The sequence below is a fragment of the Furipterus horrens genome, unplaced genomic scaffold (assembly GCF_987537825.1).
Source record: "Furipterus horrens unplaced genomic scaffold, mFurHor1.1.pri manual_scaffold_3, whole genome shotgun sequence".
NCBI lineage: Eukaryota > Metazoa > Chordata > Mammalia > Chiroptera > Furipteridae > Furipterus > Furipterus horrens.
In genome coordinates, this window is record NW_028327173.1 from 105,838,062 (window position 1) to 105,954,440 (window position 116,379).

A 116,379-nucleotide genomic window follows, 5' to 3' on the forward strand; every position below is an offset into this window, starting at 1 on the left:
GGGAGAGAGAGAGAGGGAGGGAGGGAGGGAGGGAGGGAGAGAGAGAGAGAGAGAGAGAGAGAGAGAGAGAGAGAGAGAGAGAGCGAGCAATCTGGAGAGCCCCCTCCTCCAAACCACATGGAGGAAGAGCCTTGAACCAGAGAGTGAGTGAGAGAGCGAAACAGCGAGAGCACGCCAGAGCTAAAATGTCCGCAGCTGCTTATATATCCCTGACTGCATCCTCTGATGCAGTGGGTGTTGCAACCAGTTCTGACCATTCACAGAATCCTACGCAGGCTCTGTAGGCTCCTTCCGTACCATCCCACAGTTCAAGACTCCTCCCATCTTCTTGGGCCTTGGAAGTATTAAAGTCATTTTGCATAACAAAGACACTAGCAACTAGCCCCAGGCATGCAAAGGCGTCTTAAAAGCTGCTTCCTTTTCCCCATCCCCCAGCCGCAAACTCTGGGGTTTGTTTTTGGACACCTCTGTTTCTGTAACGGTTATGCTTACGTATTTGTAGTTACAATTTGCTGTCAGAGTTTACTATTATAATAGTCATTGTTAAATTTTACTTCAATGTCTCACACATGTGCCATAAACAAACACCACTACACTTTCAGTGTAATGTTACACTTCTCCCATGCTGCCACTTATCTCCTGGTGTTCCTATTTTAACCATTTCATACCTAATATTATTTGGGCTATATTAACATATCAAGCCAGGCTACATTAGCCTTGGTAAAGCTGGACATTGGCCAGTTACTTGTGTTTAAATATTTGATACTCACCCTGGCTGGTGTGGCTCAGTGGATTGAGTGCCAGCCTGCAGACTTAAAGGTCACTGGTTTAATTCCTGGTAAGGGTACATGCCTGGGTTGTGGGTCAGGTCCCCAGTTGGGGGCATGCGAAACAACTGATAGATGTTTTTCTCTTTCTCCCTCCCTTCCCCTCTCTCTAAAAAAATAAAAATTAAAAATATATGTTACCCCCCCAAAATATCTTTTCCATTACAGTGACTTTTGAACATACAAAAATGTATACAGGATAACAGTATAATAACGCTGCACATACTATTGTTACATAACCTCTGGGCTGCTCCAATTGAAAACAAACCCACGGGCTCTTTAGTTAGGGGCCCAATTGCCCGACGCCAAAATTATAACTCTCAATACCAGAGTTTAGTGAAAAGAAAAAGAATTGTTTATTTAACAGTTATATAGATTTAGTTATTTGCGGATTTCTGTTGTTAAGTCTTATGTTCTTTAAAACACCCATAAACACATATCCTTGCCTCCCCCCTACCAAACCAGGCTAGTTTTAGAAAAGTTAGAGAAACCGTTTCCCTACTTTCCCAACACAGTTCAGCTTTACCAGTAGTGCCAATCATTCAATCCTGACTGGGGAGACCTCGTCTGTGTTATGGGGTCCACCAGCTTTTAGTCCAGAACCTCATGGATTCTCAGCCTCCTTGGAAACTGCATAGTTAGTCCTTTTGTAATCCACATGGTCAGTCTGTTCCTTTTCAAAGCAGCAAGGTACGTCCCTTCCTTAAAACTGCATCGTCAGCCTCAGTCAAATCCGCACAGTCAGCCTGGCTAAAATGTCTGCCGCTTATTTTTAAATCCCTGACTACGTCTTCTGATGCAGTGGGTGTGGTAACCAGTTCTGACCATTCACAGAAACTCACGCAGGCTCTGTGTGCCTTTTCCATACCGTCCCCTGGTCCAAGTCCCCTCCCATCTACCTGAGGCTTTGGATGCATTAAAGCCATTTTGCATAAAAAAAGACACTAGCCACCAGCCTCAGGCAGGAGGCATTCTAAAAGCTGCTTCCTTTTCCCCATCCCCCAGCCACAAACTCTGGGGTTTTTTGGACTCCCCTGTTTCTGTAACACTATCACCCAGCCCCAACAACCATAAACCCGCGGCCAATCTTTTAGGAATATCAACCATGTTAAGGTGCACATTATCTCATTTAATTTCACAGCAACTTTGTTAGCTATTATCTCCCGTTTATCTCGAATTGCAAAGCTTGCTTGTAATAAATTCAACTCAGGATTCAGCCCTGTGACTGATACACCAGTGGATCCCGAATCTGAGGTGTGATCAGAACCGACTTGGAAGGAACCTTTAACATAACAGATGCCAGGCTCCCTCCAGACCTACGAAAACCGAATCTCTGGTGATGAGGAAGGGGAGGAGAAAGTCCCTGTAAAGTGAAATCTTACAAAGTTTCTCAACTTATTTTGAAGAGCTAGGTTTGGAAACACTGCCCTACTCTATACTGCCTGCTCTAGCAGGTGGGTCTCAAACCAGGTGTCAGGCATCAACATGACCTTGTTCATTTTAAGCTCTAAAATTCCTCATTACATTCAGCGTTGGCCCCGAACGCCTGCGTTTTCTTCTTTTTTTTTTTCAAAAATCAAGACTACCAAAACTAAAACGCCGCTGGGAAGAGAGTGGCATTTTCTCGTGTACGGATTGCTAGGGTCGATGTGGCCGGAGGGCAGTCAAACACAGATTGGCTGACACTAACCTCCGGATAAGCCAAAGGTGATCAAGTCTTAAGCTCAATCACAACGGGAACTTCTCGTTTCCTTTAATCCATCTCAGGGGCTTACATATTGCGTCCCACCCCTGCGACTAACCAAGGAACGGGCCCACATCACCACTCCTCCCAAGGGAGACCGGAGGGAAAGCCGGAGATAGCCACCAAGACAGAGCACAGTCCCGCAGGCACCTACCCCGTTAGCAGAGTTACACGTAATCCCCAACCAGTACTCCAGTCGGTTCGAGTAGGCGGGGCACGCAATAAGGCCGACCAGGCGCGGCTCTGGGAGGCCTCAGGCCCCGGCCCCGCCCCCCCAACGGCCTCCCAAACTCTAAAATTTGCCCCGCCCGCAATTGCCTGCCCTGTGATTTTCAAGGCGTCGCGCAGGAAGTGACCTCACGACGGTGGCGTGGAGACGCGGGCACTTCCGGCGGCCGTGGCTGTTGGGGTGGGTGTGGAGCGAGCAGCGACTGAGTTTCTTGGTTCCCTGTCGTGACTGGGCCGATTGGCGTGGTGTGCGGAGGAGGCGCAGGCCCGACGGCTTGGAGGTGGGAGGAAGGGGCGGCACTGGTTTGTGGGCGCTCGTGGGAGGGGCCTTCCGGAGTTGCCAGGCGGGTTTGCTTTTAGGCTTCAAGGTTCCAGGCCTCCTAGAGAGGCGGCGCATGCTGGGGGCCCCCTGGGGCACGCAGAGGGCCAGGTATTAGGGACTGTCTCGGGGGCGTGGTTAGCGGTGGGAGGCCGAGGGCCGCGGGATTCTGAAGAGTCTGGGAGAGCTATGAGACATGCAGCTTTTAAGCGGCCTAGGCTCTTGGTTTAGACTTGGTGGTGGCTGCTGCAGCTCGCCCACTCATTGCTTCATACCTCAGTTTCCTTTTGCACAGTAGAGCAGGATGGCAGGGAAGAGCGCCAGTGCCACATCCATGACTGGTGGCTTGAGGACAGAGATGAACTGGGGTCTAGAAGGCAAGGGTAGCTGAGAAAGTAATGGTACCTGCCAGGGCCTGGCTTCTGCTGAATCCTGGAAACTTCTTGATTCTTCCTGCTGTTGGTGTAAGGCTAAGCTTCTTATCAGTGCTTTTTTGTGATACTGATTTAATTTATCAATAATTGACTTGTTGAAGTGGTTACAATGTCTTGCTGTGTGGGAGTCATAGTTCTCACCTGCTTGACCAGTTGGTTTTCAATAAATCTGATTCCATAGTTTCTGGAATTCTAACAGTACTCTCCCGTGGTAACAGATGAGGAACTGGAGACCCAGAATGGTTTTTGTTTTCTTCCCTAACCACAGACTAAAGTGATTTCATTCTGCTGCTTGTTGATATTGGTCTTAGTGCCACCGAAACATAAGTGACTGTCTTCTGAGCAGGTCCATATTTCGACTGGAAACCCCTGATAGATTCCGTTTTTTTTCTTTAATTTTTAAATATATTTTTTAGAAAGAGGAAGAGGGAGAGAGAAGGAGGGAGAAGGAGAGGGAGGGAGGGAGGAAAGGAGAGAGAGAGAAAGAAAGAAAGAAAAAGAAACAGAGAAACATCATTTGTTGTTCCATCTATCCACGCATTCATTGGTTGATTCCTGTATGTTCCCTGACCAGGGATTGAATCCCCAATTTGGGCACGTGGGGATGACACTTCAGCCAACCGAGCTACTTGGCCAGGGCTCCAGTCTTTATTTTTATGAATAGCAAATTAGGTGTAGTGAGCACAAAATTTCTATTTGTTGGTTTCTCTGTATGAAGTGAAGATGGTTACAAATAATAGCTTTTTGATTACTAAGAAGTTTTTGGTGGAGCTTCTTTGTGGGGGTAGGGCTGTGTCTTTCAGACTTTTGACCTGTGACTACATCATGACTCAGTGTACCCCCTAAATGCATAAAGTGAGTGCATGCAGATGCACACACATGACACAAGTTTTCTCTTTCTACATATGATGCCCTCTGATGTTATTTCATTAAAAGAAAAAAAGTAGATTGCAACTCACTAAATGGACTTTGACTACTAAAAACCTATACTTTGAAAACCAATGGACTAGAAAATGTTTAAGATTCTTGTGATTCCTGAGACTGTAATTAATTCAAAGTGGAAAATGTGTCATTTTTCTGTTTTTTCAGTCAGAGTAGCAGGGTTACTAGAGTTCTTATAAATTCAGCAGGTCAACAGGATAGGACATCCTATCTATATCAAAGTGGATATAGTATCCATAGTGATGGTGTCTGTTTTAGCAAGGTATTCGTTAAGTCTTTTATGATGGCCTGGTGGGTAAGATGGGGGTATTTGCCAGATTGTGGTAAAAGTAGGTGACTTTGAATATCTGTGTCTGGAGGGGTTTGATTTATGCACACAAAACCACTGGGATTCCGGTGATCTGAGTTGAGGCTCTGTCACTTTCTTTATACACAGAATGTCTTTGAAGCCTTAGCTGAAAGATGTGCTTAGCAAATTTATGACGTTGATGAAGTGAAGAGAGAAAGTATCTGGTTAAATTCAAAATTTGCCCAGTGCAACTTAATAAAATGGAAAGGTAATATAAACGGTGAAGAATTTCACTTGGGCCTCCCAAAATCAGCTATACCAGTTAATGAAGGTAGAGATGTGACTTAGGAGGGTCTCATGTAATAAAAAAATGTGGAATCTCAGTCATCTGAATCAGTGGTGTGGTTAGCCTGTGAGAGGAACTGATGTGAACTGCAGTAGTAGATTGCATTAGGAAAATGTAAGATCAAGGAAGGGTGCATCCCTTGATCCCAGTACTGGTTGGCTCAAACCTGGAATATTAGGTTTAGGTCTGGTATCCTACAAAAATAAGTTAACTTTGAGGTTAGAAGTTAAAAGGAGTCAGGATTTGTCAAATTTTAAAAAGTAATTTTTTATTGGCTGTCAGAAGACACGGTGAAGTTGCTTTGGCATGAATGATTCTTTTTCCCCATGTCATTTCAGGCGTATTCAGAGTCAGTGTGGCCTTAAAACATTTTTGCTGAGAGTGTCCAAAACATTGGGAATTTTTGTATTTCTTATTTTTAAGTTGGCATCTGAAATTTTTCATCATAAATTTTAATTCAAGCATTTAATTTTAAAAAGTTAAGGATGTAATTTACAACATTGTAAATATTGACTTTCTAAAAATACAAAGCTATCTAAATACAATAGCAATTTGATTTTTTTTTTTTTTTTTTTTAATCCTCACCTAAAGGTATATCTATCTATTGATTTTAGAGAGAGGGAAGGAGGCAGAGGGGAGAGGGAGAGAGAGAAAGAAAACCATCAATGTGCGAGAAACATTGATTGGTTGCCTCCAGTACATGTCCCAACCAGGGATCAAACTGCAACTTAGTGGTACGTGCCCTGACCGGGAATCGAAATGCAACATTTTGGTGTACAGAATGATGCTCCCACCAACTGAGCCACCCAGCCAGGTTGCAGTTTGATGTTTTTAAAATATACAAATGCCCTGACTGGTATGGCTCAGTTGGTTGGGCATTGTCCCACAAAGGGAAAGGTCACTGATTTGATTCCTAGTCAGGGCACTTGACTGGTTTGCAGGTTTGGCTCTGTATGAGAGGCAGCTGATCATTGCTTCTCTCCCTCTTCCTCCCTTCCTCTCTCTATAAATAAATTAAAAAAATCATTTAAAAATTATTAAAAAGTAAAATATAGAAATAACCTTTATTATATTGAAAACCTAAGGTATGTATAAATGTTATATTACATTACTTGATTTTCAGATGTTAGGCCAGTCTTGTGTTCATGTAATGAACCCCACTTAGTCATGGTGTATAGTACTTTTTATATGTTCCTGAATTCAGTTTACTAATATTTTGTTAAGAATTTTTGTCTGCGTTCATGAGAGATATTGACCTGAGGTTTTCTTATGATGTCTTTGTCTGGCCTTAGTTATCAGAGGGACACAGTTTACCCTTGAACAATACAGGTTTAAACCACATGGATGCACTTATACCTGGATTTTTTTCAAAAATACAGTTGGTCCTCCATATCACTGGGTTTCCACCTTTGCAGATTCAATCAACCACAGATCGAAAACAGTACTTTTGATCCTCGGTTGGGAACCCATGGTTGTGGAGGGTTGACTGTATGCATTGTTTCGTGCCATTTTATGTAAGGTACATGAGCATCCATGGGTTTTGGTATCTGCGGGATGTGGGGTGTCCTAGAACCAATCACCTGTGGCAGCGTTAATTTTTGGGAAGAGTCAAAGGTTATACAGGGATTTTAGACTGCCCCTAACTTCTACATTATTCAGGGTAAACTGTACTACCTTCATAAATAAGTTGGAAAATGTTCGTTCCTTTTATATTTTCTGAAAGAGTTTGTATAACGTTGTTAATTATTTTTTTCTGTATGTCTGATAGAATTTACCACTGAAGTCTCCTGGGCCTGGGCTTTTCTTTATGGGAAGATTTTAAATTACTAATTCAATTTCTTTACTTGATTTAGATCTATCCACATTTTCTATTACTTCTTGAGTCAGCTTTAGTCATTTGTACCATTCTGGGAATTTATCCATTTTGTATTTTTCCTTTTTCTTTTTGAACTTGTATCCATCCATTTTTACACAAAATTTTATCCTAAAGCAGGAGTCAGCAAACTTTTTCTGTAAACAGCCAGCTTTGTGAGCCATATAGACTCTGTCATAACTACTCGACTTTTTTGTTGTATTGCAAAAACAACCACAGACAACAAACAAACAGCTAAATATGGTTGTGTTCCCATAAAACTTTGTTGGTAGTGAGGCAGCTTTGGCCCATAGGCTATAGTTTTCTGACCCCTGTCCTAAGTAATAAATTTTATGATAGAAAATCTTTTATTGATAATTCAATTATCTAGGCAGATCAAGTTTATGAAAAGTAGTGTGGAAATTGATCCCTTGCTTGCATATTTTTGTGTACCCCTAGGGATATGTGTATTTTGAAGATTGGGACTTTATTTCCAGGATGTCGTAGGAGTAATTCAGGTATTTTTTGTAGTTTTGTTTGGGTGAGAAGGGAGGTGGCCCTCATAGTATGACCTTCTAGGACCAAATATCAAGTCCCCTATTTCTCCAGTATTCTCTTTGCTAAAATGAGACTTTTAAAATGGAATTTGCTATATGGTAGAAACTGTATAGATTGTGTCAGTCTTCATGATGGTCCTGTGATATGGTGGCATAATTGGTATACAATATTCCCTCACTTATTGCGGGTATTACGTTCTGGACCTCCCTGCAATAGGCGAATATCCGCGAAGTAGGAACCTTACATTTATTTTAGTATTTATATATATTTTAAGGCTTTATAAACCCTTCCCACACACTTATAAACTGTTCCCAGTCCCTTATTAACCTTTCCCACTCACTAACCTTTTCCACACTTTTATAAACACTACTTATGTTCTTAAACATATTCTACACTCTTAAACCTAGGTAACTTCAACAGCATACGTATACAGTACCGCAAAATCACACGATATAGCGAAAAATCCGCGATAAATAATTAAATATAATATTTTAAAAAATCCCACGATACAGTGAGGACATGATAAGTGAACTGCGATATAGAGAGGGACTACTGTAATTCCCATTTTTGTAGTTGAGACTCAGATTAGGATAATTTGCCCAGGTCATAGCGCTGATAAGTGGTGAAGTCCAGACGTGAACCTGGGCATGTGATGTCTGACCTCAGAAGTCCATGCTGTTTTTACTATGCTGCCTTTTATGGAAGATACGGACTTAGTACTAGGATTGTACAAGATGTTTTCTTTTAAGATCTCTGCCATTCCCAAGATTTTGATTCTATGAATACCTTTTCAGATAGAGGCATGGAAAGATACCTAGTTTTTCAGAAATTGATAACTAACCACTTACTCATCTACAGCTGTTGATTGTAATTGTCCTTAGCATACCACGGAGTTGCTCCTTGGATCTGAATGCTGTGAGTGCTGTCTGTTGTGGCAGCTTAGATGGAAGTTAGGTTTGTAATTGACAGGTTGTTTATTTGTAGTTTATGGAACATTTGGCAACTGCTTCAGTTGCATAACACGTGGAAAACTATTTTGGGCTACCTGACTGTTCTCTAAAGGCTTCTTAGAAGAGAAATAATACAGTAAAGTCTCATACTTAGTGTGGCATTTGGTAGTCTGGAAATCCTGATAGTCTAGCCTTTCAGCAAAATAGTCTCATATTTACAGTTTTCTATGACTTCCTATATACTATGCCCAGCAAATGTGGGTATACTTGTCCATCACAAAGACATAGAAGAGTGTTTAATCCTTTATTCATAATAGCCTCTAAACTGGAAATAACTCAACTGTCTATTGACAGTAGAATGGGTAAATCCATTAAGGTATAGTTATGTAATAGAATACTACATAGTCATGAGAAAGAATGAACTGTTGGTACACGTAACAAGTGTGAATCTAAGAGATGTACCATGGAGTGAGGAAGCCAAATACTTTAAAAAGAGGACCTTTATGATTTCATTTATATGAAGTTCAAAAAACAGGTTGTGCTGTTTTTCGTGATAGATATCAGAATAATGACTTACCTTTGTGGGTACACAGTAGAACCTTATGGGGTGTTTGAAGTATTCTGTGTCTTGATTTGGATGGTGGTTATGTGAGTGAATTAATATGTAAAAATATATTGAGCTGTACATATAAAATATGCAGACTTACTATTTATGATACCTTGATAGAAAAGTAGAAAATAACAGGCATCCAAGATGGGTTCCCTGTAGCTTCTCTATCTTCTGCTTCAGCTGTAGCTCTTCTTTTGACGTGAAGGGGTTAACCCTATAATCAATGAAGCCCCCTTCCTTTATGTGTTCATCTGATTAAGAACCCAGATGGTGGAACTCCGCCTGATTTACTGTTTTCAGTAAATAAAGAAATTTTCCTTATAGAATACAGGCATGCCCTGGCGATATTGCAGGTTTGGTTCTAGATGACTGCAATAAAATGAGTATTGCAACAGAGTGAGTTGTAATCTTTGTTGTTGGAGGCACTTGCATTCAATTTGTAAAAAATTCAACATCTCTGTAGCACAATAAAGTGAAGCTCGGTAAAATGAAGCATGCCTGTCAACCTGTCTGCTAAGTTTGAATGATGTATTAATGTTGTATTTTACATAGAGGGACGTTTCTGATAATAAAAGGACAGTTTGTTACATATTGAATGGTTACTTATTATTTCATTTTTTAAACTATATTTTATTGATTATGCTATTACAGTTGTCCCAATTTTCCCCCTTTGGCCCTCTCCCCTTGGTGCCTGCTTTCCCTCCAGCAATCCCACCCCCCTTAGTTCATATCCATGGGTCATGCATATCAGTTCTTCGGCTTCACATTTCCTATATTATTCTTAACATCCCCCTGTCTATTTTGTACCAACCAGTTATGCTTCTTAATCCCTCTACCTTTTCCCCCTTTCTCCCCCACCCCCCTCACTGATAACCCTCCAGATGATCTCCATATCTATGATTCTGTTCCTGTTCTGGTGGTTTGCTTGATTTGTTTTTTTTAGATTCAGTTGTTGATAATGGTGAATTTGTTGCCATTTTAATGTTCATAGTTCTTTTTAAAAATATGCTTTATTAATTATGCCATTACAGTTGTCCCAATTTCTTTTGCCTTTGTTCCCCTCCACCCAGTGACCCACCTACCTCCAGTTGTTCCCCCCACCTCAGTCCATGCCCATTGGTTGTGCATATAGTTGTTCTCAACATCTTCCTGTCTACTCCACTTCCTTCTACTATGCTTCTTAATTCCTGTACCACCTCCCTCCCTTTCCCCCTCCCCCCCCGACCTCCCCCCATAATGTTTCCCATACCTTTAATTCTTTTCCCACTCTTGTTGCCTACTTAGTTTGCCTTTGTTTTGATTCCCTAGCTTCTGTTGTTGGTTGTTGTGATGCAGTTTTCATTTTAATGTTCATAGTTTTGGTCCTCTTTCTCCTAAACAAGTTCCTTCAACATTTCATATAACAGTGGTTTGGATCTGATGAACTCCTTCAGTTTTATTTTGTCCTGGAAGCACTTTCTCTGCCCTTCTATTCTGAATGACAGCTTCGCTGGATAGAGTAATCATGGTTGTAGGTTTTTGCTTTCCATTACTTTGAATATTTCTTGCCAGTCCCTTCTTGCCTGCAGAGTTTCTTTAGAGAAATCAGCTGATAGTCTTATTGGGACCCCTTTGTACATAATTCTCTTCTTCTCTCTTGCTGCTTTTAAGGTTCTCTCTTTATCCTTGATTTTTGACATTTTGATTATAATGTGTCTTGGTGTGATTCTCCCTGGATCCAGTTTTTTTGGAATTCTCTGTGCTTCCTGGACCTGTAAGTCTATTTTGTTCCCCAAGTTAGGGAAGTTCTACTTCATTATTTTTTCACATAATTTTTCAGTTTCTAGTTCTTCACCTTCTGGCAACCCTATGATTTGGATGTTTGCCCTAGTTTCAGCAGGACTAACCTTCATTCCTTCCCAGTTTTGCTTAAGATCTGCTGTTAGGTCTGTAAGCATTCATATAACCAAAGCTCTGAACGGTGCCTCAGAAAGGTTTCCTATATGCTGAGCTGTTAGATTAGGTATTTTCTGTCTGGTCAGCTGCGTCACCAGGATCTCCATCATGATCTGTGCCATCCTGACAGTTTTGTGTTTACCTTTGCTTCCTGGGCGGGGCTGTCTCACCTCCTACGCTATCGGAGGCAGAGCCCTGTGCACTGGTCACTACCAGGCGATCCTTTTCACCACACTGTGGCCACTTTATGTGGGGGCTGGGATCAAAGATGGATTCCTGCCTTTTACTCGTTACTGAGAGACTGGGAGTCTCCTCCTTCATCCCCACGCCCTCCGGCCTTCACAATCCGAGGCAATGGGGATCTGCCTTCCCTGGTGTTGGAATCGCAAGCTGACAGGTTTGGTCTGCAGCCAGGGGTGCTCCGCAGGCGCTTCTCACCTCCCCTTAAATACGGGTGTCTGTGCTCACCGCTGTCCCACTGCCGTCGCTGCAGCTGCTGCCGCCAGTACAGCTTGACCTCTCCACCTCAGCTTCACCCCTCCTACCCATCTGGACGAGCACCACTTCTTTATAACTTCATATGTTGGACTTCCATGTAGCTTTATTTTCTGGAACTTCTGGTTATTTCTGGTTTTGCAGTAGTTGTATTCCTTCTTAGTTGTGGAGGGAGATGGAACGTGTGAGTCTAGGTCTCCATCTTGGCCGGAAGTCTTAACATTCATAGTTTTGATCTTTTTCTTAAATAAGTCCCTTTAACATTTCATATAATAAGGTCTTGGTGATGATGATCTCCTTTAGCTTCAACTTGTTTGGAAAGCACTTTATCTGCCCTTCCATTCTAAGTGATAGCTTTGCTGGATAGAGTAATCTTGGTTATGTAGCTCCTTACTTTTCATCACTTTGAATACTCTTGCCAGTCCCTTCTTGCCTGCAAAGTTTCTTTTGAGAAATCATCTGACAGTCTTATGGGAACTCCTTTGTAGGCAACTGTCTTGTTTTCTCTTGCTGCTTTAAGATTCTCTTTTTAACTTCTGGCAATTTAATTATGATGTGTCTTGGTGTGGTCCTCTTTGGGTCTAGCTTGTTAGGGACTCTGTGCTTCCTGGACTTGTATGTCTATTCCTTGACCAAATTCGGGAAGTTTTCTTTCATTATGATTTCAAGTATGTGTTCAGTTTCTTGCTCTTCCTCTTCTCCTTCAGGCATCCTTATGGTTTGGATGTTGGTATGTTTGGAGATGTCCCAGAGGCTTCTTAGTCTATTCTCGTTTTTTGAATTCTTTTTTCTTCTTGCTGTTCTGATGAATGCTTTTTTCTTCCTCATGTTCCAAATCATTGATTAGATTTTCAGCCTCATCCCCTCCACTGTTGGTTCCCTGTAGATTTTTCTTTACTTCATTTAATGTAACCTTCATTTCTGCCTGGGTCTTTTTTATGCTGTTGCCATACTCAGTGAGTTCTTTGAGCATCCTGATAACCAGTGTTTTTTAACTCGGCATCTGATAGGTTGGTTATCTCCATTTCATTTAATTCTTTTTCTGGAATTTTGTTGTGCTGTTTCATTTGGGCCATATTTTTTTGTCTCCCAAATTTGGCAGCTTCCCTGTGTTTGTTTCTGTATATTAGAGCTGCTTTGGCTTTCTGTCTTAGCATGGACTATTGTAGAAGAGTGGACCTGTACATTGTGTGGGGTGTAGCCTTAGGTGTTCACCAGGGTGGGGCAACCTGGTTTCACCATTTTGTGGTGGGGGAGGGCTTGGAGAAGGAACAGTGCCACTGCCTGTCTTCTGGAGGTATGCCCTGGAAGGGTGTTGTCTCCCTGTTTCCAGTCAGTTTACTTTCTCCCCCTATGCCACCTGTGTTCTTCCAGCTGTTGCCCTGGTGCTGTACTCCTGATGGGGTGAGTCGGTGTAAGTCCTAACTCCTTGTGGGCCCTTTAAGAGGAGTCTCCTAATAATCCAGCAATTTCTTTGCCGCCCCAACCCCCACTGGTTTTTACAGGCAGAAGTTATGGGACTTATCTTCCAGGCACTGGAACCCTGGACTGCTGCATGGTCTGGTGTGGGGCTGGGATCCTCCCTCCCAGGTGTCCCTCCTGATCTTCATCCACCACATGTGAGTGAGGGATCACCTGTTCCACTGCCTCCTCGTGCCGCCTGCAGCTCTGCGCCTCTGTGCCACTCTACCGCTCTCCTTTATCTCTGCCCCTCCTGGCCATCTGTCTTCTTTAAATCCTTGATTGTCAGATTTTTATACAGCTTAATTTTCTGATGGTTCCAGGTGTTACTAGTTTTGAGATCTGGTCGTAATTCATTCTGTGGTTGTGTGAGCAGGTGAAGAGTGTCTACTACGCCTCCATCTTGACCAGAAGTTCTGTTTCTTTAAATGATATTGGGAATTTGATGTGGATTGCATTAAATCTGTATATTGCTTTGAGTAGTATGGCCGTTTTAACTACGTTGATTTTCCTAATCCAGGAACACGGAATATCTTTTCATTGTGCCTTTTTCAATCTCTTAATAATGCTTTGTAGTTTCCAGTATATAGGTTCTTCTCATCCTTTTTAAAGTTTACTCCTAGGTATTTTATTTCTTTGGTTGCAATGCAAAAGAAAATTTTTAAAATTTATTTTTCTGAACTTTCATTCTTTTAAAAAAATTTTTTTAATTAATTTATTTATTTTAGGGGGGACCGCCGCTCTGCAACAATTCCCCCCTCTCAGACTTAAGACCCTTTATAATATTATAGAGGACAATGGGCAAGGTCTCATGCTCCTCTAGCTGCTTCAAGCTGGCCGTGGTCGTCGTCCTACCTACCCTTGGGTCCAGAAATCCCTAATAAGAGTGGGGGTGTGGAGGGGAGGGTGGCCTTCCCACATGGGGAAGGATCTTGCACACTCCAGGTCAGTTGGCTGTCCCCGGACAATGGCATGCTTGATTTAACAGGCTGGCATCCTTGTTGTATTCTAGGGGCAACAGATTTGGCAACAGGGTTAAAAGGCATCATTCAATTCATAACCACTAGAAGACAAAAGACAGTGATTAATTTTTCAATGTCCCACCGTAGGAAAAACAAAAGCTTCTTTGGAGGAAGGTGTGCAAGGCACGTCACACCTGTCCAAAGCCCTTTTGCCCATTATACTTAGTTTGGGCTGAGGGGAATATTTTAGGTTTCCCCCCTCTCAGACCTCTGGGCCCTTTCTGTTCAAGTCATTAGAATAGGAAAGAGAAACCAGTTTTAAAGTGAAGGCCACAGACCACCCCATTCTTCACCAATCCAGCCACTTAGTTCAGCCAAACCATTGAGTCTCAGGAGGCAGCGATGCAGACACAATTAAGTGAGGCCTGTACATACAATCACTCAGGTAATGAGATGATAGGCTTATGCCCTATGAAAACAGAAAACACATGTTAATTTATTCAGTCTAACCCACAAACCAGTCCCTAAATCTGTGAGACTGTCTTACTGGGAAGACATCCAGTTGCAAGGCATTTGACATTCTTCTTGCCTGTGAATTAAGCATCTTTGATAATGTCACTGAACTTTCATTCTTAGTGTATAGGAAAACAGTGGATTTTTGTACATTGATTTTGTATTCTGCAACTTTACTATATTTGTTTATTCTAATAGTTTTTTGGTTGTCTTTAGGGTTTTTTATATACAGAATCGTGTCATCTGCAAAGAGTGAGACTTTTATTTCTTTTTCTTGCCTGATTGATCTAGCTAGGACTTCAGTACTATGTTGAATAAAGGTGGTGAGAGTGGACATCCTTGTCTGGTTCCTGATTTTAGAGGAAAAGCTTTCAGCTTTTCGCCATTGAATATGATATTGTCTGAGGATTTGTCATATATGGCCTATATTATGTTGAGGTAGTTTCCTTCTATACCCATTTTTCTTACATTTCTATACTCATTTTGTTGAGTGTTTTAATCTAAATGGATGTTGTATTTTATCAAATGCTTTTTTCTGCATCTATTGATAAGATCATATGATTTTATCCTTTTCTTGTTAAATGTTGTGTGTTACATTGATCAATTTGTGTATGTTGAACCATCCTTGTGCCCCTGGAATAAACCCCACTTGATTGTGATGTGTTATTTTTTTAATGTATTCGATTTGCTCATATTTTGCTTAGGATTTTTTTGTTCGTATTCATCAGAAATATTGGGTTGCAGTTTTCTCTTTTAGAGTTATCCTTGCCAGGTTTTGTTATCAGAGTTATGTTGGCTTCCTAAAATGTGTTAGGAATTATTGCCTCTTCCCCAGTTTTTTTGGTAGAGTTGAGAAGGATAGATATCAAATCTTTGAATGTTTGGTAGAATTCACCAGTGATGCCATCTGGTCCTGGACTTTTTTTTTTTTTTGGGCGGAGGGTGATGGTTTTTCAGTTTCCTCACTGCTATTGGTCTAGTTAAATTTTTCATTTCTTCATGATTCAGTCTAGAAAGGTTGTATATTTATAGGATGAAATTTTTCTTGAAGTGCTTCACTGCCTGGGAGGTAGCCTCCAATGGAGTGATATGGGGATGGAGCAAGATTAGACTGAATACCTTTTAAAATATTTTATTACAGTACCATTATTTTAAATGATAACTATCTAAACTTATCCAGAGAATGATTTGGTTTGAAAAAAAATGTTTTCTGCTCTGGTACATTGTACTCTGATAAAAAGGTGATTTTTATCTTTTGACTGACTGAAGCTGTATCCTAAGAAAATAATTTAAGACAAACCCTAAATGAAATTGATCATTGCTGCCTTAATTGTAGTTCTCAAAAGTGGAATTATCTGAATATCCAATGAGAAGAAAACCATGATATGTGAATGCATTGGAATAGTATGTGCAACACAGAAGATAAGCCTTTGTACTAAGAAGCTGACTTTATGCTCTGGTTAGAAGTGTGTAAAATATCCAATATAATCTCTGGGTTGGAAATACCAGCCTGTAAAATGGGATAGTTAAGTAGCTCTCTCATAGGGTTGTCATGCGATTGGAAGGAAAAAATGCCTTGAAAGATTAAACTCGTGCCTGAAATAGTAAGTGTGCAATAAATGCTAGCTGCTGCTGCTGTTCTTACACACTATGATGGTACGTGTATAACAGATGTGGGATTCTTTGTGTTCCAGTCACCTCTTATTTTCCTGAAGGTGATTTTTCCCCTTTCTATTTCAGAGTCTAACCACCACTTACATAGGTCTTGAACCCATCAACTTTTTCCTATCTCCATTGATGTGGCCTATTTTAGCTTACTGTCACCTCTCAGATGGACTGCTGTAGTAGTCTCCCAACTGGCCTCATGGCCATCTGTTTTGCATCTCCTCCAGTTTGTATTCTATAATGATGATTTTTGATGAGCACAACTTTTTAATTTTTATGAAACTTGTTTTAACTTTTATGTTTAGATAGTTTATTTCATATTAATTTTTTTATCTGGTATGGGATAGGAACAGGTTATTTTTTCTCACATATATCCATCCAGTTCTAGCACCATTTATTGAAAAATACTTTGATTTCTCCATGGATTTATCTTGGTACCTTAATCAGAAGTCAGTTGACTATATGTGTATGGGTCTGTTTCTGGACTGTATTGTGTTTCGTTGCCTGTCTATCCTTGCAACCATATCACACTGATTTCTATAGTTTTATAGTAAATCTTGACATAAGGTAGTGAAACATCTTACTTTGCTTTTATTTTTCATAATTATTTTGACTTTTCTATTTTGCATTTTTATATACATTTTAGAACCAGTCTTTCAGTTTCTCCAAAAAGGCCGGCTGGGGTTTTTATTGATATGTATATATTTGATATATAGATCAATTTGGGGAGAATTGACAACATTAAACTTTCAGTCCATTAATGTGGTACATTTCTGCATTTAGATATTAAAAATTTTTTTTCAACAGTCTTACTAGTGGAGATCCTGCACATTTTTCATTGGATTTATTCATAAGTATTTTATGTTTTTGATACCATTATAAATAGTATTTTAAAATTTTATTTTCATTTGTTTGTTGCTATTCTGTAGCAGTTGTCTGTTTTACATTGAGCATGCATCCTGTGACTTTGCTAAATTCGCTTATTAGTTCTAGCATGACTTTTTTGGCTGGGTACATTCCTTAGGGTTTTGTATAGTTTACAGATAAGGGCAGTTTTACCTCTTCCTTTCCAGTATTTATGCTTTTTAGTTCTTGTTTTATTGCACTGGCGGGCAGTGGTGTTGAATAGAAGTGATGAGATTAGACGTCTTTTCCTTGTTCCAGTCTTAAGGGAAAATAGATTCATTATTTCACTATTAACATAATGTTAGCCATAATTTTTTTGTAGACACTAACCACCATTTTTGATGGGAGTGGAGATTGAATTTTGTCAAATTATCTTTGTGTGTTTATTGATATAATATTGTCATACATGATTTCCTCATTTATTTTAACATAGTAGAAGACATTGGCTTTTTAAAATCAAACTTATTTGAGATAATCGTAGATAAATGTACACTATAATTACCTGCATATGTAGGTGTATATGTTTTATAGTTATATGCACATGTAGATACATATGCATTAGAAGAAATGATACGGAGATATTCTGTGTACCCTTCCTGGTTTTCCCTGTTGGTAACATCTTACAAAAGTATAGTAAAATATCACTTGCTGTGAGCAGAGCAGGGATGTGTGGCTGGACAGCCCTAGGTCTCCTGAAACCATGGTGAAGTTGGGGAAAAATTATGTGGAAAAGGACACCAAGCTGGCACTGCTGGAGGATGGTTTCAACACCATTTTGCTGATAATGCCTCTTGATGTGTAAGTCAGCTGCAGTTTCGCGCCCCCAATTAGGTGATTGTGAAAGCTGAAACTGACCGGCTAAGATGGAGGCATAGGTAGACACGCTGCGACTCCCTCCACAACTAAGAAGGAAAACAATTACCTCAAAACTGGTGACAACCAGAAGTTCCAGGGAATCAAACTGCATGGAAGTCCGTAAAGATATAAAGAAGAACTACTCATCCTGACAGGTAGGAGGGGCAGAGCCAGGGTGGAGAGGGTGCAGTGTGGAGGCAAGTGGCGGTGGTGACAGCAGCTGTAGCTAGCTGGCAGAAATCACTTCCCATATGGGATGGTGCCTCTCTGTCAGGAGGGACACCTGGGGAGCACTCCCAGCACCAGACCACGCAGCTCACGGTTCTAGTGCCAGGGAAAATAAAGCCTCATTGCTTCTGACTGTGAAAATGACTGGGGCTTGGGGCAGAGAAAGAAACTGCTGGTCTCTCAGCAGAGTCCGTTTATTTAGAGGGCCCCAAAGGTCTGAAACATCTGCAGATCCACCCACCCTGGGAACCATGGCCAGGGCAACACAGAGGCACCATTCCCATACGGGAGGTGGGAGAAGTGCCTGGAAAGGGGATGAGTGCTGAGCAAGCGACATTGTTCCCTCTCAGACACCTTCCCTGTGTACAGCACCACAACATGGTAAAATGGGTCACCCCATACTAACGAACACCTAAGGCTCCGTCCCTTATAACGTAACAGGTGTGACAACTCTTCCTAAGACACAGAGGCAAACACATGAGCCTGTCAGGTTGAGGAGGCAGAGAAGTATGACCCAAAAGGAGGAACGGATCATAATTCCAGTAGGAGAACTAAGCTACGAGATAGCCAAACTAACAGATGCAGAATTCAAAACAGTGATAATAATGATGTTCAGACTTGACAGACATGACTGAATACAGAAAACATAGAAGGGAAGAAGGGAAGGCTATGTTAGATGAAACAAAGGAAAATCCTCATGAAACCAAAGGTAAAGTGAAGGAAACCAGGGTTCAAATCAACTATTTGGAACATAAAGAAGAAATAATCAACCAAACAGTACAGAATGAAGAAATAAGAATTGAAAAAAATTGAGGAGAGGCTTAGGAAGCTCTGGGGCAACTCTAAACGTACAAATACCTGAATCACAGGGATGCCAGAAGGAGAAGAGGAAGAGCAAGAAATTGAAAACGTATGTGAAAATATAAGGAAGGAAAACTTCCTAAATTTGGCAAAGGAAATAGACATACAAGCCCAGGAAGCACTGAGAGTCCCTAAAAAGCTAGACCCAAAGGGGACCACACCCTAAAAAACTAGACCCAAAAGGCACACATCATAATTAAAGATAGAATAGCAAGAGAAAAGAAGAGTTACCTACAAAGGGTTCCTTTAAGACTGTCAGCTGATTTTTCAAAAGATGCTCTGTGGCAAGATGGGACTGACAAGAGGTATTCAAAGTGATGAAAAGCAAGGACCTACCACCAAGATTACCCTATGCAGCAGAGCTATAATTTAGAATGGAAGGGCAGATAAAGTGCTTCCCAGACAAGGTAAAGCTACAGGAGTTCATCATCACCAAGCCCTTATTATATGAAATGTCAAAGGGACTTATTTAAGAAAAAGAAGATCAAAACTATGAACATTAAGAAGACAGCAAACTCAACTATCAACAACAGAACCTAAAAAATAAAATAAAATAAAAACAAAAACTAAGCAAACAACCAGAACAAGAACAGAATCATAGATGAGTTCATTGAACTGGGAGAGGGAAGGAGGAGAAATGGGGAAATTGTGCAGGGATTAAGGAGCATAATTGGTTGGTACAAAACAGGGGGAAGTTAAGAATAATATAGAAAAAGGTGAAGCCAAAGAACTTACATGAACAACCCATGGACATGAACTAAGTGGGGGGTAGGATTGTTGGATGGAACGGGGGTACTGGGTGGAGGAGAGCAAAGGGAAAAGAAATTGGGACAACTGTAATAGCATGATCAATAAAATATACAAAAAAAAAAGGACTTCCGGCCAAGATGGAGATCTAGACAGACACGCTGTGTCTCCCTCCACAACTAAGAAGGAATACAACTACCTCAAAACTAGGGACAACCAAAAATTCCAGAAAATCAAGCTGCATGGAAGTCCAACAAACAAAGAAAGAAGAAATACCCAGAGAGGTAGAAGGGGCAGAGCTGGGGCGGGGAGGACTCAGTGTGGTGGTGGCAGCAGCGACGGCAGTGGCAAGTTGGCGGAAAATGCAGTCATGCAATTTAAAAACTAGAAAGGGACACCTGGGGAGCACTGCCAGCGCCAGACTAAATCGCGCAGCTCACAGTTCCAGTGCCAGGGAAAATAAAGCCTCATTGCTTCTGACTGTGCAAACCAGTAGGGGTTGGGGCGGAGGAAGAAACTGCCAATCTCTCGGCAGGGTCCACCTGTTTGAAGGGCCCCCACTGTCTAAGAACGTCCGCAGGCACACCCACTCTGGGAACGATAGCCAGGGCAACAGCTAGAGGGGTGCCAGTCCCATACAGAAATGGGAGAGGTGGCTGGAAAAGGGACAAGTGCTGAGCAAGCAGCATTGTTCCCTCTCAGACCACTCTCCCAGATATAGTGCCACAAGGTGGTGAAATGGGTCCCCCTGTACTGACGCATACCTCAAGGCTCCGCCCCTTACAACGTAACATGTGCAACAGCTCTACCTAAGATACAGAGGCAAACAAACACAGGAGCCTGTCAAGATGAGGAGACAGAGAAGTATGGCCTAAAGGAGGGAATGGATCAAGGTTCCAGTGGGAGAACTAAACGATGAGGAGATAGCCAACCTAATAGATGTGGAGTTCAAAACTCTGGTGATAAAGATGCTCAACGGCTTGACAGGTATGTTTAAGTATGGCAAACACATAAGGGAAGAAGTGAAGGTTATGCTAAAATAAATGAAGGAAAATCCACACAAAACTGATGGTGAAGGGAAGGAAACTGGGGTTCAAATTAATGATATGGAACATAAGGAAGAAAAAAACAGTCAGCCAGTACAGAATGAGGAAACAAGCATTGAAAAAAATGAGGAGAGGCATAGAAACCTCTGGGACAACTTTAAACGTGCCAACATCTGAATCATAGGGGTGCCAGAAGGAGAATAGGTAGAGCAAGAAACTGAAAGCTTATGTGAAAAAATAATGAAGGAAAACTTCTCAGATTTGTCAATGGAAATAGACATACAAGTTTAGGAAGCACAGAGTGTCCCAAACAAGCTAGACCCAAGGAGGACCACACCAAGACACATCATAATGAAAATGCCAAAAGTTCAAGATAAAGACTCTTAAAAGCAGCAAGAGAAAAGCAGAATTACCTACAAACGGGTGCCTATTACTATAAGCTGATTTCTCAAAAGAAACTTTGCAGACAACAAGGAACTGGCAAGAAGTATTCAATGTTATGAAAAGCAAGGACCCACAACCAAGATTACTCTACCCAGCAAAGCTATCGTTTAGAATGGAAGGGCAGATAAAGTGCTTCAAAGACAAGGTAAAGCTGTAGGAGTTCATCATCATCAAGCCATTGTTATATGAAATGTCAAAGGGACTTACTTAAGAAAAAAATCAAAACTATGAACATTAAAATGACAACAAACTCACAACTATCAACGACTGAATCTAAAAAATAAAAACAAAATCCAACTAAGCCAACCAGAATAGGAACAGAATCATAGGTATGGGGATCATCTGGAGGGTTATCAGCTGGGAGGAGGAAGGGGGAGAAATGGGAAAGCGGTGCAGGGATTAAGAAGCATAATTGGTACAAAATAGGGGGAGGTTAAGAATAATATAGGAAAGGGTGCAGCCAAAGAACTTATATGCACAACCCATGGACATGGGTGGGATTGCTGGAGGGAAGGGAGGTACTAGGCGGAGGGATCAAAGGGAAAAACAACTGGGACTACTGTAAGAACATTCAATAAAATACACTTTAAAAAATAAAAACAAAAGCAAACTGAGCAAACAGCCAGAACAGGAACAGAATCATAGGTATGGGGATCATTTGAAGGGTTATCAACTGGGAAGGAGAAGAGGGAGAAATGGGGAAATGGTGCAGAGACTAAGAAGCATAATAGGTTGGTACAAAATAGACAGGGGGATGTTAAGACTAATACAGGGAAGGGTGAAGCCAAAGAACTTATTCATATGACCCATGATCATGAACTAAGAGGAGGTGGGATTGTGGAGGGAAGGGTGTACTGGGAAGAGGGGAGCAAAGGGAAGAGAAATTAGGACAACTGTAACAACATAATCAATAAAATATACTTAAAAAAAAAAAGAAGAAAACGGACTGAATATGGACCTGACTGAGAAAGCTGCAAAGGGTTTGTTTGTTCATAAAAGAGCTGAGTTCTGCGTGTCTGAGAATTTTAAGGTCTCCATGCTGATCTTCATTGCCCTGGCCTTCCTCACCTGTGTCATCTTTCTGGTCGTCTTCAAGGTGTACAAGTATGAATGTCTTTGTCCTGATGGCTTCATCCTCAAGAATGTCCCATGCATACCTAATGTCTTGGTGACTACTAGGCCTGAGCAAGGCCACCCCACATACCCTCTGCTCTCTGGATAAATTCTACCCGGTCCTGAACCACTGCAATCTGCCAAGCAGAACATCACCTGCTCCGTGTTGCAGTGGATTTCTGTGCTGTCAGAAGAGGAGCTGTCGGAGGAGCAGGAGACTAAATCCCCTAGGAAATAAACTTAGCAAGCTAGGCAAGTTCCTTACAATGTGTCACCTGAAGGTAACAAAGGGACTTTGAGGGATATTTCATTTAAATAATTACTAATAATTTATAGGTTATTCATTTATGGTACAACCATTTCTGATTGCTAATGCTGCTTTGCAAATAAAACTTGCTGCAGACCACCCATGGGCCTAAGATCAAGTGCATATCAGCATTGCCTAAAGAGCTCTGATACCACATTTCATGTTAAGAAATCTTCATTTAGTTACTTTGCTGGGATTTATTGGATGCTGTCAAAAAAATTAATTTACACTGGATATGCAAGGTGTTGGATTTCAGATAAATAATGCATTTGTGGAATTGATTTTTTAAACCATCTTGCTATTTGCAGACCTTACACCCTAGCCACATCCAGAGTGATTCCCTGCTTTGCTCAGAGCAAGCAGTACTCCCTGTCCCCTACCCCCATCAGATGGCACCAGCACTGATCAACAAGACTCACTAGTGAGCAGTATAGAGAAGGAAGGACAAGAGCCATCAGGTCATTGTCAGGCTGTGTTTTGCTTGTGTGCATGTGCACTGTGTCAAAGCATGTGAGGTGCAGGGACCCTGGAGAGGTGACTGTGGGCCCCAGGCTGCAGAATGCTATCTCTCTGTAGGTAGTCTTCGTGCTGTCATGTGTTGGTTGACGAGGAACGCTACCCCACTGGCCCTTCTGTTTACGTCTATTATGAACAATTTTTTACCAAGAGCCCTATTAGCAAGTTAGTTTTTTAAAAATAGCTGGGTAGGAAAAGTGAAAATTTAATTTCCTAGTAAGCCATGGCTACTTTAATTTTAATTTTTGTGAAACAGATGTATCTCCTTCAATGTAAGAAGCAGGCAGGAAAAGCTGGTGGGGCAGTGGGGTGGCACCTGCAAGTCTAATTATGACATTTCAACTCATAGTCTTTGTAAGAAAATTGTTTCAGCCTGAATCTTGACATTAAAGTATATGGTCACAAAATTGCCAGTTAAACTAAGTGTGTAATATGATTAAATAAAACAAAGATATTCAGACATTTTTCCATGTTATTTGAATGTGTTGTTTTCAGTGGATGTGTCAGAAGTTTCCTTGTTTTTGAGTAGATCAGAAATAAACAATATAGTGCAAGACCTGTTGCGAACAACAACAAAAAATATAGCACAACGTTACTGCCAGTATATTGACATTGATATGTCCTAGACCCAGAACATTTTCATTACCATAAGGATACCTCATGCTGCCCTTTATAGCCATACCTATTTACCTCTTGCCTTCATCCTTTCCCTAACCTCTGGGAACCACTAATTTCTTCTCCATTTTTGTAGTTTGTCATTTCAAGAGTGTTTTACAGGTGGAATCATACAAAATGTAACCTTTGAGGTTGGCTTTTTTTAGTTTTTCTCCATAGTATGGAAATACCACAGTTTGTTTAACCACTCAATTCAATAGGTCATCTGGGTTGTTTCCAGTTTGGGGTTATTTTGAGTACACCTGATATTACCATTAATGTACAGGGTTTTGTGTAAACTTAACTCATCCTTTCTCTGGGATAAATGACCAATAGTGCATTTTCTGGGGCATGTAGTAGTTGCATATTTAGATTTTTAATAAATTGCAAATTGTTTTCCAGAATGGCTGCACTATTTAGTATTTTCATTAGCAATGTACGAGTAATTCAATTATCCTACATCTTTGTCAGCACTTGGTGTTGTCATTTTTATTTATTTATTTGTTTGTTAGTTTATTTATTGTGCTCACCCATAGACATGCCCATTGACCCTTGAGAGAGGGGAAGGAAAAGAGAGAGGGAGAGAACCTGCAACTCAGGGATGTACCCTGACCAGGAATTGAACCCACGACCCTTCAGTCTATGGGATGACACACCAACCAACTTAACCACACTGGCCAGGGTGTCAGTATTTTTTATTTTACCATTCTGGTGGGTGTGTAGTGGGTGTGGTTTTATTTGCATTTCTCTAATGGTTAATGATGTTGAACATCTTTTCGTGTGCCATTTGTATATCTTTGTTGAAATGTCTTTTTCACGCCCACTTAAAAACAATTTATTTGAGAGAGGGAAAGAGAGAGAGAAACATCCATTTGTTGTTCTACTTATTCATGCACTCATTGGTTGATTCTTGTATGTGCCCTGACCAGAGATTGAACCTGCAACCTTGGTATATCAGGATGACACTCTAACCAACAGAATTACCAGGCCTGGGCCTCATGCTTATTTTTTGTTGGAATTTTCTTTTTTTTAAACTATTGAGTTTTGAGTGTCCTTCATATATTTTAGATGCTAGCCCTTTGTCTTTGTCAGATATGTAGTTCGTAAATATTTTCTCCCTGCCTGTACTTCTCTTTTGTCTTTTATAATCCTGACAAAATCTTTTGCAGAATAAAAGTTTTTAATTTTCAAGTTAGTTCGATCTATCGCTTTCTCTTTTTATGGATTGTGTTTTTGGTATCAACTCTTAGAACTCTTTGCCTCACCAAAGGTTTCTCATCTTTTTCCTGAAAGCTTTATAGTTTGCTATTGTACTTTTAAGTCTAAGATCCATTTTGAATAAATGTTTATTAAGTTATGAGACTTAGGTTAAAGTTCAGTTTTATTGGTGGATATCTATTTGCCTCAGTACTGTTTGTTGTAAACGCTATGTTGCCTCCTTTGGATTGCATTTGTACTTTGTCAAAAATGAATGTGATGTATTTGTGTGGGTCTATTTAGGGGTTTTCTGTTTGATTTCATTGGTTATCCTCTCACCAATATCAGCCTTGATTACTATATGAGGTCTGTCCAGAAGCTATCTAGCCATGAAATATAAAAAAGAGACATTTATTGAAGAAGATACAAGATATAAGAAACACTGTACATAGGACAGTGATGCCTCAGTCCCCCTCAAAGTAGACAACTTGGGACCTCACACAGTTCTCCCACTTGTAGCATGGTGTTCCTTCTGCTCTGGAAGCAGAAGCTGTGGAATGAATTTTGCCAAAATACGTTTCATGGCAAGATCCTGCTCAAAATCTCGGACACAGTGTTTTTGGAGTCCCCAGATCAGCTTCTAGTTCTCACACTGTCAGTCACTGATCTTTGTTGATTGCAGCCCGTACTTGTTCAACACTCTGAGGTGTTCTGCTTGTTACGGCCCTTCCAGAACATAGATCAACTTCAACCAATTCTCAACCACCTTTGAAACGATTGTGCCACACTTTTATTTATGCTGCACTCATTGCATCATCCCTGAAAGCGTTCTGAATTATCTGAATAGTTTCCATGGAGGAAAGTTCAAGCTTAATGCAAAATTTGATGCAGATGTGTTGCTCTGCTTGCTCATTCATTCTGAATGTGATGACCACACAGTACACATACTCACTCATGCTCACCCAACAGCATCTACTGCCCTCACTGACTAGTACGTAAAGTGAAGTCGTCATTGTTTGTGCATGCGCATTCCAGTTCACTCGCCTTTGCTGCCAGGTTACATCGATGTTGTGCAAACTGTTCTCATTATATTAACAATGGCTGAACTTTTTCCAGACCTCATACAAAAATAATAAATCTTGAAATTGGATAAACTGATTCCTCCCATTTTCTTGTCAAAGTTGATTTAGCTATTTTAGTTCCTTTGCCTTTCCATATACAATTTAGAGTAATCTTTTTTTAAAAAATTTTATTTATTTTTAGAGAGAGGGGAAGGGAAGGAGAAAGGGAGAGAGATATCAATGTGTGGTTGCCTCTTGCACAGCCCCAATTGGGGACCTGGCCTGCAACCCAGGCATGTGCCCTGACTGGGAATCAAACTGGTGACACTTTGGTTCTCAGCCCGGTGCTCAATCCACTTAGCCATACCAGCCAGGTAGAATTATGTTTATGACAAAAAATTTGCCGGGATTTTGGTAGGAATTGAATTAATCCTGTATATTAATTTGGGAAGAATCAACATATGCTGAGTCTTTCAATCCATGAACATGGTATGTCTCTTTATTTTATAACTTTGATTTTCTTGATAAGCATTGTTTAGTTTCAGCATACAAATACTGTAAGTGTTTTGTTAGATTTATACCCCATCTTTCATTTTTTGAGCAATTGTACATGGTATTGCATTTAAAATTTCAGTGTCCATGTGTTCATTACTAGTATATTAAAGTAAGATGAGGTTTATATGTTTGTCTTATATCTCTGACTTTGCTGAATTCACTTATTAGTTCTATAAGTTCTCTAGATCTTTGAGATTTTTTCTGTAGGCAATCATGTCATCTGCATATATGGACAGTTTTATTTTTTTCTTTTCAATCTATGTGCCTTTTATTTCCTTTGCTTGCCTTATAAGAAGTTCCAGGGCTGTGTTGAGCAATATTGGTGAGACTAGACATCCTTGTCTTGTTCCTGATATTGGGGGAAAGCATTCAGGTTTTTTACCATACATACATGTATGTATAGTGATATTTGTAGATTTTTCATAGATAGTCTTTATCTAATTGATAAAAAAAATTTTCTGAGTTTTTATTATTAATGAGTGTTGAACTTTTCAAATGCTTTTTCTGTTTCAATTGCTAGATCATCTGATGTTTTTCTTATATAGTAGATTACATAGTTGATTGGTTTTATGGTATTGAACCAGCATTGCATTCTTGAACTGAACCCCTCTAAGTTATGGTGTATAATTAATTCTTTTTATATATTGCTGAATCTGTTGGCTGGTATTTTAATATGGACTTTTATGTCTATATCCATGGAGGTCTTCTGTAGTGGGTTTTTTTGTTTGTTTCATTTTAGGGTTTTTTTTTAGTGTGTGTGTGGTAGTTGTATTATTTGGTTTTGGAATCAGGATAATTTTTCTGCACTTACTGGTGATAAAAATGATCTTTCTTATTTATTTTGCTAATGTGGTAAAATGTATTGATAGAGTTCTAAAATATCAAACCAACCTTGCATTCCAGGAGTAAATACCTAAATAATCATGAAATATTCTTTGAAAATATATTGCTGGATTTGATTTGTTAATATTTCTTAAGGATTTCGGTCTATATTTGTATAGGACATTGATTTTTTTTTTCTTTAATGCCTTTATCAGGTTTTTATATCAGGGTTATGCAGGCCTTGTTAAATGAGTTGGGAAGTGTTTCATTCTCCTGTATTTTCAGAGAGTTTGAATAAGATTGGCATTATTTCCTTTTTATGTGTTTGGTAAAGTTCACGGGTAAAGCCATCTGGGCCCGGAGGGTTTTTTTGTGGGAAGGTTTTGAATGAAAGATTCCATAAAAAATGTGTATGTAACCACAAAAGGCCCCACACAACAACAGCAATCTTAAGAAAGAAGAACAGATTTGGAGGAATCACACTACCTAATATCAAAGTATACTATAAGGCCATAGTAATCAAAACAGCATGGTACTGACAAAAAACAGACATGTAGATCAGTGGGACAGAATGGAGAGCACAGAAACAAACGCACGCCTTTATAATCAATTAATATTTGACAGAGGAAGCAAGTACATACAATGGACTAAATTTAGTTTATTCAATGAATGGACAGATACACGCAGAAAAGTGAAAATAGACCAACTTTTTATGCTACACACAAGAATAAATTGAAAATGAATTAAAGACTTAAGTTTAGACCTGGAACCATAAAAATCCTAGAAGAAAACATAGGCAGTAAAATCTCAGACCTTGCTCATAGCAATACATTTTTAGGTGTATCTCCCTAGGCAAGGGAAACAAAAGAAAAAAAAAAAAAACAAATGGGACTGCATCAAACTAAAAGTTTTTTGCACAGAAAAAAAAAAGAAACCTCAAGAAAATGAAAAGACAGTGCCCTGATAAAGGGTTAATATCCAAAATTTATAAAGAACTTATAAAACTCAACACCAAAAAAACAATCCAATTAAAAAATGATCAAAGGCTCTGAATAGACACTTCTCCAAAGAGGACATACAGATGGCCAATAGACATATGAAAAGATGCTCACTATCACTAATCACCAGAAAAATGCAAATTAAAACCACAATAAGATACCACCTCATACCAGTCAGAATGGCTATCAATCAATTAACAAACAGTAAGTGCTGGCGAGGATGTGCAAAAAGGAGAACCCTTCTGCACTGTTGATAGGAATGCAGATTGGTACAGCCACTGTGGAAAGCAGTATGAAGTTACGTCAAAAAATTAAAAACTGAACTGCCTATGACCTAGTGATTCTACTTCTGAGAATTTATCTGAAGAAACCCAAAACACTTAATTCAAAAGAATATAAGCACCCCTATGTTTGCTGCAGTGTTATTTACAATAGCCACGATATGAAAGCAACCCTAGTGTCCATCAGTACATGAGTGGGTAAAACAACTATGGTTTAGTTAGACAATGGAATACTACTTGGTCATAAAAAAAGAAAATTTTACCCTTTCTGACAGTATGGATGGACTTGGAGAACATAATGCTAAATGAAATAAGCCTGTCAGAGAAAGACATATACCATATGATTTCACTCATGTGGAATCTATTGAACAAACAACTAACAAGCAAAATAGAGACAGTCATAGATGGAGAGCAGGATGACTGCTCTTGGGTGGGGGCATTAGGAGGTGGAGGGATTGAGCAAAAAAGAAAAAGTACTCATGAACATGGACAACAGTGGTGATTGTCAGGGAGAGAGGAGTGGGTGGAAGTGGTAGAGGGTATAAGGGGGATGAATGGCAATGGAAAAAAATACAATAAAAATAAATTTAAAAAAAATTATTTTTTTATAAATAAAGTTTTTCATTAAGAGTAGTTTTAGGATCACAGTAAAACTGAGCAGGAAGCACAAGAGAATTTTCATATACTCCCTGCCCCACCCAGGCATAGCTGCCCCAACTATCAATATCTCCCATCACAGTGGTACATTTATCACAGCCAACGAACCTACATTGACACATCCTTATCACACAAAGTCTATAATTTACATTAGGTTTCATTCTTCATGTTGTACTTCTATGGGTTTTGACAAACGTGTTCACCATTATAGTATCAGAATAGTTTCACTGCCCTAAAAATCCTGGTCTACCCTATTCATCCCTCCCTGCCCCCACCCTCCAGAGCCCCTGGCAACTTCTTATTTTCCATATCCATAGTTTTCTTTCTCCAGAATGTCTTACAATAGTTGGAATCATAGTACATTCCTTTTCTTTTTTCTTTCTTCTTCTTTTTTTTTTTGATTTTTGTTCTTATTTATTTGTTACTCTTAGAAAACCTCATTTTTGACTGAACTCAGAGGTAGAAACTCTGAGAGAGGACAGCCTGTGTCTCTTGACAATCTGTTCCTGATGTTTTTCTTTGGCCTCCTTCATCCTCTTAGCCAAAAATTTAGCATATTCTGCAGCCTCTTTCTTATTTTTCATAGTACATTGTTTCTTCAGAGCAATGCACCAGCGTTTGTGTTGCAGGACACGTGGAGTGATTAGTCACTGAATCTTAGGTGCTTTAGTCCTAGGTTTCTTATCTTCTGTGTTTAGGAGCTTTCTCACAACCTATTGGCAGACCTCTTCTTTAGAGAGGTTGAAAAGTTTATGGATCCTGCTAGCTCTGTTGGGCCCCAGGCGCTGAGGCACAGTAGGATCAGTGAGACCAGGAATATCTTTCTCCCCTTTTTTCACAATGACCAAGTTGAAAATGCTGAGGCTGACGTTCACAATGCAACCCGGAACAGATTTGCACTTTCGCTCTCCAGTCCGCCTGGGTCTGTAACAGGAATGGCCCTTGCTCAGCAGCAGGCAGACAGCAGCCATGTGTCAAGACCCCCTGCTTCATGGGGAAACCTTGTTTGTCGTTCCCACCACTGATTTGAACCACATAATCCTTCCATTCTTCACCCAGAGCGTCAGCGGCAACTTCTGTGGCCGTACGCTTCTCATAAAAGGTAAGAAGTTTGTGTTCATCATCCATTTCAATGAGTTTCTGGCGGCCAGTGGCTGGGAAAGAGATATTCAGCTTCATCCTGAGGCATCTGATTGCCTCCGAGGCGCCACGAAAAAGAGTAGTAGTATCCTTTCCAAATTGGCTTCTTTCACTTAGTAATATCCATGTAAGTTTCTTCCATGTCTTTTCATGGTTTAGTAACTCATGTCTTTTTAGGGCTGAATAATATTCCATTGTCTAGATATAACGCAGTTTTATGGATAAGGCTTTTACAAACGTCTGTGCTCGGGTTTTTGTGTGGACATAATTTTTCAATTCGTTTGGGTAAATACCAAGGAGTGTGATTTCTGGACCATATGGTAAGAGTATATTTAGTTTTGTAAGAAACTGCCAAACTGTCTTCCAAATTGACTGTACCATTTTGCATTCTCATCAGCAATAAATGAGAATTCCAGTTGGTTCATATCTTTATCGACATTTGATACTAGTGTTTTGGATTTTGGCCATTCTGATAGGTATGTAGTAGGATTTTATTATTGTTTTAATATGCATTTCCCTAATGACATATGATGTGGAGCAACTTGTCATATGCTTATTTGCCATCTGTATATCTTTGGTGAGGTGTCTGTTAAGATACTTTGCCCATTAAAAAAAAATCAGATTGTTCATTTTCTGTTGTTGAGTTTGAGTTCTTTATATATCAGATATGATTTTTGCAAATATTTGCTTTCAGTATATGGCTTATCTTATTTTCTTGATGGATTCAGTTTTTAAAATAGATATAAAGTTACTCAGATTTTCTGTTTCTTGTATCAGTTTTGGTAACATCTGTGTTTCAAAGAATTTCTCTTTTACATAAGTTGTCATATTTACTGGTATAAAGTTATCTTTTTAATGCCTGTGGTGCCCCCTTATTCATTTCTGATATTGCAATATGTGTTTTGTTGTTTTAAAAAATATTTATTTTTAGAGAGAGGGGGAGGGAGGGAGAAAGAGAGGGAGAAAAACATACGTCAGTTGGTTGCCTCTTGTTCCCACCCTGACCAGGGACCGAGCCTGCAACCCAGGCATGTGCCCTAACTGGGAATCAAACCAGCAACCTTTCACTTTACAGAACAATACCCAGCGAACTGAGCCACACCAGTCTAGTTAAGAATTTGTAAACTTTATTGTTTTCAAATAACTAACTTTTGGTTTTGTATGTTTTTCTCGTGTCCTATTTTATTTATCTCTACTCTCCTTTTTAATAATTTTGGATTAATTTGCTCTTTTTTTCTTATCCTTTAAAAATTATTTATTTATTTTTAGAGAAAGGGGAAGGGAGAGAGAAAGAGAGGGAGAGAAACATCAATCGGTTGCCTTTGGTATGTGTCCTGCATGTGAACTGAACCCACAACCCAGGCATGTGCCCTGACTGGGAATTGAACTCGTGACCTTTTGCCTTGCAGAAGGATGCCCAACCAACTGAGCCACACCAGTCAGGGCCCTAACTTCTTAGGATGGAAGCTTCAGTTATGGGTTTTGAACTTCTCTACTTTTCTAATATAATCACTTAAAGCTCTAATTTTCCCTTTAACCACTGTTTTAAGTTTATCCCACAAATGTAGTTTCATTATCACTGAGTTTGAACTATTTTTAACTTCCCTTTTGATTCTTCCTTGACCCATAGGTTATTTAGAAACGTCTTGCTTAATGTCCAAATAGTTCAGAATATTTGAGATATCTTATTTTCAACTTCAAATTGAATTTTGTTGTGGACCAAGAGTGTCCTCTGTCTGATTTCAGTCCTTTGAAATGAGTTGGTATTAGTTCAAGGCCCGGCATCATATGTTGGTGACCATCCCATGTGGACTTAAGAGTACATTCTGCAGTTGTTATGTGCCAGGTTCTTAATGCCTTTAGCCTGCTTTTAAAACAATTCTGTCCAAAGTTACCATCATCACAAGAGGCTTAGTCCGATAAGAGCTACTCAGACATTACCAATATTATTTTTTATATATCATTTTTTCATAATATATTCTCTTTGAAAGCATTCTGATGGCAGATATATTAAAATATAATAGATTATAAATAGGTTATAGCTTGTGTGATTCGTTATCTGGGTAAATATGTATCTTTATCCTGTACATGTGTTTTAAAGCAATTGTAAGATCTTTATATATATTAAATGATACTTCCTTTTCATTAATATGCATACTCCTTCTGGAAAAAAGTTTTATTTTTTATGTTTTATTACATCAATTAAGGACATAACAGAATATGTATTATTAAGCAACACCTGATACAGAGCCTGACAAAATTCTTTACTAAATTTAATTAAAGATTTGTCTGTTTCTCAAGGTACACTGCCTGGTTTCTTCTCTCCACGGTGGTCTCACATCTGAAAAATGGCTACGGATTGGCTGGGCAGTATTGTTTCCATCAACTGTGGGGATAGCTTGGGTGTCTATCAGGGAAGAGTGTCAGCAGTGGATCAGGTCAGCCAGACTATTTCTCTCACCCGGCCTTTCCACAATGGAGTGAAGTGCCTTGTGCCGGAAGTCACCTTCAGGTGAGTGTTCTGACTGATTCTTCCAAATCTAATATGGTGGTCTGTGGGGCTTGAACCAAGGCCAGAATGCGAGTAGTCTCTTGCGTAGGGCTGGTTTTGAGTAGTCTTGCTGGAGGTGAGGTTTTGTAGTATTGGATCATATGGTCCCACCACTGTTTTAGCAGACTGTCATAATTAGCTTTTAGCTAATGGTTAGGGTTTGTGAAACATTTTTCTCATCTCTATCAAGCATGCAATATTATATTATTTAAGTGGGCCAAATTCAGAATTACCTCTTGTTTTATGGTTTCAGATTTTTTTCTCAGTTTTGTATCACTGTGCTTTCTAAATCTGAGATTGTTGATTTTCCCCTGCATAACCAGCTCTCTTTGTAGAGCTGTATTATAATTTATCTCCAGAAGCACAGTGTGACCAGTAGCTAAAGTGCTTAGTTACAGGAATATATTTTTCTTAGTGTATGTCAGCATATCTGAAGCTGAGTAGTCTTCACATTCGTCTTTTTCAGTTTGGCAAACTTATGTTAAAAAAAAAAAAAAGACTGTTGGGCAAGAGTTTCCTTAACTTTCTGAGTAATACCTACAAATAAACTTTTTTGTAGGTGTATCCATTTTTTTTCTTTTTTTATTGTTTTTTAATTACAGTTGTCCCATTTTTCCCCCATTGCTCCCTCTCACCAAGCCCACTTCTCCCACAGTCATATCCCTCACCCATTGCCCATGTCCATGGGTCATTTATACACGTTCCTTGACTAGACCCTTCCCTATCTCCTTTCTCTCCCTCCCCCCTCCCACCTAATAACTGTTATTCTGTTCCTTGTTCAATTTAGTCATTTGTTTGAGTTGTTCCTTAGTCTCCTGTATTAGGTGATGTCATATGGTGTTTTTCTTTTATTGCCTGGCTTATTTCGCTAAGCATAATTCTCTCTAGTTCCATCCATGTTGTCACAAATGGCAGGAGTTCCTTCTTTCTTTCTGCTGCATAGTATTCCATTGTGTAAATGTTCCACAGTTTTTTGATCCACTCATCTACAGATGGGCACTTAGGCTGTTTCCAGTACTTAGCTATTGTAAACAAGGCTGCTATGAACATAGGGGTGCATAAGTTCTTTTGAATTGGGGTTTCAGGATTTTTGGGGTATAATCCTAGCAGTGGAATTGCTGGTTCAAAAGACAGTTCCAGTTTTAGTTTTTTGAGGTAATCCCATACTGTTTTCCGTAGTGGCTGCACCAGTCTGCATTCCCACCAATAGTGCAGTAGGGTTCCAGTTTCTCTACATCCTCGCCAGCAGTTATTGTTTGTTGATTTCTTGATGATGGCCATTCTGACAGGTGTAAAGTGGTATCTCATTGTGGTTTTTATTTGCATCTCTCTAATGGTTAGTGATGTTGAGCATTCTTTCATGTGTCTATGGACCTTCTGTGTATCCTCCTTGGAGAAGTGTTTGTTCATGTCTTTTGCCCATTTTTTAATTGAGCTGTCTGTCTTCTTGATGTTGAGATGTGTAAGTTCTTTATATATTTTGGAGATTAATCCCTTGTCCGAGGTATCATTAGCAAATATGTTTTCCCATATGGTTGGTTCCCTTTTCATCTTGCTGATGTTTTCTTTTGCTGAGCAGAAACACTTTAGTTTGATGTAGTCCCATTTGTTTATTCTTTCCTTTATTTCCCTTGCCTTAGAAGATGTATTGGTAAAATTATGGCTACGTGGGATATCTGAAATAGTCCTGCCTATGTTTTCCTCTAGGATTTCTATGGTGTCACAGCTTACATTTAAATCTTTGATCCATCTTGAGTTTATTCTGGTGTGTGGTATAAGTTGGTGGTCTATTAGTTTCATTTTTTTTGCATGTCCCTGTCCAGTTCTCCCAGCACCATTTGTTAAAGAGGCTCTTCTCACTCCATTTTATGCTCCTTCCCCCTTTGTCCAATATTAGTTGACTATATAGACATGGGTTTATTTCTGGGCTCTCTATTCTGTTCCATTGATTTATATGTCTGTTCTTCTGCCAGTACCAGACTGTTTTGATTACCATGGCCTTGTAGTATAGTTTGATATCAGGAATTTTGATTCCTTCTACTGTGTTCTTCTTCTTCAAGATTGCTGTGGCTATTTGGGCTCTTTTTTGGTTCCATATAAATTTTTGAAGTATTTGTTCTAGATCTGTGAAATATGTCATTGGTATTTTAATAAGGATTACATTGAATTTATAAGTTGCTTTGGCTAGTATGGACATTTTAATGATGTTGTTTTTTCCCATCCATGAACATGGTATTTGCTTCCATTTATTTGTATCTTCCTTAATTTCTTTCTTCAGTGTTACGTAGTTTTCTGAGTACAGATCTTTTACCTCCTTGGTTAAGTCTATTCCTAGGTACTTTGTTTTTTTGTTGTTATGGTAAATGGGATTTTTTTTTTAGTTTCTAGCTGTGATATTTTATTGTTGGTGTACAGAAATGCCTTCGATCTCTGAATATTGACTTTGTATCCTGCTATTTTGCCAAACTCACTTATTAGGTCGAGTAGTTTTTTTTTTTTGTGGAGTCTGTAGGGTTTTCTGTGTACACTATTATGTCGCCTGCAAATAATGACAGTTTTACTTCCACTTTTCCAATTTGGATGCCTTTTATTTCTTTTTCTTGTCTGATTGCGGCGGCTAGAACGTCCAACACTGTGTTGAATAGGAGTGGAAATAGTGGACATCCTTGTCTTGTTCCTGACCTCAGGGGGAATGCTCTCAGTTTTTGCCCATTGAGTATGATCTTGGCTTCAAGTTTCTCATATATGGCCTTAATTATGTTGAGGTATGCTCCCTCTATTCCCATTTTGCTGAGTTTTCATCATAAATGGGTGTTGTATTTTATCAAATGCTTTTTCTGCATGTATTGCTATGATCATGTGGTTTTTGTCTTTCATTTGGTTTATGTGGTGTATTACGTTTATTGATTTGTAAATATTAAACCATCCTTGCATCCCTGGGATGAATCCCACTTGATCGTGGTGTATAATCTTTCTAATGTGTTGCTGTATCTTGTTTGCCAATATTTTGTTGAGGATTTTAGTATCTACGTTCATCAGTGATATTGGCCGGTAGTTTTCTTTCTTTGTTGTGTCTTGACCTGGTTTTGGAATTAGGGTAATACTGGCTTCATAGAATGAGTTTGGGAGTCTTCCCTCTTCTTGGATTTTTTGGAATAGTCTGAGAAGGATAGGAGTTCTTTTCTCTATGTTTTGTAAAATTCAGCTGTGAAGCCATCCGGTCCAGGGCTTTTGTGTGTCGGGAGTTTTTTGATACTGCTTCAATTTGTCTAGTTGTTATTGGTCTGTTCAGGCTTTCTGCTTCTTCTTGATTCAGTTTTGGAAGACTATGTTTCTAGAAATTTGTCCATTTCATCTAGGTTGTCAAATTTCTTGCCATACAGTTGTTTGTAGTAATTTCTTACAATCCTTTGTATTTCTGTGATATCACTCATGATTTCTCCTCTTTCGTTTCTGATTTTATTTATTTGGGTCTTCTCTCTTTTTTTTCCTGATGAGCTTGGTTAAAAGCTTATCGATTTTTGTTTATCTTTTCAAAAAATCAGCTCCTACTTTTGTTGATGTTTTGAATTGTTTGTTTAGTTTCTGTGTCATTTAATTCTGTTCTAATCTCGATGATTTCCTTCCTTCTTCTCGCCCTGGGATTTGTCTGTTGTTGTTGTTCTAGTTCTTGTAGCTGAAGGGTTAGATTTTTTATTTGAGATTCTTCTATCCTTTTCAGGTAGACTTGTGTTGCTATGAACTTTCCTCTCAGGACTGCTTTTGCTGTGTCCCATAGGTTTTGGGCTGTTGTGTGTTCATTATCATTAGTTTCCAGAAACTTCTTTATTTCTTCCTTGATGTCATTGTTAACCCATTCATTATTTAATATGTATTCATTCTCCATAAGTTTGGATGTCTTTGATTTTTTTCCTTGAGGTTGATTTTTAGTATAAAGGCATTTTGGTCTGAAAAGATGCTTGATATATTTAAATTTTCTTGAATTTGTTTAGGCTTGTTTTGTGTCCTGTCATGTGGCCTATCTTTGAAAATATCCCATGTGCATTTGAAAAGAATGTATATTTTGCTTCTTTGGGGTGAAAAGTTCTATATATATCAGTTAAGTTCATTTGATCTAGTGTGTTATTCAATGCCTCAATATCCTTGGTGTTTCTTTGCTTTGAAGATCTGTCTATTGTCGATAATGGAGCATTAAGGTCCCCTACTATAAGTGTGTTGCTGTTGATATCCTTCTTGTAGTCTTCTAGTATTTTCCTTATATATTTGGGTGCTCCTATGTTGGGTGCATATATGTTTACCAGGGTTACATCTTCTTGACGGATTGTTCCCTTAAGTATTACGAAATGTACTTATTTGTCTCTTTTTATGGCCCTTGCTGTGAAATCCATTTTGTCTTATATGAGGACTGCTACCCCAGTTTTTTTGTCCATTTGCTTGGAATACTTTTTTCCATCCCTTCACTTTCAGCCTGTGTAAATCTTTTGTTTTGAGGTGTGTCTCTTGTAGACAGCAAATATTGGGTCATGTTTTTGTATCCAGTCTGCTACCCTATGTCTTTTAATTAGTGCATTTAATCCATTTACATTTAAGGTTATTATTGACAGGTATTTATTCATTTCCCTTTGTACTTGTGTTCCTCTCCTTCTCCTTATTTTTTCTTTTTCTTAAAGCATTCCCTTCAGCATCTCTTGCAATGCTGGTTGGTGGAGATGTATTCTTTTAGTCTTCCTTTGTCTGAGAAACTCCTTATTTCACCTTCCATTTTGAATGAGAGCCTTGCTGGGTAGAGTAGTTCTGGTTGTAGGCCTTTATTTTTCATTGCTTGGCATATTTTTTGCCATTCCCTTCTGGCTTGTAGTGTTTCTGCTGAGAAATCTGATGCTAGCCTTATTGGACAGCTAGCTCCCTTCTATGTTATTTGCTGTTTTTCTCTTGCTGCTTTTAGTATTCTCACATTGCCTTTGAATGTTGCCTTTTTTTTTATGATTTACCTTGGAGTAGGCCTTTTTGAGTTTGTCTTCATGGGACCCTCTGTGCTTCCTGGACTTGCATGACTTTTTCTCCCATTATTTAGGAAAATTTTCTGTCATTACTTTTTTTATCAGGTTTTCTTCCCTTGCTCCTCCTCTTCTCCTTCTTGTATCCCTATGATTCTAATGTTGTTTAGTCTCATGTTGTCCTGCAGTTCTCTTAAACCCTCTTCATATTTTTTCAATCTTTTTTCATTTTGTTGTATTTTCTGGGAATTTTTTTCTACATTGTCCTCTAACTCACTGATCCGATTCTCTGCTTCGTTTAGCCTGCTTTTGATTGTTTCTACTGTGTTCTTCAGTTCAGAAATTGTATTCTTCATTTCTTCCTGGTTCTTATTAATATTTTTTATGTCCTTTTTTATGCTGGTATAGTTCTCTGTAAGTTCTTTGTAGCTTCCCTGAAATTCTTTGTAGTTTCCTTGGAGTTCCTTGTAATTTCCCTGGAGTTTGTCGTCTTTTTCTTTGAGATTGTCAAGTACATTTAGCTTCCTTATAACCATTCTTTTGAATTCCATGTCTGATAGTTGGCTTATGTCTGTTCCATCTATCTCTCTTTCTGGGAATTCCTCTTTTCCTTTCATTGGGAGGTTGTTTCTGTGTCTCCCATGTTGGATTCTTCTTGTTTTTGTTTATTAGATTTGTCTGCTTTGATTTCCCGCCTCCATGGTATAAGATTCTTTATAGCAGACCTGGGGGATTCAGTGATGCAGTCTCTTTGATCTCCTGAGCCTGACGCTCTTGGGATGCCCTTTATGCCGTTTGTTTCTGCTGTCTGGTTGTATTTCTGTTACTCTTTGGTGGATCCTTTCCTCTGGCTAGTTGATTGAGAGTCACTCTGCCTACCTTGTCTTGAGTTCTTTTGTGGAGATGCTGTTAAAACATAAACACACAACCCAGGCAAAAACCCCACACCCTCAAAAATATCCCCCACCCACAATTCCACTATTGGCAGCAAATGATCCAGTATTAATATAAATGTAGAGAGGTTAGGGCTACTATACTATAGGAGAAACAGGTAAGAGTTCTTTTAAATGAAAGAAAGATCATTTTTGAGAGGGAAGATGATAGAAGAATAATAGTAGCAAGTAGGGTCAAAGCCATGCGAGACAGTAAGTATTTACATTGTATGTTAAAAAAGAGAGGGAAGAATGCAGATGAAGTGAGAAAGTGGAAGTGTATAATATTAGGTTTATATAGCAGTTGAATGCTACATGTTTAGTGTGAAAGGGAAGCTAAACAAAATGGACAAAAATTAAAGAAGGATAGGAGGGAGAGAAAGTAGGAAACAGATTGAACAAAGAGTTTTAAAAAAAGGGAAGAAGCGGGAAAAAAAAAACGGGAAGAAAAAAAGAAAGTGTTTACTCAGTTCAACCTTTGGTCTCAGCCTTTTTTTTCTGGATCCACCCCTGTCAAAATTCCATGGGTTTCAAATCTTTCCTGGATGGCTGGCTGTGAGGAGATCTGGCTGGTTTCAGTGGCTCCTTTTCTCTCACTTGTGGGCCTGCTGCAGCCCTCTGCTATGAGCCGCACTGAGTTTGGTCTCTCCCCCACTTGTCCTGCGGCACCCTCCAGCAGTCCTCAGGCTTCTCTTAACAGCGTTGTTCTGCTGGCAAGCCAGTGTGCATGTCCCTAGTTCCCGCCCAGCCTTGGGTCCTGTCTTCGCTTCTCTTCCCAAGAAGTCTCTGTGCGCCAAGCCGCAGCACCTGGCTGCTTCCGTCCCTGGCTGGCAGCAGCTCACTGTTCACCTCAGGTGTATCCATTCTTATTTCTTACCTCCTCTGAAATCTCAGTAGAAGAAATACCCTTTGTGTTCAGGGCTCACCTTATCATGTGTGCTTTATATGCTGTGCTTTGCTATCTCCTTTGAGGCCTTGTCCATTTCTTTCATGCCTTTAGTTTCAACCTTGATTACTCTTTTTTCTCTCCACCTTCTAACATTCCCACGCCTGTCCCGTAGTACAGACATTCCCCCCACCCCTCATACAACTTGTATTTGCAATTATCATTTCCTTCTCTTTATGCCCACAGTTCTTTTAAGAGCAAAATAGTCTGCTTTCATTCCCTTTGTGTCCCCATTCTCTAGTCTCTTCTTACCCCACCTTACCTTTTTTCTAACTTTACCATCTTGCTTAGCTAGCTAGCTCTTGCCAAGGTTATAGATGGCCTAATTGCCAAATTTAGTGTCAGAGTCTCAATTATAATCTGTTCAAATGCTTCCTAACTTTTTTTTAAATCTTCACCTGAGGACATTTTTTTATTGCTTTTAGAGAGAAAGGAAGGGGGTGGGGAAAGAGAAAAACATTGATGTGAGAGAGAAACATTGATTGGCTGCCTTCTCGTACGAGGGATCCAGTCGTGTCCTTTCAGTCTATGGGATGATGCTCCAACCAAGCCACACCAGCCAGGGCACATGCTCCCTAACTTTTGAAGTATCCTTTTCTTTTAGTTTCTCCGTCACCCCTTTGGGTTTTCTTTTCACATTTTCCTCCATTCCTTTACATTTCTTTTTTCCAGGTTTGTTTTCTTATACTCGCTTTTTAAGATTAGTTTACTCAAATTTCTATCTTTGATTCTTTTCTCATTCTGTACTCTCTAGACATTCTCGTGTATACCTTCTTAGACATTAATGAGACCCCGTCTTTTTCATTAGTAATAATAAGCATTTATTGAATTCTTAGTAACTAAATAGTAGACTTAATTATTTGCCTATATCATGTAATTTAACCATGAGAATATTTATCAACTGGCCATTGTTATTACCGATTACTTCTCTGTTTGCCTATTAATCTTTAATTTAGACCCATTTTCTGAGCTCCAGACACTTTATTTTAATTGTCTAGTGGTATTTCAAGGTGGATATCCTTAAATCTTCAATTTAAGATTTTAAAAGTTGAACTCATGTTACCTAAAGATTTCTTTTTCCAAATATTTACCCTTAATAGGTGACTAATGACACCTTCCACCCAAGTTAGAAATTTAGGAATCATAATAAGTTCTTTTTCTTAGACTCTTCTGTTAAGTTAGTCACCAAATCCTGGGGGTTCCAAATGTCTCATGGTTCCAACTTCCCTTCTCCCTTTTCATTGTTACTTGCCCTGTTTACCTTCTCTTATTTCTTGTCTCTTAATTGGTGCTCTTGCCTTTAGTTTCTCCACTTACACCCACCAGAAAAATCCAGTGTGATTATGACTGGCCCTTAACTGCCTCCACAGGCCTTACCTCCTAGTGGCCCTTCACAAGCATCCTTCCCTTTAGTCACACCATAACATTTGCATTCATCAAAGGGACCACATGTTATCAGTCTCTGAACCTTGGCCTGAGATGCCTGTTCTTGTTGGCCAACTCATTTCCATCCACCCAGACTTAGCGTACACATTTCATCCACCTCTGCCAAACTAACATCTTTATTTTCCTTTCAGGTTCTCTAGTCTCCTGTGCACACCTCTGTCATAGTATTTAACACTTTAAAAACATTTTCCCCTTTTTATTGAATGTATCGGGGTAATGCTGGTTAACAAAATTATACAGGTTTCAAGTGCATAGTTCCACAACATTTTATCTATACACTTTAGTGTGTGTTCACCACCCCAACTCAAGTCTCCTTCCATCACCATTCATCCTCCCATATCCTCCTCCACTTCCCCCCATATCCTCCTCCACCTCCCCCTAGCAACCACACTGTTCTTTGTATCCATGAGTTCTTTTTCTTGCTCAATCCCTCCACCCATCCACCCTTCCTCAGCCCCCAGTATTTAATGCTTTTTGACTATCTACTTGTCTTTTCTATTGTCCAGATTGTGAGTTCTTTGTGGTCATATATTGCTTTTCATCTCTATATACCCCATTCCCAATGCAGGGGTTACTGTCTGTATATGCCTACTGAATGAGCAAGTGAGTGAATTAATGAAAAAGAGCTATTAAGCATTCTGGAAATCTAAGATGTTAATGATAGTTTTGTGATTAATTGGAGCTCTTTAAAGGGCAGTGCTGTGCCAGTTCAATGTTGGTGTCTTTAAGTGTTCTTCCACCTTTCTTAGTTTTTGCCTTTGATAACTCATAACTCATTGAAATGCAGCCCTACAAAGGTATAGCTGGTTGCTGTTGATTCCAGTTTCATCACTGTTACCACTATTGCAGATTTGAGAATTGGATTCTTTTGTGTATTTCAGGGCAGGTGACATTATGGAATTAAAAATTCTGGAGATACCGGGGCCTGGAGAAAACCAACATTTTGGAGAACTTCAGACAGAATTGTGCTCCTCTGGTGTTGGGTTCCAAGTGGGTATCAATCAGAATGGCACAGGCAGGTTGGTCAAGAAGCCAGCCTCCTCCAGTAGTGCCCCTCAGAACATCCCGAAGAGGACGGATGTGAAGAGCCAGGATGCTGCCGTCTCCCCACAGCAGCAGTGCTCCAGGAGCTGTGTGGACAGGCACGTGGAGCCCTTGAGCCAGTCCAGAAGTTTCCGTCGTCGGCACAACTCTTGTAAGTCAGAGCAAGTTCATATTTCTTCTTAGTCTGATGTGTGAGGGCTGTAAGTTTTTATCCACTGCCTATTCTTTAAAGAATCCTTCATTACCCTAATAAAAAAGGATGTTGGCAGAGCTCACAAAAATATAGCATGGTTCTCTTATTCCAGAACTATTTCCTCAAGATACTAAGGGAAAAGAAGTGAGCTGTTAGAGACTCACACCAATTCCCCACCCTCTCCCACTACTTCCCTTTCTTCAAGAAAACATCTGCCTAGAGTTCACATAGAAGTGATACTGTTTTTTATCTGGTAACTGATGGTTATAGTGATGTCCGGGGTTGAACCTGCACTTGGGTGGTTCCAGGGAATTCTTGGATAACTTTTCTTCTTATGATTTGGTTCCCATTCTCAATTAGAGGAGAGGAAGGTGACTTGTCTAGACATCTCTGTGATCTTTTTTATTTTTTTAAATATATTTTATTGATTATATTGTTACAATAGTTCCAATTTTTTTCCCCTCTGCCCAGCACCACCCCTCCCCCAGCAATCCCACCCCACGCCCCAGTCCATGCCCATGGGTCATACATGCAAGTTCTCTGGCTTCGCCCTTTCCTATATTATTCTATTTTTTTTAAATTAACTAATTAATTAATTTTTTATAACAATCCCCCCCTCTCAGACTTAAGATCCTTTATAATCTTATAGAGGACAATGGGCGAAGGTCTCAAGCTCCTCTAGCTGCTTCAAGCTGGACATGGTCATCGTCCTACCTACCCTTGGGTTCAGAAATCCCTAATAAGAGTGGGGGTGTGGAGGGGACGGTGGCCTTCCCACATGGTGAAGGATCGTGCAGACTCCAGGTCAGTTGGCTGTCCCTGGAGAACTGCGTGCTTGGTTTAACAGGCTGACATCCTTGTTGTATTCTGGGGGCAACAGATTTGGCAACAGGGTTAAAAGGCATCATTCAGTCAATAACCACTAGATGACAAAAGGCAGGAACTAACTTTTCAATGTCCCACATTAGGGGAAAAAAGGGCTTCTTTGGAGGAAGGCGTGCAAGGCACATCACACCTGTCCAAAGCCCTTTTGCCCATTATACTTAGTTTGGGCTGAGGGGAATATTTTAGGTTTCCCCCCTCTCAGACCTCTGGGCCCTTTCTGTCCAACCCATTAGGATAGAAAAGAGAAACCAGTTTTAAAGTGAAGCCCACAGAGCACCCCATTCTTCACCAACCCAGCCACTTAGTTCAGCCAAACCATTGAGTCTCAGGAGGCAGCGATACAGACAGGATTAAGTGAGGCCTATATGTACAATCACTCAGGTAATAAGATCATAATGACCTTTGAAAACAGAAAACACATATTAGTTTATGTAACATAACCCACGAAAAAGTCTCTAAATCTGTGAGACTGTCTTATTGGAAAGACATCCAGTTGCAAGGCATTTGACATTCTTCTTGCCTGTAAATTAAGCATCGTTGATGATGCCACAGACATAGTTTAACTTTCAAATGAAAACAAGCTTTAAATGAACTTTAAATGAAAAGAAACTTTAAAGACGGTTAGCTGCACTACTTTATAGTCTACCACTGAGCATTGTGATTTTCCTTGAATCACGATTTTTCTCCTTAAGATTACCCTCCTTGTCATTAAAGGGACTGCATTAAGTCCAGTTTTAATTTATCCTGTTCATGTGCATAAACACAACAAGAACAGCAAATGATCACTTATGATCTTTAGTTCTGCTTTGCTGGAACTTACACAAGGAACCTTTAGGGTGACCTTCAGTCTGCCCCTCAGGGCACAGAAGCTGAGCCACATACCTGCCATTCAGCCTTGCCTGTAAACACCTGTCTTTTCCAAGTCCTTCAGGTTTTCCATTGTGCCTTAAGGTCCCTTCTAGCCATCTTTCAGGAAAGTAACCTTCATTCCTTCCCTGGGAAGATTGCCATGTACTAGGTACTACGCCTTTTTTCTTGCGGGCTTTTATTACCTTCAAAAGTCAATCCCAGTTCTTCAGGGCTTTTTGGTAACAACCAGAGCCCAAGCATGTCTCCTTTAGGCATGACATTCCAGTCAAAGTCTTGGTCAACAAATCCTCTATTAACAACTGGTCTTATTAGTTTTATGCAAAGAACCTTATGTCATTACTTACTTCTTCAGAATGCCAAGTTCTGGAGGGATCAGGTAGGGAGAAAAATATACAGTGTGAAGGAAAATCTTTGTCCTTCTAATATTCACTAAAATTGCATTTCCATACTTTATAATTTCTTTTTTTTCCCACTAAAAATTTTGTTTTTGTTTCTGTTACAGTTGTCCCACTTTTTCCCCATTGCTTCCCTGCACCCAGCCCACCCCTTCTCCCACAGTCAATCCCCACCCTGTAGTCCATGTCCATGGGTCATTTATACATGTTCTTTGACTAGACCCTTCCCCTTCTTACCCCTCTTCTTTCTCTTCCCTCTCCCTCCTTTGTCACTGTTAGTCTATTCCTTGTTTACACAACTCTGGTTCAATTTTGCTCATTTGTTTCTGTTGTTCATTAGTCTCCTGTAATAGATGATAGCATAAGGTATTTTTCTTTCATTGCCTGGCTTATTTTGCTAAGCATAATTCTCTCTAGTTTCATTCATATTGTTGCAAATGTTAGAAGTTCCTTCTTTCTCTCTGCTACATAGTACTCCATTGTGTAAATGTACCACAGTTTTTTGATCCACTCACCTACAGATGGGCACTTAGGTTGTTTCCAGCACTTGGCTATTGTAAATACTGCTGCTATAAATGTAGGGGTGCATAGGTTTTTTTAAATTGGTATTTCAGAATTCTTTGGATAAAATCCTAGCAGTGGAATTGCTGGTTCAAAAGGCAGTTCCATTTTTAGTTTTCTGAGGAAATTCCAAACTGTCTTTCATAGTGGCTGCACCAGTCTGCATTCCCACCAGCAGTGCACCAGGGTTCTCTTTTCTCCTCACCCTCACCAGCACAAGTTGTTCGTTGATTTGTTGATGATGGCCATTCTGACTGGTGGGAGGTGGTATGTCATTGTGGTTTTTATTTGCATCTCTGTGATGGCTAGTGATGTTGAGCATTCTTTCATATGTCTATGGACCCTCTGTATGTCCTCTTTGGAGAAGTGTTTGTTCAGGTCCTTTGCCCATTTTTGAATTGGGTTGTCTGTCTTCTTGGTGTTGAATCATATAAGTTCTTTATATATTTTGGAGATCAATCCCTTGTCTGAGATATCATTGACAAATATGTTTTCCCATACGGTTGGTTCCCTTTTCATCTTGCCGATGTTTTCTTTTGCTGAGCAGAAACTCTTTAGTTTGATGTAGTCCCATTTGTTTTTTCTTTTATTTATTTCCCTTGCCTTAGGAGATATATCAGTGAAAGTGTTGCTATGTGGGATATCTGAAATTTTCCTGCCTATGTATTTTTCTATGACTTTTATGGTGTCATGGCCTACATTTAAGTCTTTCATCCATCTTGAGTTTATTCTGGTGTACAGTGTAAGTTGGTGGTCTCGTTTCATTTTTTTGCATGTCCCTGTCCAGTTCTCCCAACATCATTTGTGGAAGATGCTCTTCACACTCCATTTTATGCTCCTTCCCCCTTTGTCAAATATTAGTTGACCATATAGACCTAGGTTTATTTCTGGGCTCTCTATTCTGTTCCATTGATCTATATGTCTGTTCTTCTGCCAGTACGAGACTTTTGATTACCATGGCCCTGAAGTATAGTTTGATATCAGGAATTTTGACTCCTTCTACTGTGTTCTTCTTCTTCAAGATTGCTGTGGCTATTTGGGCTCTTTTTTGGTTCCATATAAATATTTGAAGTACTTGTTCTAGGTCTGTGAAATATGTCATTGGTATTTTAATAAGGATTGCGTTGAATCTATAAGTTGCTTTGGGTAGTATGGACATTTTAATGATGTTGTTTTTTCCCATCCATGAACATGGTATTTGCTTCCATTTATTTGTATCTTCCTTAATTTCTTCCTTCAGTGTTACGTAGTTTTCTGAGTACAGATCTTTTACCTCCTTGGTTAAGTCTATTCCTAGGTACTTTGTTTTTTTGTTATGGTAAATGGGATATTTTCTTTTTTAGTTTCTAGCTGTGATATTTTATTGTTGGTGTACAGAAATGCCTTCGATCTCTGAATATTGACTTTGTATCCTGCTATTTTGCCAAATTCACTTATTAGGTCGAGTAGTTTTTTTTTTTGTGGAGTCTGTAGGGTTTTCTGTGTACACTATTATGTCGCCTGCAAATAATGACAGTTTTACTTCCACTTTTCCAATTTGGATGCCTTTTATTTCTTTTTCTTGTCTGATTGCGGCGGCTAGAACGTCCAACACTGTGTTGAATAGGAGTGGAAATAGTGGACATCCTTGTCTTGTTCCTGACCTCAGGGGGAATGCTCTCAGTTTTTGCCCATTGAGTATGATCTTGGCTTCAAGTTTCTCATATATGGCCTTAATTATGTTGAGGTATGCTCCCTCTATTCCCATTTTGCTGAGTTTTCATCATAAATGGGTGTTGTATTTTATCAAATGCTTTTTCTGCATGTATTGCTATGATCATGTGGTTTTTGTCTTTCATTTGGTTTATGTGGTGTATTACGTTTATTGATTTGTAAATATTAAACCATCCTTGCATCCCTGGGATGAATCCCACTTGATCGTGGTGTATAATCTTTCTAATGTGTTGCTGTATCTTGTTTGCCAATATTTTGTTGAGGATTTTAGTATCTACGTTCATCAGTGATATTGGCCGGTAGTTTTCTTTCTTTGTTGTGTCTTGACCTGGTTTTGGAATTAGGGTAATACTGGCTTCATAGAATGAGTTTGGGAGTCTTCCCTCTTCTTGGATTTTTTGGAATAGTCTGAGAAGGATAGGAGTTCTTTTCTCTATGTTTTGTAAAATTCAGCTGTGAAGCCATCCGGTCCAGGGCTTTTGTGTGTCGGGAGTTTTTTGATACTGCTTCAATTTGTCTAGTTGTTATTGGTCTGTTCAGGCTTTCTGCTTCTTCTTGATTCAGTTTTGGAAGACTATGTTTCTAGAAATTTGTCCATTTCATCTAGGTTGTCAAATTTCTTGCCATACAGTTGTTTGTAGTAATCTCTTACAATCCTTTTATATTTCTGTGATATCACTCGTCATTTCTCCTCTTTCATTTCTGATTTTATTTATTTGGGTCTTCTCTCTTTTTTTTCCTGATGAGCTTGGTTAAAAGCTTATCGATTTTGTTTATCTTTTCTAAAAATCAGCTCCTACTTTTGTTGATGTTTTGAATTGTTTGTTTAGGCTCTATGTCATTTAATTCTGCTCTGATCTTCATGATTTCCTTCCTTCTGCTTGCTCCGGGCTTCGCTTGTTGTTCTTCCTCTAATTCTTGTAACTTTAGGGTTAAATTTTTTTATTAGAGATACTTCTATACTTTTTAGGTAGACTTGTATTGCTATGAACTTTCAGGACTGCTTTTGCTGTGTCCCATAGGTTTTAGGTTGTTGTGTGTTCCTTATCATTCATTTCCAGAAACTTTGATTTCTTCCTTGATGTCATAGTTACCCATGCATTATTTAATATCATGTTCATTCGCCATGAGTTTGAATGTTTTTGAGTTTTTTCCTTGAGGTTGATTTCCTATTTTAAGCCATTGTGATCTGAGAAGATGGTTGACACAATTTCAGTTTTCTTTAATTTGTTGAGGCTTGTTTTGTGTCCTACCTTGTCTATCTTTGAAAATGTTTCATGTGCACTTGAAAAGAATGTATATTTTGCTTCTTTGAGGTCAAATGCTGTATATATATCAACTAAGTCCATTTGATCTAGAGTGTTGTTCAGTACCTCAATATCTTTGTTGTTTATTTGGTTCAAAGATCTGTTCATTGTTGACAATGGGGTGTTAAAGTCCCCTAGTATGAGTGTGTTGCTGTTTATATCCTTCCTGAAGTTTTCAAAATTTTCCTTACATATTTGGGTGCTCCTAAGTTGGGTGCATATATGTTTACAAGGGTTATATCTCTTGATGGATTTTTCCCTTAAGTATTATGAAATGTCCTTCTTTGTCTCTTTTTATGGCCCTTGCTCTGAACTCTGTTTTGTATGATATAAGTTTTGCTACCCCAGCTTTTTTTTTCATGTCTGTTTGCTTGAAATACCTTTTTTCATCCCTTCACTTTCAGTCTGTGTAGATCATTTGTTCTAAGGTGTGTCTCTTGTAGACAGCATATATGTGGGTCATGCTTTGTAATCCATTTAGCTACCATATGTCTTTTGATTGGAGCATTTAATCCATTTACATTTAAGGTTATTATTGATAGGTACTTATTCATTGTCATTTTCCCCCTTTGTGCTGTGTTCCTCTCTGTCTCTCTCTGTTTCTTCATCTTCTTAAAGTAGATCCTTTAGCATCTCTTGCAATGCTGGTTTGGTGGAGATGTATTCTTTTAGCCTTCTTTTGTCTTGGAAACTCCTTATTTCATCTTCCATTTTGAATGAGAGCCTTGCTGGGTAGAGTAGTCCTGGTAGTAGGCCTTTGTTTTTCATTGCTTGAAATATTTTTTGCCGTTCCCTTCTGGCTTGTAGTGTTTCTGCTGAGAAATCTGATGATAGCCTTATTGGAGCTCCCTTGTATGTTATTAGTTGTTTCTCTCTTGCTGCTTTTAGGATTCTCTCTTTGTCTTTCAATGTTGCCATTTTAATTATGGTGTGTCTTGAAGTGGGCCTCTTAGGGTTCATCTTCATTGGGACCCGTTGTGCTTCCTGGACTTGTGTGACTCTTTCTCTCATCAGGAAAGTTTTTGTCATTAGTTTTTCAAACAGGTTTTCTGGCCCTTGCTCCTCCTCTTCTCCTTCTGGAATTCCTATGATATGGATATTATTACATTTCATGTTGTCCTGAAGCCGTCTTAAAACCTCTTCGTTCTTTTTCAGTCTTTTTTCATTTTGTTGCACTGTCTGGGTGTTTTTTTTCTTTTTTTTGCCAACTGTCTACCTGAATCCTCCACCCCTCCTGAATAAAAAATATATATATGTGCATTTTATTAAGATCCCCAGGTGGCTCCTACGCACACTGATGCTTGACACGCGATGCTCTGGAGGTTTTCAGAAAAGACAGGATTTTAGTTATTTTTCATTGGATTATGAAGACCAGGAGATAAGGAAGCATATTCCAGGTGGTAAAGTGGTAATGTTCTGAAATGACAAGGAGGAATTTCTAGTGTTTTGTCTGGCACTAAAAACTAACATAGTGTTGACTGCTGACTGTCAGACTGTATGCTAAGCGCTTTATATGGAGTAGCTCATATAACCCTCGCAACGTTATTAGGTAAGGTCCATTATTATATTCATCTTATGGAAAAAGGAAGCTAAGAGACAGATCAAGGGCTCACTGGTGGAGCTGGGCAGACAGAATCAGAGCTGCATTTCACCATCTTACGTCGTCCACAGCACCTCTGCCCACGCATGAGAGTCAAAACCGCAGACCTCGGCTGTCTCTGCACCAACTGAAAATCAGTTTTTTTCCTACATTGTCCTCCAGCTCACTGATCTAATCTTCTGCTTCCTATAGCCTACTTTTAATTCCTTCTACTGTGTTCTTCAATTCAGAAATTGTATTCTTCATTTCATCCTGGCTCTTATTGATAGCTTCTATGCCCTTTTTCATGTTGGTGTAATTTTCAGTAATAAGTTCCTTGTAGTTTCCATGGAGTTCCTTGTAGTTTCCCTAGAATTCTTTGTAGTTTTCCTTGAGCTCGCTGAGCTCATTCAGCTTTTTCATAATCCATGCTTTGAATTTCATATCTGATAGTTTGCTTCCCTCTATTTCAGTTAGCACTTTTTCTGGGGCTTCTTCCTTTCCTTTCGATAGGGGTTTGTTTATATGTCTCCCCATTTTTGTGACTCTTATTGTTTGATCTGCACTTCCTGGATCTGCCCCTGGTGGCGTCAGATCCCCGTGTACCAGTCTCCATCTCTGTGATCTTAGTTTCAGACTGATAACTGTGAATTTGCTGTACTCATTGTCCCTATTGGCACATCCAGAGAGTGTGTACTGGTGTGTGTTGATGTCTGATTTTGTCTGGTACTCACAAATTGTTGAATGCTATTTGCTCATTGTAGAACCATAGTTAATTCACTAGAATCTGGTTTGCTCTATAACATATTCACTGAAATAATGTGAACCTATTATATAATAATGAGTTATAGCAGATTCACTAGAATCTGTGTGGCATTGGTGTCAGGGTCATTATTTTTAAGTTCGGAAAATACCTGATTTTATCAATAAACTTTTGAAATTTTGAAATAAAAATAAAAAGTATCTTAAGGTACTTTTCTTCATTGCTTCTTAAGTAACTATCTGAAGTGACCATGATTGAAAACCTGTGACTGAAATTGAATTGTTACCTCTGTATCCTTTGAAAAAGTGTATAATGCTTGAATAGTCTTTGCATTTAGACTTTAACCTTCACTACCTTGTTTTATTTTCTCTTTAGGAAAAAACAAAACAAAACAACCTTTTTTTTTCTTTACCGAAAGTATTGACTTGTTTGTTAAAGCTTTAAATACTCAATCAGTTTATAATCTCATATGTTTGGAGATAATCTTAACCATTTATATATTTTTTCTACATATTTTCTCCTTGTTATTAACAACTTAAATTATTATAGTGCATTTGTCATAATTAATGAACCAGTTTTACTATATTATTATTAACTAAAGTCTATATATTATTCAACCAGCAAACACATTACATTTAGTAGTCCAATCTCCTCTTGGCTCTGATGATTTCTCAGACTTTCGTTGTTTTTTGATGACCTAGATAGTTTTGATAAGTACTGGTCAGATATTTGGTAGAATGACTCTCAATTGGTATTTGATGTTTTTCTCATGATTTTAATGGGATTATGTGTTTTGGAGAGGAAGACCAAAGACATAAAGTGTCATTAACATTACATCACATCAAGGGTAGCTGTCCACTGGGTGCACAGGCTCTGGGGTTTCCCAGGAGGTGCAGGCCAAGGTCAGCCCCACCTGTGTTTTGTCTGGAGCACCCTGCCTGAGCTGCAAAGTGATCTGAGATGGCTGCTACTTGTGCTGGGCTTGGAGGTTCCCAGGCTAAGCCAAGCTGTGAATCTAGGCTGGTTGCTGCTATTGCCAGCCCTGGGGCCACTTAGCAATCGGTACAGGGACTTGGGGCTCACTGAGACTGGCTATTGCTTGTTTGAAAGGATTTAGGAGTTGTGAAGCATGAGCCAAGACCAGCCATTCATATGGTAAAGCAGCTTAAGTGGGCCCTTAAGTTGGGTGGAGTGGAGTCTAAGGATCTCCTTGGGTGGGGCAAGCAGTGTTCCCAGGTTGAAGGAGACTCATATATGACACCAGCCTACCAGCTCTGTGGCTGTGTCGGGGGAGGGTTCAGAAAAGGAACAATGGCCTCCACCCACCTTTCTCTCTGGGAGAAAGCTGTCACCCACCTCTCACCTTGATGCCAAACACTTCACTTCCTCCCTGTATGCAACTGGTGCTAGCTGCTACCCTGGTGCTGGAGCTCAGAGGGAGTGAGTCTGAGTAAGTCCCTGTGTGGGTTCTTTAAGAGGAATTGCTTGGGACTCCAGAAGTTTCTTCCACTGAGTCAATCCCTGCTGGTTTTTGCAGTCAGAAGTTATAGGACTTATCTTCCTGGCACTGGAACCCTGGGCTAGGGGGCCTGGTGTGGGGCTGGGACTCCTCTCTCCTGAGATATCCCTCCCTGAATTTTTATCCACCACACATGGGTGAGAGACCAGTCTGTTCCACGTCTCCACCCCTTCTACTCATCTGGATGGATGTGGTTTCTTTTATTCCATAGTTGTCAGACTTCCATTCAGCTTGATTTCTGACAGTTCTGAGTGATGGTTGTTCTATATTTTAGTTGTAATTTTGATGTGGTTGTGCAAGGAGGAGAGCTGTGTTTACCTAGGCTGCCATCTTGACTGGAAGTCAATTTATGACTTTTGACGTCGACCTTTATTGCCTGGCTAGGGTAGCGTGTGTCAGATTTCTTCTGTAAAGTAACTCCTTTCCCCCCTTTCCAAACCATGCTCTTTGTAAGGAAGTCACTATGTGTACCCCACATCTAAGGAGTGGGGGGAGTCATGCACCCAAGGTTTCTCTCCCATGTATTTCTTTATTCAGTCATCTGTTTTTTATCATTACGGATTAAATTCTGTACTGCTCATCACTTCAACTTTGACCACTGGGAGCTCTTTCAGTTGGCTACTGTGTACCTCTGATGTACCCCCATTGCATGCACTTTTTGACATGCACTCATGTGCATGGTTTCTTCCCAGTAGTTCTTTACTTTCTGGCACTACAAGAGGCTTCAGGTTTATCTTCTGCCTAGAAACAGTCATGTCTCTAAGGAGCCCTGTTTCCTTTTATTAGAGAATGGTATTACAAACCATGATCTGGGTGCTTGGTATATACACTGCTACTGGGTGTTGCCCTTTAAGTTGACAGAGCAGGGAAATACATGTGCATTTAGTAACCTGTGTATATTATATACATATACCTATAAATATTTCTGTACTATATGAAGCTAAATATGAGTTTATATTGATATCTGCAGTTTTAATCCATTACTGTGTGGATCATTCTAGCCTCCTTTTCTTATCTGTTCCATCCAACAATGAGACACCTGTCTCCTACCATTTGCCACCCATTGATTTAAATTATTCTATTTCAGTATACGTGTATAGCAGCATAAGAATTACTAATCTGGCCCAGGCTTGTGTGGCTCAGTGGAATGAGTGCCGGCTTGTGAACTAAAGGTCGCTGGTTTGATTCCCAGTTAGGGCACATGCCTGGGTTGCAGGCCAGGTCCCCATTTGGGGGCATGCGCGAGGCAACCGATCAATGTATCTCTAGCATATTGATGTTTCTCTCCCTCTCTCCCCCTCTCTAAAAATAAATAAGTAAAATTAAAAAAAAAAAAAGAATTACTAATCTGTACCCTCACCCTCTTCATTGACTTGTTTCATATAACAAATTCTGTCATATTCCACATTTCATCCTGAGATCCTCCAGCCTCCTCAGTGATTTTTAAAAATTTGTGTACATTAAAAAATAATAGTAATAATTTATGTACATTAAAGCTCATTCTTTGGCTTCTAAAGTTCTGTGGGTTTTAACAAATACAGTGTCTTGTGTCCATTGTTATAGCATCATACAGAATCCCGTTTAACGTGTTCAGTTCTTCCCCCTTTCCCTTCACAACCTCTCATTCCTGACCACTCCTTCCTGCCCCAGCAACAACTGATCTTTTTACCAACCTCTGTGGTTTTGCCTTTCCCAGAATATCACATATTTTTTTTAATTTTTATTTTTCAGTTATAGTTTACAGTCAATGTTATTTACTTTCAGGTTGTACAGCATAATGGTTAGACAGTCATACTGTACGAAGTGATTCCCTGATATTTCTAGTACCCACCTGTCACCATACATAGTTATTAGGATATTATTGACTACATTTCCCGGTGCTGTACTTGACATCCCCATGATTATTTTGTAACTGACAATTTGTACTTCTCAATCCCTTCGCCTTTTTGACCCAGAGCATCACATATTAAAGTCACACAGTAGGGTAACTTTTTCAGGCTGTCTTCTTTCACTTAATAGTATGCATTTAAGATTCTTCCATCTCTTTTTGTGGATTGATAGCTCACTTTCTTTTATTGATGAATAATATTGCGTTGTATAGATGTTTGTTTATTCACTTACCTATTAAAGGATATCTTGCTTGCTTCCAGCTTTTGGTGATTATAAAGCTGCCATAAACATTTGTGTGCAGGTTTTATGTGGACATAGTTTTCGGATAAGTTGTGTAAATACCTAGGAGTGTGATTGCTGGATGTTATGGAATGACTATCAATTTTTTCTTTTTTTTTCCATTACTAACAATTATAGCAACTCTCTAGAAAGACTGCAGTTGACTTCAAAACAAGTAATTTTTTCGATCTTTAATGATTTACTTTGGTGTATTAAAAAGTGTAGTCACTCTCAAACACATACTCTTGACTGATGCTGCTTCTTCTTTTACTATTTGCTCTATTCCATTTTCCTAGATTAACTGCATGTAAATATGATAAATAGATTATGGGCAGAAAAATGTATTCTGTTTCAGAGAACTTTTTCTGAATCCAGATTGTGTGGGAAATGTCTGTGGCTTAGAATTGGTTTGTGATAGATGATAGAATTACATCTATTTATATGTAGAATTACATCTATTATCTGTTTGGTAGCCCTGTAAGGTAAGTAGTAAAGTCTGCCAGAGATTGACTTACTTGGTATTTATGTAGTATTTTAAGGATCCCAAGGTAATATTTTGGTTTCTTCCCACCATGGTTGTAATGTAGGTTATCAATGTTTTCCTCATTGATGAATGAAGAGATAGAGATTTAGATTTCTTACGAGAAATCTATAAATAGAATTCTGGTGTATGAACATTGATGCTGAGACTAGTAGACTGATGAAACTATAGGAATTTAATTTCTCTTCAATTCTGGCTTTTAAATGTTCTTTCAAGGTTAGTAATGAACTGTTGAGGGGATTCTTGATTGTTGTTACCAAATCCAACATTGATGAGAGATTTAGCATAGGTAGATTTAATCTCTTCCTTTGGGTGGGGGAAAGTATAAAGAATAGTTTCTATGACCTTGGTCATTGAACTGACACTCAGAATATTTTTAAGTATGTGAATAGAACACCAGTCTCAGGGAGCAGAGAGAAACCACTTGAGTTCTTCTAAGGATACAGGTTTGTATATGATCTATTCATTGTGAAAGTGAGCTCACCACAGATCAGAAAGTTATTTTTTGCCAAGTTGTCATGGTCCTACCATGACCTCTTAACCTCCTTGGATGTACTTTATTTTTCCAACAGACTTGAAAATTTTGGTGCTGCTGCTGGAGGCCAAGAAGTTGACTGATTACCAGGGCCTAGAATTTGAGAGTTGAAAAGAAGGTCCCAGGTATTTTCAGGCACCTCCTCACGCAGCCCGTTGAGTCTGGCACTAAAATGTTTGCAATTTGACTTTTAGGTGCCTTTTATCATGTTAAGTACAGGACAGAGTTTCCCTTTACAATATGTGTGTGACAAAAACCAATAAATAAGTGACACTGAGGGTTGTACAACAATGGGTTTGTTATAAGTTATCCTGGCCAAGGTTTCTCTGCCAAAGGCTGACAGCAAAATGGCAATGGGAAGACTGCCAGCCTCCAGTCTTAACACATTTGAAAGGTAAAGAAATCTGGGTTGTGAGAGAAGCCACACAGTCTGAAAGCAGGTAGGGGGAGTCAGCTAGGTGGTCTGGGGTGTAAGGGGGAAGCCATGTGGCTGGAGAGAGTCTACCACAAGGTCTAGAGTAAGAAACAGGAGACCCACTGGGAAACCTTCCTGGAGAACACGGTGGCATGGCTGATGAGGCTGGGATTAGTGGGAGATGCCTGAAATGCTGAACTGTGACCAGGAATACTGAGCCGTGGACTTCTGTTCTTCTGACTGGCATATTCTGAAACTGGCCTCGTTTGGCAGGAGGAGGCAGTACCAAGTGTTTTTGGGTGTTTTAAAGGGAATGGTACAAAACGGTAGAAACCCGCCACTATTCTGAATCTGTAAAACTTAAATAAACCCCCTTTCCTTTTCCACCAAAAAAAAGAAAAAAGAAAAAAAAAAATCTGGGAAGCACTGTTTATCTTTTCCAAGAGAAATACTTTTCTTTTCCAGTGACCAAGGACCAGTTTAATACAGAGCCAGGCCCTTTGGGCTAAGTAAGCCAAGCCAAGTGTTGAGACAGCTTATTCATCTAGGTTTTCCTGCTATTTGTATTAAAGTATGAGGAAAGAGAGGAATAAGTGACAACTGAGCATGTTAAACCGCCATTCGTTATTTCACACTCTTTCTCTTGTTGACCTTTGATGTCAATAATTCCTCTTGGAAATTTTTTTCTCTCTCTGCTTTCCTGACAGTATTTGGAATATTGTAGGTCCTTAGTCTTTATCAAATGAATGAATGAAAGATCTGTATTCACAGCGAACACAACAAAATAACCTGACACCTTCTAAAGACATAGCTCTGGGTTTGGTTGCAAGTTATATTTGTAGAGTCCTTATGGCTGAGCCAAAAATGGTTTTCCATTTTGGTTTTTTTTTTACTGTCTTCTCTCCCATTGATTAATTGCTTGTCTTCATTTGTCATTGTGGTAAGTCCAGGAGAGCTTGTTTTCAGTCCACACTAGATATGAAGCCCTTTCCTGTGAAGCCCTTTATACTCCTTGTATTATTGTTGACAACTTCATCTTCCTGTCCTTCTCAGTCACGCAACATACTTGGCATAGTTTTGTGATGGGAGGCTCCCTTTCTTTCTCATAGTTAATCTCAAGTTGCCTTTTCTTTATAACCTTTTAGACTTTTAACATTTTTGTTTGTTTGGGATTTTTGTTTTTTGTTTTTTAATATGACTCTTTTTATTCCTTAATTCAGTAGAGGTTTAAGTACTTACAGAGGACTAGCCATAGTTTTAGGTGACAGGTCTGAATGACATAATTCCGTCCCCTTTTGGTTTATATGCTACTTAGAAAGTTAGTGTAAGAACACAAATAACTACAGAACAAAGTAAGTAGGATACTAAGTGCTAGATGAACAGTACCCATGCTGCTACAGGTGATCAAATGCAAGTGATTGTCCATCTGGAGTAATCACAGGTGGTGTGTTTGGGCTAGTCCGTAACAATAAAAATGAGAAATAGCTTTAAACTGCATAAGTAGGTATGGTATATATACAGGTTAGGCAAAAGTAGGTTTACAGTTCTGTGTGAAATACAAGTTTATTCTTATATTATCATTTTCCATAGGAACATCTATAAACCTACTTTTGCCCCACTCTGTATCAATATGGTATCTATAATTTAGCAGTCACAAAATATTTAGAAAAATCTTGCTTGAAACGGTGAGATGCTCCTACTAAGAAAGAAGGATACAAAACTTCATAAGATGGACGCATATTTTTAACTAAAAGGAAACGTCAAAATGTTAAGTCAACATCTACATTATCCACTATGAATATTCATTAACAAAAAGTTATTTTTTAAAAAGGACTACTTGTTTCCTATTGTTTTCTAATTCCATTTTTACCATTGTGCTGTGTTGAATAGGCTTTTTGCCTTTGCCTTGTATGCTCATTTTCTAGACATAATCCCCTCTGCTGGTTCTTTTAGCTTTGCTTAGGTCTACCATGGTTACATGGTCTCCCTACTCGTTTCCACATTTTTATGTGTGGAAATAGCATGGAACTGAGAATTTGACAGATCAAAGTTTAAATCCCAACTCACATTTATTAGCTGTGAAAATTTAAGGCACCCTTAGTTTCCTCATTTGTAGAATGGTGGGTTTAATCAGGTTGTTTTGAAGACAAACAGGTAGTGTGTATATGAAAGCCTAAGATGGTGCCAGGTGCATAGGCTCTGCAGGGTAACCAGTGGGGAGTTTATAGTGTCTTCCTTCCTTCACTCTCAGCTAGTAAGTGACTGTAGACAATAATAACCATCTTAAAGTATTTTCATGTTTCTTTAATACTTTATTAATACCTTAGAGTGTTGTAAGAATTAATTAAGCAATCTTTGTGAAAAAGCTCATGGTAGATGTGAAGGTACTGTACTAGGTAGTGTACTAGTGTATCAGTTAGGACGCTCTAACTGTGCTCACATAGTACAGCACTGTCACCGTGAGCACAGAGGTTGGCTGTCTATGATATAGTGAGGGCTCCGCCTGGTTCTCTGGCGCCTCCTCTGTGTGCTGGCTCTGTCCTCAGACACATGCTAGCTGGCTCAGCAGTGCCAAGTGCCTCATTCAGATGTAACCTTCTTCACAAGGAGAAAGGACACCGCCTCTTCCAGAGTGTCATCTTTAGCCTAATTTCTCAGCCTCAGGTGAGAGAGAGAGAGAGAGAGGGAGAGTGTGTGTGTGTCGGTCCTGTGCGTCCCTTGACTCTTATCTACTAGATGCCAGTAGCACTGCAACCACCACCGATTGTTACAACCAGAAATGTCTTCAGATATGGTCAGATGTCCCCTGGGTGGCAGAATTGCCTAATGGAGAGAACCAGGAGCTCGTCAGGAGTGAGGACAACTTTATCGGAAACAGCTGCAAGATCTTTCCCATCTTAGCCTTGGCCCCATTCTCTCTGCCTGGGCAGTATAGCTTTGCATATCCATGCTTCAATCAGTTATTGGCATTAGCACAACTAAGATTGATTAGAAATTAGCTTTCTCACCTGGGAGGAGAGTATATGATTAAAAATTGATTTTGTTGTTAGGGTGGAGGGGTCTGAATGTTGGATAGGTAACAGCAGAGTCTGCCAATGGAAAAAAATATTCACTCTAAAATTCCTTACCTGTGGCAAGGGCTGTTGAGGGTGCTGTGTTGGAAAATGCAGGCAATTTGACTAGTGGGTCTGCAGGAGTTATTATAAACGATAGTAAGGGGATGACTGTAACATTAGGTGAAGACTGGAGTGGTGTTGATATTTTTCACTGTTGACTGCTGGCACCTAGCACAGATTTCAATAGATAACAGCATATGCTTAATGAAAATTATTTTGAATGAATGCATATTAAAGAAAGGCCAATCAGAATGCTCCCATGAGTGAAATGGTGTTTTTGATTTAGTGAGCAGTGATGTGATTATCAATACAGTTGGCTGAAATGAAGAGACTCATGTAGACCACCTCCAATCCTTTCTTAAAAATAAACTATATTCAGCTTCAAAGGAATTATGCTTTGGCCTAAATAGTACCTTTTAAAACAAGCATGAAGTATTTAACTCATAATATTAATGATATTTCATTATGTTTCTTGCACTTCCTCCTTTAGAACTTAACCTATTTCTGTGACATTGATAAGAACTCTTGGTTGGACCATCAATTTATTAATACATATTCTATACCTACGTATATACTATATATTGTACATTAGATATGAGACAGAAGTACTAATTTAAAAGGATTAGATAAACATGAACTATTATTACAGTAATATTTTACTGGTTTAAAATATGGTTCAGTGGTGCAAAATATTTTTTGCTTCTTAAACTAACATTTGATTAGAACAGAGTGATTTACTGTAAGTCATTGACTTTTTTGGAGTGGGGAGAAGTGATGGACATGTTTATTATTACCTTGATTGTGATGATGGCATCACAGGTGTATGCATATGTCCAAAGTAATCAAATTAAATATATATAGTATGTGCGGGTTTTCGCATTCCAGTTATACCTCAGTAAATCTGTTAAAAAAAGAACCAGTGATGCATCTCAAGAGCAGATGAAGATGAGTCCCAGGTGTATCTTTTCTTGGCTCCCAGGGATGGATCCAAAACTGCAATAGAACTCGGCTGACTTTCCGTTTTTTTAGTATTTTTCCTGTCTATTAATTTTGTGGTTTTGCTTTGTTTTTGGTTTGTTTACAGCTAAGCTGTTCCTCATTGGTAGTAGCAATGGGAGTTTGGCTTTATGGTTTGAACACCTGTTGATCTCTATAGAGATTAATGTTTCTACATATCTAATCTCTTTTGAGTGGGAGACAACAGAGAATCTGCTTTGTCCGTTCCCCTCCCCCCAGTTATTTGAATTTAGGTTTGATTACTAAAGAAATGTGTGTTTTTTATAAAAGTTGCAAGCAATAATTAAGTTTTATGAAACAAGAGTGAGAGTTCCTCTTCAAATTTCCACTTTACCGTACAGCACCAGCATTACCTGTGAACTTGGCTTTATTAGTTTTTTAGAAGTCTTTTCTGATTATTTGTCTACTTTGTGCTCAAATCAGTTAAGATTTCTATGCCCACTGGGAGAAGATCAGCTCTTTGATATCTGGACTGGTGTTTATATTTCTGTGTTTAGTCTCTACCTCTGTCTTGAGATTTTTTAATTGAAACTATAAGCTCTATTTCTCTGTATGTCTATGTGCCTGTAATTCAAAAAGGTCTTTACCTGTACAAATTAAAAAGTATTAAATAAATATGAACTATTTTTACAGTAATATTTTATTCAAATATTTAAAAATATTTTTTCTTATTAAAATTATTTGGTTAGAACAGAGTGATTAACTGTGAGTCATTAATTTTTAAAATCTTGGTGTACCACTAAGGAATATAGTAACCATTAGTTCTTTCAGAAGAAATTAATATAGGGGATTGGTTAAGTAAATGTTGGAAGATTGAGAGTCACCGAGGAAGGGGAAACAAAGGGAAGAGGCTGGGGTTATCAGAACCTCAAAGTTCAGAGAAGGGGCCTCACAGAGCTGGTGCCAGCACTTCTGAGGGGGTGCAGTGGAGCTGGTAGTGTCTACGCACGTCCAAAAGGAAAGCTGGAGACTGGAACCAGCTGCCAGGCAGTGCTGGTGCAGATAGCAAGCCAAAAAGACAAGGTCTCTTCTTCCTTCCTTCTTCCTCCTTCCTTCCAGTCTCTTCACGTACATACTGCTGGTGGTGGAACCCAACAGGAAGCCAGCTAAGGAAGGAAAAATGTAGTTTGTAGGGTAGTTCCACATCACAAAGGGTGAGTGCAAAGTTCAAAGACAATAGTTTAGTAAGTGACACACTTAACACTTGAATGAAGCAGATATTCAAAGAACTGGTCACAGGTTCAGCTAATTAAAATTTTTTGTTTCAATGGCAGTCATAGCTAGAAAGAATACCTCAAGAGGTATATTACAGAGCCGGTGAGCAAACTTTCTATAAGGGTCAGATTTTAAATATTTGAGGCTTTGCAGGCCATAAGGTATCTGTCTCCAATACTTAGCTCTGCCTTTGTAGCTCAAAAGCAGCCTTAGACAACATGTAAATAAGTAAACAATAACACTTTATTTATAGAAACAGGTAGTGGGCTGGATTTGGCCCCAGGACTCTCTAGTCTGTAGACTCCTGATGTAGTGCATTTCACTTAGGGCGAAGTTCATCAGTGATGGTCCATATGGATTCATGTTTGGAATAACCAGGATACTTTTTAATTTAAGAGCTCATCTCTTTAAATCTGATTAGATTAGTTTTAAAGCCTCTTGCTGGCTAAAGAAGACCTATAAAAAGGACTAGGGGAAGTGTTAGCTCTGCCATTCTTTTGTTCACTTAGGACTGCATTATTAATATTATCTTTAATACATAGTTTCTTTATAGGGATGTTTTTAAGCCACTTACGCATTTTGTATGCTTTAGTTAAAAATTTGTATAGTTGTACAACAATGTGAATATACTTAATGCCACTGAATTGTACATGTAAAAATGGTTAAAATGGTAAATTTTATGGTACACATATTTTACCATACACAAAAATGATGTCACGTGACGTGCATATGTACACTTCTTGTTATGGAGCGTCGCTCTTTCTTCAGGTGTCTCAGGTACTGGAAGTGGTTGGCTGGCATGAAAACTTACTAGAGTGCCCGTCACTACCCATACATTAGATTCATAAAGCTTTATTTCATACTAGTTTTAGATAAAAGAAAATGTAAATAGAATATTTAGTATCTACTCCTACTCCCACTGGATCATCCTGTGCACTCCTGAGTATGCACGCACCCACTGAAGAGAGACCACTGGGCTAGAGACCTGTTTCCTCATAGAATGGTTTGATTTAATATTCAAGCAATACATTGATAATTTTGCAAACTAGACTTTTCTCTGGTTCTTCCCCTGCCAACATATGTTGCTAATGCCTGTCATCCTGACTTTGTATTTCCATGCCTACTGTCCCATTCCTAATCCAGCTTTGCTTTTTCATCTATATTTCTATAGCACTTTATATAAGCTTCTGTTATAACTCAGCACATTGTATTTCAGTTTCTTGCTTATATATCTCCCTTTTTGAGCAGCTTATCTTGTTTATATACTGTATTCCCAGCACCTAGCTGTGGCACACAGCATGCTCTTTCTTACTAAATGCTTTTATTAAATTATTGGAATTAGAACTTAACCCAGACACTGGCTAACTTCTCAGTGGTTCATAACTAACCTAAGCCGTTTATGGTGGCTCAGCCAGCTTTCCCCTCCTTCATAATTTTGGTCAGCCTTAGTTTTTTTCAAAGGCTGAAATCTTTTGCCAGCCACAGCCCTTTTTCATACCAATACTTGGAATTCGGAAGATTAGGACACAAGTTACATTTGCATAGTGCACATCTTTCAGAATAATTACTGTAATTAATCTTGCTGGTGTTGATTAATTCATTAAATATGTAACCCTGCTGGGGATACCACAGTGAGCATTTTACATACAAGGAAACTGAGAGGTTGGATGACAAGTTTATTAAGATTGTATATTGAGTTACTAGCAGAACTGCAACTAGATCCTAAGGTCCAGTGGATAGAAGGGAGTTGCTGTGAGAAGAGTTAGAGCAGGATAGTTGGGATGATATGCGTGAAGGGGTTTGCTTGGGATCATCCTAACCTCTATTTGAGTATTTTCAGTAATTCAAAGGAGGCACCTTACATTTATTTAGACCATGTTGGAGGTTCCATTTGGCATACCAGTCACTTGGTCCACCTTTTTGGGTGGTCAGATGGGGATCAGAGTACAAACTCAATTCAGGATTCTCTGGGAATGGATGGTTTGGAGAATTCTGTGGGGTCTTATGCTTTGGCTATTAGGGGAGCAGTTGACTGATGTGTGGCAGCTAGATAGAGTCTCAGAGACACAGGATGGTTGACTGCCCTGCTGCTGATACGTATCTTGGTTTGGCCTGTACAGGATCACATATGTTCCTTGTCAGTATTTGATGGTTCAGAAATTGTTTACCCAGAAGTGATAAAATTCTGAGAAAAGAGATCACATTAACCAAAAGATCTAAGAACAGGTTTCTAAGTCAAAATACCAACCTATCATGGGAGATGTATATTTGGCTCAGAATCTGTAATCTGTCTAAACCAGGGATTCCCTCCCACTGGGCCCTAGTCTGGTACCAAACAAAAATCAGAAGGTTGCTTGCTTGGTGAGCATAGAATTAAGAGCCAGTTGAATAGTATCTTCCTGTGAGCTTCAGGTTAAGAGAATTGACCTTTTACATTGGAGTATTTCTTAAACAACTGCCAGACATTCAAAATGAAATCACCCAGACCTGTGGGAAGAGACTACTGTATTTTTACCCTTTCGTTTTTTGATATTCATTTGTCAAAAAAGCCTCTGTCATTACCAGTTTCTTTATAAAGGGCAGAACTGATTAAGATTTCCAAGGGTACTGTTTATTTCATATTCTGTTACTTGGGCAATATGTGAAATCTATTCATGAAACTTGTGGTACTTCGTGCTACTTAATATGATTGAGGAATAGCTTACCATCTTCGCTTTGATTCCTGTAACACTCCACATAAAGGATTAATGCACTTCCTACTTTCACTGAGCCTCTGTGGGCACACTGACTGTAGTCCCTATTTTTCTCCAGGGTCATCTAGTAGCAGGCACCCAAATCAGGCAACTCCAAAGAAAAGTGGTTTAAAGAATGGCCAAATGAAGAATAAAGATGACGAGTGCTTCGGGGATGATATTGAAGAGATCCCAGACACAGATTTTGATTTTGAAGGGAACCTAGCCCTGTTTGACAAGGCAGCTGTGTTTGAAGAGATTGATACCTATGAGAGGAGGAGCGGTACCCGTTCCCGGGGCATCCCAAATGAAAGGCCTACTCGATACCGCCACGATGAGAACATCCTGGAGTCAGAGCCCATTGTCTACCGACGGATCACAGTGCCGCACAATGTGAGCAAGGAGTTCTGCACGGGTGAGTTGCACATCCCGCTGGCTGCTCTTCCCTTCCTGTTCTTCTTGAAACAGAATGACCCAGATTCGGAGTCAGAATCTTGTAGTAGGAACTAACTAAAGTGGCTTGGTGGTTGGCCCATTAGTTTGTCTCTTGGAGGTTATGGCCAATATAGCATAATTACCAACCATTGTGGGGCATTTGATTTCCCTGCATGTTCATTTATATCCTATATCTGGCAGGATCTGGTCTGCTGTTCATTTAGTATGTTATGATTAATAACTAAATGCATAGGGGCCAACTATCTAGATTCACATAATCAAATCTGTTTTCACTTTGGCTCCCTTGTTACTGCCTGTATGTTTTAGCAGAAGTTCAGCTGTTTTACTAATTGTTTACCGGAGTTAAAAAACAGTTAAAGATGCATGGTTGAAACCACGGGCTAAAATTAGGGTTTCGATAAACTACATTTGTTTACTACACTGTTTTCATCTCCTGCTAGCCCTGGTCCTTGAGGGCTGGCTAGTTGTAATTCTCATGTAACAAAACAGTGCCTTGGTAGTTATGCAAGTTTCTGTATATAATAGTCTAATCCAGTCATTTTCAGCCTTTTTCATCTCATGGCACACATAAATGAATTACTGAAATTCTGCAGCACACCAAAAAATAGGTTTTTTGTCGATCTGATAAAAAAATAGTTATAATTGTGATTCACTCACACCAGACACCTCTTGTGTTGGCTGTTGGCATTTTTTTATTTGACAGTTTAAGGGAAAAGAGGTCAGTGTCCCTGACTAAATAGTCACGTTTTGTGTGTTTTAAAAATTCTTGTAACACACCGATTGAAATTTTTTTTAGCATTAGAATTTTCAAACATATAGATAACACTTGAGGCAGATAGAAGCAGCTCTGGGTCTGCCTCATCCCTGTCCCTTCCTCCCAAACCACATTCATAACTGGGCTTCTTGGAATACAGTTTTAAAACCATTATTATCGAATGATCTGAAGATAAAAGGGAAATCATAATCATTTTAATAGATAGAGAAGGAACTAAGTATAATGTTCATTTTGGTTTGAAGTTTTGAATATAAAGGATATAAAATTTTTAATTTGCTTTTTTTTTTTTTTTACGGGGTGGGGGAAGAGAGGGAGAAACATCAGTATTTGTTTTCCACTGATTTATGCATTCATTGGTTGATTCTTGTATGTGCCCTGACTGAGGATCGAACCCACAACCTTGGTGTATCGGGACAAGGCTCTAACCAAGTGAGCTACCAGGCCAGGTCTAAGATATAAATTTTGAATGCTGCTAGTATTATAGGTAGAATTATGGAGACAGCTTAATTACATTTGGAGGAAAATCAAATCTGTCGTGACGTTTTGTAGACAGCAGTAGGGCTCTGTTTTATTTGGTTTTGCTTAGTACAGAAGCTTGTCATGCTTTCCATGTGGAAATAAGCAGACTGTCAAGCTAAGAAAGACTCCTAAATTGTTTCTGTCTTTGGCTAGCAAACTCTAGCAGACATACTCTTTACTAGGGTAGTTTTCTTAAGTGGCCCTGAGTGTATCTTGCTGAATGCCTTTGATTTTTACCACCTATGTAAAGGCAAACAGTGTAGTTCAGAATCAGGCTTAATTTAAGTGGCCAGGTTTTAAGCTTTTCAAAGGCAGCTATCATCCATTAGGTCTGGTAGTGCTTCAGACCCTACCATTTGTCTACCTCTGACTGCTCCTCTTTTACTGCCTTGACTGATAGCTTTCTGGCTGAGGTGGTTGGTCACACAGTATGTGATTTCCCTGGAATTCCTGAGCTGGGGAGATGTTAGCGTGCCTTGGAGTGAAGTGGTTAACAGGGAGAGAATACTGTAACTGAGAATCAGGAAAGTCACAGATCTGAAAGAGCTCAAGAAAAACTTGCTGAAGGAGACGGAGGAAAAGGTAAGGATTTCCTCCAACTACACACTCCACCTCCCCAACTTGATCTTCACGCACTTCATTAATTTACCAGAGTAAAAATTCCTGCCTCTCATATGAAAGTGTTTCTCCAAAACTGCCATTAACAAACATACTTCTAACCACATGTGCTGGTCCTTGGTTAAGAATGCAGGTGTGGCAGCTTGTGGTGTGTAGAGACCAGTTGCAATTCACTGGAACATGGCTTTGAGGGGCCAGAGGCCCTGCAACCTCATGCCATCCAGTGTTTTTCTTTGTTCTCAACAGTGCTGAGGAGTGGAAATGGAGCTCTTTTGCCAAGAAGGGTCTATACTGGAAATGGAGCCAGCAAGCAGTTATCTTGCTGAGCAGCTTCTCCTGCAGGTGATTTGTATATTGGCTCTAGCTCTAAGGCATATGCCTCAAAGCAGGTTTTACTGAGTGTTATTCAGATAATAATAGCCCTGGCTGGTTTGGCTCAGTGGATTGAGCGTGGGCCTGCGAGCTAAGTGTCGTTGGTTCGATCTTCCAGTCAGGGCACATCAGAGAAGGAAAACTCTGACTCCAAAAAACCTCCACTGCCTTGCGGCATACCTCTTCAGGGGAAAGGCTAAGGGAGTAAACCCCGACAGAAAATCCGGAGCCAGAGTCCCTAAGGTGGTTTGACGTTGTAGTCAACACCGGCAGCTCCTGCGGCGCACCTGAAGCCAAGCTGTATTGACTCCGTCTTTCCCTTGGACCCTTCAGCTGCGAAGAGAGGGGGGGTCTGCTGCATGGGCAACAGCAGACCCTCCATATCACCCTGCCCAGGCTCTGTAGCTTCAGCTTCACTGGAGAGGACACTCCAGCGTCATCGCAAGATGTCGATTCAACACGGGAGGAGACAGATACCGTGTCACTCCCGAGTCGGACTGCACAACCATTCTCGGCGGTGCAGATAGACTCTTAAGAAGCTACACCATCGTCTCTCGAGACGGACGGCTGCCGCCGCCGCCGCCACCGACGATTCAGATAATGCATAGCTGGAGATACTTTTCCAGTTGGATCTGCTAACCAGATGTTAGGATCAGAATAAGGCAAACTATCTGGAATATGTGAGGAAACACCTAGGTTCATAAAATGTTACTGTTAGGTTATTTGATTACCTAGTATAATTTTCTCAAATTACAGATGAGGGCATTAAGGCCCATTTCCTTTCCTCTTCTGAATGTGGTTCAGTTAAAAAGGAAAAGGAATATAGTATGAGAAGGGCAATTTAATGGCAAAATTTAGTATTCCCTCCGAAATGGGCCAACTTACATGAGCAATTCTGGATAGTGACTTGGATAACTCCTCAGTCTAGCCTTGCAGCATTCATGTCCTAGAACCTCAAATACTGTGTTTTTCCATTAATCCCCAGAGAGGCAAAAGAACAAGATATTTACTACCCATTTGGTGATGGCTGGGGTTTTAGGATTCTGAGGCCTTGCTACTGGTATTCCAGACACTGACTGCATGCTAGTGGTGTCAGCAGTTCCTAAGCCATTGCTGTCTAATTGCTCATACTCCTCCTCTTGGCAATACTCTTCACCAGCTGTGCAGGTGGGGGTGGTCTGTTAATTAGGAAAACATTCAGAAAGCAACTAAATTTAGGTCTTTGTTTAACCCAAGTCTTTGCTCTCTGGAAAGCCCCTTTGAGTCCTTTGATAGTGCCGCTGTCTCCAACAGTCACAGGTGCTCAGACACTTCTCCAGCTTGAACCTACCCTGCTGAGTAATTGTTATCAGTGGCCAAACACATGTGTGTTAAGTTTGGCTATAAAATGCTACATGGGTGTGCACACTTTATGTTCTGTGGTGAGAGGTCCCCAAAGAATACTGGTTAGGGGAGTGGTAAGGCTTCAGGGAAGAAGAATCTCGGCTCAATATTCGTAATATATTTTTTTAAGTATATTTTATTGATTATGCTGTTAACAGTTGTCCCAATTTTTTTTACCCTTTGTTCCCTTCCACCCAGTACGCCCCTTCCCTCCAGCAGTCCCACCCCACTTTAGTTCATGTCCATGGGTTGTACATGTAAGTTCTTTGGCTTCATCCTTTCCTATACTATTCTTAACATCCCCCTGTTTATTTTGTACCTAACCAATTATGCTTCTTAATCCCTGCACCATTTCCCCATTTCTCCTCCTTCCTCCTCCCAGCTGATAACCCTCCAAATGACTTCCATACTTATGATTCTGTTCCTATTCTGGTTGTTTGCTTAGTTTGTTTTTGTTTTATTATTTTAGATTTTGTTGTTGATAGTTGAGTTTGTTGTGATTTTAATGTTCATAGTTTTGATCTTCTTCTTAGAAAAGTCCCTTTTAACATTTTATATAATAATGGCTTATAGATTATGAAATCCTTTAGCTTTGCCTTGTCCGGGAAGGACTTTATCTGCCCTTCCATTTTAAAAGATAGCTTTCCTGGATAGAGTAATTTTGGTTGTAGGTCCTTGCTTTTCATCACTTTGAATACTTCTTGCCTGCAAAGTTTCTTTTGAGAAATCAACTGATAGTCTTATAGGCACCCCTTTGTAGGAAACTCTCTGCTTTTCTCTTGCTGCTTTTAAGATTCTCTCTTTATCTTGAACCTGTGGCATTTTAATTATGATCTGTCTTGGTGTGGTCCTCTTTGGGTCTAGCTTGTTTGGAACTCTCTGTGCTTCCTGGACTTGTATGTCTATTTCCTTTGCCAAATTAGGAAAGTTTTCCTTCATTATTTTTTCGCATAAGTTTTTTATTTCTTACTCTTACTCTTCCCCTTCTGGCACCCCTATGATTCAGATGTTGGCATATTTAAAGTTGTCCGAGAGGTTCCTAAGCATCTCCTCTTTTTTTTCAATTCTTGTTTCTTCATTTTGTATTGGTTGACTGTTTATTTCTTCCTTATGTCCCAAACTGTTGATTTGAACCCTGGCTTCCTTCCCTTCACCACTGGTTCTGTATGGATTTTCCTTCGTTTCAGTTAGCTTAACCTTCACTTCTTCCCTTATGTGTTTGTTGTACTTACTCTTGTCTGTCAAGTCTCTGAACATCGTTATCACCAGTGTTTTGAACTCTGCGTTTGTTAGGTTGGCTGTTTCATCACTTAGTTCTCCCACTGGAACCTTGATCCATTCCCTCTTTTGGGTTGTACTTCTCTGTCTCCTCAACTTGACAGGTTCCTGTATTTGTCTGTGTCTTAGGTAGAGCTGTTGCTCCTGCTATGTTGTAAGGGGAGGAGCCTTAGGTATTCGTCAGTGTGGGGCAACCCATTTCACCATGTTGTCAATATTCACAATATTCAAAAGAAATACTTAAGACACTTTGTGTCACTGAAAACACTGTGCTTTTTATTGTAAGTCACTTGAAGACAGTCCTTGTGTTCAAGTTATTAAAATGTACTAGGAAATGGCAATACACTATATGTGCTTTGAGTTCAGGGAGTGTGTAATGGGTATTGAGAAGCAAGAGGGGTCTTGAAGGCTGGGCTGGTCAGGGCAGGCTTCACAGGGCACAGGACAGAAGCTTTGAAGCATGAGCAGGATCTCATCAGGCAGATAGGAAGAGGAGGATATTTGTGGGTAGGCTGGCAGGTGCTGGTAAGGGAAGAGCCTGTGGGAAATCAGCCATTGGCTGGCTTGGCCTGGGCAGAAAGTTGATGTTGGAGAGTAGCAAGAATTTAAAGTAGCTTTGAACAAGAGCACAGAGAGCCTGTGTGTCAATGCCATCCTTGTCCTGTGGCCATGGGAACAATTGAAGGATTCTGAAAATGACATGATCCAAAATCTCTTTTAGGAAGACTTTAAGTCTAGGAAGACTGGTCTCATGAGAGAATTCAGGGTAGATGAGAGAAGAGACCAGAATAGGCTCAAGGTCATTTGGGCTCATGAAATAACTAATGTACCAGGGGTTTGGGCCTCTTATTGGAAAGGAACACGATGATATGAGAGAAGTGACAAAAGGGAATTTGATAGGATTTGATTGGAAACAAATGGAGAGAGACTGAGTGATCAAGAAAGTTGAAAGGCATTAAACCTGTGAGGCAGGAGCTGGGAAGAATGGCAGTGGGAGTCGCAGTTAGATTACATGTGTTTATAGTGGGCCAAGTCCACGGTTCTATAGTGCTTTGTGGCTGAGCCCAGAGAAAGCAGATACTAGAGTTGCCACACTGAGGAATAGAGAGCTGAGGGAGTTGTTAACTATTAAAAGTTTCAATGAAGAGGCTTCTGTAGAGTCAGAATTGAGTTCCATACCTGAAAGAGGGCTGCTGAGCCTGTTTCCTTATGTGTAAAATGTGATAATACTTGCAAATGGGATCATGTGGAAAAGCACCTAGTGTTTATAATTATTATTTATCAGTATGTGACTTCAAATGTGAATTGCAAAGGCTGTCTTGGTAGGGTAATTTCAAAGCACCAACACTTACAAAATTTCTGTTATGTGCCGGGCACTGTTCTATATACTCTGGGTAAGTTGTGTAGCCCCTCAGTGGCCCTAGAGTATAGGAAAACCAAATGTATAAGCAAACAAATAATAGAAGTGTGTGCGCATTAGAGGTGGCAGAAAAGGGGGGGGCGGGTAGAGGCCAGTTCAGGAGAAGTGGCGTCATCGTATTGAATGTTTATGGTTCCTCACTCTGCACATGCTCATTCATCTCAGCTAATTTTCATGGCATCTGTGTTCCAGTAAATCTTTCAGTAGGAATGACTTTAAAGTGTTTCAAATTCTTCATTCTCTGGGTTCTAGTAAATTCCTCTCAAGTATATCTATTCAAGAACCCTTTATTTTGGATAGAATTTTTAATCAACTTCTACCATTTGTTTCCCACTGTATAGCCTTCTTCTGTCCTCAAGTACATGGACGCCCAGATGGGAGGCAGTTGGGTACAATTGATGCAAGCTCTGAATTTCCAGTTATCCCACCTGCTTTGCCTGAAGGATGTTCCTCTGCCTCCACACTATGTGTCTGCTGAGATCTGGGGAGCAGCAAGTGAATGACAATGAGTTACTGTTTACTTCCAAAAGGATCAAAGCTACCTACAGTGGTAGCTAGTTAGGTCTTTGAGCTTCACGGGGGATGTATCTCGCTCTCAGGAAAGGCTCAGTTTTCACCATTTCAGGCTGGTCGCAATCCTCCACTGCTTGCCTTCCATTTCTGCCCCTGAGCCCGGGCAGCCTCCTCTGATTTTTGTCACCAAGAATCTCTCAAGAAATGTTGTCGTGCTTTCAAGACCAGCACTGTTTTCAACTTCTGAAGGAAGAGTAATCAGGAAATCTGCTTTAGGTTTGTATATGTGTTCAAAATGAATTCAGGAAAAAAATCTTTGAGTTTAGAAGTGGCCGTTGAAGAGTTTTACATTGAGGCTAGTGAGACCTTCGTTAGTAGCTGTTGTGCCCTTGATAAGATTTTTCTCATTCAGAGACTATGGAACTGGTCATGATCTCATTGCCTTCCCAAACCATTGACTCAATCCACATGGCTCCTGCCTTGATCTCTGCATGACCCCAATTCCCCATCCTGTGTTTACAGGTTAGACCACGTGCTACAGGGAGGCACATCTACATTGCTTGCCTTAAGAGAGCCACAGGGAGACATCAAGAGGTAAATTCCAGGAGGGGGATTAGAATACCTGCACTAACACACCTGTGTTCCTGCATGAAGTGCTACCACAGCTTCTCATTGAGCAAGAGCTCATGAGCCTCTTTTCTGAAATTGTCTCCTGCAGGCAGACTTCCTTGACAGTGACTTGGTGGATTTGGGGAACCTTAGATTCTAGCAACTCCTCCAGTGCCAGGAGTGGAGGGAGTGATCAGTTCATTTCCTTTAACATGGAATCCTTCGGAGTTTCTGGGCCTGGATAATGAAGTGTACACTTGTCATAGTCCTGAAGGTCTGGCTGTAAGTCATAACAATCTCATGAGGTTTTAGAGGAGTACTGTTAAGACAGGTGTCTTGGCTAGACTCTTCTCCCAGTGCTGAACACTTGTGCTTCCTACAGTCTTTCACTGCAAAAAGTCTCGTTGCAATTTGTTGCCAGAGTATTAATTAAAGAGTTTAATCTCAAACTAAGGCTGGAGAATTTGGAGCCTAGCACATATGGACTGACACCTGAGGTTCTGATGTAGCTGCCAGATGGTCATTCTAGAAACTGAGTTGGTGTTGACAAACATTTGCGAATATGTGCCCTTTTACCATTCCAGAACCAAAGGTACCTAGCCAGAATGAGAAAGGAGTTTGATTTCAATGTATCCATCATCTTCCTTAAATTCACATCACAGCTAAGTCAATCATTCATACCCTTGACTCCTTACTATTCCTATTTCTTTCAGTGGAATTGCCATTCTTTAAGTGTCCAGCATAAAACTTTTTGGCCACTGTTGCCTCTTCCTCATAAACGTTTATGATTAGCGAGGACCCTGGAGGCCATTTTTTTCCTCTAATTTAACAGCTGATGTGGCGATGCCTTTGGCAGCAGCCCTGGCAAGGACTTTTCCTTTATCCTCAGTATTCATTCTGGCTCCAGATTCTCTTCCCTCACAATCACCATTGAAATTGTAATGACCTTTTAGTTTCTTGTGTTACACAACAGATTCCTGTGTCCCTTGAAATCAATTCTATAAGATCGTTCTACCCTCATTTTCTAGCCCTGTCAGCTTCATCCTGCATAAAACAACTTGGCTTTTAAAACCTGACATCAGTCTCTGGGCTCCAGGCAGCCTCTAGAACTTAGTTCAAGGTTCTTGCCTACCTGACCTAGAGTTTGTGCTCTCTCCCTTCTCATTGTAACTACAGTCCTACCTGTCTTTGAAGGTACAGTTTAGATTGAGAATTTGACACCTACCTGCAGGTCCTAGTTTGAAATGCATACTTTGCACTTGTGCTCAGAATAACACGATTTAGTTGTGTATTCTCTGATACTTGTACACATATATATTTTGTTTCCAACTGAACTGTAAGACTGTGAGACTGTGGGAACGGGGTCTTTTTTCATATTCTTTGTTTCTTTTCATTTGTACTTTTTTATTCTTTTATTAATTACATTTTATTGATTATGCTATTAGAGTTGTCCTGACTTTTCACCCTTTGCCCCCCTCCACACAACAGCCCCCACTCTCTCAGGCAATGCCCACACCATTGTTCATGTCAGTGGGTCATGTGTATGAGTTCTTTGGCTACTCCATTTCCTATACTAACTTTATATCCCTGTGGCTATTCTATTCTATTCTATGGCTATTCTATTTGTACTTCTTAATCCCCTCATCTCTTCACCCATTTTCCCACACCCACCTCCGATCTGGCAACCATTAAAATGCTCTCCATATCCATGATTTTGTCTCTGTTCTCTTTGTTTGCTTAGTTTGTTTTTTAGACAGAATTGTTGATATGTATTTATTGCCATTTTATTGTTATAGTTTCTATCTTCTTTTTTCTTAAATAACTCCCTTTAATATTTCATATAATAATGGTTTGGTAAAGATGAACTCCTTTAGTTTTTCTTCTCTGGGGAAGCTCTTTATCTGCCCTTCGATTCTAAATGATATCTTCGCTGGGTAGAGCAATCTTGGCTGTAGGTACTTGCTTTTCAACTTGAATATTTTTGCCAATCTCCTCTAGCCTGCAAAGTTTCTTTTGAGAAATGAGCTAATAGTCTTTTGGGAATTCCCCTATAAGCAACTAACATCTTTTCTCTTGCTACTTTCAAGATTCTTTCTTTACCTTTAACCTTTGACATTTTAATTATGATGTGTCCTGGAGTGGGCCTCTGCATCTGTCTTGTTTGGGACTCTCTGTGCTTCCTGGACTTGCATGTCTATTTCCTTCACCAGATTACAGAAGTTTTCATTCATTATTTTTCAAATGGATTTCCAGTTTCTTGCTCTTTCTCTTCTCCTTCTGGCACACCTGTGTTGCAAATATTGGACCTCTTGAAATTGTCCCAGAGTCTGCTTATACTCTCCTCATTTTTTTGAGTTCTTTTTTTCTTCTTTTGTTCTAATTGGTTCTTTTCTGCTTCCTTGAGGTCCAAATCATTGATTTGATTCTTGACTTCATCCACTCTACTGTTGTTTCCCTGTAAATTGTTCTTTATTTCAATTAGTGTATCCTTTGTTTCTGACTGGATCTTTTTTATGCTGTTGAGGTCCTCACTAAATTTCTCCAGCATCCTTATAACCAGTGTTTTGAACTCTGCATCTGACAGGTTGTTTATCTCCATTTCGTTTAGCTCTTTTTCTGGAGTTTTGTTCTGTTCTTTCATTTGGGCCATGTTTCTTTGTCTCGTCATTTAGGCAGCCTCCCTGTGTGTGTCTCTATGTATTAGGTAGAGCTGCTTTGACTCTGTGTTTTGGTAGTGTGGCCTAATGTAGTAGGTGTCCTGTAGGAGCCAGTGACACAGCCTTCCCTATCACCCAAGCTGGGTACTTGAGGTGTGCCCTTTGTGTGGGCTCAGTACACCCTCCTCCTGTAGTTGAGCCTTGCTTACTCTTGGCTGGTCAATGGGAGGGATTTACCCAGGCCACTCAGCTGCAAGGACTGGCTGTGATCACCAACCTGTGCCCTCTGTGGAGGATCAGCTGTGCAGGAGCAGGGTGGTGGTGCTCTGATATGGTCTGTAGCTGTCCACTGGGTACACTGGCCCGGGAGTTCCCAGGTAGTGCAGGCCAGGGTCAGCTCCCACCTGTATTTTGCCCAGGGCCACCCTGCCTGAGCTATAAAGCAACCTGAGATGGCTGCTGCTTGTGCTGGGCTTGGAGATTCCTAGGCAAAGCCAAGCTTTGCATCTAGACTGCTGGTAGTGCCGGGCCTGGGGCTCACTGAGGCCAGCTGTTGCTTGTTTGAGAGGATTTAGAAAGTAGTGAAGCGTGAGCCAAGACCAGCCATTCATATGGGAAAGCAGCGTGGATGGGCCCATAAGTTGGTGGGGGGGGTCACTGGGGATCTCCAAGGAGAGGCAAACAGTGTTAGCCAGGTTAATGGAGTCTCAGATATGGCACCAGCTTGCCTGCTTTGTGGCTCTGTAGGGGGAAAGTTCAGAATAGGGACAATGACCTCTCCTCGCCTTGATGCTGGACACTTCGGTTCCTCCCAGTATGCCACTGATGTCTTTTAAGCTGCTACTCCAGTGCTGGGGCTCAGAGGGAGTGAGGTTGAGTAGGTGAGTCTGTGTGTGGGATCTTTAAGAGGAACTTCTTGGGGCTCCAGCAGTCTCTTCTACCAACTCAATCCCCTCTGTTTTTTTTTTTTTTTTTTCTTTTTCTTTTTTCTTTTTGCTGGGAGAAGTTGTGGAGACTTATCTTCCTGGCACTGGAACCCTGGGCTGGGGAGATTGGTGTGGGGCTGGGACTCCTCATTCTAAAGATATCCCTTCCAAATTTTTATCCACCACACATGGGTGTGGGACCAGCTTCCTCCATATCTGCACCCCTCCTCTCCGTCTGTATGGATGTGGTTTCCTTAATTCTGTAGGGTTTTCTTTTTTTAAGTGTATTTTTTTAAAACAGTTTTCTTAAGATTTTATATATTTATTTTTAGAGAGAAAGAAGAGAGGGAGAGAAACATTGTTTTGTGAGAGATCCGTTGCCTCTCACATGCCCCAAACTGGGGATCTGACCTGCAACCCAGGCATGTGCCCTGGCTGGGAACTGAACCAGCGACCTTTAGGTTCATAGACCAGTTCTCAATCCACTGAGCCATACCACCCAGGACATTATATTTCTTCACCCCTAAACACTTCCATGTGTGTTCAGCAGGGTATTGCACTGTACAACCACACTATAAGATTACTCTTAGGAAATTTAAAATTGGTACAAAAGTATTATTTAATATACACTCCATATGCAAAACTTTCTAATTGTGTCTTTCATGGCTGTATTTTTATAAGATTTTATTTTTTTATTTTTAGAGGGGAAGGGAAGGAGAAAGAGAAGGAGAGAAACATCAATGTGTGGTTGCCTCTCTCATGCCCCCAACTGGGGACCTGGCCCACAACCCAGGCATGTGCCCTGACTGGGAATCAAACTGGTGACCCTTTGGTTCACAGGCCAATGCTCAGTCCACTGAGCCACACCAGCCAGGGCCATAGCTGTATTTTTAATCAACCATGGCACATGGTATTTAGTTGTCATATCTATTTAATTTCCTTTCCCACAACTTCTGTTGCCTTTTTGTGATACTGACATTTGTGAAGAGTGTAGGGCTGTTGATTTAAAGAATGCCCTTTAACAAGCAGTAGCTTGTTTCCATTTGACATAATTCATTTTAGATACTTTCTCCAGGGTTTTGGTGGGGCTTTGTCTCTTTCATGGCATCACCACATAGAGTACACTTCAGTTTGTCCCATCACTTGGGCAAATTTTGATCATTTGGTAAGATGTCTATCAGATTTCTTTGTAAAGATACATTTCCTTTTGTAATTAATAAGTGATCTTGTCAGGAAATCCTTACCTCTTGAGTTCATAGCTTGTTCAGTGAAGCTGTAACCTGAAGGAATGAGGTCCAATGTGGACAGGAGGGTTGGCAGAGTTGTAAATGAGAAAGGGAATAGTGGGGAAGGAGTCAAACCCACTTTACCTCTCCTGCCTTTGGTTACAGCTGCAGAATGGAATGCACGGAGGCTGTTGTACTTTCCCATTAATTTACTCGTTCAACAATTTATGTAGCCCCTCTTGCAGGCACTCTGCCAGCACTGAGGGCCCCATGGAGAAGAAGAGCACACAGCACTAGAACAGGATGGACATTGTTACTGCCCCCGTAGAGCTTACAGTCTAGCAAAGTAGAGTCCAAAAAGAAAACCATCTATAAACTGTATCAAGTACAGGGACGAGAATAAGCAGCATGCTGTGACCAAGGGATATGTTAGCGAGGCCTGAAGGGTAAGGAACTAGCCCTGTGTTTGAGGGTAGTATTGGAAGGGAGAAGAGAGTGCCAGGAGAGGGACATGCTTCCAGAGGCCAAAAAGAATTTGGGAGTATTTAGAAGCCAGAAAGCAACCAAGGTTTCTGGAGAGGGTGGGGGCTGGGTAAGGTAAAGTGATGAAGTCTACAGGGGCCAGATCATGGGAGGCCTCATGGACCCTAACAAAGAGTAGTAGGGGTATTAGACTTCTTGCAAGGAATCCTTTCAGAGACAACTTGACACCAAATTGCATTTGATAGTATCTCTAAAGTAAATGTGCAGGGGCTGTGGATCTGAGGGTCTGAATTTACCGGAGGTTTTATACTCCAAAAATACCCAGTGTGTTATCGTCACCCAGTTGTGTGACCACCATGGAATGGAATCAGAACTGATAGTCCTGGATAAATCCCATGCCCATTAATGACCCATGTTCCTCATTGATAAGACATGGGACACACACAGCCTTTGCAACTAAAAGGCCACAATGCTGTGAGGATTGAGTGTAGATATAAGATGACACTTTGTTGTGGGAGCCTTGTTACTCAACAGAAAGGCTGGGAAGTTTGAAGGACAGGGAGGGATGTACATTCAGAGGCTGCTGGGGAAGGCTTGGACATGGCGCTGGACAGTGTGTGAGGGGGGAAGTACGATGGAGGATGTTGTGTTCGTGAGGAGCGGGGGGAACCTGAAGTGGTAGGTGTCAGGAGGGTAGTGCAGAAGGGACAGGCCTACCAGAGGGGCCGTTCGGTTCCAAGGCCCGTGTCTCATGCGGTGGAATGAGTTGTGCCTTCTGGAAGGGTCTTCTCTCTTAGTCTGTTCTGAGTGTGCTTAAGCCATTTTCCTTTATAAACCTAAGGTTAATCAGATCCTAAGATGTTCTCTGCTAATCACAAACTGACTATAATTACATCTCCCTTCCTTCTTTCACCAGCAGCTGTAAGATACATATTAAGAGAAACCCTACCAACTGATGTTACTGCCTTGGTTCCTGAACAATACATAGCCGCCTTCCAACCCAAACATAATTAGCCTTGGCTCTTGTTTAGACTTTGGCGGCATCGTTGTTCGCAGTTTACATGATATGTTCTTGGTTCCCTTCCTTTGGAGTTTGTTTTATCCCCCCTGCCTGTTTCTGATAAGCCAGTCTGCCTGCTTGGACTTTGTGTGTGATTGTTGAAAAGAAACATTTTGTGGTGCTTGCACACTCCTCTCAGAGAAGCGGTGGAGTACAGCAGAGTCCTCAGCCTTGCAAGGGCAGATGGAGCCAAGCACCCCTGCCTTTGTCTTCCCCTAAGCTACAAACAGGCCAGCTCCTCAGCGGTGCCCCTCACCCCACAGACAGCCACACAGTTTCCAGCTGCCGTCTGTAGCCAGCGAGGGGTGAGCCTCTACTCCTTGTACCGTGAGTTTTGTACCTTTAACTTAGGAGAAAGACAGCAGAAAGTGCTCAGCCTGCCCCCAGAGAGCCCTCAGAACGGGAGAGGTGCCCCTGTACACACAGCACGGGACCTGGACTCAAAAAGCAAGCGGGATGGTAGGGTAACAGGCCCAGACTCACTGCCCTGACCCATATTCAATCCAACGGAAAGAAAACAAGTAGGTGAGGAAGTGTACGGACCTGAGGGGTAGCTCTCCCTTGCGTGACTGTGCAAGTAAAGAGAGTATTTGATGCGGGCAGGTGCGTGACTGGTTTGACAGGTTTAAGGTTGTAAATGGCTTAGGCCTCCCAAGAATCCTTCAGCTTTTTAATACTGCTATCAATGATTCCTAATTAGTTCTGATAATATGTGCGTGTCTAGAGCAGGTCATAAAAATGACTATTTTAATCAGCTGTTGACATGCAAGGTCAGGCTGCAGCCTCCAGCATTGGCACCTGGATGTATCAGTGACTGATGTTTGTGGAAGGGGGAGAGGACATAATGCTCCTGTGGCACTGTTTGCTGTCTGCCCAGGGCATGGGAAGGGCTCAGGCAGGAGTAGAGAGGCTCCATTAACCAAAAGGATAGTGTCGATTTTGAGGCATGGATTTTTTTTTATTTTATTATGATTATTGCATTAAATTATTCTTTCACCTTCCCTTGAGAGGATATAGACCCCTGGGTGCTTTAGGTTCACGTTTATGCTTAGATTCCTGTTAAAATGTACAGCCATATCATCTCTCTGCCATCTCGCATATCCACATGTGTGTGCCTATTCTCAGCTGGTCTGCCCAAGACCCCTGAGCAGCAACCCTTACCCTCCATGAGACCCTGTTTCCTCTCCAACAAGATCAAAGGAATTAGCATGAGCCAAGAGCAGCTTGCTGTGAACTGCAGGCACAAGTGCATGTTGGTGCTAAAGGAACTGCTCGTAGAGAGAAGGTGGTTCACAGAACAGCTACAGCAGATGATAAAAAAAAAAGTTCAGTTCTCCTTACAGGAATTAGGGGTAAACAGTATCTCTGGTACTGATTAGGTAAATATGTTCACAGACCAAGGAACAGTGGTCCACTTTAACAACCCTAAAGTTCAGGTGTCGCTGGCAGGGAACACTCACCATCACTGCTGTGCAGAGACACAGCGGTAGGCGGAGGTGCCACCCAGCCTCTTAAACCAGCCTCATGCAGATGGTCTGACTGGTTGAGGGAGATGGCGAAGCTCTGTCCAATCTGTGGATGGAAAAGCTCCACTTGCTACCATAGAGGAGGAGGAGGAAGTTCTAGATCTTGTGGAGAATTGTGATGAGGCTTCCAGTGGTGAAGCAAATTGAATTGAATCAACCTGTAAAGAGGATAAACTTGAAGAAATTACTGGGAGCTGCTATTTTATATTATGAATGCCTTTTCAAATTTTGTTCATGGATCTGAGAAAATCTGTAATATTTTTAAGCCCAAGCCCCTTGGACACTGCAGCTCTTTTCAGTTTTTGCTTACACACAAATCATACTTTGCAGCTAATTAAGCTGAAGGAGCCCGGTAATAAAGTTTGAAACAAAGGTTAATAAAGTTCTTTGCCTAGTTAAAAAAAAACTACGTAGGCATGACTGGATGCCTGATAGACCCTCAAGAAATTTCTCCTGAAACGGTGAGAAAGAGAGGTTGTTCTATACAAGACTCTGGAACCAATGGGATGATGATAAACTTCCAGTTTAGAGTTTAGTCAGACCAGAAATAACACCAGGTTTGCAGCACTTGTATGTATGAGTAAGTGATGAGAGCTTATACCTGTTGCTAGATATAGCTAAGACAAGTTGAGGAGGTGAGTGCCCAAGAAATACAGGCTTATTTCCCTACTTTGAGGAGTTGACAATCCAGTATAGATGACCACACAGACCCAAAAAAGATGTCAGATCTAGCCAGTCAGATCTAGTTACATACAGTCTACAATAACTTGCTAATGGGAATCCCTGTCTGTTAGTCCATTAGCCAAATGGGGCCCTTGGGTAGAGGGTCTGCTCCCAGTGGCTGTTAGCATCTGTAAGGTGGCATTGGTTGTCAAGGCAAAAGCTGCTTATTACAGATTTTTGACTTTGCTGTTTCTTTCCTGTCCTGGTTTTCTGGGCCCTGAAACAGCACATGGTGTGTTGATACTGATGCATATAATACCATCGACTCCTTCAAGTGTACCAGCTGCTGCAGACTTGGGCCTTTTAAAACAAAGTACTTTCAGTGATTGGTTTTTGCCAACCTTTATAGAGTGCTCTTTATTTATGGTGAATAAAATGTTAAGATTTTTCTGAGTAGCTTAAAGCGAGACATTGGTTACTTTCCACATACTCCTTCCCTGTGGTATGAGAATTGTGTCACATTCACTCCAAATGGGCAGAAAATGACAAATTCTTTAAGAAAACAAGTTGCTAATTGAAATTTCTTAGGCAAAGAGAAAGGATAAGAGAGGAGGAGGAAGAAATGGGAGCAGGTGGGATGAACAGGTCATCCTGCCTTGAAAGTGAATAGCGGGACCAGAGGGTTGGGAGGGCTAGGTAGCATCTGTTCCACTCCTGGGGAGGGATAAGGGTTCTGCTTATAAGGGAACCCCATTGCTAGGATTGCTGTTTCTCCCACTTGGGGCAAGCACATTCGTTTCTAGTGTAGTTTATAGGTTGCTGTTACTGAATACATGTGCTGTGCTGACCCTTTCTTCTAGGTGCCAAATAGGTCTTGGTAGATTTAGCCTCCATGGTTAAAGGTTCACAAACCCCGTTCTGTGGTAACCTGAACAAGTTATTATTTAGTTCCCCATCACTGCCTGAGCCTCCGGGTCTGCATAGGGTGCCTTAGTTCCAGGAGAGGCAGATGGGTCAGGGCAGGGTCATTCTCAAAGTCATGGCTTTCATAGACTCCTGGGTTGAGTACACCCATTTGTGAACCTGGTTTCCTGTAACCACTGCCCCTTTCTCTCCACTGCCTCTTTTAAACTGCAGACTCTGGCCTGGTTGTCCCAAGTGTGTCCTATGAGCTACATAAAAAGCTGTTGTCTGTGGCCGAAAAGCATGGGTTGACTTTGGAGCGGAGATTGGAGATGACAGGCGTGTGTGCCAGTCAGATGGCACTGACTCTACTCGGAGGACCTAACAGGTAAACGCCTCTGGCTTGGTGGGGGCTGAGTGTGGGTTGGTGCTACTGTGCCTGGCCCCATCACAGTGCCTCACACAAGAGGAATTCATTAGACAGTTGCTGCTCGTCTAGTGGAAACACTTTATGAAGTCACTTTCCTGGATGCTGGAGGTTTTTGTTTGTTTCTCTAACTCTTCTAGAAGTCCTTGTTCTTCTCCCAGCAAGCCACCCTTTGACCCTTTCTTTCCTGATAACAGCTGCTGATTGTCAGGAGCCTGCTTTCTAAGAACTTTCAGGGACCCAGCCTTTGGCACCTGTCTTTCCAGGGGCTGGGATGCAAATCAGTCCCAAGTTCCACAGCTGAGGGCTTCCAGAGCCACTCTGACAATCGGATGGGAGAGCTGGAGTCTGGTACCTCCCCACCTGCCCTTTTGGTTCATGAAGCAGGAGCAGTCTTAATTTCATTTTTGGACATTTATTTGTGTACTGGCTTTGTGCTGGGACTAGGGATACAGAGAATAGAACACTGCTCCTGTCCTCCAGTAGCCTAGTGAGGCCTCCAAAAGGTACCACACTGTGGTAGAGGAAATAGAAGGTTCTCCATGAAGCCATATTCTTTCTACTCCAGTCACCCTTCCTAGAGCAGGGCATCCAGTCTGAGTCCTACAGAGCAAGGTGGAATTAACGGGCAGCAGGAAGGGGGAGAGTAGTCTAGATCTGGGAAGTAGCACGTGCCAAGAGCATAGAGAATTGAGAGACCATGGCAGTGGTGGGGCCTCTTCTGTGACAGGGAAGAGCCAATGGAAAGCCCCCCACCCCCCACCCCAGCCAAAGGAAGGAATCTCGCAAGCTGCCTGCAGACAGAGCACCAGGCCCTTGGTTCCTGTCTGCCAAAGTGGCTACTGGGGCAGCTCCCAGAGTAACTGCTTCCCAGGAGTATTTGAGGCCATTAAGTTGCTTCCCAGAAACAGTAGTTTGGAGGCAGGATCTGAATGTCCCCACAAAGTCATATTCTTCTCAAACCAGCTTCTTTGGGTTGACTGTCCCTGTGCCTTTCTGAACTCTTAGAAGGGCCATTTCCTGTCCTTTGCAGCAGTTGCTGGTTTTCCTTTGAAAAAGATTACCACGTTAGGAGTCATTTTCATGTATGTCAAGGATCATGTAGTTCTTCACTGTGCTTTCACAACAGCATTGAATTTGATACTCTTAACTTCTCCTCAAAGGTAAGTAGTAGCCCAATGTTTTAAGATGAGCGAGCTAAGGCTCAGAAGCTAGAGCTGAGAGAATTGCCCACGTGACCCTGCCCGTACATGGTGGACTAGTTCTCCGATCCAGATAGGTCTGTTTCCAGGGCCTGTGCTCTGCCCCCTGCTGTTGCGTGTGTGGGTGCCATGGTCTGCTTTGATACTTCTGTGAGAGACTCCGTTTAGGAAACAGTCATGGGTGAGTCATATGCCAGAACTCCGCAGGGTCTTTCTGAAGGGAGTACTCATATTTCCTTAAGATGCAGACATCGTGGGGGAAATGAATGATAGTACCCCAAATTTATTTCGGGAGCAGGGGTTTCCCCTTTGGCTTGACAGCAGCTGTCATGTTCTTCCCTTTGGGAGAACAAGTGACTGTCACTGTTCCACCCCAAGCAGGGTCCTAAGCCTATTTCTTGTTGTACATTTCCCATACCTTCCTGCCTGTGAGTCAGGCGTGGCTCCAAGGTGATCCTCCAGCCTTATTTGTGGCTTCTCTGAGACCAGAGAGGTCTCAGCTTTGAATGAGAGGAAACTGAAAGTGACTGCATCAGGAAGTAGGTGTCCAAGGCAACTGCCAACCTAGGGGGCCAGGAAGCCCAGCCTGCTGCCTCCTCTGTAACCAGTATTATAATAGTGCCAACGGGCACTTTTTGTGTTGGGTCCTGTTCTCAGTGCTGTACATCTGTTAATCCACATAGCATCCTGTGAAGTAGGTCTTATCAGTATCTACGGCATTTCCCTTACTAAAGCTTACTGGCAGCTCAGTAAAGAGAACTTGCACTGGTGACTGATTGAGGGTGATTTAGAACTCTCCTGTTTGGTATTTGTTGTGAGTTTCTTAGGAACTGAGCTAGAGTAGTCCTAGAAAAGGTGAACCTTGAGCTGGATCTCAAGGGAAATGTGGGATTTCTGGCAGGGGCACAGTTTGAACAGAAGCAAGAAAGAGCTTTAACAGTGCAGGTGAGAATGAGATCAGACTTACCTCAGGGGAGCAGGCATGTTGGGGAGGAAAACAAAGAGGTTGCAGAGATGGGAAAGCCTCTCTGTTATGCAGAGTTTGGATCTAATGGGTTCACACTGTGAGAGCAGTAAATGTTCTTGGTCAGAAAACAGTGTTCTGTGGAATAAGATCTGGGAAAGTTACCTAGTGAGAAGATCCAGCAGGTAAAGCGTGGGACACCCTGTAGACCTGTCCTACAGTGGATTTTGGCTCCTCTGGAACCTGGGACCATCAGGAACTCTGAGAGCAACAGGTATGAGGCACTCACTTGGTTTAGGGTGCAAGGGATTGCCAGGTTTGCACTGAGAATGTGTCTTTACCTCTGTTCCAGGCTGAATCCCAAAAATGTCCACCAGAGGCCTACCGTGGCTTTGCTATGTGGACCTCATGTGAAGGGGGCTCAGGGTATCAGCTGTGGACGGCATCTAGCCAACCATGATGTCCAGGTCATCCTCTTCCTGCCCAACTTTGTCAAGATGCTAGAGTCCATCACCAATGAGCTGTCTCTTTTCAGCAAGACCCAAGGCCAACAAGTGTCTAGTCTCAAAGGTGAGCATTTGCACCCCTCCCTCCACAGTAGTTTGCTGGTCTGATGGTGCCACCAAGTGGTGACAGGTGGAAAAGCACTGTGAGTATAAAGGATGTTCTGCTTGTGCAAAGGGGAAATACTTGGGTGTTGATTTGCCTACTTCTCATCCCTTCACCCTCACTGTCCCATAGTCAGATGGAGAGCTGGGGACGCATTTATTCATTTCACAAATATTTATGGAACAGACATTGTTCCTGACACTGGGGATAGGGCAATAGATTTATTTTTCCCTAAATCCATGCTTCCATGAGTCTTAACATTCTGGTCAGGACAGGTGAAGAGACTAATAAGTAACATTTCTGTTAGGTCAAATGACAGTAAGTGTTATGGAGACAGATAAAGCAGGGAAGAGAGAAGAGAGTGTTGGAGGGTTAATTGAGGAATAGCAGACTTAGACATTTCATGGTCAGGTTGTAAAGGACCTGTGGATCACTTTAAGGGCTTGAACTTTTACTAGGGTGAGCTAGAAAGTCACTGGATTAATAAGTAGAAGATATGATCCAGCTCTAGCTCCAAATGATCATTCTTCATTCCAGCTGCTACTTGAGAGTAGGCTATAGGCTTACAAAGAAAAGTTTTAAGAGGCTGTCATGAGCCCTGGCTGGTTGGAGCATCGTCCCAAAACACCAAGGTTGCAGGTTCAACTCCCAGTCAGAGCACATAAAAGAATCAACCAATAAATGCATAAATAAATATAAAACAAATTGATGTCTCTCTTGTCTAAACAGTTTTTTAAATTTATTAAAAGATTTATTAAAAAAGAGGCTGCTGTGATAAACTGGGGAGAGATGATGGTGGCTAAGACAGTGGACATGGTGAAAGCTGGTTAGTTTCTGACTTAATTTTGAATGTAGAGTGTACAGATTGGGTGAAGGGGATGAGAGAAAGAGAAGAGTGACTCCAAGGTCTTTGGCCTGAGTAACTGGAAGGATGGGTGCCATCACTGAGATGGAAAGACTTCGGAGAAGAGCAAAAGCTCAGTTAGAGATGCTGCTGGATATGCAAGTAGAAATGTTGATTGATATATAGATGAGTCTGGAGTTAAGTGAAGGGATCCACAGTGTGTATGTGGTGTTAAGAGCCATTATGAGCCTAGATAAGGTATCTCGTAGGCCCTGACTGGTGTGGCTCAGTGGATTGAGTGCCAGCCTGCAAACTGAAAGGCTGCTGGTTCAATTCACAGGGCACATACCTGGGTTGGGGATCAGGTCCCCAGTAGGGGGCATGTGTGATGCAACCAATCGATGTATCTCTCTCTCACACATCAATGTTTCTCTCCCTCTCTTTCTCTCTCTTCCCCTCTCTCTAAATAAATACAATCTTTAGCGGGGAGGGGAGATATCTCCTAGGGAAAGAGAGTAGATAAGAGAAGTTGTTGGACTGTTTAGAAGTCAGGGAGTCAGAGAGCAGCTAAGGAGACAGAGAAGGAGTGCTTAGTGAAGGAAAAGGAAAAACGGAAGAGTCTGGTACTGGAAAGGAGAGAGGAGGGTATAATGCTGTGTCAGCAAGGTAGTTAGGTTAAGTTTAAATGAGGATTTAGAATTGACCAATGGATTTACCAGTGTGGAAGAGCAGTTTCAAGTGGAATAGTGGGGGTAAAATCTGACTGGAGTAGGTTTAAGTGAGAACAGGGGAGAAGTGGAGAGAACATATATGGCCCAGAGAAAGGGCTTTGTTAGGGGTCAGATGGTGAGTTGGGGCCAGAGCCTGAGCTAGAACTTCAGTTTCCTATCTCTTAGGCGAGGTACTTGTGGGCACATAGCTGTGGGTCTATAACTGAAAAATATCATTACTTTAGGCTGAGAGCTAGGAGCTGGGAAGGGGACCTGGTATGGGTTTCCCTCTTGAAATCTAGAACATGATGCCCATCTCAGGCAGTTCTTTCTCTGGTTGCCCCAAAGGCTCTGTCTCAGAGGGATTTTCAGATGATATTCTTTCCACCTGCAGATCTGCCCACTAGTCCCGTGGACCTGGTGATCAACTGTCTGGATTGTCCCGAGAATGCCTTCCTGCGTGATCAGCCCTGGTACAAGGCAGCTGTGGCTTGGGCCAACCAGAACCGGGCACCAGTACTCAGCATAGATCCTCCTGTGCATGAAGCTGAACAGGGCATCGACGCCAAGTGGTCACTGGCTCTGGGCCTACCTCTGCCACTGGGAGAGCATGCAGGCCGTGTCTATTTGTGCGACATTGGCATTCCCCAGCAGGTATTCCAGGAGGTGGGGATCAACTACCACTCACCCTTTGGCTGCAAGTTTGTCATCCCACTACACTCTGCCTAGAGGGGCTCTGGGCAGGCTGGACCTGGTAGTCCCCTGCTGCTCCTGACACTGAACTTGACAACGAACGCCTTAAGGATGTGAAGCTTCATGGACCTTGTTAGTTTTTTTCTCTTTGGGTTTGTTTCTTCTGTGAGAGAACAGATCATATTTAAAGCTGACTTGTCACTTGCCCTTCGCCAGGAAAGGCTTTCCCACTGGGTGTTCAAGGCAAGTGGCAGGCTGAGTGCACAGTGGCTCCTGGCATCTCTACATTTGACCCCGTGTGGGGTTTTGTTTACAGACGTAGGCAGCTCACAAACTGTGTTTCAAGTTTACAGCCACTGGGCCTGGGCAAGCACCTTGCGGAGTTGGGTAGAGCCTGTTTGGAGGCCTGAACTTGCTGTTTCAGCATTGGTGGCTTTGTCGCCCCTCTTCTGATCACACACAACTGGCTGTGCTGCAGCTGTCCGCTAGAGGGCAGACTTGCACTCTCCATTCATTTTGAGGGCTGGGGGCCTCCCCTGAGCCCCACAAGTTGTTCTGGAGGCTTTGACCCTTTCTCCTGAGCTGATCCAAGTTTTATGCTGGGACTTTTTTCCAACGGTTCTTCCTCCTTTCTACAGCATCAGAGGCAGGGAAGTGGGTGGCATCAGGATGGCTTCACTGCACTGGGATTTTACACTGTTTGTCTTCAGCCCGGGTAGTACAAGGTTATGTTACTGTAGAACCACAGTGCCCATCTTGCCAGCAGTGCCCCCACCCCAACCCTGTACCCTCTCTAGCTGGGGGCTGAGCATTTGCTTAGTCTGGGACCAGACCCTCCCAGGGTCCACTTTTAATTTTCAGTATTGGGGAGGCTGGGGGGCCTGGTCCTGCACCACATGAGGCTTGCTCCCTGGTGCTTTCATCCTAGGCTACCACTCCCCCCACCTCCTTGCCTGCACATACACCACACCTACACTATTTTGTTTCTCTGCCTGTCTCCTGAAATGGTCCTCTGTAGCTGCCATCCCAGAACAGGGTGCATATCCCTCCCTTGTTTGAACCCTTTTTGGTTGTCCACTCTACGTGAGTAGGCTTGGGGCCAGTGCCCTACCTCAGAAATGCCAAAATGAGGCTAGCTCTGGATGAGCTAGTAGGTGTGGCTCAACCATAGGAACACGCCACTGCTCCTAAGGCACTAAGCCCCTGGACCTTTGTCGGCTTAGGCCCTGTGAGCTGGTAGAATAGGAACCATGCCCTGGAGTTCCTAAGAGCTGCCCTTGCAAAAGACTTGTGATCTAAAGCCTTTCTCAGGGCTCTAGCCTTCCTTCTGCTCTGAGCCTACCCAGTGTGGTTAAAGGGGTGAGAGGGAAGGCTCACCGAGGAGTGTAGACACAGGGCTGCCTATCACTTTCCTTACAGGAGCATAGCCAGGAACAGAGGAGGTGGGGCAGAGAGGGCCGGTCCCTTTTCCTCCCATTCTTCCTCAAGTGTTAAATTGTCTCCAGCAGGGGGAAGAGGCCAGAGACAGTCACCCCTGAGCTATGTATCCTCCCTGAGCCTCTGTTCACTCAGGGCCCAGCAGCTCCCCAGCAAGCCCTTTCTTTAGGGCCAGGACCACAGTCTGAGGAGTGGTGCTGGATTCCAGGCATTTTAATGAGCAACCAGTCAACAGGTTCTTGGCCCCCTGTTAATGTGCTTAGGTTTCTTGGTTGGGTGTGGTGGAAACAAAGTTAGAAGAACCTTGGCCCAAAAGACTACTTACTCCTGTAAATTGCAATGGCACTGGAGGTGGAGGTTGGTGGAAGATGGCCTTGAGGGACCACTGGGAATTCGTGCCCAAGTTCTTTTTTTCTTCCCTGGTGGCACTGGAGCCTCTCCATGTCCTTAGCCTGGGCCTTTGCCAGTGGTACTACAGATAAGCATAATTCCTTTGTCCTTGGCTTTTTCAGAGGCATCCTGCCTGCCATGCCCAGTCCCTGAGGGCCCCATCACGTGGTCAAGGTGATCACTCATGCAGCTCTTGGGGAAACAAAAACCAGCACTAAAATAAAGCTGAATGACAGAGTCCTGTCTCTGGTGAATTCTGCTCTGTAGGCTGCAGTGAAGTGCTGCCACCTCAGACCTAGAAGCCCAACTTGTCACAGGCTTGAAAAGGCTGAGACAGGTAAAACCAGATGCTGCTTAGTGAGCTACAGTGGGTCTTCCTCCTACACTCCTTGGAGCTAAGAGGTACAAGGGCCAGCAGGAGAATAGGTGTAGGAAGAGGCCCAGGTGCCCTCTAGGACTATTTAGCAGGCCTGGCTCTCAAGACTAAAATTCCTTTCCTGGGCCCAAACGACCCAGTTCACACTCGGCTCTCCACAAGCTGAACTGCTAAGAAAGACTTTATTAATAAAACAGGGAAGGGAGAAGGCAAGGAGCCCGGAGACACACTGGTACCAGGGATTACAAACAGTAAGAAACACTTTATTATAACTTTACAACATATAAATAGCTTGGGTCAAATCTGTGCTTTCTGGCAGCTGGGCACCACATCTCTGCCCCTGCAGGCACCTGCCTTCCTTCACATTGCACTGTTCACTGGGTGGCTCTGGCCCTGAGGCCCGATGGTTAGAGGTTGGAGAAAGGGGGCCAGGCAGCTGAGTCCTGCTCTCCATCTCCTCGTGCAGTGGCCTCTGCCTGTCATCTGCTGGGGTTGCGGCTGGTATGGAAGGACCGCTCTTCAGGGGTCAGGCCAGCAAAGAAGGGGTGCAGCAGGGCCTCCGCCAGTGTGATGCGCTGGGCAGGGTCAAACTCTAACATCCTCCTCATCAGGTCAAACAGCTGCACGTGCTCCGGGGAGTCTTGGAGCATGTAACTCTGCTCAGGGACACAAGGCGCCTCAGTGGGATGGCAGGGGTGTGGGACGCCTTGCTGCAGGGCTTGAGGAGGCAGTGATGCCTCCTGGAGGACTACGTCTGCCCTCGTGGACAATGAGCAGCTCCTTTCTTTTCAGGCCTGTTAGAGCATTTTGCTCTGAACATGTCAGGCTACTGGGTATCTTGCTGGTTTGGTGCCTCTGCCCCCACATGCAAAGTCCTGACAGGTGGGTAGAAATCACCTCTGTGAAATTCACTGTCCATACACCAAATGCAGTTGATAGAGGCTTTCTGGCCATGCCTAGGTCTTCCCTCCCCCTCCCCTTGGTCCTGTTTAGTTCTTCCCAAAACAGAGAAGAGGGGGACAGGAAGCAGCAGGGTCTCTTGATACTTGGCTCTTCTGGTGTTCCCCAATTAGATTCATGGCCATCCTGTCGGGAAGGGGTAGGGCTAAGGGCCCCTCTAGAAGCCCCACTACCAGCACCCAGCAGCCTTGGGTGCAGCCTCCCATAGAGCCAGAGTAAGGGGGCAGCCCTTAGCTGCCTGGCCTGTCTGTGCTTTATGTGTGCCTGGGGTCTCCTTGGCGTGAGCTGAGCTGGGGGGAAGCCAGAAACTGACCTTCAGAGGTTTGCAGTTCTCCTTCACATAACGGCCGTCAGAGCTATTCTCATCCCAAACCAGGCCCCCTTTGTAGAAATATTTCTGCTTCCTGAAAATGAAGGAAGGGAAGTAGTCAATGGTGGGGGGAGCAACAGCCTGAGGGATGGCAGCAAAGCCAGGCAGCGAATCCTTGGCTGACCCAGCAGGGCAGGAGGGTCTGGGCAGCAGGTTGATAAGGCTGCTATGAGTGTGGAGGAGCCATGGGGTATTCTGCAAAGACTATATAGTAGCTTGTTGACCCACAGCCAGGATGTGAACGACCTATATGGGCTAGGGCTCCTTACCTGGTACGGTGGATCATATGAGATGGGATGGGCCCTAGGATTTTCTCCATCATCACCAAATGCTCGCGGTTTTCGTGGGTCTATGGAAGGTCAGGGACAGAGCAAGTGGGAGTCAGTACCAGCCTCAGCCCCTCAGGGAGGATAAGGGACAAAAAGATGGGTAAGTGCCTTCCCAGCCCCTCTGACCTTCTGGTATCCTGTCACACTTTGCCAGGATAAGGCCATCTTTCTTTCTCACTCCCTGGAACATTACACACCCCAGCCCATCTCTACATCTTCACTTGTGCGGTCTCTCTTGCTTCAAATGCTCACTCCTCCAGCCCCTTGGTGGCTGAGCTTCAGACTTCCTGAGTACTCCCACTACATTGACTTTGCGTTCCCCTGAGCTTCTCCAACCCTCAAGAGTGAATTGCACAACATGCTGACTGGTGGGCCTTGGAGGGCCTTCCCAAGTGTGAGCACTCATGGTAACAGAGCAACGTGGGACGGGCCTTACCTGGAAGAGTGTGAAGCCACGGTAGTACTCAAATAGAATGCATCCAATGCTCCAGACATCACAGGGCTGTGCCCAGCCCAGCTCTGAAAGCCAAAGTGGAGAGAGGCTCTGAGATCCAGCTCTGGGTCACAGAGCAGCTGTCACACTGGTTGGCAGGACTCTTGCCCAAACCCCAGTACAAGTCCCTTTCTCAGACAGGCCAGGCTGACAACCATATGACTGCCTCTGTTCATCCCCACTCCCCACCCCCCCAGCAATAGCCTGCTTTATTTGGGTTGGGGGCCACACGACCACTCACCAAGGATCACCTCAGGTGGGCGGTAATGACGGGTGGCCACAATAGTTGTGTGATGCTCGTGGTCAAAGGTAGCACTGCCAAAGTCAGCCACTCGGATGCTGGTGTTCTTCACTGACTTCTCCTCGCAGCTCTAAGAGGCAAAGAAGGAAAGCCAGGTCAGGAATCTCTCCCAGTGTGTAACCGAGCTCTAGAGCGGGGCCTCGCCCTCTCCCCGCCGATACCTTGTGCTCATTGTAGAGGGTTTCAAACTCAGAATTCACGAACAAGATATTCTCTGGCTTCAAGTCTGTGTGGGTCAGTTGGTTCTCATGTAGAACTAGAGAGGCAGGGGAGGAGGAAAGGAAAATAAACTCTCAGAACTTGCCAGTGTTGGGCCAGACCCATACTCCAAAGCCAGAGACCCTCACCCCATGGCCTCAGCAGTGGGCTGAGGGAGCAGATGCAGCTCTGCCCCTGCATTGGCTGCCCTCTCCCAGGTTCTCTTCTTAGGGCCTTGGAGGCTTTGAGAGCTACAGAAGATGGGGTTGGGGGAGACCTTCAATTCAAAACACCTTCTACCTCTCTGCAGAGGCCAGGCCGCCTCAGCCTGGTCTCTCACCAAAGTGGCAACATAGCCTTGGGGTGGTTCCCTCTCTAGCACCAGCAACACCGTTTGTGAGGCCCATGGCAAAAGGAAAATTATGGTCCCCTTAGTCAAAAATTAAGTGTCAGGCTGGTATCAAAAAACCATTAAACCAAGCACAGGGCCACCCCTGAAGCCAGCCCTGCCTCTCCTCATCCCTCACCCTAAGTAGAGAAATCTGCATTTTTCTTCCAGTCCCTGTCCCACCAGTGGTGGTGCTCTTCCACTCCCACTTCCAGGCTCCTATCTGGCACTCGACCCTCATAGCAGTGTAGTCCACCACTCCCTGGCATGGGCCCTCCTTCACCAGTGGCAGCACGTGCCAGGCCATCAGCTGAGCAGCTCACCTTGCTTGGAGTACTCTTCACCATCCCCTCCGTCAACACAGACCCTGTTCTAGGTTCATCTACTCCTCTCCAAGGAGCCTTGCTACACTGCTCCAACCGCTACCAGTCCTGCAGTGCTGAGCCCAGACACCAAATATGCTCTTAAAGGCCGGCAGGCAGAGGGTGTCTGTGTTGGCTGGAGCTGCAGGTGGGATTCCCCCAGATCACTTGGACCTTTTCATCCTTTGCAGGAATGTGGGAACAGAAGTGATAGCTAGAAAAATTCTAGACGAGTTCTTTTTTTTTATTATTATTATTCTTGAGTATTTACAGGCAGAGGCTGGCTCAGAAGGCCCCCTGGAGGAGACTGCAGCCTCTCCATCGGTAAAGATTCATACCTAAAGGCCTCACAGTCTAAAGGGGCCCTGATGTATCTCTGATGCAGAATGGTTAGCAATGTGCAGGTGATTTTCCCGCTGGGTATATGGCCGCCCCCATGCTCCATGAGTGTGGACACTTACATCTAAGGGCGTGGCAGAGCTGGTAGGCCATGTGCCGCACATGTGGTAGGGGGTAAGGCTGGAAGTTATTCTCTTTCAGGAACTCAAAGGTGTTCTTGCCCAGGAGCTCAAAGGCGATGCACATGTGACCATGGAAGTTGAACCAGTCAGACATCAAGACACACAAGCTAGGGGAGAAGGATGGATGGGGCTCAGGCTCTGTGCTGAGGCCCTGGCTACCCCACCCCCTCCCTCACCTCCCTCAGATGAAGCCAGTCCCTCCCAGGCCCCTGGGTCACAACCCCCGATGCAGATACACATGAAGAAAAGAGAATCAGTTAACAGCAAGAGCCCAGATCACCCAGATCAGCTCTGAGCAAGGACCCACTGTAAGGAGTAAAATGGAGGGAATTCTGGTCTGAGGTCTCCTGCCTCACCTACTTATGATATGGGCATAATCCTGGCATTTCCAAGAAAGATGGAACAATGCCAGGACACTCTGCAGGACTAGCAGTACCTTCTGCAACTCCTAGTGGAGATTCCTGAGTACAGGGCTCAGCATCTGCGTACCAAAGGCAGCTCTCCTTTGGGTGTGACTATGTGAGCCCCAAACAGCTTCCAGATTATATTTTGTCTAATGCCCAACATACCCAGGAAGGCCCCCAATCCACAAAAACAGGGCTGGGAGAACTCAAGAGCTGGTTTGTGGTGGAGCCTGGACTGAAGTCCAAAGGCTCCTTCCAGCAAGACTCAATCGCCCAACTCCCCTGGACCAAGTGTACGGAGAAGGCATGGTGCCAACCAGGTGAGATGATACTACAACTCAGTCATAGGGGGTCCAGGCAATTGGAAGATGTCCCCAATGAAAGCGTTCCTCCTGTTCCTTGCTGACACTCACAACTTGTTCTCTTTGTCCTTCTCCTTGATTTTTTTGAGGACGTTGATTTCTAGTCGGGCAGCCTCCCGGTACTTGCCCACATTGCGGATAATCTTCAGGGCCACCTGAGACTTCCCTCTGGCACCGGGGAAGAAGGCAGAGGTTCTTATGAGAAGCTGCCCAGCCCTTCTTTCACCCTTTACCACAACCCTGCAACTCTTGGCAGACACCACCCAGGACTGCAGAAACAGGGCTTGCCCTGAGAGCAGGTACTTGATGCCCAGCCTGTCCCATGGAACACCAGATCTCTACCCCTCCTAAAAGCAAGGTCCTTTGGCACCTATGCCAGCTTTTATGGTCTCAGCTATCTGCCAGCCCCAGGGAAGATTGGGCAGAGGAGTGGAGGCCTATCTCACTAACACTAGCCCCAAGTTCACTCAGTTAAGTACCCAACCTGTAGGCTAGTAATCCCTGACCCTTGCAGGGCTGTTGCACACAGAACCCTCTTGTGGCACCTCTTGACCTTCCTGAGCATGTCTGCAAGTCTGAGCAAACAGCTATCCCTGGGGTGGGGGTTCCAGGATGGAGTGAAGGCCTGGCAAGATGGTAAGGGTGCCGGAAGTAAGGGCCTTTCACAGGGAGGCCAAAGGCTGCTCTCTTTATCACAGCCCCTCCAGCCCCACCTGCTGCCTACCAGCCACAGCATTTATTAAGAGACCACTGAGTGCCAGGAACCCTTGGTGCCTAAGGAAAGACTCACAGGCCCCAGAGCAGAAGCATCTTCTAGATAATACCGTTTCTCTCTCCCTAACCCATTTTCTCAGACTTTCAGGACAGGGAAGGACCTCAAAAGAAAGGCTACCAGCCTCCTCCTAGATTGGATCCCCTCCGTGGCATTCCAACTCTTAGCACATGGCTCATCACTCCCACAGGCCACTGCCGAGGTTGGAAGGCTCTTGAGAGTTAGACCCTTTTGCTGAGCTGAATTCTGCTCTTCACAACAAACCCACTGGCCAACTCCCTTTGTATCCTCTGAAGGCCCAGAGCCCTGTGCCTGGCCCTTAGTGACTCCAGAGGCTAACTTTCCCTCTAGCTCCTCAGTGGCATAGCCCAGAGAGCTTAGCTGCCCCCATGTGCCAGAGCCCTCAGATCTGCCACATCTCTCTTTGGTGTTAGTCTAGTCTACATGTTCCTATGCTCACTGGTCCCAACCCTAACCTCTTGGGTCCAAAGGGTGTTTAAATGGTAACTGGGAGCCTGGGGAGGCTTCCTTTCAGTTACCATCACTACTTTATCTTGGGCGTCCAAAGCTGGCTAGACTGCTGGATCTAACTGTCCTCTCCAAGCACCTCTGAATGTAGGAGCACTGTAGTAGAGTGGTGCACAGCCCCATTGTAACAGCTAGGGGATATGGGCAAACCCTGACCATGTTTCTTCTTCTCTAAAGTAGTGGAGCCCTGGCTGGTGTGGCTCAGTGGATTGAACACTAGCCTGCAAAGCAAAAGGTTGTACGTTCAATTTCAGACAGGGTACGTGCCTGGGTTGTGGGCGTGCGAGAGGCAACCAATTAATGTTTCTCTCACACATCAAGGTTTTCTTCCTTTCTCTCTCCCTCCCTTCCCATCTCTCTGAAAATAAATATAATTTTTAAAAAATAAAAATAGTGGAAGAGTCATGTATGGGCAGTGCATGGCTCAACTGAGACAGTTAGGACAAGCACTTTGTAGCTAAAGCCCCCAACCAATGAGAGGGCCATTAAGGCAGGGAGGCAGTGGCTCCCATGAGATGGCCTCAGCCTAAAGTGAAGGAGGCAAGGGTTCCATTCTTGAGAAATGGCAAGGAGATCAAAGGTTCCAATGTTCAGCCTGGGAGAGCAAGGTGCCCCCAGCGGCACTCCAACACACTGTAAGGGGTCTATACTGAATCCTAGCCACACTGGAGAAGGCAGCAGCCTGCTTAGTGAGAAAGTCCAGGGTCCTGTTTCTCTAAAAAAGGGTCCCGGCACAGCCTCTTAGGCTGACCTCTAGCTCATACTTGGGCTGGGCTCAGCAGTACTCTCTACCCCCATCACAGGCCCTAGCCCTGGCTCTAAAAATGATCACCAGAAGCAGATCAAGGCCATAGAGGAGCCAGAGCCTTGGCTCTGTTCTGATCTCCTCCTCCACCACCACCACCACCCTGGGAAAGTGAGGGAATTGGGGCAGACTATACACTGGCCAGCAAGTCTTGGGCAGGCATGCCACATGCCTGTGGAATCCCAGCAGTTTCTCACTATTTCATGGGATCAGCAAACCCCAACATGTACAGGTCAGAACCCTGCTTTGGTACTTCCCTTTTGAAAGAAAAAAGTTATTAAGCTCTAACTGCCACTACCTTCAAGAACCTCAGGCCATCTCTTCCCAGAAAGCTCACTCACCTGGCATGGTCCAAGCACTCCACCACCTTGCCAAAGGTGCCTTCGCCCAGGTTCCCCACAATCTCATCTAGGAGAGAAAAGAAGGGGGGCGTGAGGATCTGGAGGGCAGAGTGTCGGCAACTCCTGCAAGTTCACAGCATTCAAATTCTCAAAAACAAAAAAGGTTTCTCTCTCACTGCTACACTCTTAAAAACAGAAGTTGCTAGTGTTTGTGTCATTCAGGCAATTACTGGTGGCCCCGCTAAGGCACCACGCGCACTAGAGGCCCCTCCAGGCAGGAGAGGTCTGGTCTAACAATGGGGTAGAAAGTAGAGAGGTAAAGTTTTACGAAAGGTGGCTGTACATCGCTCTTGGAGCCAATCGCCGATCCGGCACACCAGGTGGCCCTCCTTGTCATCTTCCACACTCCGGCTGCTGCGCTTACTGCTCTGTTGGCTTCTCTGCATGCACCGCCCCCCGAAACGCCATCCGACCAATCGCATGGTAGGCGGTTCCGATTGACAGATTGAGGTGTCAGTCAAAGGCAGAGGTGGAGACGGTGAGGAGCCGGTGGGTTGGTTGGTTGGATTTTCCAGATCCCAGCATTTCATAAGGCACACAGCATATATAACGATAGGGATATTGCAAGGGACACGTCAAGACACAAACTGACTTCAAAAACAGAAAAGTAAAAACAGCTACAGGTATGTAAAGAAAACTCGGACATTATCTAAGAGAAGGGCGCCGCAATGCTCAGAAAGACGACCAGCCTCTGCTGCTGAGGCCCTGGGCCATGAGGAGAGCCACAGCCCTGCCCCCTTCTCCACTGAGTGTCCCCCTCCCAGGCCCTCCCAGTACTATTCCGCCAGGATGAGGACGCAATTAAAACGGCGCACGCATGTGGCTGTCCCAGCCTGGGTCAGATCATCAGAATAGTCAGAAAGAGGCCCAGCTTCAGCTGCAGAATGCCCAGCCTGTCTTCGCCTGCCTATGTTTTGCCCACGCAGCCCTGCACATACCTGACAGCTGTCACTCAAGAGACAAACTGCTACCGGCCCTGAGACGGCATCCATGGCCAAACTTAACATCACCACCAGAAAGGGCCTTCCATCAGCAGGCAGCCTCTGTGCCACCAGCTTCAAACAGGCCTCCTACCACAACGGCCCACAGAGGCCCCAAGCCAGATTCTGCCCTGGCCCTGGCCCCTGTGCTACCAAAGGCCAGGCCCACCCTGAGCCTCATGACAACAGAGGTCACTGAAAGAGAAGCAGAGCCACAGACCTGCACTGCCCTCCTGTGGCAGTGTGTGACAGTGTGCAGAGAGACCACCAGGCCATGATGGGTGCCCACAGTCAACCTGCAACCCATAGCCACTCAAAGAAGTCACCAGAGAGCTCAGCAGAGAAGATGCCTAACCCCTCCATTGGTTCCGCTAATCCTCCTCAGGGGCCTCATGGCTGGGGAGAGGGAGTGAGGAAGGGAAGCAGGATCGGGAGAAGACAGCACTTAATCTCAAAGATACACGACATACTTTCCTTCCCAGAGGCATGAGTGCAGTGTGGGCTGTGGTCTCAGCAGAAATCTATACAACCTTGCACATTAGGAACACCGCCAAGCCCTTTTCTTGGCATGTGGCCTGCAAATGGACAAGTCCTGGGGCTGTAGTCCTTTCTGCCATTTCTTTACACATCCCATCACACAGGCAGCTCATCCCTCATCTTGACTGCCCCTCAAGCGAAGAGGCTATGCGGAAGAGGGCCTGGCTGGAGGTCAGAAGGGATGCTCCCAGTCTGAGCTGACTGATAGGAAGACCCTCCCCTACCCGTGGGTAGTCCAGCCTCCGCGTCTTTGGGGAGGGGTGTGGAGGTGAGACTGCAGAAGTGGGTGCAATCCACACCAGTCAGAGCACTCAGCTATGTGTGGAGGGAATCTTTGGGTGGGAAGAACCAGGCCATACAGCTCCAGACCTCGTACCAGCAACTCTGTTAGGATCCCTAAGACGTGTCCCTGGTTACCTGTACCCAAGCAGCCTGTGCCTGGTACAATGTGGGAATACAGATAGGCTGGGAGCCAGCCAGCGCCGGAACCAGAACCCCTACAGCTGACACTGCCAATGGGCCAGAAGATAGAGAAGCCGGGCCCTTTGTCCAGCCCTGTACCTAAATCAGACAGCACACACACGCACGCGCGCACACACGCACACCAAATGCACATGCGCAGGGTTAGCAGTACTCACCCGGACCAGCCAACCTGAGAGAAGGCTACAAACAGATAAGGCCTTGAAGGCCTAGCCAGCACACTCTGGCCACCACTCACCGAGGAGGCGCTGCTACAAGACCTGGTGCGGCGTTTGTGGCAGTGATGGGCATGTTTGCGGGTCCGGTATGGCTCCCTGTCTCGTGACCGCCGCCGATGATGGGAACGTGATGATCCATAGCAGTCCTCTCCAAAGGATGGGCTCCGCTCTTCACACCGGTATGTGTCACTGTCACGGCGCTCCCGGTATCGCCTCTGGTATGGCAGACGGTCATGGCTGCCAAGAGGGAGATGGGGACACTGGTCAGACGGGCCCTTCCTCCCACCAGCCAGGTTCCTACTACTAGGCAAGAGGTATTTGGGCTCACAAAGGTAACCTGTTGGAGCAGAGGCACACTGGGGGAAGTGGGGAAAGAAGAATGTGTGTGTCCATGTGTGTGTGTGTGTGTGTGTGAAGTTCAACCTCCAGAACCTGGGCTACTGACAGCATTCCTCCAGTGCCACAGGGGGCAGAGCCCTGAAGGAAGGTGATCATGGTAGAGACTTCCATCTGTCCCAATGTCTCAGAGTTACCTGTGGTTTGTAATTTTGGTCTGGGGCTAAGAAAGGACCAGGAACCAACCTCTGAAAAGAACTAAGGGCTATGTTTTTAATCCCCACTGAGGAAGGCTCAGAGGTTAGCAGGGGAGATGCTGAACTAGAAAATGGAGAATGTGTTGAGAAAAGGAAGACTCAAGGACAAATAAAGAAGAGGGGGCAAGGATAGAAGTGAACACTGAGGTCAGGGAATGCGGAGGAGAAACCCAAAGAGGACAGGGCAATGATCTAGTGCAGCCAAACAGAGGTCGCAGTCACCTGAAGGACCCAGGGTTGCCACAAGCCTTCAGACTGTCTCTCTAGCGCAGCTAAGGTAAGGAGCCCTTCCTTCCTCTTGACCCAGTTCCCTCTCACCTTCTGGATCGAGATCTCCGGGGCGGAGGCTCCCTTCGAGATGGGTATCGCAGTCTCCCTTCATGCTCCCGACTGTAAGACCTCCTCCTCTTCCATCGGTAGCTCAGATATGGGTCTGGCTCAGGAGAGCGGTATCGCTTACAGTGATGCATCTAGGCCACAAGAAATGGACAACTCTGCTAAACATGCAGCCAGCCACCTCCAGCCACCCTGTTGCCTAAGCAGCCTAGGCACTCCTGAAGAAGAGGCCCATTGTTCTGTTTGGGGGCAACCCCTCCCAGGGGTTTATGACATGAAGAAGAACTCTGAGGTCACAGTGGTCAACGAGTAAATAACAGGTAACACTGTTTTCTGTCAGGGAACAAACAAACAGCTGCCTCCTCAACAAAGCATCATTGGCCTCAACACCTGAGCACTTGGGGAGCCAAGGCAAGCCAGGATAGGGTCTGAGGCTGAATGCAGGGAGGAACTGGTGAGCACCACTATCAAAGGAGGCCAAGACCCAGGAGAAAGGGGAGCCTCTTGTGCTCAATTCCCTTCTGCCTGTCTATGGGGTCCAATGAAGCACTTGCTCTGTCAAGCCAGAGGCCAGAGTCAGATGGCTGTTGGCAAGTCACCAAGACACAGGAGCCAAGGGTGAAAAGCACTCAAGCTGAAACGTGCAGTTGCCTGTGAAGGCCCTGAATTGGCCCACTCAAAGGAGCAGGGACCACCAGTTGTGTGAGAAGCTATAGGCAGAAACAAGAAGACCAGCTCTTGCAGAAAAAGTTGTACAGGGTCTCACAAACATTCCCTAGCCCACCATAGGGTCAGGTCCAGCAGACATGGGGGTCTGGCCAGCCCTTGCTGGTCAGCACTAGTAAAGACGCTAGGCTCAGAGCATCCAGGTGTGTTGCCTGGTGCCCATTTAGCACCCTCAGACCGCCTTTGGTATCATGCAGGGCAGTGCCTCACCTCTACCCAACAGTACCTTTACTGTCCCCTCTTCTCAATCCTCTGCTGCAGTACCTTTTTCCTGTGCCCATTTCAGGATGGCGTGCTCAGGGAGGCATGCCAAAAGGGCCCACCCCTCTATCCCCATTTAGCGGGGACTTATATCCAGTATAGAAAATTGCCAAGCTGGATCAGCCACCAGCTGAGAAAGATGGCTATGTGAGGTCAGCTCCCTGTTCCACCCACAACCAAAACCCTGATACTGCTTGCCACCTTTACTCTTAACCCTTCATTTGACCAGAGCCAACCTTCAATGGTGATCAGGCTTGGGCTTGCCTGACAAAGCACATTTTGGACAAACCCATTGAGGCTGTCCCATCTCATGAGAAGAATCCGGAAGGAGAAGAGCAATATGGGAGTGGCTCCTCTTGGATAAGCAAGGCAGCGAGGCATATTTCATGAAATCCCTGGGAGCTTCTCTGTGATCCTCGAAAGCCACTGCCCTCAAACACGCCATGAGTAGGTGTCTTCCCCTCTCTACCTGGAAGTCCAGGTCCCAAGCAATCCTTGGAGAGAAATACTATGTAAAATCATCTACAGCTCCTGAAGTACTTAGACCGTTCTTTTATTATTTTTTAGGACTTTTATTTCTTTTCAGAGAGAGGGATAAGGAGGGAGAAAGAGAGAAACATCTATCGGTTGCCTCTCGCATGCACCCTAACAAAGGGCCCAAACCCGCAAGCCAGGCATGTGCCCTGACTGGGAATCAAACCAGTGACCTTTAGCTTTTCGGGACAACACCCAACCAACTAAGCCACACCAGTTGAGGCTGTTGTTCTGTTTTGATGATCAACTGACTAATGTTTCACTGTTTTACTGCAATTACCCTGGGTCAGGTGCCCAAGCTATGAAGTGAAGGCAATATCTCACATCTCACTGAGTAACCCAGAAGATGCTCCAGTGACCAGGAGAGGCCCTGCCCATCCTCACTGGGCAGACAAAGCACCAGAACTGGAGGACATGATCTAGTCCACACCAGGCCAAAGACTCCCTCCTGGGACCTAGAAGATATCTTAAGTCAACGCATGTTCACTTATTAGACTACTCTAACCTTCAGTTTCCTCTTGCAACAAGGGGGCAGTAATCTCTTACAGGGTTCTGTGAGGATTGCATTATGTCATTCCTTTACTAATGTGCCTTCCACAAGTCTGTGCTCACAAGAGGTACTGAAGGTAGCTCTTTATTAACATTAAAAAGGTTCCAATCTGTGTTAAATAAGTTAAGGACATTAGGACATTTTAAAAGTCTCTTCCAAGGGACCATGGGGGACACAGCTCTGATTAGAAAACCCTGAACTAAAACCCAGGACTGGCCTCGTGACCAAAGCCTTGGTTACCACTTACCATACCCAGAGAAGGAGGTAACACATCTCAGCCAACTTGGCAAAGGAGATGACAAGCTATAAAGTACCACACACAAGGCAATCACAGAGGAAATAACCACTCCTTGAACACATTACATGCAGCTGAAGTATTGGGACTACCTGGTGCCCCCTCATTACATTCCCAGTCAGAGCTCTAGAGCCCATTTCAATTATCATTCTCTGAGACCCCAACAAACAGGTTGTTTACAGAAGCTAAGGGCACAATTATGCTCCAGAAGACTCTGCTCTACACAATGAAGAAAAAGGTAATGTGAAGAAAACCAGACGGAAGATGCCAAGATGCCAGCTTTCCTCTGAGCACAGACCTAGTCGGCTTCTCATCTGCTGTTCCTGGCCAGAGAACTGGGCTGACAAGAGCAGCCAGCCAGGTCAGCGGCTGCCCTCCCGATCCCAGGCACCGCAGCGCCCCATGGTTATTTTTGGCTGACGCTGCTCCACCACTGCAATCTCAAACCTGCCACCTTGCAAGCCGCCACCATCGGCTGAAACTCTCCTTTTCAAGGGCATGGAGGAGGGAAGCTGGAAGGCCGCCAACTCCACCTCGACGGGGGCCTGGCTCAGGCAATTCTCACCCCAGCTCGATACCAGAGTACCCGCACCCGGAACTAAAGCACACAGACTCCTGGACCGGGAGCAGCCCAGGCACTTGTACTGTCAGCTTGGCCTGGCCCCTCCCCCAGGCTGGAGCGGCTCCATCATCACAAAACACGCTGGGGCCTGTGGCCCTCGCTCGCGGCCCTTCCTGACGCCCCAGGCCCAAGAGCTCTCAAAGCTCCGTCTCCCGTAACTGCCGCCAATGGCGGCAAAGGGAAGACGGGTAGGGCAAGGAGTGCAAGGGGAACGCCATCCTGGATCGGAATCAAACTCCAGGTCGCGAGGGGCGGAGGAGACTGCGGATCAAGCCTCGAGCCGGGATAGGGGAGGGATCTGTAGGCCCCTCCAGGCTAGCCTCGGTAGCACCCGACCCCATTCCGCGGACAGACGCAGGGCTGAAACCGAGCCTCTGCAGGGGCCTCAGAGGCCTCTCAGGCTCGGACTCTTGACATCTCGGAATCGAGAAGTTGGGGTATACGGTGACCGTCCCACGGGGGAGAAGCAGCGGGTCAGGGGTGAGAGGTCGGGGCCGCGGCAGGCGGTGGGCCGAAGAGGAGAAGGAAGTGGGAGCAGGCCGACAACGACCTAGGAGCCCAGGGACCCGCACTCGGCGCGCCCACCCCGCCCCCTCACCTCCGCAGCCGCGGACCCAGGGCCACACTCACCGTCTCCCAGGCTCCAGCTGCGGCTAGGCCCCACTTCCCGCTCCGTGCGCCTCTTCCGCTTCCGGCTCCAGCCTCCACCCGCGGAGGCCCAGCCCCTCGCGTGACGCAGCCGTCGCCAGCCCCAACTGGATGGCCTGGCCGCTCTAGGTCCTAATTCGAAGGTTCTGGAGGACCCGCCTTCTCCGCCCCGGTCGGTGGGACGTCTGCTGAGACTGGTTCCGGGAGAGCCGAGGGGACGTCGCTGGCCCGCCTCCTGCCATGTCGCGACGCACGTAGGCTCCAAAGACGCAACAAGGGAACCGTCCCCGGCCGGTGGCTCTGGGAGCCAACAGGTAGAACCATGACCTAGCTGGAAGGCTCCACTCGCTCTGCCTTCCCGACACTGACGGCGCAGCCAATCCCTTCCGGCGCGAGCGGAGGAGGGCAGTGTTGCGCCGTCGCCTCAGCGAGGAACCGGCGAGCCCCGGAGCTCGAGAAGGCGGTCGCGACTCCCGCTTACGTGAAAGAAGCAAACGAGATCACATTCTCTTTGGGGGGTCGAAGGGGGGGGTGAAGGCATTGGCGGCATGCCCAGTGCCCGTGGGCACGCCGAGGAGTTTGTTGGGGAGACGCCCAGAAGCCCCGGGGGCGTGGCCGCTTTTCCGTGAGCACCGCAGCAAGCGTACAGCCTTGTTTCTGTTAATAGAGCCCGCGCCCTGCCCAGGTGTTGCTCCACTGGCCATTTCTCCTCGGAGTCACTCGACGACTCCTGGATCAACAAAACCCTACCACCCATTGTCTCACGCTTGGTCGGGGCGGGATAACTTAAGCCCCATTTTCAAGAGAAAACCTGAGGTCGGGCCGTTTGAGAGACCTAGCGGTTTGTGAGCGTGAACGCCCCAAGGCTCCTGCTGGCGTAGTTCAGCCGAGCAGAGGGGAGGGCTCCCTAATTGCCCTTACGCCAAGCTTGGGAGCAGGAGGGGCAGGGCGTCCCTCCGGGCCCCGCCCACGCCACGCCCCCTCCCTAGTGAGGGCTGGGTACTCCCTTGAGGCGGAGAGTAGGCTTCCTGCCCGCGCAGGCGCGGTCCGAGCCGAGACGTCCGCAACGGAGTTACGGCCGTCTCTCTAGTCCTAGGTCTCTGGCTCCTCCTTAAACCAAGGTCTGACGGTGGCTTAAGAGGATCCCCAAATCTCCATTAGCTGCACCATCTCCACCCGAAGTGAACAACCGAAGCTAATTGTAAAAACGGGAGGTATTAAGGCACTCTGAAGACCGGATCCTCGTCCCCTGCCAACCAGATGCATCCGCCCCCAATAAAGAAATTCCGGAGCCTCTTCAAGTGTGCGGAGGAGGACCGAGTCCGGGTGTCCCCTCTCCCTTAGTATGCTGCCTCAGGAGCCAGAGATTGAGTTGCCATTTTTGCCCCGACCCAATGGTTGGCCTGCGGCCGCGGCCACATTAGATTTCATCTCAGGGTTTCAATTACTTAGACGAGGTGGGAGGACTCTGTGGTGTCCCTCCTCCCACCGATTGATGTTGCCATGGTTTGCGTTGCTCCTGGAAGCCAGGGCCCTGTCAGTAGCTGAGCGCGGAGGCCCTTCCCTGAGCGCTAGGTTCTGAGGGGTAAGTCGGATCCATCTTCCCACTACTCTCCCCACCATCGAGAACCCAGGAGTCCTTGACTGCCAGTAACAAAGTAGCTCTCTCTTTTTCTGAAATAGAATAGGAGCCATCTCGCGGCTCCCTCGCCCAAATCTGCGGTCTAACAGTTGTTTGTGCCTGAGATTCTAACGTTAGTGCTTCATCTATTGTGTTTTCATTCCTAAAAGAACTCACACATCCAAGGAAGGCTGGCAGGAGACCCCGGGATCTTGGACTGAGTGTGTACCTGCAGGAGACGCTGGTGCCAGGCCTGCAGGGCCAGGATCAGAACTGGGATGGAAACAGGGGAGTCTCCATGGGGGCAGCCTAGGCCCCTGCCCAGGCTCAGGACACAACCTTCCTGCAGGAGAGGCTGTTGGTTCTCACCCAGGTGGGTCAAGCCGCTGGCAGGGTCAGCCCCACAGGAAACCCAGGGCACCAGTTGAGCCAGGCTGTGCCCACCTGTGCTGGGGACAGAGAAGCAGGAGAGCCTGGGCTCTGTCTTTGGGGGATTCCGGATTTGGGTGAGGGGCTCCAGGGTCTCCATGGTAAAGAGAATGACCAGGAGGGACAGACAGGAGCAGTTCCTCCACAGCACAACTCCAGAGAGCACCATTCACTTTGTAGCCCGTTTGAAATAGCGCCCCCTGCTGGTGTCACCCAGGTACTGTCCAGCCTTAAATCATTTGGTCCAGACGGGTGTGGATTTTGCAGAAGCCTCTGTGTGCTGGGATAGTCAGAGAAGGCCTCCTGGAAGTCCCAGAGGATGTGGAGATCAGGAGCTCTGGGGGGAGGGGACTGCATGGGTAAAGGCCTGGGGGATAGCTTGAGCAGACAGGTCCCAGGCATAGCCGTTGTGGAGGGGAACCATGACTTTTGAGTTGAGTGGGGGTCTTCACAGGTGAACAAGACTCTGAAGAGCTGGGCCAGAACCACCAGCGACCAGAGATCTGCTTGAAGCAGCTGCAAGAAGAACAGATGGTGTGAGGGCCAAGTGCAGGCCGTGGAAGCAGTGCATGTCAGGTGGCCAAGGGAGAAGTGGGTGCTGCTAACGGTGCTGGGGGTGGCCCTTAGTGGGAGGCCTGCTAAGTGGCTGTTCAGGCCTACCACTCAGAGTGTCCAGGCTAGGGCTAGGGTGGGTGTCCTGCTCTCACACCAGGTGAGATGGCCCTATGGGCATGAGGTGGGCCAGCCTGTCACCAAACCATGAATCACATGGTCAGAGCCAGATCTTCTTCCCCAGGTATCAGTACTCCTGGTTGTCATAGACTGGATTTTTATGTGAGCATGTGGGAAATCTGTCATTTTCAACAAGCCTTCTCCCTTATACATGGCTGAGCCCCTCCAGAGCCAGGCTGGAGGGGGGATGCGAGATAACCTTAGCTACTGGGCTCACGTCAGGAGTCTGAGGAGTGGAAGTGCCCAAGACAGAGGGTTCTGTGTATTCAGGGAGCTGTGAAAGAGGCATCTCTGCCCCAGTCCCCATCCCAACCAACAAGACAGTTAGGACCTTCATGCAACTTGGATAGAAACCATTGAAAATGAGGTAGGGTGATCTAGGGTCCATGCTGTGTCCAGACTGCTCCATTTCCACTAGCACACTCCAGGTCCAGGAGGTATCAGTGACCCTCAGGAAAGTTTCCTGAGAAGGTGACCGAATACTGGAAAGGCAGATAGGGGAGGTAGCTGGCACAATGTGGCAGTTGCCTTGAAATTTAAAGAGAAGGAACTGCAGAAACTCAGAAACAGAATTAGGCCTGGCTTGTCCAGTTGGGTGCTCCCTCTTCCTCTTTCTCCCCACAACGCCCTCCTCCCCATTCTCTTCCCCACTGCCCCGTCTTTCCTACTGCAAGCCAATTAGCTTCGCCCCTTCTTAGGACGCTTCATCCTACACTTCCTCCCCTTCTGCCTATTCCTCCTCATGCTCCATCATCCATTCACTTATTCACTGAGCATCTACTATGTCTTGGCTCTCTTTTGTGCATAGGAGAACCAAATTCAGGTCAAATCACTTGGTACCCCAAGCTTATAGTTTGGGGCCACACAATCATGGAGCTGGCAGTTACAGTTTAATGCGCCTGATGAGGGGAGAGGCACTGGTGGAGGCAGGTAGCGATAGGAAAGTCCTCCCCATAATGAGGGTTTCTGGGCCTCTGAACCTTAATGATGAACAGGACTATCTTCCAAGAGTGAGGAACAAAGGGCCTTTTACCAAGAGGGAAGAACATGTGCAAAGGCCCAGAGAGAGGAAACATGGAGGTGGGTGTATGTAAACAGTCCCTGAACCCAAGGAAAAGTAGAGTGGGGCGGGTGGAGGAGGTTACTGTGAAATACGGGACAGTGGCCAGAGCAAGGAATTCAGTGTTTCAGGCCCTGTCCACCTGACTTGAACTCTAGTTTGGTGACTGTCTCTCCTGACCAGTGTCCTCTCCTTGGCTCCTGTACAAATGTATGTGTGCACAGGCAGATAAGACATATGGACACACACACCCCAAAAATGCACATCCAACATCAGACACAGAGACAGACACCAAAGAGTCACAGAGATGTAGCGTTGTAAGGATCCAGGATGGGATCATGCTCTGCCAGAGGACCCCCTACTGGAGCCAATCTGTAGATCTGGCTGGAAAGGGTTGGGGTGGGGGAGTCTCAGCACCAGTGTTTAGCTGGCCTTGGGCCTCACAAAAGGTGTTTGGTCTAAATCAGTGTGTCTCAAACTGGGGTCTCTTGAGAAGGCTGTTAGCTCCTCAAGGAAGACTGCAACTACCCATTTGCACAGAAACAAAATCTGGATTGTTTTTTCTCAACCCAGACCCTTCAGGATCAGAGGTTGTCTCCTGAGGGTCTAGAGGGACTCTATTCTTCATGGGGTGTGCACGCTAGTCAAGTTGGGGTCTTATTTGCAGTGAATAATATCAGCAAGAAGGCAGGGCACACAGTGACCTAGGGCTGTGCCTTCTGGGCACTCAGACTCATAGAAGCAAGTGACACCAGGTGAGCCCTATGCAAATACAAAAAACCAGTGCTGACTTGGGCCCCAACTCTAGGGCCTTTCAGCCCATTGCCCCTTAGGGACCCTAAGGTCATTTCTCTTCTCTAGTCCCTGAGGAGGCCCACCCAGGACTCACTTTCTGTGAGCAAATAGGTTCCTCCAGGCCCTGGGCTTGTCCAGGGAGGGTGACCTAGAATTTGACCCTGGGTTATGGGCAGGGGTCCTATGGGGAACAGCTGATGGGCCAAACTCAGCACAGGGCAGAGGATCTCAGAGTTGGGCCATCAGCTGGTTAGGTTCTGGATGCTGCATCAACATCTGGCTGGCAGGTGGGAGGGGTTCCCAGGCCCTCCAGCCTGCTTCACCTCCAGTCCCCAACTTCCAGCTCCTTCCACCCTGACACTTTCTGGGTCTACTTCAGTATGGCTTTCTCTTCATTCCCAGGATTCTATGGTTTCACTGTCCCCAAATTAGTGCTTAAGATTGTGGGCTCAAAAAGGGAAGGTTGCAGGGTTGAGTGAAAAAAGTAAAGGGATTAAGAAGTACAAATTGCCACTTATATGAAGTCATGGGGATGTAAAACAGCCTAGGGAATAAAGTCAATACTCTAATCAACTACGTATGATGTCAGATGTGTGCTACACTTATTGGGGGGAATCACTTCATAAGGTATATTAATGTCTCATCTCTATACAATACACCTGAAACTAACATAATATATGCCAACTGTAATTGAAAGATATATCTTTAAAAAGTAAAAAAGACTGTGGGTTCAGGAACCTGAATACTGGGCTTAAATCCTGGCTCCCTATTATATAAGCTGGGCAAGTTACTCAACCTCTCTGAGCCTCAACTGTAAAAAAGAAAAGAGAGAGAACAGTAACAAACTCCCACCCCCACCCCGCCCCATCAGCTGGCTGTGAGGGTGAGATTCAGCAGGCTGTAGCAGGTCAGTGCTGTGCTGGATGCTGAGGTGTGCAGTCCATCATGAAATGTTACCTACTATTGCTACACACTTCACGCCGCTGCAGGCATGAATGCTTTGAGATGAAAGTCTCCTAAATTAGGGTCTGCTTCGGGGCAGAGAGCTGCCAGTGAGGTTTGATCCCATTCACCCTCTGTATTAGTTTGCTAGGGCTGCTATAACCAAGTACCACAAAGTGGGTGGCTTAAACAACAGAAACAGTTCTGAAGGCTGGAAGTCGGAGATCAAGGTGTCAGCAGCACTGGTTACTTCTAAGAACTGACAGAAAATCTGTTCACGTATCTCCTCCAGCTTCTGGTGGTCACTGGCAATCTTTGATGTTCTTTGGCTTGTAGATGCATCACCACAATCCCTGCCTTCATGCTCACAAGGTGCTCCCACTGTGTCTATGTTTTTGTGGCCAAATTCCCCTTTTATAAAGACACCAGTTATATTGGGTTAGAGGCCACTGTAATTACCTCATTTTTAAAAACTTATCTTTTTTTTAAGTATCTTTTATTGATTATGTTGTTACAGTAGTTCCAATTTTTTCCCCTATTGCTCCCCTGTGCCCAGTAGTCCCCTTCCCTCCAGCAATCCCACCGCCCTTAGTTCATGTCCATGGGTCGTGCATATAAGTTCTTTGGCTGCACCCTTTCCTATATTATTCTTAACATCCCCCTGTCTATTTTGTATCAACTGATTATGCTACTTAATCCCTGCACCATATCCCCATTTTCCACCTCCCCCCTCCCATCTGATAATCCCCATACTTATGATTCTGTTCCTATTCTGGTTTGCTTAGTTGGATTTTGTTTTTATTTTTTAGATTCAGTTGTTCATAGTTGTGAGTTTGTTGTCATTTTAGTGTTCATAGTTTTGATCTCCTTTTTCTTAAGTCCCTTTGACATTTCATATAACAATGGCTTGGTGATGATGAACTCCTTTAGCCTCACCTTGTCTGGGAAGCACTTCATCTGCCCTTCCATTCTAAATGATAGCTTTGCTGGATAGAGTAATCTTGGTCGTGGGTTGCTTTTCATCACATTGAAAACTGCTTGCCATTCCCTTCCTGCCTGCAAAGTGTCCTCTGAGAAACCAGCTGATAGTCCTATAGGCAGCCCCTTGTAGGCAACTCTTCGCCTCTCTCTTGCTGCTCCCAGGACTCTCTCTCTATCTTTCACCTTTGGCATCTCAATCATGATGCGTCCTGGTGTGGTCCCCTCTGGGTCCAGCTTGCCGAGACCCTCCGTGCTTCCCGGACATGTATGTCCCTCTCCTTTGCAAAATTTGGGAAGTTTTCCTCATTTTTTTCAGTTCTTGCTTCCTCATTCTGCACTGGTTGACAGTTTTTTTTCTTCCTTATGTTCCAAATCATTGATTTGAACCCCAGTTTCCTTCCCTTAACCATCAGTTTTGTGTGGGTTTTCCTTTGTTTCACTTAGCATAGCCTTCGCTTCTTCTCTTCTGCCTTTGCCATACTCAAGCATATCTGTCAAACCTGTGATCATCTTTATCACCAGTGTTTTGATTCTGTGTCTGTTAGGTTGTCTACCTCCTCATCTGTGAGGTTAGCTATCTCCTCATCACTTAGTTCTCCCACTGGAACCTTCATCCATTCCCCTTTTAGGCTATACTTCTCAGTCTCCTCATTCTGACAGGCTCCTGTGTTTGTTTGCCTCCGTGTCTTAGATAGAGCTGTCGCTCCTGTTATGTTGTAAGGGGCAGAGCCTTAGGGATTTGTCAGTGCAGGGTGACCTGTTTCACCACGTTGTGGCACTGTATGTGGAGGAAAGGCCTGAGAGGGAACAATGCCACTGGCCCAGCACTCCCCCTTTTCCAGGCACCTCTCCTACTTCCAAACCAGACTGGCGCTCCTCTAGCTGCTGCCCTGGCTGTCGTTCCAAGAGTGGGTGGGTGCGGACATTCTAGGACCATGGGGGCCTTTAAACAAGCGCACTCTGCTGAGACTGGTAGTTTCTGCCTCCACCCCAACCCCCACTGGTCTGCACAGTCAGAAGCAATGAGGCTTGATTTTCCCCGATACTGGGACTGTGAGCTGCGAGGTCCAGTGAGGAGCTGGGAATGCTCCCCAGGTGTCCCTCCTGACTTTTTAAAACGTGTGACTTCCCTTTCTGCCAGCCTGCCGCTGCTGCCACCACACCATGTCCTCTCCACCCCTCCTACCTGTCTGGATGAGTATTTCTTCTTTATATCTTTGTTTGCTGGATTTCCATGCAGTTTGATTTTCTGGAACTTCTGGTTGTTTCCAGTTTTGAGGTAGGTGTATTCCTTCTTAGTTGTGGAGGGAGACGCAGCGTGTCCGTCTATGCCTCCATCTTGGCCGGAAGTCTAATTACCTCATTTTAACTTGATCCCCTCTATAAAGACCCCATCTTCAAATAAGGTTACATTCTAAGTTACTGGGGTTAGAATGCAAACACATCTTTTTTTTGCGAGGGACACAGTTCAACCCATAACAGCCCCCACTTTGCTTCCTGCTGGGTGGATCCTGTGTGGCTTGGGATCTCCAGGACACAGCTATTCCCTGTCTTGTTTTTCCTCTCATTTAATCCCAGAACCCTGACACAGCTGCAGAGAGGTTGGAGTGTTGGTTGGAGGAGCCATGGTGAGTTGGGGGGCTGCCATTCATTGAGCCCCAGGCACATCCTCCACATCAGTTGAGGAAGGCAGGCCATGTCCTGCCCAGACCCAGGGGGGAGGCTGTTGAGGAATCTTCTCTGGGCCTCAGGAAGCAGGGTTTCCAATATGATGTAGATGGGATTGTGGCCTGTGGCCCTGTCAAGCCACTTGTCTCTGAACTCTGGTCATGTCTGTACACTGAATGGTGTTGGCAGGACTCAGAGGTTCTGACCATCAGTGAATCTATGACCCTAGTCAGTTTACCCACCAGGTCACTGTCGCTGGGTCACGCTCTCTCCAGTCCTTTAGAACTGGGCCTTTGTCCCACCAGGTTCCAGGAGTGGCCAGAACTGAGGCCCAAAGAGGAGCTAGAGGATTGTTCAGGGGGTCTGCATCAGAGGCAGAAGGGAGAACTCAGGGACAGGCAGCGGCAAGCTGCTACAGCTCCCACAAGAGGTGAGAGTTGGTCTAGGTGGTCCTGGCTGCCCCACCCCAAGATCAAGCTGGGGGCAGGGCTGGAGGAGGGGTCCTCCTTTGTTGTGTAGACCAGGCCCCCTAAGACCACATTGGACACTTGAGACTAAGAACCAGAGGTGTTGAAACTGAGGCCACCTGGAGAGGTGAAGGTAGGGCTGAACTTGGGAGGTAGGGTGAGGGGTTGTCTGGCTTGTTGGAATCCGTGAGTTGGCATCAGGGTGTCTCTATCAAGGGCCAAGAGCAGAGCCTAGACCCATCGTAGGTTGGACCCCAGGCTGCCTTGCCCTTGTACTATCTCTAGGTGGCTCCGGGAAAGGACCATACACTCACTCTGGTAGGGCAGGCTTACCTATCAAGCTAGTGGATGGGGGCCAAGGCCCTGTGGCCCCAGCCAAAGCATAGGGCACCTATGCAGTAGCCAGAAAGAAGGATCCAGAGATGGAGGGGGTTGCAGACCTCAGCCTACCCTCAGGGAGCCCTCAAGCTGGATGATACTCATCATACAGGGAACACTGAGGAGTATGACCCAGCAATATTTTGGGTTCAGGAAGTCTTTTTGGTCACCAGCACAGTCTGAAGGGGAAGAAAGGCATATTGCTCCCTCCCCTAGTGCTATTCTATCAGCCTCTCCTAGCATCTCCCAGCCATTATGCCCATTCTTTAGATCAAGGCATAATCCCAGGCAGGCCCTCGTGAGAATGAATCTCTGAGACCAGGGTTGGGTGATGTCCTGTGGAAAACACCAGACGAATATAGGAGCCAACCACCCCTATCCTCTTTCTAGAACTCCCTGCAGGAGGTGGGCTCCCAGCTGGCCCAGATGCAGGCTGAGCTCCAGAAAGCCTGGGACTTGGTGAGAGCTTGGAACTCAGAGCTGGAGGTTCAGCAGCTGGCCCTGGATGGTGACCAACACCACCTCCACCCCTCTCTGTGCCTCTGCCAGGCCTGCAAGCCCAGAGAGGGGCCTACAGTCTCCTCTAAGCCCAATCCCTAGGATGGAGGGTGGAAATTTTGGTTTGGCCCAGGGGGTCTCCTGCATGGAGAAGACATAAACCAGACCTTTGGGGTGGTTATCTCACCTTGCTCTGTGGCCTGGGCGGCAGGGTTACCTGGTCTACAGAAGGCGAGGAACACCTTCCACTGGCAACGATTCTGGGTTCCAGACCCTCCCAAGGCCAGCCCTAGGTCTCCCTGCCCTTGGGCTCTGCCACACACCCTGGGGTCCTAGAATAAGTCCCTCTCCTTTCTGCCGACAAGGGCCTGAATGCTTGGGTCCCTCGCCTGGGAAACACCCTCAACAGGCTCCAAACCAGATGCTGCCACCCCGGAGGGCCCTCCCCTGAGAAGGGATCTACCCCCCACCTCCCTTTTCCCCGTTTGCTCTCGAACGGCTCCCTGTTCCCTGGCACAGGGCCCGTCCCACCATCTCTGGCGTTCTGGCTGTCCCTGTGTCTCACCTGCCCCGGGGTTTGTACTTCCCTGTCTCCAAGCGCAGCGGGGCCCCCGTTCTTCCCAGTCTTGCTATCCTGGGCCGCCCCTTCTCCCCTCCCCTCCCACAGTGCCTCCGAACCTTCTCTGTCGGAAGCCCCAAGCCACCAGCTCCCCGATCCTTCTGGGCAGTGAGGGGCACTCTCTTCTCACAGGGACACACGCACCGCCCTCCCTGCCGCAGCGCCATCAGCGGCCGTGCCCCTCACTCTGCCCGCACCTCATTGGCTCTGCTGGGGCACGTAGCCGGTCCTGGCCAATCAGACGGGAAGCTGTGGCACGCTGTCGGGAAAACTGCTCTGGGGGAAGATTGCTGCTGCTCAGGTGGGCAGAGGACTGCGGCGTGGGCGCCAGGTGAAGTAGGAACAGTGGGACAAGTAGACACCGTCAGCGTCCCTCTTCTCACTACGCTGAGCCGTCCCTGCCCCTTACGGAGGAGCCACGGGCAGGAGAGGCCACTGCAGTTGCGTTAAGAGCCCCTTCCCTGCCCTGCAGTTGACCAGATGTGTGACCTGGGGCACATTTCTGCTCTTCAGTTTCTTCACTTATGAGATGGACAAAAATATTATCTTACAGGACTGGGGGTGTGGCGCTCAATGAGATACTGTGCAGAGTATTTAGCGTTGTGTGTAAGTGATTGAATTAGAAACCCTGGTGCTCTTCTCCCCAATTCTCGGACTTCAATTTAGGCTACTCAGTTTCTCTGTGCCTGTTTCCTCATCTGAAACTGGGAATAATAATTGTCCCATTTCATAAATGTGCAGAGAACCAAATGAATTAATTCATGCAAAGAACTAAAACAGCGCCCGGCACACATCAATGTCCGCTAATTGGTAATTTCACAGCCAAGTTATTGCCGTCAGTGCTTTCAGATTTCCTGGGGCACACGTTCAGAATTAGCAGAATTGCTGGGCCCTATGGGAGGTGCACATTTCATTTGAGTAGGTAATGCCAAAGTGTTTTTCCGAACTGGTCTGAGTTCCCATTGCTCCCCATCCTCGCCAAGACCTGGAGTTTTAAAACTCATTTGTGTTAATCCAAGGGTGTGGAATGGTTGTCTGTGTATTTCTCTGATCACGAATGAGGTCCAGCCATTTGTATTTCTTCTTGTGCACTACACCTGTTCATAACTTTGCATCCCACCCACCAACCTTTCTTTTTTTAAAGATTTTGGATGCCTCTTGTGTGCCCCCAACCAGGAACCTGGCCTGGAACCCAGGCATGTGCCCTGACCAGGAATGGAACCATTTCAGTTTGCAAGACCATGCCCAATCCACTGAGCTACACCAGTCAGGGATCTTTTTGCTTTTATCTTGGTAAGCATTAAAAACAATTCATTCTGGCTACTGTGCCTTTGTTAGTTGTGTTGCAAATATCTCCTCCCAGTTTGCCCTTTTACGTTATGGTATCTTTTGATGAACTTTTTTGGAGGGTTTAGTTAGAGAAATTATTCCTTTTCTCAGTCTTTGAGATAATCTCATTTTCTTTTCACAATTTATATGAGATGGGATTGCCATGGTCTGGTGCCCTATTCTCCCCAGATTCTCCATCAGGAGCCTCGCTCACCAGCCACATCTCCCTCAGCATTGCCTCCAGTTGCTGTTTCCATCTCAAATGTCTCAAGATCCTGCTTTTCCTCCTATCTCTCAGTGCTCTCCTAGACTAGTCCCACCTGAATTTCCATGGGAAAGACCCCTGGTGTGTCACAGGGAGTTGTGAGGTGTGATGCCAAATGTTATCAGTAATTAAATTACTAAAGGATCAGTCATTTCATTCAAATGATTTTTAAAAATCAGTGATAGTCTCAAGACTGTCCTAAGAGTCATTTTCTAGCACTTCAAAATGGTAGAGAAAGGGATCCCTGCTTTGTAACCAGAGGGCTGAGACAGTGAGGTGTATGCTGTGAAATGGAAGGTGATTACAAACTCAAAATTCTTTACCTCTACTTTTTTTGGTTTCACCAAAACCAGGTTGGGCCCATTAAATGGCCATCATGGCAGAGAAAAAGGCTGAGCACTCTCAGTCCTGGTCTGAGTTACAGGTCTTTTAGGAGTTCATGCCCAAAATGTCTCCCAGTTCCAGGTCAACCTGGAAAAGCAGGTTTTCTAAAACAAAACAAAACAAAAAGACTGGCAGTGCCCTGATGCTCAGAGAATGGAGTCCAAATCCTGTAGCTTGGGATCCTCCCTGGGCCCCAGTTGCTTTTCCCATTCCCCTCTGTCCCTCCCCACGAGCCCTGGAACTGGCCAAGTCCTTTCCAAATACCAGGTCTTTTGATGCCACCAGGATCCCATATATATTGGGTCAGCCAAAAGTTCTTGTGTTCTTCCGTATAATAAGACATATTTTTCATTTTCACCAATAACTTTATTGATTTGGATATTTTGAGTATGTCAGCTATCTCCCATGTGGTATAACATTGACTGTTCTCAATGTCTTGATTTGATCCCAATCACTTCAACTGGCCTACCCAACTGTTGAGCATTGTCCAGAGAGAAATCTCTAGCACAAAACTTCACAAACTACTTTTGACACATTCCATCAGTTACAGCACCTTCTCCATACGCTGCACAATCTTGTTTCAGTTGCGTTTTTACCTCTTGAAATAATAAAGGATAATATACCAAAAGCGCACATTTTCTTCCATCTTCAATATAAAAATGGCTACAGAAAAGTTCACCAATTGACGTTCTGATGTTTTTTAAATTTATTTTCTAAGTATATTTTGTTGTTTATGATGTTAAAGTTGTCCCAATTTCAACTTTGCTCCCCTTCGCACAGTAGCCCCTTCCCTCCAGCAATCCCACCCCACTTAGTTCATGCCCATGGGTCGTGCATATAAGTTCTTTGGCTTCAACCTTTCCTATATTATTCTTAACTTCCCCATCTATTTTGTACCAATTGATTATGCTTCTTAATCCCTGCACCATTTCCCCATTTCTCTTCCTTCCCCCTCCCAGCTGATAACCCTCCAAATGATCCCCACACCTATGATTCTGTTCCTATTCTGATCATTTGCTTAGTTTTTGCTTTTAGTTTTTTAGGTTCTGTTGTTGATAGTTGTGAGCTTGTAGTCATTTTAATGTTCATCGTTTTGCCCTTTCTCTTAAATAAGTCCCTTTAACACTTCATATAATAATGGCTTGGTAATGATTAACCCCTTTAGCTTTACCTTGTCTGCGAAGCACTTTATCTGCCCTTCCATTCTAAATGATAGCTTTGCTGGATAGGGTAATCTTG

At 43.6% G+C, this 116,379-nt stretch overlaps 2 protein-coding genes and 2 pseudogenes across 3 annotated transcripts; 2 read left to right on the plus strand and 2 right to left on the minus strand.

The window, feature by feature from the left end:
* The first annotated feature begins 2,946 nt into the window (after positions 1-2,946).
* On the plus strand, positions 2,947-88,859 carry EDC3 (enhancer of mRNA decapping 3). The gene is made up of 7 exons (XM_090270017.1): positions 2,947-3,080; positions 32,820-33,030; positions 42,272-42,585; positions 64,039-64,374; positions 81,581-81,734; positions 84,292-84,509; positions 86,497-88,859. The coding sequence occupies exons 2-7, from the start codon at positions 32,867-32,869 to the stop codon at positions 86,829-86,831; spliced, it is 1,521 nt and encodes a 506-aa protein (XP_090126143.1). The 5' UTR covers positions 2,947-3,080; positions 32,820-32,866; the 3' UTR covers positions 86,832-88,859.
* Positions 17,737-22,612, plus strand: LOC150015668 (neuronal vesicle trafficking-associated protein 1-like; annotated as a pseudogene).
* LOC150015669 (small ribosomal subunit protein eS6 pseudogene) lies at positions 29,816-30,557 on the minus strand (annotated as a pseudogene).
* Positions 88,860-89,240: 381 nt separating the features above from the next.
* Positions 89,241-103,011, minus strand: CLK3 (CDC like kinase 3). Of its 2 annotated transcripts, none has more exons than XM_090270015.1 (13): positions 102,955-103,011; positions 99,319-99,470; positions 98,428-98,644; positions 96,476-96,572; positions 96,133-96,199; positions 93,738-93,854; positions 92,861-93,027; positions 91,613-91,707; positions 91,392-91,521; positions 91,094-91,176; positions 90,598-90,677; positions 90,272-90,362; positions 89,241-89,654 (listed from the first exon to the last, which is right to left on the minus strand). In XM_090270015.1, exons 2-13 carry the CDS (start codon positions 99,468-99,470, stop codon positions 89,478-89,480), a joined length of 1,473 nt encoding a protein of 490 aa, XP_090126141.1. In that variant the 5' UTR covers positions 102,955-103,011; the 3' UTR covers positions 89,241-89,477. The 2 variants fall into 2 exon arrangements, with proteins under 2 accessions (XP_090126141.1, XP_090126142.1); XM_090270016.1 differs by having other exon boundaries at positions 89,588-89,873.
* Between the last annotated feature and the right edge of the window lie 13,368 nt (positions 103,012-116,379).

What these genes read in the sequence shown, in the direction of transcription:
- CLK3 (XM_090270015.1), bottom strand. Translation starts at nt 99,470, where the DNA reads ATGCATCACTGTAAGCGATACCGCTCTCCTGAGCCAGACCCATATCTG. An exon ending in CTTGTAGCAGCGCCTCCTCG is followed by an intron (nt 96,573 to 98,427) that starts GTGAGTGGTGGC and finishes CGGTGCATGCAG; the next exon opens with AGAAGCCAACAGAGCAGTAA. An exon ending in GCTCTGCCACGCCCTTAGAT is followed by an intron (nt 91,708 to 92,860) that starts GTAAGTGTCCAC and finishes CTGCCTCTCTAG; the next exon opens with TTCTACATGAGAACCAACTG.
- EDC3 (XM_090270017.1), top strand. Translation starts at nt 32,867, where the DNA reads ATGGCTACGGATTGGCTGGGCAGTATTGTTTCCATCAACTGTGGGGAT. An exon ending in GAGCAAGGAGTTCTGCACGG is followed by an intron (nt 64,375 to 81,580) that starts GTGAGTTGCACA and finishes TTTAAACTGCAG; the next exon opens with ACTCTGGCCTGGTTGTCCCA. An exon ending in CTACTCGGAGGACCTAACAG is followed by an intron (nt 81,735 to 84,291) that starts GTAAACGCCTCT and finishes CCTCTGTTCCAG; the next exon opens with GCTGAATCCCAAAAATGTCC.